This window comes from Ictalurus punctatus, chromosome 10, assembly GCF_001660625.3.
Source record: "Ictalurus punctatus breed USDA103 chromosome 10, Coco_2.0, whole genome shotgun sequence".
Lineage (NCBI taxonomy): Eukaryota > Metazoa > Chordata > Actinopteri > Siluriformes > Ictaluridae > Ictalurus > Ictalurus punctatus.
Genome location: NC_030425.2, coordinates 23,760,637 through 23,900,000, shown reverse-complemented (window position 1 = coordinate 23,900,000; position 139,364 = coordinate 23,760,637). Strand labels below are relative to the sequence as shown.

Sequence of the window (139,364 nt, the reverse complement as noted above, 5' to 3'; positions counted from 1 at the left end):
TTTTACACATCACGCGATTATTCTTTGCTATGACGTCACTTGTCTCCATGACATCACACAAGAGCGTCGGCTTCTTAGAATGCAACAAGAACGCTGAGCTTTCAGATATTCACCGAACTTTGTTCAAGTAAGGTGCTTATTGAAGTTGGTCTTAACAAGAGAGAAAATGAAGACGTTTCTAAGTGCACTTGGCGCTGGTGTAGCGAAGCTTAGACTGCGCCCTCTGATGTACACGACCGGAACTGCAGCCACGGCAGCCGCCATTTACTATTACGTTAAACGAGGCGATGGAAAGAAAACAACATCGGACCCCGAGGTCACACCTGAAGGTACAGCTATTTCTCAGTCGTGCTGCTGTAACTATGCAGTGCTATGTTTACTTCTGCCCTTTCAAAGAACGGGTGACATTTCCCTGTTGTTCCCTGTTGTAAAAATGAAACTTCATTTTTAAAAATATTTTTTCAACACTGAACCTAAAAACACACATATTTCACTGTTCGAAATGTATATTGGTCAATCTCAGGTAACTTTTTATTGAATTATTATTATTATTATTATTATTATTATTATTATTATTATTACTATTACAAGGTTTCAAAGCGGGAGATGGATGCATTTTTCTCAGTCCTGTTAGCAAAACTCGTGTCTTTTAAAAAAGCATGTTGAAAAACAATGTCAACTAATTCCTGTTTTCCTCTCACCAAAGTGTTTATTTTAAAGAAATGGTGTAGTGAATAAATCAAGATTTTTAGCCTAAGTCAAAAACTTCAGGGACAGAGAGTTTAGTAGATGTTAAAAAGTAAATAAACTTTATTGAAAACCGATAAAGTGTGACAGTCTGCCGAAAGTCTGAATTATGCAAACACACACAGCACTTTATATACCTTCCTCCACAGTGTATCCATCTTAGGCGGGGTTTTGCCTTTCTTCATTATAAACAGACCAATGTTCTTTGTCGCTTTTAAATATTCATATCTATATGTTATCTGATATATTTGGAGCATGCGCAGTTAGTTGTTTTTTTCTCAAAACGAGTTCACCAGGTCATGGTTTCTTCTTCTTCTTGTTTTTTTTTTTTTTATTCAAAAAAGGTTTCACACAGGCTTGTGTGTCCTGACCTTGATCCACACTCACTTTTTTTTAAAGTCTTATCCTAGCTCGTTAATTGGTATCGGGCCTCAAAGTTATCTGCTTCTGTGGAGGAAGATACAGGCTGGTACAGCAAGATCGATCATTGTACAGTAAGACACAGAGTTCATCCAGCTCAATCCACACTCAGACTATAACTTCATCAAACATTGTTCTATGGATTTAGATTATGCTTCTAACTATTGGTTATACATATACATTATGCTTTTTAACTAATATTGATTATTCGATTATGCTTAAGTAATAATTCTAAATGTTGGTTATACATATTGAATACACTTCATTAACATATCCAAAAGTTAGTTACACCTATTGATTACACTTCATAGATATTTTCTATAATGTTTGGTTGCATGTTTAAATAATTGATATTTGTTTGTATATGCACAGGTGTATTCTTTAAAAAAAAATAAAAAAAAATGCAAAGCCACTTTTTCATTTTAAAGGAGAGCCAAACCTCAACTTTATCATTTTATATATCATGTAATTAATTAAGATATTGGATAAATGATGGACATACCACAATTGAGAAAAGCAGTGGTTTAACTTTATTTTTTAGAGAAAAACTATTTAATAACAGAAATGAACATTGCGTAATAGGAATGAAATCTGAGCAACAGGAATGTGTGTGTGTGTGTGTGTGTCCGTGTGTGTGTGTGTGTCCGTGAGTGTGCATAGCTTGTGTGTGTGAGAGACCGATTTCTGAAGATATGTGCCATGTGCCCTAGGCTTCTGGGTTCTCTCCATCTTCATCTACAAAACAAAAAATGTTCAGTTGCAGAAACTACATCCAATAGTGTTTTAGCTAGAATTGCACTCAATACATGAAAACAAACTTCCCTGACCCTTTCTAAAAAGCCTTCTCTAGTTTGGCCTAGCCTTCTCTCTCACTTTTCATGTGACGACCTGTGACTGGCCTTGGTAGTGTGATGATACACACAATGTCCTCAAACAAGGACCAAAGAATATCTTTGCGGGCTGGCCAGACAAACCTGTTGACCCCAATCTTTTGCATACAACGGACTTCAACATGTGTTTCACTTGTATCTGTGATGACACCAGGGTACAGATTACCATCGTACTTCAGCACACTCCATTTGCCAACAACTTCACGACATTACCAACAACGTCTGTCACTATGGGAGCCATGGGAGCTGTCTGCTGGTTGCTGAACTTGAAATGCTTTGCATTAAAGCACCCACAGTTCAGAGTTTGTGTTGTTGTGCACAAGCAGCTGACGTCCCTGTATGTCAGTTCTCCATGGGCTAGGGACACTACCTAATGGATCCTCATAATGGACGGAACTGGTGGCTCATCATTGGGCATCTCTGAAACTGCTTTATCAACTGCTTCCTCGCTGACAATAAACAACTTGATTTTTGTGTCTGTCTCTTGCAACACAGCAAACAGGTCTTCAGCATCAGGAATGTCTCTTCCTTGGCTGACTAGACTGTCAGCCCTCCTCTTCAGGGCCCCTCCAACACCATCCCGGGGCACCCTTCCCGTGGCTCGCCTCAAAAAAGTTCCACGTCCCTGCAGTGAATCCTCGCCTGAGCAGCTCAGTACAACTCAAGAAAAAATTAGCACTGGTGACAAGTGTTGCCAGATTGCTGGTGGGCCCTTTTTTCTTGAGAGTGACAGTGCAGAAGCACATCAATTGAGGGGTTGCATACACATAAAGCACACACGTGTGCAGTGTTGCCTGCTGATGTGATGCTCCGGAGTGGACTGACTGTATTTCTGTGCTGTACTTGCAGAGGTAGTTTTCAGAAAAGTCAACATAAATTAAGCATTCATGTGCTTTTAAGCTTTGTCTCAATGCCCTGTAGTGGATAAACTGATTGTTGATGTTAAAAGTGTGTCTCTTAAACCTATGCAGCAGCAGGTTTAGCTGTTCCAGCAATTCTTCTAGAGTGGTGTGGAACTCTTTTTTTTTAATTGTGATTTTAGAGGTTTTGCCAATGGGGTCATGCTGCTTATCCACAACTACCCACTGAATATAAGACACTTTATTCTCTGGATTGTACTCTGTAGAGACTGGGCAAGAACGGTCCTTGCACTCCGAACATTCTCCATACATACACTTCATATTTTCTGTGTCACATGATATCTCTTTCAAAAGGTCATCCAGATTGATGGTACTGATTACTATGAAGTAGTGTAGCTTTTACACAAGAAAACCCAGATTCTCAAGCATCCTGCACATGCACGTGTCCTGATCACTCCGGGTCGGATGAACAATCCAAAAAGGTCTGAGCTTACAGAAGAGTGAGTAAGAGATGGAGCTTTGTTCTTCAGCCAAAAACTTCCTGTGCAAATTTTTCATGGTATCCAAAAGGAACCGTTTTTGCTTTTTGTTATTCTTCTGATTGCCTCTTCCCAGTTCTGATGCGACTCACGTCATCCATTGAGTAAAAACCCCCACTCTGCGTATCAGACCATCTGCAACCCTGTTGTTCTGCTTCCTTTAGTAGGTGTAGTTAACCTTTATATTCTTCTCATTTTTGCATCTTTTAATTGAAAAGCCCAATGAATTTTGAGCAAAGCATTGCATTTGTACTTTTCCTGTTATCACTTTTGAAATGATTTGCTTTTCCCTCTCCCCCTCTGCATTTTTGTATTTGTTTCGGATGCCCTCCACCAGAGCTTCATGAAACAAAAGGGACTTCTGAGCGGCCACACTTGGAAGCTGTCTCAGCTGTTCGTTTACTTTTGTGCCTGGAGATGCATTTTTCTTTTTAATGTGCTGGAGTTTTTTCTTGTACTTTTGTGCTTTTTTGGATACTTTTTTCAACAGAACCTTTAGTTCTTTCTTGTTTTTCAGCTTCTTCTCTGCCCTTGATTATATTGCCTAAAAACACATGCATCACAATAAATTACACACTGCAATAGTCAGGAAAATGTACTGTTATGTTGATAAATTACCCTCTATGACCTGATTGCTAAATTCATAGTGTAATGTAATCATGTCAATTTTCATTAAACCGAACCCCTCTAGCACATTGTCTTTGGCACATGATCCATTTAATAAAGTAGACCTGGAAGTGCTTGGCTGTGGATGCACAGCTTGCTCTGGTGATAACTGGGGGCTGTATGGCGGGGTGACAAGGTGTTGGAGGGCTTCTTTCCTGTCCCGGATCCTATGGTAATTCTCTCCATTTTTTGCGATGTCTGCGCTTTTATCTCTGACTGAGGTCATTGATTAGTTTCTTCCTGCCTGACTCGAGGTCCTTTCTGTATTTTTCACATTCCTTCTCTAAATATTTCTGTCTCCTCTCTGGGTCTGCATCGCATAAGGTGCAATAGAGTCACTGCTTTTCTGCAGCACTTGGTAGTGGATTGGCTCCCTGTAAGCAATGGAATTTATATTATAAAACTGATACATTTACAACTTAAGTAACAGTAACTGTAAAACTTAAAAATCAAGTAAATTATATTACATAAACTAATAGTCACACTAATAAATCAATACACCAGAGGATTCTACTCATTTCTGTTACTGCTACTCAGTCCTGTTATGGTTTATATGAGTTACAGGGCTGAGTTTTTAGCATCGAATTAGCAAATACATGAAATATAGCCACATGGCATACATGCTAATAGCATGAGGATACTGAGCAAACTCTAGTGATTTACCAAAAATTAGTATTTTTTAAATTAGCAAATCATTTAGGTAACAGGACAGTATGTTGAGATTTACTTTCTCAGACATAGTTGCAATATCATCAAATATAGAGAAAAGATAATGAGAGGACTTACTTTTGGTCTTCCCATTGTCTTCAGAAGAGCCAGATGATGCAACTTCCTGTTGAAAATGTGTCTTGTGGAATGTTCCAAATTTTTCAGAGGGGGGAATGTGTTAGGGTTACAGGACTGGGTGAAAACCTGGGAACATGACTAAAATGTGTATTTTATCTAAAATATTATGGATTTCTCATGAAAAAAAAAACATTTCAAAGCATAGATTGGATATAAAGTCACACAACAATGCAAAATTAAAATAAAAGATTTCTGAAAGATTTTAATCATTATATTTCATGGTAAAATATAGAGATTGAGAGTGGGGCCATAATTTGTTTGTGTTCTAGGTAGTTTTTATTAATGTTTTTAATTAGAAATTTTAAACTTGCAGTGAGCTTAATGTGCAGGACACTTTGCTTAAAGATAAAATATATTTTAGAGTTGTCACCCAGGCTCTAGTCCTATTTTGGCTGCTTGAAAGATGCACTGAGGGGTGAAGGCACTCTCTCTTTCTGTCCGGGTTCATGGAGGAGTTTAGCTTCATGAATGTGTAATAAAATCTGTCAGTGTGTTCTTAGCCTTAGCCCACATTAGACATGTACATACTGAACATCAATAAAGTGTATTTATTCTAGAGGCCAGTGAGAAAGGTGGAATACTTGTGCTGTAGAGCTCCACCAGGACCAGAAGTGGAAAATATTGCTGGTCTGGAATTCAAACCATAAATAATAGTTGATACTGATGTCTGCTGGTTTTTTATTTTTTAATTTAGACCCAGTGTGTGACCAGGCCATGGAACCAGCTCTGGTCCAACCAATAGAGGTTCCTCGGGACCAGGTCATGGTAAGTTTGTTCTGCAACTAACTTTGGTTGTGGGGAAATCCAAAAATCTAGTTTTCCATTATATGAACATTTTAAAATTAATATCTGGTTTGAAGTGTTTGCTACTTATGGATGAGGAAATTAAGTTTGTACTTCAGCACTAAGCTAAGGACAGCAATCCAGACCTGGTGTTCATTAATTGCTGTTTTTATCAAGAAAATCATGCATTAAAATTTGATCAGAAGTCTGATGAATATAAGGATTCTGTGTCAGACATTGTACTGTAGGCTGTATGGCCCTTTAGATGGATCAGAGAGCTGCAACTAAACATGATGTTTGGACTAAATGCTAGTGCTCAGGAATGCTACAATCATCTAAAGCCAACAATATTTGTACGGTGTATTTCAGGGTGCTGTGAGACGGGCTGAGGAGAAGATTCAGAAGCTTGTGGTGTCCAGTACTAAGCTGGAGGACAGAGTGAAGGAGCTGGAGGAACTGCTCTGTGAGGCACGCAATGTACGTGAGATAAGCCTCTGATTAAAAAGTACTTTTCAAAATGTAATAATATGAGCACCATATGATGGGAATGATTGAGAATAGGAAATATCTGTACACTGGAGTTTGATGCAGTGATGATGGCAAGCTTAGATTAGATGGTAGGCTAAAATCTCATCTCTATCATGAGTTCAGATATGAACCTATTAGGGTAATAGTTATATAATGAGGTTTATTATTAATTATTATCAGGTTTATTATTATTGTTATCATCATGGTATAATAAGAATGATGTTGGGCCAACTTGCAGATGTGATCATTAAGTTATCCATATTTAACCTCTTTTATACCATGGCTGTGTTTTAGGGATGTGAGTGTATGTGCGTGCATGCGTCACATTTTGGGGAAATTTAATTTTTAAGTTGCTAGATTTTATTCATTAACAGAAGTGGCCCATTGCATATGTTAACATTAAGCACTCGAGTTTGAATATCTTTTTCCTCGTGTCTGTTTTAGGAGTGTGAGCGAGAGCGGGAGGCTCACTTCATCCTCCAGTCCGAGTACGATGAGATGAAGGAGAATCTGATGGACAAGAAGCAGTTACTGAAAGTAAACTTTCCTTCTCATGAAACCCTGACTGTTATTGTATTTTTTTTGCGTGTGTGTATACTTGTTTCCTCACATTTTGGGGACATTTTGTCCTTTTCCCCCAATATATTTTAAACTATTCTCATGAGTGATGAGTCGGTTTCTAAAAGTGTCTGAATGTTTGTGTGTAGAAGTAAATAAAGCCATTAAGCCATAATTGTTGTACTTTTTTAGGTCTCCCAGTCTGAAGATGAGAAGAAACATCAGAAGGCAGTGGAGACCATTGCTCAGCTGGAGGTGGAGAATTCTGACCTGAAAGACCAGGTGGAGAGACTGCAAGGAAGAGTGCAGAACATGGAGAACCTGCTCCATGCGACTGAATGGGAGTGTGATAAGCTAGTGAACGTAAGCGAGAAAAACCTTGCATTAAGCATCTCCTTTATAAATATGAGGACTTTTTCATGTTTCTGCTGCATGATGAGTTTAAATGAACCCCAAATAAAATAGTATTTTCAAGTTGCTAGATTTTTTTAATTAACAGAAGTGGCCCATTGCAGATGTGAATGTTAAGCATTCAAGTTTGAACATTTGCCCCATCTGTGTGTTTTAGGACTTTCATATGGAGGAGGATGAGATAAAGAAGGGTGTGATACACATAATGGAGTTACTGAAGGTAAACTTTTCTTCTCATGGAACTACAACTGCTATCATGAATCTGTGTGTGTGTGCGTGCGCGTGCTTGTTTACCCACATTTTTTAAAAAGTGTCTGAAAGTGTGTGTAGAAGTTTATAAATTTTAATTGTACTTTTAGGTCTCCCTGGCTGAAGATGAGGAGAAACATCAGAAGGCGGTGGAGACCATTGCTCAGCTGGAGGTGGAGAAGTCTGACCTGAAAGACCAGGTGGAGAGACTGCGATTAAGAGTGTGGGAAATGGAGAACCTGCTCCATGAGACTTACAGATGGTCTGCTGATCAAATGAATGTAAGTGAGAAAAACCTTGCATTAAGCAACTCTTTTAGAAATATGAGGACTTTTTCATGTTTCTGGTACATGATGAGTTTAAATTAACCAAAATTTAAATAGTATTTTCAAGTTGCTAGATTTTATTAATTACCAGAAGTGGCCCATTGCATATGTTAACATTAAGCACTCGAGTTTGAACATCTTTTGCATCATGGCTGTGTTTTAGGCATGTGTGTGTGCGTGTGCGCGTGTGTTTACAGTCACACTTTGGGGAAATATAATTTTCAAGTTGCTAGATTTTATTAATTACCAGAAGTGGCCCATTGCATATGTTAACATTAAGCACTCGAGTTTGAATATCTTTTGCCTCATGTGTGTTTTAGGAGTGTGAACGAGAGCGGGAGGCTTACGTCATCCTCCAGTCCGAGTACGATGAGATGAAGGAGAATCTGATGGACAAGGAGCAGTTACTGAAGGTAAACTTTCCTTCTCATGAAACCCTGACTGTTATTGTATTTTTGTTTGTGTGCGCGCGCATGTGTGCATGTGTGTATATACTTGTTTGCACACATTTTGAGGACATTTTGTCCTTTTCCCCCAATACATTTTAAACTATTCTTATGAGTAATGAGTCGGTTTCTAAAAGTGTCTGAATGTTTGTGTGTAGAAGTAAATAAAGCCATTAAGCCATAATTGTTGTACTTTTTTAGGTCTCCCAGTCTGAAGATGAGCCGAAACCCCAGAAGGCAGTAGAGACCATTGCTCAGCTGGTGATGGAGAAGGCTGACCTGATAGACCAGGTGGAGAGACTGCGATTAAGAGTGTGGGAAATGGAGAATCTGCACCATGAGACTTACAGATGGTCTGCTGATCAAATGAATGTAAGTGAGAAAAGTCTTGCATTAAGCATTTCCTTTAGAAATAATATGAGGACTTTTCATGTTTCTGCTGCGTGATGAGATCCATTTAACCAAAATTAAAATAGTATTTTCAAGTTGCTAGATTTTATTAGTAACCAGAAGTTAACCATTGCATATGTTAACATTAAGCACTCGAGTTTGAACTTCTTTTCCCTCATGTGTGCGTTTTAGGAATGTGAGCGAGAGTGGGAGGCTCACGTCATCCTCCAGTCCGAGTATGATGAGCTGAAGGAGAATCTGGTGTCCTCTTTGATCCAAGGAGACAACAAGTACTGAGACAGGCGGTGAGAACAGAAATGGATCCCCAGTAGAATCAACATGATGGGGGTATGAGGGGTGAAAATAAGAATAAAGTAACACAATTTAATGTGAGTTAAAAAGTCAAGCTGATCTTAATTTTTATAATGTTCTCGTGCAGGGTGTTGAAACGCTGACTAAACATCTAGTTAAACCATAGCCAATGAAGACAGTGATGTAGTAAGGTTGAGTCTTTTACTGTTAGTTCTGCTTCAAAGACATTGAGTGGTGAAAACTGAAATAAACCAACACAAATATAATCAGTCTCTGTCATTAGTTACAGCATACTTTCAGTGTAAACTATTATTTAAATTCACATAAATTGCTTTCTAAAAAAGTTAGCATAACAATTATCATCACGATTAGCATAGCTTCACAGTAAAGGTTAGCTTGTAGCCTACATGCTTGAAAATAGTTGGATTTACATGAACGTATTAAACATTATATTTTCTCCTCTTTAGACAGAATCATCATCAATAACTGATATTCAACATGTCCACTTTTAGATACATAAACTTACGACACTGCTTCTATGATCTTTCTTAGCAGATTGGCTTGGATTGTTTTCAGCTCTGCTTGCCTTGTTTACTTCATTCTTTTACATACCAACCAGGAAGTAACAAAACAGGAAGTAACGTCATCACGTGACACAAACGGATGAAACGATTTTAACAAATTATTTTGTAAACTGTAAAGCAATTATTAACTTTTATAATTAACTAGATTATTGTCAAAAACTTAAAATTCAAGAAAATAAATGTGATGGCTTAAGGCAACACACTTTCTGCCTGACCTAGGTAAGGTCACTACTAACTTATAGGAGTCTGTAACATCAGTCTTTAGCTCAGTCCTTGGGTAGAAGTAGAACAACTTCTGCTATTGGCCTTAGGAAGGTTTTTACATTGCCTTGGTTGGCTGTTTTTAATTCTACTTTCCTGACATGTCCATCCTTTCCAGGGAATGTGCCTGTGTGCAGTTGTGGGAGGTTTGCTTGTCCCTGAGAAGAACTAGATCTCCGACTTGAAGTTTTCTGTGAGATTCCGTCCATTTCTGTCGGTGTTGCAATGTAGGTAGGTATTCGTGGCTCCAGCACGACCAGAACTGGTTTGCAGGAGCCTGAACTTGTCTCCATTGCTTTGTGTACAGGTCCTTGTCCATAAAGTTTCCAGGTGGAGGAGGAACTCCCGTTTTCTGTGTAAGGAGCATTGACGGTGAGAGAATGAAAGGGTTTTCTTGGTCTGAAGACACAGACACAAGCGGTCGTGCATTTATAATGGAAGTGACCTTTGCCATCAATGTGCACAACACATTGATGTGGGTTAAGTGAATGTTTTGCTTTAGAAGCATTGCATCAAGGATTCTCCTGGCGATGCTGACCATATGTTCCCACGAGCCTCCCATGTGATTGGCATGTGGTCGGTTGAATTCCTAGATGCATCCTTGCACACTGAGGTATCTTTGGATAGTTTTGTCCATTCCAAGCTCTTTGCATGCTCCAATGAAGTTGGTGCCACAATCAGATCTCAACTGTTTTGCAGGACCCCGGAATGCAAAGAAGCATCTGATGGCGTTTATGCAGCCGGATGTGTCCATGGACTCTATGACCTCAATATGCATAGCTCACAAGCTCATGCAACTGAATTTGATGGCCCAACGTTTGCTCTCTGCTTGCCCCCCTCTGGTGCGTCTGGTAGTGATAAACCAGGGACCAAACACATCAAGTCCAACGTATGAAAACGGAGGGCAGGCGTTGAGGCGCTCAGGTGGCAGGTCTGCCATGCGTTGTTCTTCCAGCTTCCAGCTTCCTGCGTAATTTGCAGCAGGTTACACCTTTGTGAATGAGTGAATTGATCAGTGCTTTGCCTCCTAAGATCCACAATCGTGCTGCTCTGATCGCTCCTTCAGTTAGGTGACAGCCTTGGTGTTTCACTTGCTCATGGTGATGGCGTGTAAGCAGTTGTGAGATGTGGCTATCTTTGGGTAGGATTATTGGATACTTCTCAGCAGCTGGAAGATGAGAGTGCTTCAGTCATGCTCCAACGCAGATAAGGTCATTCTCCAGGATTGGACTGAGTTTCTGCAGCGTACTGTTTTTGTGCACTGCATCATTCATCCGAAGAGTTGTAAGGTCTTTGGCAAAGGCTGCCTTTTGAGTTGCTTTAAGAATAATATTCTTTGCTTGGGTCGTTTCATCTGGAGTATGTGGTTGGTTATATTTGTGCCATCCCTTACATTTGTCGTTTTGGCTCAAGTGTTTGTAGGACTTGGCAATGTGGATGAGGAATCCTACTCCTCTCACTAAGGAGGTGAAGTTAAAGAAACGCTTGAAGCGGATGATTGAAAGTACTGATTCTTCCAAGGATGTAGCACAAGTCTGAACTTGTGGCCATATTTCTTGGTCCTTCTCAGGTTCAATGAGTTTGAAAGCTTTATTGTGTTTTTTCTGCATGTGGCTCATACAGGAAGGAGGGCCCTGTGAACCAGGAGGTCAGTGCCAGACGTGATACAGGTAAAGATCTTGATGCATGGTCTGCTGGGTTTTCTTCTGTATGTACATAGTGCCATTGTTCGGGCTTTGATGACAGACGAATACCTTGAATTCTATCGTGAACTTACACATAGAATCGTCTGGACTCATTACAAATGTAACCAAGCACTACTTTGTTGTCTGTGTAGAAATTGCTGGAATCCAATTTTAGGTCTAGCTCATCATGGATAAGATCTGCCATCTCTACAGCCAAGACAGCTGCACACAGTTCAAGCCTTGGGACTGTAGGCTCTGACTGAGGCATTAACTTTACCTTTGCCATGACAAATCCTACTTCAGCTTTACCATCACTGTTGATTACTTTCAGATACTCCACCACACCGATGGCTTTGGTTGATGCGTCTGAAAAAATGTACAGTTCTGTGTGAATTGCTCCAGTGAGTGAAGTTTCTGTGTACCTACATGGAGCGGAAAGTTGCTTTAAGTCTTGAAGTGAATCTCTCCAAGCCTCCCATCTGTTTAACTTGTCTTCTGGAAGGGGTGTGTCCCAGTCAGATTTTTCGGAGGTGAGCTCCCTGAGAAGGGCTCTTCCTTGAATGGTGACGGGCGCCAATAGGCCCAGGGGATCAAAAACACTGTTCACGGTGGAGAGAACTCAATGCCGTGTGAATGGTTTATTTGTGATTGGTACTGAGTAGGTAAATGTGTCTGCCTTGATCTCCCAGAGGAGACCCAAGCACCGTTGTGTGGGTGTGGTCTCTCTGCTGAGATCTAGGTTCTTGATTACTGAGGCACAATCTTCAGGGGGGAAGGCCTCCATGACTGCCTGACAGTTGCATTATTTACTTACTTGCGTAGGCAGAGATTTGACTCAGCAAGTGAGGCCTGCGTTCTGTGAAGCAGGCTAATTGTCTCAGCTTCAGTTGGAATGGATATCAAGCCATCATCAACATAGAAGTGGCGTTCTACAAATTTGACTGTATCAGCACCATGCTCCTGTGCACCTTCTCTAATGGCTCTTTGCAGTCCATATATTGCCAGAGCAGGAGTTGGGCTATTACCAAAAACATGGACTTTCATCCTGTATTCGATTACATCTTTATTTATGTCATTGTCCTTGTGCCATAAAAAACAGAGGACATTCCGGTGGTCTTCACATACCAAGAAACAATGAAACATCTGCTGGATGTCTGCCATGATTGCAACCTTCTCTTTTCGGAAGCAAAGCAGAACACCAATGAGCGTGGTATTTAGATCAGGGCTTGTAAGGAGCACATCATTGAGAGATATGACAGCGCACTGGACGCTTGAGTCAAAGACCACCCTGATCTGATTTGGCTTTTGCGGGTGGTAGACCCCGAATTTTGGGAGATACCAGCTCTCCTTGTGATCTCTCAGTGGCAGTACTAACTCAGCATGTCCGTTAGAGAAAATCTCAGTGAAATCCACATACTGCTGCTGCATCTTAGGTTTCCTTCTTAGGGTCCTCTGCAAGGACTTGAACCTCTTGATTGCCTGTTCTTTATTGTTTGGCAAAGCCTGATGTGGTTCCTTGAATGGCAGTGGGGCAACCCAACTGTTTGCATTGTCTCTATAGACCTTTGTGTCCATTATTTTTAAGAAGAGCATGTCCTCAACAGATGGGGCGGGTTTGTTATCATGCTCAGTTCGGGTTAACACTGACTGTCCCAATGTCTTCTCATCTGCTTTGCCGTTCCTGTTAAAGCTTTGTTGAGTCTCCTTGACACGTATGAAGCTTGTGCAGAGCTGAAAAATAGAATGCGACCACCTTCCAACACATTGGTCTTGAATGTGCTGACAGTTCGTTTGTGCACGTTACCTAGGCACACTTCTCCAATCCCTACCCAACCTATGTCCAGACGTTGTACAAAGGGGTCATTATGTGGTCCACTGACCTGCTGCCTAACCTTGTGTGCCCTTAGGACATCTCTTCCTAGCAGCAGGAGTATTTCTGCTTCTGGATCCAGTTCTGGGATGTGCTTGGCGATGTGAGGGAGATGAGGCTGGTGTAGCACTGTGCTTGGCGTAGGTATCTCTAACCGGTTGTTGAAGATCTCATGACACTCTAGGAGTGGAGGGAGGCAGATGACAACTTTGCCGTCCAGTGGCTCGATCTGAAAACCTTCAGCTCTTTTTCCTGACGTTTCATGGAGGAGTTTGTTTCTGAACATTCTGCATTTTTTAAGGGGATGGGGTTTGTTGTTAAGTGGACAGTTCTTACTAGGGTCATCATTAGTTGGGAACGTCCATTTTATGCACTGAGATGGGTTTGTTGAGGTTATAATTGTTTGAAATGGATTGACAGGTTTTACAGGAGTTGTGGTGTTGTGTTGATGCATAAAGCTAGGATCGTTCCGCTTCTTTGCCTATGAACATACAAACTTGCAAAAATAGTCAAAGGGAGGGAAGCGACCACCATTTTCTTCTTTGTAACATGAGCCAACAGAAACCCACTTTTCATGAAGACCATATGGAAGTTTGTCCACGATTGGACCAATTCCACGTGAGGTGTCCAGATATGACAGGCCAATGAGATAACAATCTTCTTTAGCACTTTCCAGCTCCGTTAGTAAATCTCCCAGTCCCCTTAATTTGACGTGAACCTTGGCTGAAATCCTGGGAAAACTGTCCAGTCATTGGGACAGTACCTTCTCAATAATTTCAGGGGCTGCGTAACACTCTTGTAGTCTTTCCCAAGCGGTGTGTAAGGCTAGATTGGGATTGTTGACATACACAGAGCGTATGCGTTTCACGTGTTCACTAGATTCTTTCTCCAGCCATTTAGTCATGAGGTCCAATTCTTGGGTTGCTGTGAGCTGAACTCCTTCAGCTGCACCTGTAAATGAGGAGTACCATGCGCGGTAATTCTCGGGCTTGTCATCAAATCTGTACAGTCCTGAAATGACGAGCTCTTGTCTTGTTAAATACTGTGCCAGTGGTTCGGCGACAAGTGGTGTGTTTGCTGGAGGAATATATTGGGGTACATATGGCCGAGCATTTACGTTCATGGTGGGGCCTGTTATACTGCCTTCCTTCTTAGCCTTGACTTTTAAGAGACTAGATAACTTTGGTGTAGATGAGTACTTCATGTTATCCCTTACTGGCGATATAGGAGTGTTGTCGGGTTGCATCTGTAAGACATCCTCCACAGGTGGGTGTGGAGCTACTGGGAATCCATAGCAGGTAAGTATGGAGAGAGAGAACGATTCTGCAAGTCTCTTTGAGATTGAACAAATTCACTGGTACGATCAAACTTGACCTTCTCTGTTACAGACTTTCCTGTTTCATCTAAAACCTGCATTGACTCAACATTTTCTAATGTGTGAGCTTCCACTACAGCTGCATCAGCTTCTTGTTGTAGTTTCAGTATGTCTAACTCCGTTTCTGTTCTCATTCTTTCAATCTTCAGGTTAGCTTGGCATATGACACTTTTAATTTGGCAGTTTCAGCTTTAGCCCTGGCATGAGCAGTTGAACTTGCTGATGATTCTGATATCTTGTGCGATACAGAAGACTTGCCACTTGATTTTGAAGCCATCTTACCACATGTTAAAGGATCAATTGTTTCTGTCTTTTCACTAGATGTTTAGTCAGCGTTTCAACACCCTGCAAGAGAACATTATAATTTTAAAAAGGCGCTACCTGAGGGGAGTTTCCTCCTCCAGTCCAAAGACATGCGTTGTAGGCTGATTGACATTTCAAAATTGTCCATAGTGTGTGAATGTGTGTACAGTTGTGTCCTGTGCTGGGTTGAACCCCATCCAGAGTGTTCCCCACCTTGTGCCCGCATCCCCTGAGATGGGCTTCAGGCTCCCTACGACCCTGTGTATTAAAAGCGGTAGAGAAAATGGATGTATCTTATGTGGCCCTGATCCAAGACTCCCTCTCCTCTGGTTTCCACCTAATGGACTCCAGGATTCTCTTGAGTGGCGAAAAAATTTGCTCCATCCATTTTAAAGGTCTTGTGTTCTGTCACAATGGAGAGACGGAGACAGATGCATGAGCAGATTAGATTTAATGAAACAACAAACAAAACACAAAACTATAACTATAGACCTGGTGGCACACAAAGAAAAACAATGGCAATGAAAGACAAACACAAGACAAAAAGTGCAGTCCAGAGCTCGTTCCAACACATCCATGACACAAATAAACAAAATAAATTAAATACATATAAACGAAAATTGAACTGCAACTATAATGTCCACCTGCAATACGAAATTGAATTTCAGAGGATAAAACTTATGTGCATTGGTCAGGGTCATTGTCATCACCTTGGCCTACAAACAGGTTAGACAACCAGCCCAAGCAGTGACAGGGACTGGTTATACAGGTGATAAACACTGCCCCCTGGGTTTCCTGTCCAGTACCAACCCAGTTTATACTCTCTAAGAACGTTTTTATCAGATCTGTACTGTTTGACTGTTGAATTTATTAGGCTCCCTCACTTTTTGTTCAGCTTGACTTTAACGTCGCATTTTTCACCCTTCATATGTCATTTGCTGCAAGGAAAAATATAAACAAGAAATCAACATAAAGAATTTGACAATCCCACAGAAAGATATCTAACTGTATTTAAGGGAAAAACATGTAATAAATAAATAAATGTATTTCTCTGTGTCTCTCTTGTGTTTAAGTCACTCAGTCTCCTTCTGGAGCCAGGAATAATTTTCTTTCTTTACTACTTGCTCTTCCATGAGTACTTTTTAAACATTCCTTGCTGCATTAAGCAACGACTTGTCCTTTAAAATGACTGAAAGTCGGTACAGGGCGGGTCGATGTTGAGTGAGATCAGGAGCTCATTCCTCATGAGCACCACAGAGCACTGGTTAATTTGCCATCCTGGAGAAGATTCTCTCCACATACCCTGCTGAGGCCAGTACACTCAGGTTGTAGGAGATGATTGACAGCATATTTGGGAAATACAGCCATCCACCCATCCAGTTGGCAGCCACATATGTGCCCTTCCACTGATATGCATGGAGAACACAACTCGACTCACCATATTTTTTTAAATCTTTTTTTTTTTTGTTAGTGATATTATGCACAGCAGTGGAACTCTTTGGTGTCCCACAAACTCCCCTGCCACTCACAGTACACGTGTGTTGTGGAATCTAGTGATTAAAGTCATTATCGGCAAAAACACATGCGCAGGTTACTTACTTCCTGAAGTGCGGACCCGAATACGAGTTGTGTTCACATTCACGGGAATCGTGGCACAGGTCCAGAGCAGTCGAACTCAGACCACCTCCTATAGGTAGTCTCGGGTTCGGTACCGTGGTGCTCTTCCTGGTTCGGATGACAGCTTTCACATTACCCATTTTTTATGCAAACTGTGCTCTGTTTCGGACTAAAATGCCAGTGTGAACGTCCCTAAAGCCGGGTGCACACTGTGCGATTTTTAATAGTCCTTTGCGACTGTTGCTTGTCAGACTGTACGAACATGATCTCCGCTGTAAGCCGTGTCACTCTGTAGGATCTCGGGTGTCATTAATGTCAGACTGTACGATAGTCAAGACGCGAAAAACGGACGAACGCATGAAGACTCATACGGAGTAGGAGAAGCCACACTACAGGACTGTGCCTCAAATCATCTGACACTGCCAGAATTTAATCGAAGGAAACATTTAATAGCAACGGCAATTAATTTGCTGTCGGGGAACATGTCAATCTAGTGATCAAAGACTACAGAATTTTACAGAATCCCTAAGCGGCCATGCATTTATTTATTTTTTTCTGTTCTTTTCTCGTGATCATGACATAACAAAAGTTGTAGCCTTGGGGACTCTCAAAATTGTCTCAGACGACCAAATAGTGGCCAAAATCGTGCAGTGTGAACCCAGCTTTACTGTTGTTGTTCTTTTGCAGGTTGGCAGGGGATGCTATGTGCAGTGTGAGTGTCACAACTGTAGATTAGTTACAACTGACCCCACTCTCCCCTAGAAACTATATAGCAGCTATGAAGCAAATTATATATGTAGACAATTCACTTTTCACCAATCATCAATAATTAGGTGGTGTTTTCGCACCTTCTTTTCTACACCATGTCTAAAAACTTGAACACTCCACTCAGTGACTTGTGTAACTGCACTGTATTTCCACTCCTGCGTATTTCCGCCTCATTAACATGTCCTCTGTTTTTCTAAACGCTTTCACTTTCCACTGTTTGGCTCTCGCGCCTCTATTCATGCTACGAGTCGGTGACGACGGGAGCCACGAGCACATTGGATGCGTTCCTGATCCTCGCGACGCCATTGGCTTCCGCCTACATAACCCGCTCTCTGATTGGTCAGTAAAGTCAAGGCTCGCTCTGTGCTGGCACAGGATTGGTCTGTAAGTAGGTTAGTGGCGCGCTGGTTATTCAAGGCGAGCGAGGAAAAGTAGGTCAGTGTAAATATGTACCGTCCTCCGCCGTCCATGTTACAGTGACCGTACATGTGCCTTTTCTACCTTCTTCATGTGAGTACGAGTTTTTCAAATAATAATAATAATAATAAATATAACTCAACAGTTTTAACTGTAAATGTACGTTGGTGCTTTTTAAAATCTATTTTCCTTTGGTTTGGTAATGATATGAAGTATGTTTGTTAAGTCCAGCGTTTTAGATTCTCCAGGAAGGAAGAACGACAGTTGTTCCTGTCCTTCCTGTCAGTCCGTTTTGTTGTTGTTGTTGTTGTTTACAGTTTCTTTTATATAAAACATAGACGATCAAAGCGACCCACGCGTATATCTGTTCATCATTATATTGATGATGATATATATTCTTCACACGTACTGGTGCAGCATAACAAAGTAGCTCCTGTTTTCTTACATAAAGGTTGCCAGATTCGTGTCATGATCAGCTGTGCACAAATCCATCCAAAGCCCTAATAATGGATCTAGAACACTAAAAAGTGGGTGTGGTGATGCATCCTAGTGGTGGGAGATATGGCAAAAAGATCTCATCACGATCCTTATACACGATATTATTGTATGATATTTAGTTTATCTGAAGCCAGCTTGGGTGGGATTACTGTGGCTTAGTGGTCGCACGCTTGCCTCACACCTCCAGGGTCAGGGGCTCGAACCTCAATTCAGCTGTGCGTGCCTGGAGCTTGCATGTTCTCCCCATGCTTCAGGGATTTCCTCCGGGTACTTCTGTTTCTTTTTTTGTTGTTGCCATATTTGTGTAATGATCAGCTGTGTACAAATTCATCCAAACCCTAAAATGGATCAACACTAGAAAAGTGGGTGTGGCAACGCATCGTAGTGGTGGGCAATATGGTAAAAAATATCTCATCACAATTGTTTATAGTGGGGCACAGTGGTTTTGGGGTTGGCACGTTTGCCTCACACCTCGGGGGTTGGGGGTTCGATTTCCACCTTCACCCTGTATGCACAGAGTTTGCATGTTAATTCCGTGCTTAGGGGGTTTCCTCTGGGTACTCTTGTCCCTCCGCCAGTCCGAAGATATGCGTTGCAGGCTGAATGGCATTTCAAATTGTCCGTAGTGTGTAAATGTGTATGTGATTGTATCCAGCGGTGGGTTTACACCCCATAACCCGCCTTGTGCCCTGAGTCTCCTGGGATAGGCCCCAGGCTCCCCTGTGACCCTGTGTCGGATAAGCGGTATAGAAAATGGATGGATGCATTGATGAAGCTAAATGGGGACATGGTGCTCCAGGGGCTGTGGTATGATCCTGAGCTCGGGATACTGTCTGTGTTGGGGTTGTTCTCTCCGAGTCCTTGATGGTTTCCACCAAGTTCAGTGGGTGGTTTGACAATGCTAAATTGTAAATCAATATGTGAATATGTGTGTGTGTTTGTGGGGTTCCCTACAAAGGACTGGTGTTCCATCCGGGGAGTATTCCCACCTCATGCCTGGTGTTCCACCAGAGGCGGTGCATGATGACATCTGGATAACATCTGCCAACAATGTCTATTGATGAATATGACTATGCTGCGACTGCTCTGAAAAGGGCTCAAAGACAGCCACGGCACTCCCACAACTAAGAGGGGCAATGTTAACCCTAACCCAAAATTAGAAAATGTGAATGTACAGGGTTATATTTGGATGGAATTGTTTCCAACCAACAGAGTTTATGTGTTGGAAATTATTATTAAAATGTGCAGTTGTATCGATTTTTTTTAGATCTGGTTTGAAATTATGTATACACATCTACCAGTAAACTCAGTGCTAGGATTCTGAAGAGTGAGTGAAGTGTCTGCTCAACAATGTGTTCCCGAGGACAGAAGGCTTAGCGTGTGTTAATAGTCCATGTGAGTGGACGTCTTAGCTGTTTACCAACTGCTTTGGGACAAATCCATAGGAACAGACTGCAGATTAACAGGAGATTTCAGTTTGGAAAACTGTTTAGCTGCAATGAGTCCAGTGGAAAATTCAGTCGGTGCGTTTCTAAAGCAAGTGAATTGTGAGAAAGCTTTTCCTTTTATAAATCACGTAATCTATCAATAGTGCTCATGATTAGATGAATATTTTTCATGGCACACCATACTGTCTTTCACACATACTTGTTACGTGCAGGCATGTTGGCATAAACGTATGCGGATTCACAGATATAGAACTGGCTGGCCTCAGTCTTCATCTCAGTGCTCCATCTGTACATCTGTTATTCATCCTGTCTTACTCATCGCCCTGCCTTACTCATCCGTCATGTCATAGTCATCACACTGCTGCTGCGCCTAAACTGCGCCACAGTTGAAATATTACCCACTAGTATTACCATTTTTACATTTTTATTTCAGGTATACTATGCTCTCACCATTTTAGTGATTAATGCAGTATTAAAAATGACTATTAATAAAGAAGTGAACTTTAGCAGGCTCCATTGCCTTGTGTTTTTCCCTCTTATCTGTAGGTTTTGTGCCTGGCTGCATGTGTTAGGAGGTATAAGGCGGCGCTGAGGACTGGAACCTAGGTATTGTAACTTTGGCAAGGAATACACACCTTACACATTTTAATTTAGTTTGATGACAACTTAACATTAGAGACGAATGTAGTCATCAGTTTAATGTAAAAGCCAGTTTAGACTAAATTAAAAGTTCATTCTTTAATTTTTTTTTTTACTTGTCCAGCAAATCTGAATCTTGGTGGAATTCTATAACATACTATGCAATAATGTGTTGTCAATTAAAGAAAATTACTATATGCAAGCCCTCAGTGTAATGGTAGGAATGTTACGTCTAGAGAAAATATTTAAAATGCAAAGAAGAGTTGATTGAATGTCTGTTCATTAACGTGAGCTTGAGGTAATAAGGATTTTTTTTTGTCCAATAGCATGTTGGCTGGCTTTGAAACTCACTGTAGTTTTGTGTTGTCCTGTTCCATCATCTTTTTGATGCCATTTAGACGAGCATTGTAGCTGCGGTCACACTGAGACTTTAATAAAAATAAATTCTGACTCTGCTAGTACTTTGTTGTCTACTGGTTTTTGTTGCAGTGGCACTAATTTGGCCACCAGTGAGCATGTCACTTTTAGTGTTCTAACACCACTGATCTCAACTCACAACCAAAGAAATGTTTTACGACAATGAAATTTTTGTCTGTGATAGCATTTGCCATTTTTGTCTGTTACTGTGAAGCTGCCATTAAAGCTCCAGTGGGTCCGGACTTGCATTCCTCACTCTTATAACTTCCTTTCCTGTTAGTGTCATTGTAGCTCCTCAATAATATGCTTTAAGATAAGTTAATGAATAATAAGGAGGCAATATTAAGGGCTGTGGTTGTACTTTTTGGCGTGTGTCAGATAATTTGCTGTTGTAATACACTGCACTGAAAGTGTGCTTGCATTTATTTATTTTACATCACAAACTAATCTGGTGTTTGACTTATCTGAAGTGAATGAATCATTAAATTTAACATATTGGTAATAATTAAGGGGTTTTCTTTTTTTAAAATTATTTTAAGCTTTATTTTCCAAAAACAATTAAAACGTGGATTGGCACTCCGTCCAGGGTGTACCCTGCCTTGTGCCCAAGGTTCCCTGGGATAGGCTCCAGGTTCCCCGCGACCCTGAAGGATAAGCGGTATAGAAAATGGATGGAATTTAATTAAAACTATGGGTTTGCTGAAAATAAAAAAGGTTATAGACTATACTAGTAACTATGACAATGTTAAGTTGAAAAAAATTGTTTAAAATGACCAGTTATTACTAAAGTACAGTCTCTGGCAGGACTGGATACATAACTCAATGGTAATTAGTGACTCTCTCTCTCTCTCTCTCTCTCTCTCTCTCTCTCTCTCTCTCTCTCTCTCTATATATATATATATATATATATATATATATATATATATATATATGTGTGTGTGTATGTATATATTATATATATATATATATATGTGTGTGTGTGTGTGTATGTATGTATATATAATATACATTTTATGTCATTCGGCAGATACCCTTATACAGAGCGACTTACATTCATCTCATTTATACAACTGAGCAGTTGAGGGTTAAGGGCCTTGCTCAAGGGCCCAGCAATGGCAGCTTGGTGGTGCTGGGATTTTAACTCACGAGTAGTTCAACATCTTAAGCACTGAGCTACCACAGTCCCCTCTGATACTATTGGAACGACAAGGCCAATTCAGTTGTTTTTGTTGGAGACTAAAGACATTTGATTTGAGATCAAAAGATGAATATGCCAAGAGATTTTAGAATTTCAGCTTTTATTTCCTAGTATTTCTATGTATATGTGTTAAATGACATAGAACATACATGTGAAAAATTAAGTTCACCCCATGGAAATTGTTGGCTTTCTTGACGTATTTGGAAAAGCAAACGTCATCTTTGAAACAGTGCCTGTTAATGAAGTTGATATACTTAAACAAAACCACAAGGAAAGTGAGCTTTTGCAATCATTTATTCAACAGAAATGTCAATAGATGTGATATTCTTCTGTGGAAAAAGTAAGTACACCCTTGGCCTCAGAAGCTAGCATTGCCCCCTTTAACAGAAATAACTTCTTGTAGGTGTTTTGCATAATTGTTTACCAGGCTTACTGGATTTTGGACCACTCTTCCATGCAATATACTTTTAATTGCAAGATGTTTGAGGGTTATCTTGCATGTTTCAAATCCCTCCATAACATTTCAATCGGATTCAAATCTGGGCTTTGACTAGGCCATTCCATAACCCTCCATTTCTTCTTTTTGAACCATTCCTTGGTGGATTTGCTAGTGTGTTTAGGATCATTATCTTGTTGAAAGGTCCACCTTCGGTTCAACTTCAACTTTCGGACAGATGGCCTCACATTATCTTCAAGCACTCTTTGATATGATGCAGAATTCATAGTTGAATCAATGAATGCAAGCTGACCAGTCTCTGAGGCAGCGAAGCAACCCCAGACCATAACATTTCTACCACCGTGCTTCACAGTTGGTATGAGGTGCTTCTCCTGAAAGTCTGCTGTTACTGTGGCCAAATCTATCTTTGATTCGCTTGTCCAGAGAACATTATTCCAAAAGGCCTGGTCTTTGCCTATATGCCTATATGCTCATTAGCAAACTGTAGTCTTGCAAAGGCTTTTTCCTGGCACTTCTCCCATGCAGGTCAAATTTGTGCAATCTCGTTCTGATTGTAGAAGCATGCACTTTGACAGTAACGGTTAGGGTTAGACTTACTAGCAGATCCTGTAATGAAATTTTGGGGTTCCTCTTGGGAGACTTCTTTTTGCATCAGACGGTCTGCTCTTGGGCTGAATTTGTTGGGACAACCAGTCCTGGACAAATTGGCAGTCATTTGAAATCTGCACCATTTGTAGATGATTTTCCTTACAGTGGAATGATGTATTTCAAATAATTTGGAGATCTTTTTAAATCCAGTGCTAGACTCATAGGCATCCACAACCTTTTTCTGAAAAAGGCCTTACAGAACTCTTTAGATGTTGGCATGATGACACCACACACCTCAATAACAAAGGGAACACCAGACACTAGATATGAGAGAGGTATTAATAAGACAGATTCCACCTGCACTCCCTAAGCAGGTTCTAATCACTGGCACCCAATCTTGAACACCTGATTCTAATTTTATGGATTTGAAGGTGCAATAAATGTAGTGCTATACTTACTTTTTCTATGTGACTGATCTTTTTTTGTTCATTTAAATTGTGAAAATTACTACAAAATGTCAATTTTATGTGTCATTTCATAGAGTGTATCAACAATATGCACTGTTTCGAAGATGATCAAATGTTTGCCTGTCTAAATATGTCAGAAAAGCCAACAGTTTCCATGGGGTGTACCCCATTTTTTCACGTGACCGTAGCACATTTTGTATTAGACCTCCCAATTTGTAGGTGAGCAAAAATATTGGAACGTGTGATTGACAGGTGTTCCTTGTTACCCAGATGTATCCTGTTAGATTCATTGTTTTAAATAATAAATAGCTCTGAACAACTACTCTTGGTTTTAGATTTCAGTTTCTCCTGTGAAGCCATTTTGAAGCTGAAAAAAGAGGGAAAATCAATCAGAGGCATTGCACAAACATGAAAATACAACTTAGAATGTTCTGAAAAAGAAAGAAACCACTGGTATTCTGAGAAACAGACACTGAATGGGTCAGCCAAGGAACACAACCACAGCTGATGACAAAAACATTGTGAGAGTTGTGAAGAAAACCCCAAAAAGGTATCACAATTCACCGTTCGAAGAAGAAATATAGAGATGAGCCACAAAAGTTCTGGAACCAAGATTAACCTCAGCCAAAGTTTTGGAAAGAAATGATCTGCTCATGATCCAAAACATACAAGCGCAACTGTGAAATATGGTGCAGGTAATGTCATGGCTTAATGGACTGCTTCTGGAACAGGCTCACTAATCTTTATTAATGATGGAACTCATGATGGTAGCAGCAGAATGAATTCAGAAGTTTACAGGAACATTTTGTCTAGCAATTTACAAGGAAATGCATCCAAATTAATCGGGAGGAACTTCATCATGCAGCAAGACAATGATGCAAAGCACACTACCAACTCAACGAAGGACTTCATCAAGGGGGGAAAGTAGGAGGTTTTATACTTGCCAATAAGGATAGGCGATCTCTTATCGTTTGCGATTTACCGGTAGAAATTCTCCCCACAATAAGAATTAGTCTTCCCGCAATAATAACGATAAAGCCTAGTTGATGACGTATTTCTGTGCGACAGCCTGCGGCCCAATCGCAGCTCACGTGCAGAGTGAAAACAAGTCCGGCGGAAGGCGGACGTGAAGCTGAGTAGGAGTTTATCACTAAATGAGGCACTATCTCTACAATCTGGAACTGGTTTGCTTATAGAAAATCAGTTTTACTTTTAGATCAATGTTTGTGTTTCTGAGGCTCTCAAGATCAAAGCTATCACTTGCAGCCAAAAACAGTGGTGCATGGTACTAGATTTATATCATCACTGATATCGTTAGTGCAATAAATACTAGAAAATATCGTGATATAGTTTTAACTCCATATCGACCATCCCTACTGGCCAAATCAATCACCAGACCTTAAGCCAATTGAGCATGCATTTCACCTCCTGAAGAGGAGATTGCAGTAAAAGAACAACCAACAACTGAAAGAGGCTATGGTAAAGCCTGGAAAAGCATCACAAAAGAAGAAACCAACAATTAAGTGATGTCAGTGAGTCGCAGGCTTGATGCAGTAATTGCAAGCAAGGGATATGCAACAAAAAAATGTTATGTACTTTTTAATTTACTTAGATAATTTATATATATATATATATATATATATACACACATAATTGTATAATTATTTATACATATTTTTTTATATATAAACAGCTAGGTTAGACTTTAGATTGGTCTTTAAAAAGGCTGTGTGTTAACAATTACACAGCTGACCTACATTCTCCCAGTTTTTGCTTTTCCTTTCTTTAATTTCTGGCTTTTTTCCAGCTAGCTGGCTTTTATTTCCTCACTGCCACTAATGCAACCAGCCTTTTTTGTCATTGTGTTGTATACTAGCAGGGCTGTAATTTTGTATAATTTGACTCGCACATCATGTTCAACCATATTCTTTTATTCACTAGAAAAGGACTGCTATTATAAATTCATTTTCAAAAGAGTTCCTGTCACCTGACAGGCCACTAGAGCTTGTTCTAATATGATGAGAATCTCTGAGCCTGAAGTCTCTCAGCTGATGTGATTAGTTTCTAATTGAACAGTTAATGGCTAAACAAATACTCAGAGGAAAATGTGTTAGTCCACTTGATTTTGATTGAGAAATATGGAGATTTGTGTGAAGTGAGTGCAGGTTAAAGAGTAGATCTTCATCATGCATTGACCAAAGAGGTCTTGCTACAGCACAATATATAAGATACTAGAAGACCATAAACCATCATTGGTCATTTAGTTGATGAAATCAGGTCAGATTGGTTTGACCAATGCTATATCTGGTTCTACCTATCTGTTTGAACAGAGTGTACTCTCTAGGTGAGAGACTGGACAGACTAAAGGACTAAAGTTAGCACAGTGTAAGCACAGTAAGCACAGTGAAAGTAGATCAACATGTCAACGAAAGAAGTTTAAACTTAAAAATCAACTCTCGGAACATCTAAGAGTCTATTGAAGATCGCATTTTAATCATAAAGATTGATATGTAAGTTGGTCAGGGTGGATTTTTCTTAAAGTGGAAAACACTGAAGGCTCTTACAGGAATGGTCAGCCTTTACCAGGCTTGTTGGGGAAGAAGGACAAACCACTTTCAATTGTTCATGGAGAGTTTTTTCCTTTTTTCTTTTTTTCTTTTCTTTTCTATTTTTACACGTCGCCAGGGAGACATCACTTGATGTGATGCAGTACTCATCCTGTGGAAAATTGTTATTTTGTAGCATTTAAGTATAAATAAATAATAATTAAGGATATACAGATGGGTAACAAAGTAGATGAAAACCAGATGGATCTGTTTTGCTGTAGGTGGGTATTTATTTTTACTGGCATACTGTAGTTTGGCTCCACTTATTCTGTTAGAGGGAAGAAGACACATGCTTTTTAATGTTTTTAATCCGCAAAACAAGTGGGTTTTTGTTATCACTTATGTTACAGCCTATACAGTACAGTCATCTCTTCAACAGCTTCTCTTTTTCTCTCTTTCTTGAAGTTAATAAGACAAAAACATTGCAACTTGTCATGATTTTGGGGAGCCAGAAAGTCCTCTGTTGGGAAGACTTTCCTGTGTAAAACTTGCTAACTGATACAAATCTCTGACATTGGAGACTCCTTCCATACCACTTCCATACCACTTTTTACAAAAGGTTTATTATTAGCCTTAGATTATGTAGAGTATTTGCCATACAAGTCCCTGTGAAGGAGTTGTTAATATCCATCCATCGATCCATCCATCCATCCATCTTCTACCGCTTACTCCTTTTCAGGGTCACGGGGAACCTGGAGCCTATCCCAGGAAGCATCGGGCACAAGGCGGGGTACACCCTGGACAGGGTGCCAGTCCATCGCAGGGCACAGTAGTTGTTACTATAGAAACAAAAATATATTAGAATGAGTACATTTATAGAAAATATTGCCATTATAGAAAATTAATGAACACTGTTTAACCAATCAGATTTGTGAATTCAACAGAGCTGTGGTATACACAATGTGACACAACACTTTTTGAAAAAAGTGTCCTTGACAGTTATCAGTAACCTTAAGGTTGATTTTTTTATACTTGCTGTTAACTAAACACGCACAAGATGGCCACCACGCATATCCTGCGGTCATTTGGCACGTCGCTTATGGCAGTGTAGCACCATGTGCCACTGTGTCCCCCTTGGAATATACAAACTAATGTTGTGTCTCAAATTGTACTACTGTAGATCCTTATTTACTACTAACACTAACAATTTTCCTTTAACAGTTAGTGTTTGAATAATCATCTTAAAAAGTACATTTACAGCATATCACACCCTTATCCAGAGTGAATTATATATATATGTGTGTGTGTGTGTGTGTGTGTATAGTACAGTGAGGGTTTTTGAGTTGAGATGCAGATCATGACAGCAATCACACCAACGGTAGAATGTTTGAACATGGTTCGACAAGGAAACCAAATGGATAGCCATGTTTTGGCTCTGATGTTCTGTTTAGTTTTCACCACCTTTTAATCCTCCAGATATATATAAGATATACTTGGAGTGGTGTGTGAATGCCAAAAACTACATTGTCAGGTTTCCGGGGGAATTTGATAGCGAGGGATCTAATGTAAAAATAGATGATTCATAGGGAGGAAACCTCTCATCTGTGTAGAATTTGTGCATTTCCACTCACTCTGTACCCAGGGTGGGTTAGGAATGTGATGTGTTTAATTCACTGTTGTGAAACCTTGACACCCAGTCTGATCTGGATTAACTGCAACATATTGAGGGAGTAAATGGGAAATAGGACACTGAAAAATCACTTCTGAGATGACTCACTGCAGATGATTCTGACAGCAGTACTTAACCTGAGGTCATCTTCTTTTCTCATGCCTTCTTGAGGCCTTTAATGAATCAGATGAATCGAATGCTCACATGCGATGGAAAAGCAATAGCTAAGAATATGTGATAAACCCCTTTTAAAATGTCGGAGATTTTTATGAGATTGGATGTTTTAAGCAATGTGATTGGTCAGAAGGTGTTGAGTAATTTTCTATAATAGCAGCTTTGACAGCAGTTCTGTCTGGAAAGGGAATTACAGGTTTGTATTACTGTGCTCATACTAATAGGTTATCATTTCTATAGTTACAGCTACTTCATATGGATTTATATATTGAACACTCCACATAAACAGATTTTTAAAAAAGTTAATTGTTGATTTGGTGAAGCTTTCTGTGAGGCGATGTTTATTGAGCATTTATGGAAGGAGTCTCCAGGGTTAGTACCTTGTAGCAGTCAGTAAATTTTCCAGTACAGGAAAGTCTTCAGGAAGAAGGCATTGTGCTTTACAGTGTCTCTGTAATGTTTTTTGTCTTATTAACATCAGGAGACATAAAGAGAGTCTGGGGAGGAAGTGACGTCTTGTACGGACACTCAACACAAAATGTACTTATAAATGGGGGACAAAGTGCAAAATATCGTTATTTAAGAAATAAAAAATCAGCTTCAAAATGTGCTGCTCTAGGAAAATAATAAACTTTGGTCTGACATGAATCACACCACCACATAGCTGATTATTGTCATATCACACATCACCACACTAACAACATTTTATTCCTTATTTACCAAATGCAGTGACAAGTTTTTGTTATTTGTTTCTTTTTATCACTATTGTTTGAATCTTTCACATCTTGATGTTCCTTGATAGATATAATGACTATGCGATTTATTCTTACGTATGTTTGGTTTACAGGCTGATATTGTTATTACATATTCTACTTCCACTCTGTCTTAAGACACCATGCCCATTGTCTCACTCGAGCCTCCATTTCTTGCAGTTTTACAGACAAAGACTTCATGAGATGGTCTGAAAACGACAGTCCTCATGAATCTTTGTGGTGAGTTGTGAAAGCAATTTTTATGATGCCACTTCTATTTTTCTCCAGTTCAGTGCTTCAGTTATCCCACTGGTTTGACAGATTGATGTGGTGCATATATTTCTGCAGCTGATCTCATGGCAGACCAGAGAATGGACATCTCCTCTACGATGAATGACTTCATGTCTCCCAGCTCCACTGAGCTGATCAGCAGTTCCATCAGCACGTCCTCCATGGACTACACCCGCAAGAGGAAAGGCAGCTCCACCGACTACCAGTAAGTCCAACTCTGAATTACATTCCTGCAGGCCATGTTGTCTTTTGCATACAACACTGTTGTCATCAGCACATTCAGGTCAACCATTCTGTTACCACGTCAAGATTATTTACCTATAATCCATGTGCCCTGTTTTATTTGCTAAAGATGAGTTTTTTTATGAATTAAAGAACAACACTTTGTACTTTTTAACAGTTTATAATTACATTTAATGTTTTGGATTGTCTATAAAACAAGTTTCTGTTATAACTTATGTTACAGAGCTATAAACACCATTCTCTCACCAGAGACTCTTTTTTTAATATAGATCATATCTGTCGATAATGTTTTGCTTTACACATCTTTACAATGAGCCATTATAGTAGTGTTTATATTAAACATTTGCATGTTGATTCACTAAGGTAAAATTCCTACATTTAAAAAAGGTAACACGCTTTTAAGTAAAGTTGATCTGCATATATTCACCTTTTATATTTAATGTAAATGTTTACCAAATTAATTGCTTTAACTTAATGCTTTATAATTTGCCAAGGGACAGTATGGATATGGACAAGGACAAGCAAATTGGAAGGTAATTATATCAGTGGCAACACATTGTAGCAATTAAAATGTTAAATGATACATTAGGAAACCTGTGGTCCAATTGGATTTAAATTTCGCTTTCTAATTTTTATTTTTTATTTGTCTTTTATCAGGGATTGTATTGATCAACACGGGCGGATAAAGAATGCCAGGTAGCATTATTGCATCTTCTCTCTAATACTGTATATGGCTTTACATGGTCTTATAAACCATATCGCATAGCAGAATTAATCATTCATGTCAATTATTAACTCTAGAGAGTGATCTAGATTTACAGCAGGATTCAAAATTCTTTGAACAAGAGTTTTTGGAACAAGAGACATGTCTTTCTTCTCCAATATGAGTCAAAAATATTTAATTTGTAAAATATATAATTAGGTGACACCCACTACTAGAAGCATTAGGAGCATGAATACATTCGCTGTCCACGTACACAGTCAGACAATCATAATGCAGCAGTGCAGTGCATAAAATCATGCAGATATGCATAACATCCTGCAGGCAGAAATGCCTTATTGATGAGAGAGGTCAGAGGAGAATGGGTAGACTGGTTCAAGCTGACAGGAAGGCGATAGCTCAGATAGTTTTTACGCAGTCTGGCCATTAACTGATTGAATGATTGCATGGATGAGCAGGTGTACAGGTGTTTATATTAAATTAGGCAGTGAGTTTGTTAGAACTGCAATCAAATATCTGATGTTACAAACACAGACAGCATAATGAGATATAGTATAATTACAATCAGTTTTATACAAGGATTGCGAAATGTATACATATTATTTATATATATATATATATATATATATATATATATATATATATATATATATATATATATATACTGTGCAAATACTGTAAAGAGCAATAAACAGTAATAAATGAAACAAAGTCAGTATTTAGTATGATGACCCTTTGCTTAAAAATATTAGTCTCAGGTACTACTAATTTGTGCAGTTTTATAAGGAAATGAGCTGTAAGTTTTATTGAGCATCTTGCAGAACCAGCCACAGTCCTTCTGGAGACTCATATATATATATATATATATATATATATATATATGTGTGTGTGTGTGTGTGTGTGTGTGTATGTGTATATATATATATATATATATATATATATATATATATATATATATATATATATATATATATATATATATGTGTGTGTGTGTGTGTGTGTGTGTATATATATATATATATATATATATATATATATATATATATATATATATATATATATATATATATATATATATATATATATATTAGTCATTGTAATTATATTCCACAAATTCAGATGAGTAAGATTTGCATTATTTTCCAACACTTGTTTGTAGACATTTGGACCCAACTTTAAGGCTTTGTTGCTTCATGAATCTTATTCCTATGCCCTTTGTAGGGAGGCTCACAGTCAGATTGAGAAGCGACGCAGGGACAAAATGAACAGCTTCATTGACGAGCTGGCTTCGCTAGTGCCTACCTGCAACGCCATGTCCCGCAAACTAGACAAACTGACTGTACTGCGCATGGCCGTCCAGCACATGAAAACATTACGAGGTAAACGATTAAGCAGAGTTAGAGAAATATAGATGTAGATTTAGATCTATAATGAGCAAGCCAGAGGCAACAGTGGCAAGGAAAAACGCCCTGAGATGAAATGAGGATTTACAGCTTGAGAGGAACAAGACACTGGCTCTGTGTGACCTGAGATTAGAAATCATTCGAGTTGACAGAAAAAGGAAATGGTAATAAATATATGGAAAGAATACGTAATGTTTGATATTATATTATTATGAATATAGTCTTGGGATGAACATAGGACAATCTGTATTATTGCAGATTATATCTATTATAGGAGCCGTACTGTACTTAGGAGGTGCAAGTCTATGGTATTCAGGTAAAAGTATCCATTGAAGCAGGAAGTTTTAGGCATAAACTGTTTTTGGGAGGAGCAAGTCTTCAGGGTATTCATGTGTGATTATTAACAATTACTGTAGGTGAGCCACACATGCAGAAAGTTCCCAGTAAGCAGAAAGAACAGAGCTGGAGTAGAACATTAAAATCAATCAGTCAGGTCTGTAGGGTGAGAAGAGCCAGTGCAGGAGAAATGTGTTAGGATCAGGCACTGGTTCATGGAGAAATATGTCAGGATCACACCAGGCAGCAGGAGTACGGTTTAATGCAGGTTAAGGCCGACAGACAGAGAGAACAAATTGTCAGCATGTTTAAGGACATACGGTGGTTTACAAAGGGTGTATATTTTGATTACAATGCAAGTGGAGACTCAAGCAGATTTAAGTTTGACAGCATAGAGCCAGATATTAGAGCCAGTTTACCACAGAGCAGTTTACCATGTTCTCTTAGCTCACTATGTCCATGAGTACCAAGATCTTCATCTTTGCCTAAGAGAAGAACTGTTTTGATCAAGTCAAAGTGTCTGACTAAATAACACGTACGTTTTCAAGTTAAAGATCAAGGCAGTGTGTGCGTCCTAAACACTAGCTTTGACATCTGCATGAGACAACTTTATTTCTTGGCAAGTAGTGATTATTATATGTTAGTAAATATAAAAAGGTTTTAAAGTCCCTGTGAAATACACAGCGTTATTTGATGTGTTGACGTAATTTCCACTTAAACAGGAAGTCAGGGTGAAACATATCGACTGGCTCCTCACCCTTTTTAAATAACCAACAGCGTTTAGCTTACCTCACGGCCCACTCTAAGCCGTACTAGACTGTTAATACCATGGAAAAATGCCTGTCACAGAGCCGTGAGCTGGCACACATACCTCCTTCTTCAAAGTGAATGAATTTAAGCCAGTTCCTTCTTAACCAAATTACAGTTGGAAAACTGAAGAAAACGCACACCTTTGAACAGCCAAAGACACATTTACGACCCATGCTTGCTGATATGATTTCCCTCGCTTAACAATGGCAACTTTGGCAAGGTGGTTTGTTTTATAATGTTGGGGCGGGACACTTCAGATTCTAGAGAGCATTTGATTGCAAATCTGAGGAGAAACTGAAGTGCAGAATGATGTCATCAAAATTGTTGCTCCGTATTGGTGGTAGAGAGAGACTGGTCATTTTTGAATGTCCATCTTCTAAATGCGAATTTTGTCATTGTTTTGGAGCACACTAGCTTATAGATAACCTTAAGGCTAACATACTCATACCTATCATGGGGACTTTAAAAGTGTGTGTGAAATTGAAGGTATGATGAAGTTAACTGTTTTTATTTTGCACTATTGGAAGGTGTCTCCAGTTTCTATCCAAGTTTTCTAACATAGGAAAGTCTTTGGAACCTAGTAGTTTATGCTTTGTGGTTTCTCAGTGACATGACAAGCTGTGTATTTATTAACTACTGTTTACTAACTTTACTAGAAAGAGAAAAAGAGGTGCTGGTGAGGAAACATTTATAGCCTCTGTAACATAAGTGATAACAGGAACTTCTGGGACGCTCCACATAATTAAATGTAATATGCATCGGATATATGCTGTGTTGCTCTTTAATAAATAAAAAATTGTTCGCATTGCTGTGGTACTGAATAAGACGAGTCAAACACTTCACTGCTGTTATTGGAAAATAATAAAAACCCGTAATTGATAATTTTTCAGTAACAGCACACCCCTTCACCTTTTTTTTTTTTTACTTCTTACATATTCATTATGCACTACTGTAATTGTTGTACATTTAATTTATCTGTAAGGTGCTGCAAACCCTTATACTGAAGCTAACTACAAACCAGCCTTTCTGTCAGATGATGAACTGAAACACTTGATACTGAAGGTATGTGCCATTGCTTTGTAAGCTTAATTCTCTTAGTAATGTTGGGGATTGAGTTTTGATTATAATTTCATGTCGGACCCACAGGCTGCTGATGGCTTCCTCTTTGTGGTCGGCTGCGATCGGGGAAAGATTCTTTTCGTTTCCGAGTCTGTATACAAAATCCTGAACTATAGCCAAGTGAGTTCAACTGCTTAGGCATGGTAGGACTTATGTTGTTCTTATTTAAAAGTACAAATTGTGTTGATGTGATATACAGAATATGAGGGCAAGACTGCATTATTTGAGACTGCCAGCTCACCCATGTAACCTTCTGTCTCTTGGCAGAACGACTTGATTGGCCAGAGCTTGTTTGATTATTTGCATCCTAAGGACATTGCCAAAGTCAAGGAGCAGCTGTCCTCATCTGACACGGTGCCAAGGGAGCGACTCATTGATGCCAAAAGTAACTTGGATTACTGATTTCCTTCTGGCCACTAAGGGGTTGGGGAGAGATGTTATAAAGTCATTGTACATACATTTAAAGTAGCCCTAGTTTTACAGTTCATCAACCCTTTCATGCATGCAATTATGAAATCCTGATCAAGGATTTTTTTCTCTGTGTGTTTGTACTCTTCTTTAGGCATTAAAAATATTTTTTTTTTTCAGTTTACTTTTGCATACATTTTTCAAAAAGTTATTGAAGTGTCCACCCCAGTGGACTGCATGCGTTCAAACAAAGAATTAGTGTCCACTCTAGAGGCTGTTATGCAGTTATTCTTTTGAAATCCTTGCAATAGCCAGAAAATGGCTTTTGAATAGCTGTCCATTGTAGTGACCTCTATGCATGAACGGGTTAATAAGTCAGAGTGTGTGTTGTATTTATCTTTCAGCTGGGCTGCCGGTAAAAACTGACATCACGCCAGGGCCATCCAGGCTGTGCTCTGGGGCCCGCCGCTCCTTCTTCTGTAGAATGAAAAGTAACAGACCTCTCATCAAAATGGAGGACAAGGACTTCACCTCCCCCTGCTCCAAAAAGAAAGGTGAGACAAAAAGGTTTAGACCCCCACTTAAAACAGTTAGTCTAAATACTAAATGGTTTCCTAGCAGAGTATTGTTGCACACCTGCATTTAAGATTTTTTTTTTTTTTATAAATCTGTGTTGTGTTTGCAATTGTTTGATATCAATGAGAGCAGGGTATTTTGTGATTTTTCTTTTTAGCAAAAGATCAAAAGGTTAAACAATAAAGACAATTTTTCACAGCTTTCTTTTCTCATATTTGCCAAGGGTGCCAATATTAGTGAAGGGCACTGCATTTCAGATTCATCATAGTATACTACAATCAGAATAATGTCTTTTCAGTTTCTCACTTGACTGTCATTGGCGATTTTAAATCAAATTAATGACCTCATGCTTAAACCATATATCATGTCCTCAGCAGCCGACCGCAAAAGCTTCTGCACCATCCACAGCACGGGCTATCTGAAGAGCTGGCCGCCCATGCAGAAGGGCTTGGACGAGGACAATGAGCCCGACAACGAAGGCTGCAATCTGAGCTGTCTGGTGGCCATCGGCCGTTTGCACCCACACATCGTTCCTCAGCCAATGAATGGGGACATCCGCGTCAAACCGACAGAGTACGTCTCACGCCACGCCATCGATGGAAAATTCGTCTTTGTTGACCAGAGGTGAGTGGAACAGGCTGTTCAGTATGATCAATCTAAAAATATTTGGGATATTTTTGTTTCTAAAATCTAGTTGGCTGATCCATATTCGAAACCATTGTAAAATACTCTGGGCCACTGTCTGATACAAAGGCACAGTGATTTTCTGTGTCAGTAGAGCATTTGGAATCTTCAAATCTTCACACTGGTGAATTTTTATGCGGCCAGGGAAAACCCTAATATCAACTGGGTTAGTAAATTGATGGTTTATAAAAAGGCTTTTTGTTACCAAGGTGTCACACAAGAAACATCTCATGATGGGTAAAAGCAAAGAGCTCTCCCAAGACCTTCGGAACCTTATTGTTGCAAAATATATTGATGGCATCAGATACAGACGTATTCCAAAACTTGAATCCTCCAGTAAGCACCATTGGGGCCATTATCCGCAAGTCGAAGCAACATGACTCTGTCATCAACCGGCTATGCACAGGAGCTCATCGCAAGATTTCTGACCAGGGAGTCAGAAGAATAGTCAGAAGAGTAGCCCAAGAGCCAAGGACCACTCGGAAAGAGCTCCAGAAACACTTGGAGGCAGCAGGTGCCATCGTCACAAAGAAAACAATAGGCAATGCACTCCACTGCTCACACTCACCTCACAAGACTTCATTACTAAATAAAAGGCATGTCGAAACTCGTTTAAAGTTTGCTACAACTCATTTGGACAAGCCTATGAAATACTGGGAGATGAGAGCAAAATGGAACTTTTTGGCTGTCATACTACACACCATGTTTGGAGAAGAAATGGCACTGCACATCACCCTAAAACACTACACCAACAGTGAAGTCTGGAGGTGGAAGAATCATGGTGTGGGGCTGTTTTTCATCACATGCTGCTGGCAGACTTTATATAATTGAAGGAATGATTAATGGAGCCCTTTACCGGGAGATTCTTGAGAAGAATCTGCTGCCATCCACCAGAATGATGAGATGAGACGTGGGTGGACCTTCCAGCAGGACAACAATCCAAAGCATACAGCAAAGGAAACTCAATTGGTTTCAGAGAAAAATAATTAAGGCGTTAGAATGGCCCAGTCAATCACCTGACTTGAATCCAATTGAACAAGATTTAAAGAGAATATGTTTAGAAGAATGGGCCAGAATCACACCTGAATACTGTGGCCGATTAATTTCTACATACAGGAAATGTCTTGAATCTGTCATTACAAACGGGCTTCTCCACTGAGTATTAAATAAATTTCAGTTAGCCTGTTCAGTGCTTTTTTTTCTGTATCATTGCTCTTTATTACACATAACTTCATTTTTGGACTTTAATGTTGTGAATTCTTTATATTTCTAGATTTCTTGAGTTAATACTGATGTCTGGTGAAAATTTCATGTGAATAGCCTCATAGGAAAAATATTTACTGAAAAAAATGTTGACGCATTCAATACTTATTTCCCCCATTGTATACTTCTGAAAACTACATGCTTTCCTGACCTCAAAATGCAGTCATTTATGCAAATATCACTGACAAGTAAAGTACAACTTATTTTAAAGGCTGGCTACACCCATTTTTTAAATTTTAAAGATTTAAAGATACTAACACACTGATTGTCTGTGTACACGTATATGTCAAATGGAGTGAAAGGCTTTGTGAAATTTGAAAGGCTATGTGTACGACTGTGCACATATGCTAGCATACGTGTGAAAAAACAAAGTATACAAAAGCCTTTAAATGTCATGAATCTACACAAAATAACCTGTAATATTGAAGTGGCCCCAGAGTTTGTTAGAGAACATACTTAAACCAAAAAATGTATATACAGCTGTAAAAAAAAAAAAACACAATTAGGCAAGGAAGCAACCAATAGACCAAGGGCAACTCTGAAGGAACTGGAATTCAATGTTTTAGACCTGTTTAGGTAGACTGACTGTTTTATTCTTCACTGCTGCATTTCTTAAACTGGCTCCTTATCCAACATGTGCAGACAGATAGCCAAGGCGAGATTAGAATGTAGCCTAAATAAGAAACATTTCAGCATATTTTTTGTTTGGAAAAAAAAAGTTTCCTTAAAGTAGAGGTCAATATATATTACTGACATGTCATCTAGTTTTATTTTTGTCACATTTTTCAGCCATTTGTTACAACTTGTATCATTCCAGGGCCACTGCCATTCTCGCCTATCTACCCCAGGAGCTGCTGGGGACATCTTTCTATGAGTATTTTCATCAGGATGACATCGGACACCTTGCTGAATGCCACAGACAAGGTAACTGTCAGAAGATTTCTACAAATATTTGTATGTCATATCTTTTATTTGATATTATCAGCTGCTGTTGTTTTCCTTGGCCGACCTATTCCATGTCTGGTCGTTAGTACACCGGTGGTTTCTATCTTCTTCAGGACATTCCACATTGTTGTATTGGCTATAGCCAGTGCTTGTGCAATGGCTCTGATTGAATTTCCCTCTTTTCTCAGCTTCAAAATGGCTTGTTTTTCTCCCTGATCCTCATGTTGATTTACCCTTTTTAACAACAAATGTAGTCTTCACAGGTGAAACCTAGGGCTCAAACCAAGTGTAGACATTCAGAGATATTAATTCTTTTAACAATCAATTTAACTGGGCAACAAGCAATCCAGATCTAAATATGAGGAAATGAAAGCTGAAATTCTGATCTGTTGTCTCATATTCATCTTTTGATGTGTCTTAATGTGACATCTGTGTTGTTGTTTTTTAAACGTAACTTTAATGGACTGACCTTTATGGAAAATGCTTTTGTGCTGTATTTAATATGCAATTGTCCTTATGTATGTATTACTTGGAAGAGTATACTTTATTTACCACCACTGCGAAATGATTAACAATATTAAAATGTTTAACAATGTCTGTTCTTGCTGTTTGTCCTCTTTTCAGTGCTGCAGATGCGAGATAAGATCAGCACTAACTGTTACAAGTTTAAGGTTAAAGATGGCTCCTTCATCACTCTGAGAAGTCGCTGGTTCAGTTTCATGAACCCTTGGACCAAAGAAGTCGAGTACATCGTCGCCACAAACACAGTCGTCTCGTAAGTGATCGACGGCCTACGTTAAAGCGATAACTATTCTATCCTTTAGGACAGTGTGAAAGCAAAACCTGCCATAGTGTGATGTATATTTATCTCATTTAGGTTTCCTAAATGCCACATTAGCTGCTGTTGCTAAATATACCAACACCTCTGCTACATTAACAGTGACAAAAATTGTTTATAAGCCAGTTCAAGTATATGGAGAGATGCAACTCACATTTTGTTCAATTCACTTTTACAATATTTGTAAACCAGTAAATCACGGTGGATATCAGAATATATTTTAAATTCACATAATAGCAATAACAAGTTTACATAAAATTGAATAAAGGTAAAAATATCTTTACTAAAAACATTGTTTAAGTAACATAAGGTTAGTTATAGTTAACATGACAAGCTGCATTTATTTTGTATTATTAACTATTATTATGTTCTCTGAACACAGTTTAAATAAGGAATATGCTGTTATAGTAAAATAAGCAGTGACAGGGTGGTGTGGTGCAGACACAAAGTGACTTGCTCTCTTCAACAGCGCTGTAGTGTGAAAGAAATTAAACATCCATCTGCTGCTGTACCCGTTTGCATCCTGTCATGCCAGCAGTCGTGTATGAAGTTATGAAGAGAAAGTTACTGTGGCATGTTAGAAACAGAATCAGAGAGTAGGGTAGTTGAGCTTGCGGGATCACTGAAGCACAGTTTTGTGATTTTTTTAGGACTGGTACACGTGATGGATCTGATCCCAGCTATCTCCAGCTCACTGCCTCCCCCCGGAGCATGGACAGTGTCCTCACAGCTGATGGTGAGATAAAGTAACATGCTCACAGGCTGTCATTTCTGCTTTAGTGAAGAATGATATTTATAATCAACATGTACCACAGAAATACTTTAAATAATAATCTCATACAATTGTATTATTTACAGTTAATTTCAGAATATTTCCCTTCATTGTGAGGAGCAAACTGGTTTTATACAAACAATGGTTGACATTTTCCAGTTGAACAATTGGAGAAATTATTTACATTTCATTTAACAACAAAAAAGAACCTTGTTATATGGAAATATATTTTTAAAAACGTTGTAAACTTTGTTGTACATTACAGAAGAGACTTATTTTCACCAGGGAAGACTTTACCAAATAATAATGGTATAGTTGGAGATTAAAAAATTATCAGTATAAAGAAATAATATTTATTCAGACAAAAAAGTTAATTTTGAAAAAGTCTACGTTAAATTACAACTGTATACCGTCCACGTACATTTTAGCACAAATTACTATGTGCTAAAATGCAGTTAAGTATCACTCACTGCATATTATATAGATTTTATATATAATGTTTTAATATATAAAAATATACCTTCAGCACATATTTCATTAATTTAATTATTAGTATCTATTAGTGTTTGTTCTTTTCATAATTTAAATGAACAAAAAACAGATCAGTCGTATGGAAAAGAAAACCCTTAAACATCTTGAAACTGAAAGAATATTGCATGGAAGAGTGGTCCAAAATTCCAGCAAGCGTGGTGGACAATTATGCAAAACACATACAAGAAGTTATTTCTGCTAAAGGGGATACAATACTAGCTTCTGAGGCCAAGGGTGTACTTACTTTTTCCATTGATTGTAAATCTCAATTACCCACTGTTTTTGGTCAAGTGTATTAACTTCATTAAAAGATGATCAAATGTGTGCTTGTCCAAATATGTCAAGAACCCAACAATTTCCATGGGGTGTACGTATTTTTCCTCATGGCTGTGCATGTGTATACTGTTGTGTTTGGGACCTTGTTGATCGATTTACAGAGATAACGGTTGTGATTAATTTCAGGTTCTGGGAAACGGACTCTGCAGACGGTGCCTGGCATCCCGGGGGGCACGAGAGCCGGAGCGGGCAAGATCGGCCGCATGATAGCGGAGGAGGTCATGGAGATCCAGAGGTGAGCTGCTCACTTTCCACTGTGAGGTGTAAAAGCCCAGTTTTGAGATGCTAAATAAAACACTGGCACTACTGTCAGAGCTGCTGTTAGAAAATTAATCTACACCTTTTATCGGAGTTCACGAGCACTGTGGTACGACAAATACACATAGAATTTAAGTGTAAATAAGTGTGTACGACCCTTGCTGATGGTACGTCGTGATTAACAGGATAAGAGGCTCATCACCCTCGAGCTGTGGCTCGAGCCCGCTGAACATCACCAACAGCACACCCCCTCCAGACACATCGTCTCCTGGGGGCAAGAAGGTAAGAGCATGACTCGACTGCTAACGTGATTAAAAAAAAATTCACAGGAAATGTGAATAAAATTTTCTGGTTGTATTTTAAAACTTGTCAGATTCAGAATGGTGGAACTCCAGACATTCCTTCAGCGGGGATGGTATCAGGCCAGGACTCCATAGGATACCCTTACTCGAACAACTCACTTTTAAGTAAGTTTAAAGTGACTGTTCCGGTTTTCATGCTTTAACAATGACAAGAAAGCACAGAAAGAAGTATGCTGAAATGTTTTTTTCTTCCCGAGAGCAGGGTCTAGAAAGTCTGGAAATCCCATAAATGCTTTCTATACAGTTTTTAAAATCGCAGTGTAGTCACACCACTTTGCTCGTCTCCTGCAGGCGAGAATTCTCACATCAGCATCGGGGACATCATGGATGAGCCCGGCTCCAGCAGCCCCAGTAACGACGAGGCGGCCATGGCCGTCATCATGAGTCTTCTGGAGGCTGACGCAGGACTGGGAGGGCCCGTGGATTTCAGTGATCTGCCATGGCCTCTGTGAGAGGAAAGTATTACTCTCAGGTGATGGATTAGGACACAATCAATGGAGCACAGTTCTTCGTCTTCAACGTGTCCATCATCAGGCCCAGGGTTTTCCATAAAGCCTCACAGCCGAACGATGAGGAAAGTGTTAATAGCGTACAGTCATAATCGTTATTCTGACTAACTTTTCAGAAACACTTCCAAGCAACAACGAATTTTCTCGGTATAGAGTGGAACACTGGAATCATCCACTTTTATCGACATGGCACAACCTTTGTTGTATTTTTGGCAGATTTGCATGCAGAACTCTCTAACATGCACTCACTCACCACTTTAATAGGAACACCTGTACACCTGCCAATCGGGTCTCAACATCGCAATGTATAAAATCATGCAGGTCAAGAGCTTAAGTGAATGTTCACATCAGACATCAGAATGGGGGAAAAATGTGCTCACAGTGACTTTGACCCTGGCATGGTTCTTGGTGCCAGATGTTCTTTGGGTTTTTTACAGAATGGTATGAAAAACCAAAACATCTAATGAGCGATAATTCTGCACGTGGAATCACCTTGTTGTTGATTGAGGTCAGAAGAGAATGGCCAGGTTGACAGGAAGATTACAGTAACTGAAGTAAACACTCGATAACTGTGGTGAGCAGAAAAGCATCTCAGAACATGCAAACCTTGATGTAGCTGGAGTATAGCAACAGAAGACCACATTGGGTTCCGCTCCAGGCAACGAAGGACAGGAATCTGAGGCATGAAAAAGGAAAAATTTCATCTGGACTTTTTTTTTTTCCCAGTCTTGAGCCGTCCAGTTTCAGTGAGCCTGTGCCCAATGTAGCCTGACACTCCTGCTCTTAGCTTCTGCTACATGATTGGCTGAATGGATAATTGGATGAACAAGCATGGGTACAGGTGTTCCTATCAAAATGACCAGAGGGTGTATGAGGTTTTTCACAAAATTGTATGTATGTGTGTGTAATGTTTGAGCCGTGATATATTTTTCAAATAAAAAATACTCCTAGATGTTCCAGAAATAAGACATCTATATGTTTATTATATAGACAACTCCAGAATTATTTCACTGCCTAATATTTTGGGATGTTGTACCATTTTTAACTAAGATATGTTTTCTTATATACTGTGGAGGTCTTTGAAATTATTGGTACCATTCCATCTAATTTTTGCTGAAACCTCCCCTGGAAAGACATTGATTTGCAGTTTCCCAGTAACATACCAAGCTGACAAGGTGGTAATCTGCTTCATGGCAGGTTATTTGTCCTTAGTAGCACACCCTGTTGTGTACATAACTGATCAAAGTAGTCCCTTCATTAAAATGTTATAATTTCTCAACAAACATTTTACATTTTAGACAAAAACTCACACACTAAAGCTGGGCATTTGGTCTGCAGGGCTTGAGCTAGATTTCACAGCTGGCTAAACATAAATAAATAAATAAATAAATTCAACATACTGCCCCATACATTTGTGTGTTTATGAGCGGATAAACTTCACCGGTTAAGGATGCCAGGCAGTGGTTGCAGTATTGTGAGCGACGGTAAATAAACACAAGCCGATAGCCACCGGATTTTTAACAAGAAGGCCCCACCTTTGCTGTGGAAAGCAGCTGTTTATGTAAATGTTTATTTTGGCTCTCGTTACGCAAGTGCACACAAACTCAGATTTCCGCTTCGGAAGCTTTGAATCTTTGGACGTGCAAAGTCAAGAGGCACATGATATCACACCGACTGCACAACAGCTTAAGGTTTACCACACAAGCCTGCGTGTTATAACTTTATTTATACAATGACTCAAGCTCTGAACAGTGGGATTTTGAACACATAAATTCTGTAACACTGCATCCATTCAACAGGCGAACGCAACTCCTTCGGCTATGGAGGAGCTCCGGAGGGGAATCATCAACCCGGGATTGACAGAGCTTTTTTTGTGTTGGAAAAAAAATATTAAATGATTGTTACACAGTGACACCACCCAGGATACATATCATAAAACTTATCAAAAAAGATAAGAAATCAATGCAATTATAATATAATGGAAATGGAAAAGTAGTAGTAGTAGTAATAATAATAATAATTATTATTATAATAATAATTATAATAAGCCCAATTACAAAATAAGTGAGGTTGCTTATATAATTTCAAACAACAAAAAATAAGAAAAGTTCCTTTGGTCAAGTAAGACAAAAAAAAAAAAAAAAAAAAAATCAGAAAGAAAGAAAACAGGAGAGCACTGCCCATGCCAGTATCCCGAGTCCCCTCTTGTTTTTTTGTTTTGTTTTGTTTTGTTTTTTTAACCTTTACATAGTACAGTAGACTAGCTTGTTGAAGCTCTAAGGCTGTGAAAGGAGGTGCAGAAGGCAATCTGGTTAACGGTGTCACTCTCGCGCCATGCTGCAGCATGCTGTGGGAGAGGAGAGGAAGAACAGGGGAGGAAGGTGTGTGCATTCAGAGTGCAGGCGAGGCAGCGTCGGCGTCAGGCTCGTAGTTGTTGCTGTAGTGGGGTCCTGGAGCAGGGTGATTAGGCAGAATGTCCAGCTCGTCCACCTGAGGGCCGGGGTGCAGCACCACCAGCTGGTCCTGTGGAATGTCGGCTGCTGCTGCTGCCAGGTTTGTGATGGATTTGCTCTTCACGCACTGGAAGTCCACGTGTCGGCTCTTACCCTCCTCCTTCTCCCAGGACATGCGGATGAAGGGCCTCTGCACGTAGTTGTAGATGACCTCGGGTCTGCCACCAGGCCTCTTCTTCACCTTTTCTTTGTAAGTGGGATATCCTACAAAAAATTATTTCTAGATATAAACTTCTCATTTAAATAAATTGGGGCAAATATTGCATCTTTTTTAAAGGCTTTCTTTTTTAATAACCTGTGAACTAATCAATAATCAGTGAACAAAGTGATGTAATTTACCGGTCAACTTTTTACTGTAATAACATTTTTAAAACTATATATTGTATGCATTTTAATCTTGGTAAAACTGTTTTCATAATACAGCACTTAACTATCATTTTAATCATAATGAGAAAAATGTCAAAAACTAACTTCCATTGGACAAATAAAGTTCCCAAAAAGTACCAAGCAGTTTGGGTTTCCAAATTAGGTTGCATAACAAGCCAAAATAAATAAATAAATAAATAAATAAAATAAAATAAACACACAAGTGCATTACATGGTTTATAGTAAACTGGCCATTTTCACAATTTACTTATTTTACTAAATTTATTTTCAGCCAAGTTTTAATAATAATAATAATAATAATAATAATAAACTATATTTTATAAAGCACCTTTAAAAGCAGCTTCTCAAAGTGCTGTACACAAAAGACGCAGTACACAGAAAAATAAAAACATATAAAAGTTAATAAGAACAACCCAAATGCAAGTTTAAAAAAGTGTCTTAAGCTGAGCTTTAAAAATACCAAAGGTCTGAGCCAAAGTTTTATCCAAATGGTAAATTCATTTATTGGAGCTGAAACCCCCCCCCAACCCCCCCCCCCAAAAAAAAAAAAAAAAAAAAAAGTTAGAAAATCAAGCATTTGCTTTTGAGTTATGATGTTCTGCCCAGCGTCTCCTGAAACTCGTTTATTGTTTGACAAAACTTTTCGTTTCAGTGGTGTAAATGAGCAGTTAGCAAAATTTAAGTAAAATACAAACTTTAGACTTTATACAAAGGCCATGAACAATTATGCATACTACAAACAAAATGAAGAAGCTTACCTTCAATGCCTAATCTAATTTTCTTGAGTCCTCGTTCTTTTAAAACTGATTTGGCCACATCTCGGTTTTCAATGTACTTGAAGAAGCGGTAAAGTTTTGTACTGTATATTACTGAAACACAAGACAGAGGATGATGTATTTAGCCAAGGGAAATGTCATTTTGAAGAAATGCAACAAGTTGGGGTGTGTGTGTGTGTGTGTGTGTGTGTGTGTGTGTGTGTGTGTGTGTGTGTGTGTGTGTGTAGCCACTCACTCTGTGAATACTCCTCTCCCATCTGGGGTGGATACTCCTCATCCCAGTCCACCACGTCATCATCTGTGAGCACAACAATGTGACACTCCCTCTCTCCGCTCTGAGCGCTGGCCACCATCAGCGGCAGCACCATCTCTTCAAGGTAGAACTCAAATTGCTGCCGCGCACCGTCATTCGACAACTCGTGCATCAGAGCACCTAAGGGCAAACAAAAAATCAAATACACATGGACAGATGAAAAGCTACATGCACCTTTCATTTAAAAGTACAGTCCAGCAATAGTTCAGAGTTATATATCTTTTATGACCGCTGCTTTCAGTGTTTACTGCAGGCAACAATTTCAACACATTTCCTTATACTTCAGCTTTTAATCGAAGATATTTGTGACCCAAGCTCTAAATTTATATAATTTGTCTTTTCAGAAATTGTAGTAGTTTCTCAGGCGCAGAATTAACGCTCATGTGTCGAGGCTGGGCGATGTGACAAAAATATCATATCACAATTCGCAAAAGCATTTCTACGTTCTATGATATGAATCATGATAAATATATAGGTTTGCAAATGACACATTTAAAAAAATAAAATTAAAAAAAACATTCAATGATACATTATTAAATGTGCACAAAAAAATTGTTTTCTTTTTACTTTTATCTTAAAAAATTCATAATATATAGATAACCCTGAAACTGAGGGAAAAAAGATCATTCTAAATATTAACAGTTCACATCACCTTGGCTGCTTTCAGTGAATCTATAGTTTTTTTTTAACATTAAAAATGACATCCATAATATCTTAGAAAAGCATATTGTGACATAAATTATCCAGATATCAATATAATATCACAGCACTAGCATGTGGGAACTGTGGTCTGTGTCACCAAGTCAGTGTAAAACAAGAGCAATTAACAAAATTAGTAGAAATCACCTTTACATTACTGAAATAAATCCAAATAAATATCTCCATGTGTAATGCACAGAATGATGCAGAGCATGTACTCACTTAGGTCCCTGCATTTGATCGTGCTATAGTCAAAAGAGATGCACAAATAGTCGCATGCTTCCCTCAGCTCAGGAATGGAGATTCCATCCGGACAGCGGATTATCCCAGTTTTGTAGTAATCCTAGCAGTTAGAGTGAAGGCGTTAGACATTAGAGAGGCAGCATTCAAATACATCTGTCCCTAAAACCATAATGACATGAGTATCAGGCCTTGCAGCATGCTGAGACTTTTATACAGTGCTGGAGAGATTAAGATCACTCGGCTATAGTTATGAATAAGCTTTCCGTGGCCACAGGGGGATACGGTTTCACCTCCCACTCGCATTCAAATTACTTTCATCGTACATCTCTGAATTGCAAGCTAGAAAAATGGCTTTGAGGCAGAGGTCAACTACCAAATGTACTTAATAAGACTTGAGAAAGCACGGTCACAATCCTGTAATGCAAAAGTGTTGTATTTGGTGTCCTGGATTGAACCTCTTTACATAACCATCTGTAACAGACACCAGAGTGTCTGTCTGTTTGTTTGTTTGTTTAACACTATGCTAGCGTATATGGCTATTTTCATGGCGAGTAATGTCTAAGGGACTCTATATAAAGGTTTTTAAAATCTATTTTTCCTAAAAGCTCTAACATAGCATTAGGTTTGACTTTGTTACAAATTTCTTCCAGAGTGTTGACTGAATAAAAAAGGTTTCGCACGGGGTTAAGACCCATACAGTCTAATAAAACATGTTTCAAGGATAATGAATTCTGGCAGAAGGTACATGTTCTCCTAATATTAAAAACCTGTGCGTCATCCTGGAGTGAGCTATTCGACAGCGGGTGTAGACAATCTGATTCCAGCGATTTGAAAACAATAGGGCTTTTGCTTTTGTTTCTTTTGTAAACAATAAGGCTGATTTCATGGATTTTGTTCATGGTGCATTGGTCCCACTCAGTTTGCCATTTATTGTTAATAAACGATTTTATTATGGGTTTTAGGTTTTTCAGTGGGAGGTATTGGACACTTTTTGAAATCCGCTGATAATGCTTTTTTGCAGCAATGTCTGCTTTGTTTTTTCCCACGATTCCACAGTGTCCCAGCAGATATAAAAATTTTGGGCCTCCAGATCCGACAATTTACAAACAATCTATACAAGCGTTGGGTGATTTTTTTAGGGATGACAGTGCTTGAAGACATGATTTTGAATCTGTAATTATCAGAAAGTTGTTCTGTTGCATAGTCTTTATGAAGTCCACTGCTAAGACTATAGTGTTTACCTCTGCTGTAAAAAGCTGTGGTTGGGGGTGGATATTCCTTTTTTTTTTTTGATGACTGATCACGAATGCAGATGATACATGGTCTTCAGATTTTGATCCATCTGTATACATAGCGGTATGTGATGGATATATTTCTCTAACATAGAGTTGTTGTTGAAAGTCATTTGGGTGGGTTTCAGATTTTTTGTTAGGTCTGAAATTATTTTTGTTTTTTTTAAAGCTCCAGGGGGGAGATTATACAGAAATATTCCAGTATGCTCAGATCTGCTTTGAGATTTTGTAAACATGGTTTGATCCGTAGTCCAAAAGGTCGGATGTGTCTTGGTTTTTGTTTGTATAGGCTTGAAGAAGGGGTTGGGAAAACGGGATGGTAGACACCAGTGTGTGATTACAGCATGGGTTTGGCTACAGCTTAATGAGACAAAGCTGATGCAAAGGTTTTATCTCCATTATGACAATGCACATGCTGAAACTGTCACACAATGTTACCCAAAACATGTATTTTTTTGTTTTTTTAAAAAGTAAATTAACAGGGATGAAAATGCTCTCATTGAATGGAGCAACTTTTGTTGGTATACCAGGGACAGACAAATCAGTAACCCAAATGGCAAACAGATTTCATGTCTGGGCTATTCATGTCTTATTTATTTATTTATTTATTTATTTATTTATTTGTAGTTGCTTGATGGACAAGCAGGTTCGACAACCAAAGAAATTAAATGCCTGCTGCACCTATGCGCATGGGCTGAGACGTGATCTGGCTGATTGTAGAACAGTTCATACTAGGCAGATTAAATGACCTATGACCATTTCAGAATCAGAAACCGAGCACAAAGTGGTCATATAACTCTCCTGCTAGCACAAAATTGTCCCCTCGGTGTTAAACATAAAGAGAAATTAAAGACACTAGCCAGATTCAAATATTTTACTTTACAGCCCATCTGCAATAAGTTCCCCATTGACTGGATGACTTTTTGTTGAGGTCACACACAATGTGCTTCATCAAAACCTTTATTAGGCGAAGATAATGACTATGGCCACACAGTCATTCTCTCCCCAGGAATTCATTCATTCATCCATACACTCATTTATTTCCCTTAGTCTTAACTTAACTAGTTAATTATCTGGCCATACATTACTGCATTATGCTAGCTACCATTTATTTAGCCAATTCAATTAGGGTTCTGGGCAACTCAAACATGAGACTGGCCAGCACAATGGAGGAGTTTCCACTTGCCTAGTAGTCTAGTTAATGAATTTACTGTTCCACCCCTGCTCATCAAAGTTAGGCAATTATTGTCAGCAAACTTTCATACTGACATAAAGGTAGCATGGAGTAAAAGCAGTATGGTGTAGTCTTTCAGCAGAGTAAACTTACCAGAATGGCCCTGAACACAGTGGAACTGATGCCCTCTGCCACCTCGTACTCCCCCTTCTCATTGGGCCGTGTGAAATTGTGTTCTCGCCCTGAACCAAACATTCTATAAAACAACATACAAACAAGATTTAATCATGAAGATTTAATCCATCTCATCATTTCTAAAGTAACGTTAAATTTTTGCTAATATTTTGCTACATATTACAAGCTGTATTAAAAGGTTGTTAGGACAAACCTGCCCAGCATAGTATTCGGTTGTGCGGTAAAGATGGAGGGGTCTACCACAAAGCGTGTGTTGTCCACAATAAGCGTGACCCTCTCTGAGGTGCGCATGCTACGAGCTCCTTCCTTGACGTTTTCGTAAACAAACACCATCTCACCCGTGCCCATGCTCTTAAAGGTGCCCTCCGTGCTGGACAGGCTGCTGTTGCGACTGCTGGAACCACTGGGAGAGACTCTCTGAGGCCTGGGGCTGTTGGGCCGTGATGAGCCACTCTCCCGTTCTGCACAAACACATGACCAATACAGAAATGAGCAATTATAATAATCAGATTAGTAATCTGATGAAAATAAATCAGATTACACTTATGGTAAACATTATGTTGGGTTGAAATGCACTGTGTTTTTGCCGACTCTTTACTTGGCTAACGCAAAATTATATCCAACGAAGATTGTTGGCAAGGTATAATACAAATCAGTTTAAAAAGTTTTAATCAACAAAAGTTTACCTTTAATGGTTTGTGGCTAAAATGTAGTTAAACGTGTTGCACAAGAGCAGGAAGAAGAACAGAACTGGCACATGCTAATATAAACAGGATAATAATTAATAATGAGTCATTATCTTTTATTTCAAAACAAACAATTTCTATGGATAAATAATGGCTCAACAGACAGACCTTGCTTGAAACAAAAGTTACACTGAGAAAGACGGGTGCCAACAGTTTCCTTGCTAACAGTACCAGGTAATCACAGATGAATGTTTCTTGTGTACATTGCATTATTGATGAAACATCAATATGCCAGTGGTCCTACTTGCACACTGACACCAACAAACACACTGGCATCACACGGTCACTATGGATTATTTTGACAATTGATTAGATGACCCTTTCTTTCGATTAATAATCGAGCAGTTAATATCATATGACACTTTAAAACCTACTTGTACAGATAATTGTAATCATTTGTTTTTTCCTAAATAAATGCTACATACGTGTTCTTTAAATATACTTTGTTATACTAAAATTCTGACTTTTTAATGAGAAATATTTCCCCAACAATTACTGTATTTTCTATAATGTTTAATGTACTGTGTATATATAAAAATGTTTCAATTGCATGGCATTCCTGAACATAAATACTACAGTATCTGTACCATAACTGTTTCTCACTGTAAGGGGGAGAAGGAAGAGAAATTTAAGTAAATACTTATCACAGTAAATACTTATTCTCAGTTTAAAATAATAAAAATAATTTGACCGATTTGTTATAGCCAAGTTTAGTTAAAATCATCCATTACTGAAAACAAGATGTTATAAAAACATGTTGATAATCAGGGTTGGGAAGGTTACTTTAAAAATTTATTCCATTACAGTTACAATTACTTCATAAAAAAAAAAATAAAAAAAAATTCAGTAATGTAATGTGATTATTTATCTAATTACTTCAAGGTCACATATGTAAATAAATCCAAGAGAAAAGCAAACTGACCTAAAATACTTTCATTTAGAGCTTAAAAACATGTTCAAAGTTTGGATTTGTTTCAATAAAATAAATAAAATAAATAAATAGTTTTTATGCGCACACATGATTTTTATGGTTTAAACCATAAACACATCGTAATGAAACTAAAGCCGAATCCCAAATTTAGAAAAACTGGCCAGACGCTTTAAGGTCTGAAAAAGAGGACATGTTCGGGAAAAAGAGGACGTATGGTCACCCTAACAAAAGCATTTCAGAGAACAATGTGTTCATTTCTACCAAATTAACTTTGCTCAAAATTTATTTGCGCATGTACCAGGAGATTGCTCATGTGAGCCATGACTGGCAAGAGAGAACCAGACCTATAATAATGCAGCTGTCTGTACTGTATTACGTCAAAAGATTAATTTCTTTGCTTTTAAATGGAAAAAAAAAATTGTAATCCTGATAGTATTCCCATTTTTTACTAAATGTACCTGTAATCTGATTTTTTTTTTTATGTAACGGCTTACAGTTACGAGTTTTTTGTGTCCTGATTACAGATCATCATTACATGTATTCTGTTACTCCACAAGCCTGTATATAATACAGTCCCTCCAGAGTTTTGCGACTGCAGAAATTCATGCAAAATCAAGGAAAAGCAATATAAGGAATTACCTCCGATTTTCTACAGATTTGGGCCAAGACGCGTCATGTGACGGCATCACAACGCGCATTGTCACAGCGCACTTCGATTCACATTTAAAAGTACAGCTAAAAGGTCTCATTTACCAAAAAGACATCACTATGAAAGACTGCAAAACAATTTTGTGCAATTGCAATCTCGCCAATTCAAGTAGTTTTCCATAAAAAAAAACCCTGATATAGCGAGCTCTTTCTTCCTATAGTGCAAAATGAAATAGACCAAACTAAGAATGTACGCAAGGTAATATTCGACATCTATTCTGTCTATAGTTGAGGGTTGCAATTAACGATCATTTTTGATAATCGATTAATTCTTTTATTAATTGATTAGTTGGATTAAACGATCAATTTTTATTTTCTGTAAAAAAAAAAAAAAATTTTTTTTTTGGGGGGGGGGGGGGGGGGGCATTATTTCACATTCTGCCCAATGTTCATGCCCAATGTTCTTCAAACATTGTGCAAATTGAAGGCTATGAAAAAGGTATTAAATGTATCTATGTGGGTTATACTACACATTGTGCAAAGGATTTTTTAAAATATTAACATAATATTTTGAAAAAATAAATAAAAAATAAAAACAACTGATTGTCCACAAGCTTTAAAGCTGAAGTTAAATCACTATATTAAATATTATTTCTAAATATAGCGTCAAACAACATATTTGATCAAAATGAACATGTTAGTCAGAGATATATAATGAAATTTGTTGTCGATTATTTCCAATTAGTTTTGTTTATTATTTTCGGTTTTTTAGTTGTTGCAGCCCTACTATTGTTAAATGGTGATGAAAATATTAAGGGATAAAACATTACTTGTCTCTCTACAAAGTACAGTATCTATCTGCTTCAGTGACTCAGCCCTCGGTCACAGCTGCTCCAGTGAATTTCCATTTAAAAAAAATAAATAACGAACTACTGCAAGTTTGAAACAGCCACAAAAGTATCAGTATGAGTAATCAGGGAAGTGAAATCTTACCACTAGTGTGTTGTCGTGTGGGTGAGGTGACATTGCGGATACAGGGGGTGAGCTGGCCTTCCCCTCGCTCGTGAGAGGAGTCACGTGAACGATCGCTGGAGCGTCGACGATCCCTGGAGCGCTCACAGCCTCCACTTGCACTGTGTAGGCTCATCTTTACCTGCTCAGCCTCGAGTCCAGACAAGTGGGCCGGGCCACTGAGGAGGAGACGACAAACAAAATATCTGATGACTTTAGGTGATTTGACTTAAGCCTGAGGAGACGGGTATTTTTATTTTCATTGTAGCGGTAACCTTAATATTGTTTCCTCAGTTAACATTTAAACTTTACCATAACATTGTCAAATGAAAGTTCTTCAGATTGACAATGTCCATTAAAGGAGGAGAAATGCTTTAGTTAATTTAGAAAAAAAAAAAAAACAACTCTTATGTAATATTTAAGAAGGATTAAAACATTTAAAAAGGAATTAAAACAAATGACAATAAAATAACATCAGGTGATTTTGAAAAAGTCTAAAACTATTCAGATTAAGCTGCCTAAAATGTATTTTCTTTTTTCTTCTTCCATCAGCTACATATAGACTGAACCTAACAATAACCAAATCACTAAAATAAGACTAAAACGATGTATTTTCAAACATTTAAAACAATCTAAATCAGATGTCAGAATTTACACTGCAATTAAGAGGTCAAGCAGATTTTAAATAAACGTAAAAAGTAATGTTTTGTTAAACGCTCAGCTTCTTCACAATCCTGATGCAGTAAACATACGCCTTCAGTTTTCATTTAAAAACCAGGAAATACCAGAGATGTTTTTCCATCTAGAGGGATTTCTAAATATACACAAACAATGAAAGGAAAAAAATTACTGCAGGCCATATCCGGGTCCAGGCAATACTTCATAAATTGTCTGTAAAGCAAATGCGATTTTTGTTCAAAATATCTAAACACAAAGCGCCCTTGAGGTAGGAAAGGTCTAATTTGAAGTGATGTGTACAATTTCAATCAATATGTAACCAATATAAAAATTCAATACATTTTAAATCTTTGTGACCAATCACTGACCACTATTTTTTCCCCCAATGACTTATTACCACATCACCCCTGTCTGTCCCACCTGTGCACTTCTTTTCTGTTTGTTTTCAACTCTATTCACAAGTAATAAAAGCGAGTTATTCCATCTGTCACCTCTTCCTTTGTGGATCTTTCCACTTCCATACTCAGTACCACTGTTTCTTTTGTCTGCCTTCTTAATAGAAATTACCATGTTTTCAAAATATGTAAATAATCACTAGAATGTTTCCTAAATGAGTAAACAATTTGTGGTTCCATGACCAAAAGATGTCTTCTTCGGATAATAAACAAATTATAATATTATTTTCTATTTAATTAAAATTCTACCCTATGCGTGTAAACAATCGTCCTTTTCACGCAACATGTTTTGTTATGCAAATGATAGAGATGATTCAAATTAGAAAATGGCATCATCTGGCAACTTCTAGAGAACGTGTTAGCTACGTTCCCAGAAAAGGTTTGGCGACAATGATTGCTGTGGGGTGTTTTAAACTGTAAGCAGCTGATGTGACCTCTGAATGATTGATGCAAGTCATTTGAAATTTAACAACTCCGAGCCAAAGCGTGGGCATTTAGTTAATCATTCAAAGCAGGATAGGGAAGCGAGACCTATTTTAAGGATTACGTAAACATGTACTTCTAAGCTTCCCGCTTTGTTTTAAGAAGTTCAGTGTGTATTTGGAAAGAATCAGTTTAACACCAGTTGACAAATTTCATTGTCACCAGTATTGCTCAACTCGTGTTTACAGATAATATGACAGTGAGATTCCGGTCACTATATACACTTAACGGTTGAGGAACCAACACTAAAGAAATATTAGACAGTATTACTATCATAATAGCAACTGTACAAACCTGAAGTAGGATGACACCACCACAAGAAACACCAAGTTATAATAACTGAATTTCTTGCTACACAGGTTGTTAACTATTACTTAAAGGTGCATTAGTTAAGATTAGTCTTATTTTTTGTCCTAGGATTAGGTCTCCAATGGTCACTTTTCCATCGCACAGTACAACTAGACTCTGCTCTGCTTGCTTTTTGGGGGATTTCCACTGTGGATAGTGCCTGGTACCTTGGTCGAGGATCCAAGAGAGCCGAGCCGATACTAAATGTGAGCCAGGTGCTGAGGGAGTAGGAAATTCTCCTTAAGGAGTGGTTCTGTATTCTGTCTGAATGTGTGTCATTTAATACATACTTTGTTTATGGTAATATTCCATTAATCAAAAATTATTCACTGTTTCTCTCATTACAGATGAAATTACACAGGTTTCGGTCTAAGATTTTTCCATCTAAGGCGTTTATCGAAGTCACTCCTGTCACGACTAAATCTTTTGGTTGTGGAACGTGTTATTTTACATCCTTAACAGGGTTAGTGTTCAGTGAACAGGAAAGGCATGTGGAACACAGCCTGATCGTGTATTTGTACATTACTCCTGCATGAAGGCGAGTGGAAGATGGCACCCATGTAGAGGTGGCACGAAACCGCAGTGGAAAAGCAAGTTCAGAAAAGTAAAGTGAGACAAGCCGTACTGTGTGGTGGAAAAGTGGCTGTAGGTCTGTTCCTATTCATGAAGTCCCGCCCCCTGGATCTTCGTTGGCTCATAGTGTCTATAAAATGACTGACAGCAGGAACATCCACCAAAACACACGAGACACTCTGGACCAGAAGTCTGTTTTCCAAACGTTTTTCCCCCCTTCACCGACTTAATCCATTGTTTTTTTAAAATCATGTGTTACATATCTTCCAAGTCGTTTTTACACGTAAAGAATTTTTTAAAAACGAATATTGCACATTTAATAGTTGTACTACGCCTCTTAGGTCGGCTATTAAACGAGATTTAAACCACATCATTCAAGCCCAAAGAAAACAGAATGCTAATAATTTAATCGCCAAAAAATATTTAAGAAGAATGCCAAGCTAGCAAAGAATATGTAGTTCGTTACTTACATAATGTCTAAATAAAACCAAATAACAGTTCTGACTCCATTCAGTGACCTGGCATCATCAATCCCCGGTATAACCAATGGTGGCTTCGTATCTACTTCATTACACAATCCTGGAAGTTGTCACATCCCGAGCAGCTAGCTAACAAATTATTATTTACTATCAATTTTATTTTCCTTCGTGTTTTAGCCATAGAATTTTTTAGCTAGCAAAAGACCTCTTTAAACATTCATAACGGAAGTTGGCTAGTCAGCTAGCTATGTTTCTTCATTCAGGTAACGTCAGGTAACGTTAGCTACCTAGCTTCAAATACACACACTCCACAAAGTTATCCATGAACTCTGTAGATAGATATCGAAATAACCTCTTCGCCTATCGTACTATCAGGCTGCGAACCGACTTATGCGTTCAGCCTAACCGCTCTCTAATCTTTCTGTGGCGAAGAGGAGAGCTAAAAAGCTAACAAGTTAGCCCATTTTTTAAAAAGGAATTCGAGTCACGGCAAAAGTAAAACATCCAAAGCTAACAATGAAAACTCTTATTGTGATTAAAAGTAAGCTGTTTCTTACCTTTATACCGTCACAAGCATTGATATTCGAATCAATGTTACTGGTAAAAGAGCCAAGTCACCGAGGGGCAACAATAAAATTATGAAACATTCCACATATGCGTCCGCATTTTCCAAAAATCAATCCTGTCTGACTGGTTCTGCTGACAGGAAATAACTGTAGACCCAGGCAAATCTCGCGAGAACTGGAAACAGCGCCGCATCAGTCCAATTTTAAAAATGTCCACTATCGCGAGACGTGTAGACCGACGCTCGCGCACCTGGAGAATTGCCGTGTTGGGCTCTACAATGCTGTTTTACATTATTGTTTTCTCTCGTAAACAAACAAAAAAGTATTTTTGTTGTCGTGTAAACCTTTTTAAAAGACTTTAAATATAGTCATCAATAATGCAGAACATATCTGGTTGGTCCAAGACATTTTAAGATACAATTATTGTTTTTATTTTATTATTTGTAAAAATAAAAATGCAAATAAATAAAAAATAAAAATAATTAAAAAAAAAAACGTTTTTATTTGGGCTACGTCAACATTGCATAATAAAACGACATAAAAAATACTTAAATTAAATATTCTAATAGAAGGCATACAGAAGAACCTGTGTCCTTCCTTGTCCTTGTCCTCTTTACATTTAAACTAATTTGTACAACTAGTCAAACGTTTTCAAAGTTGAATTTATGTCACTGAAACAATTAAATAAATTACTACAAAATAATAAATAAAACAAATGGCAAATTAGTGCACTTAATCAATAAAGACTTAACACAGAGACAGGAAAATTTGACTGATCTCTGTGGCATTAAAACATAATACACTTTTTTTTCCTTTTTTTTTTTTTTAAATGAAGGTAAGACAAAACAGAAGCAGTTCCCACTGTTAAATTGATATCTGCACTGGACTGTTCCAGGCTTGGAAAACTGAAGAAAGATTCCTGGTTTTCCCCTTTTGTCCTTTCTGTGAGTCATTGATACTGGGTATGATTACAGTCTTCAGCTTTACTTGAAGCCAGTCCTGTCTTTCCACTGTTTGCTTGTGTTCTCCAACATTGTGCATCAGCTGGACTTCACTGATGGACCTCTTACTGTGAGAAGTGTGAATTGTTGTTCAGTCAGCAACCAGTTACAAGCAAAGTAAAGCTGTCAAAATACACTAAAATTTATCAAAACAACAAATCATCTTACCTGATTGGTAGTCCTTCCAAATGTACTAGACTGCAAAGACTCCAGAACAAAATAATTAAAATAGCTTTATCCATTGTATGTACTGGAAATATTTTATTGGCTTCAGGGAGTTAAGAAGAAATGAAGAATAAAGAATTAGTTACTTGAATAAAAAGAATGACAAAACATTTAACTGTGACTTGGGATATTAAATTGATTTTAACACAATCAACTTACAAAACTGTGATTTGCTGTTGCAATTTCCAACGAAGCCCCATGTGTCGGTCACCATTTCAGTTGTGGTCGGTGCTGGTGTCTTTTCTTTTTATTCCCAAGCCCCTCCCCTTGGTCATTGATGAGCAATCCCGATTATTGATGGTGATGTCACCACGTGCTTTGATGCTTTGGGAAAAGGCATGTATATGACGACACCTCCAGTAACCCTCCACCACTACCACTTTTGTTTTCAACACCTTGACTAAGACCTCTTGTGATCAAACTGTCATCAAACTGATACAATATATGGATGTTTATGTAGCATATGTACTTCCATTAGATGGAAGGTGGAAGATGGTGGAAGGCAGAAGATCTTACAAAATATCTTGATTGTATTTGCTTTAAATCTCAGGTTCAGAAGACAAACTTTGAATAAAAAGAGACAAATGACACAAATTATATTATAATTATTACTGATACTACTTCTGTAAATAACTTTTGTCTAGGTCATTTGTTGTATTCACTGTTTCTTTCTTCTTTTAAAAAAAAACTTGTTCTGGGGTGGGAGACATTCAAAGAAAAAGCAAGCAAAAAGAAAGCACAAAGAAACCAAAGTGGGGGGAAAAGTCACAATAATAATAATAATAATAATAATAATAATAATAATAATAATAATAATAATATAGCCAGGCTATTTACAAAATACACTTCTAGCCTTTATTCAAGATAGAATGCATGATAAAATGCACAGTAGAACTTGCTATTTATTTCTTTTCTTTTTTTTTTATTACCACAGTAAAAGACATGACTCCCATTTTATCCATGGTACCATAATTTGGATGTTGCAAATTGATTACCATATTTGCCATATATGCATAGCAAAACAAGGTCTTCCTGATGCTTGCATGATCTATGATGATCTATGGGAAGTGGACAAGCTTGTCATACTCTTGTGGGACACATTGGATAACCATGAGAGAAGTTTTCTAAATGTGGCAGAGGAATGGCTATGTCATGACACAAGTAGTAAGTCCTAGAAAACATCCAGCGTGATATATGGTACAACGAATCTCTTGTATAGTATTGAAACTCTTTTGTCTGAGGTCAGCTGACCATTGCATGGTTGCTTTCTTTCCCAACAGCGCATACTGTATCTTAACTTTGACTCCTTAATTAGTAAGGGTAAGCTATTTCTTCCAAATCAGGAAGGGAGAGCTTACAGATTGAGGTCGAAAGGACTGCACCCCCGAGGCCACATGGCATAGTGCGTAGCAGGGCATTTTTCGGACAACATTCAGCATCTCTTTCAAAGGGCAAAGATTGATTTGTGCATTGTGTGATATGTAAAAGCATTGGTAGGTCAGTATGGTGCCATTGAGTGCTATGCATCTATTAATAATAGTAGCTTATTTGGTGGGTGGTCCGCATGACATCATACTGCTCTTTTTATTTTCTTTAAGTAATTTCAATTTGGGGAAGGCAGAGGAACTTTAGGTAAAGTCAAGCAGTTTAAGTCAATTAAAACATAGAAATAACCATTATTTAAACTTAATGAGAAACTGTATTTGTATAAAGAAGGGTCAGTTTAGGCAAATAAAACAATCCTGCTATAATAAATAGTAATCTTAATAAATCATCTTAAATTTAAGTTAAATTTTTTTCACCAATTTCATCTTCATGTTTAGGCCTTAACTTGTTAGAAGGAGGAGTAGTAGAGGCCACGTATTTATATCTTAACTTAGCTTTACTATTTATGTTTTGTGGGTTTTTATGAAGGATATATGTAAGAAGAAAAATATTTACATGTTTAATGGAAAAGAGCTGCAAGAAAAAAATCTGCCTTAGATAGCTACATTTGCAATTTTCTAAAATTGAACAGCTTTCACATGGAACACAAAGGATATATCTCAGGATTTTTTTCTGTATGTGAACAGCTCTGCCCTCCCACCTAACGCTGCCCTTGATGAGGCTGAGCACTGATTAAACTGAGCCTGCAGCACAAGTGGAATCCACTGCTAAATTGTTCTCATTACCTCATGCAAGTACAATGTGTGTCATCCCACTAATGGTATGTCGCTGCAGTAGTGTGCACAGGAACCTGGCAGGGATTAAGGTGAAGAATTGCTTACAAACGATTAACTGGGGTCACCCCCATGTTGGAATGACAGCCATGCAGCAATAAAAATCATACAGGTCTCCCTCTAAAGGTGGTACACAAAAAAATAAATCTATATATAACCTTTTGTTACTTGCGCTTGGTATGGCCCTTTGTTAATAGACAATGTTCTATTTATATCTGTAAGAATGTGAAATTTTGCACATGTGAGAAAGAGGCATCCTCCCAAGCATTTCAGTTATTCTCAGCAAGTCATAAATACTGCATGCCTGTATTATTTACTGCACTGAATACCTCTTAGACCAGAAAGTGACAGTGTAAGCATGTGCTGTAATATCACCCATGCCTTATGTGATAACATTATTTTATTAAACATTGTGCCCCTTTGAGGATCAAGATCTTGTTGTGGTGAAGGGGCTTGTGTAATTCAGTGAACCTTGGGGCTATGCCACTTACAGCCACCCTCGGTGAACAGACATGAAGGGAGACGTCAGACAAAGAACATTCTTAAAGGCTATCATGAAAGGTACACAAAAGACAAGTGACCCCATTCTGGTTTAGGGTTACAGGGACACACCACTGGAGCCAGGCCTAGGAGCATCCGATGACAGGGCCACTTATGCAACCAGGTCTGGCTCAACCTGATGTGGGTGTGATATCATCATGTAGGCTCACAACTTGCAAGATGAAGGGTGGGGGTCAGGAGCAAGGGACAGTGGGCATCAGGCATGTGATAGACAATCTTAGAAGGACAAGACTTTTGCAATTGAGTCTGGCTTTGGGAATGTGGAATGGCACTTTGCTGGTGGGGAAAGAGCCTGCAAAGAAACTGACTAGATATAGGTATGCTTATTGCCCCATAATGGTTAAGGAAAATGTACTTTGCATGAGTGCAAGCAGGTACTCTGGCAAGACTAGCTATGACAGCATAACTAAAAAGGAGCGCCAGAAGAGAACACAGATGTGAGGGTTACCTAGGACCTAAGGCGACCGGCTACTCCGCCATCAGCCAACCTGGGTGAACATGTGAAAGTTGGGGGTGGGGGGGTCGACAGCATCCAAACATCCCAGTTCACCATGACACTCTATGCCTGTGAGCCCTCTAGATCTGCTCCTTTACCTAAGAAAAAAACTGTTCACAAAAAGCTTGACTAAACAAATATGTTTTCAGCCTGGACTTAAACACTGAGACTGTGTCTGAGTCCCCAACACTAATTGGAAGGCTGTTCCATAACTGTGGGGCTTTGTAAGAGAAAGTTCTACCTCCTGCTGTAGCCTTCACTATTTGAGGTACCAACAAATAGCTTGCACCTTTTGATCAAAGTAGGTGTGGCAGATCATTAAAGACCAAAAGTTGGCTCAGGTACTGTGGCGCAAGACCGATTAGTGCTCTATAGGTCAGTACTAGTATTTTATAATCAATGTGAAATTTAACTGGGAGCCAATGCAGTGTAGATAATATAAGGGTGATGTGGTCATATCTTCTGGTTTTAGTAAAGACACTTGCAGCTGCATTCTGGACTAACTGGAGTTTGTTTATGCTCCTACTGGAACATCCAGACAGTAAGTCATTACAACAATCCAACCTAGAGGTGACAAAAGCATGAACAAATTTTTCTGCATCATGTAGTGACACAATATAGCAATATTTCTGAAATTAAAGAAGGCTATCCTAGTAATATTTCTATATGAGCATCAAATGAAAGACTGAAGTCAATAATCACACCAAGGTCTTTTACTGTTGTACATGATGAAACAGAAAGACCATCCAGAGTTACCATGTAATCAGAAAGTTTACTTTTAGTTGCATGTGATCCTAGTAGAAGTACCTATGTCTTATCAGATTTAAGTAAGAGGAAGTTAATAAGCATCCAGTGTCTAATGTCCGTTACACATTCCTAAACTTTATTAAACTGCTGTGTGTTGTCTGGCTTTGCTGAAACATACAGCTGTGTATCATCAGCATAACAGTGGAAGCTAATTCCATGTTTTCAAATAATTTGACCCAGAGGTAGCATATACATATATATACATATATTATAAAGCAGTGGGCCTAAAACAGAACCTTGCAGAACACCAAACTTTACCTCAGAATACATAGAGAAGTCTCCATTTATATCTACGAACTGATAGCGATCAGTCAAATAAGACCTGAGCCAGGAGAGGGCTGTTCCCTTACTGCCAATAAAATGTTCTAGTCTATCAAGGAGAATAGTATGATCAGTTGTAAAGCTGCACTAAGGTCAAGCAACACAAGCAAGGAGACACAACCCTGATCAGAGGCCAGTAGTAGGTCATTTAGCACTTTAACCAGCACTTGTCTCTGTGCTATGATGAGGGCTCTATCCTGAATGATACATTTCATGAATGCTATTCCTATGTAGGTACAAGCATAGCTGCTGTGCTACAACCTTTTCTAGGACCTTTGAAATAAACGGGAGATTATGGGATGAATTTATTAATTTTAGAAGGTGTTTGATTACTTCTGGAATAATCTGTTTAAAGAAATTTGCAGGTAGGGGATCTAATATACAAGATATTGATTTTGATGAAGAAATTAATATAGATAATTTGGTCTCTCTAAGGGGAGTAAAACATTCCAATCATTGATCTGATATTGATATATTATTATTTTTAGTTATAAGACTGTCTGGTTTTAAATGAATAATCTGAGTTTTTTGTGTAATATTTAAAATTTTGCCAATGAAAAAATTCATGAAATCATCGCTGCTATATAATGATTGTGTGCAAGTTTCTGTGGTGGTTATATTCCAAGTTAATTTTGCTCCAGCATTGAATAAGAATCTAGGATTATTTTTGTTATCTTCAATTAGGGTGGAGAGAGAGACTGATCTAGCAGCACTAAGAGATTTTCTATAGTTCAGGAGACTCTCCTTCCATGCTGTTTTAAATACTACCAATTTGGTTTGACGCCATTTACGTTCTAATTGTCAAGTGGTCTGTTTTAGGTGCATGAGTGACAAAAAAAAGAAGAAGAGTATCTTAAAGAGGCAGAGTCTCTCAGAAGTAAAGATGGGATGGAATCTGGATGGAAGCATATGTTGCTCTAAAACCTGTAAATGGTTTCCTAAAATGGTGTATTTCCTCAGTTTACGGAAGAAATCGCTTTTCACAGCACTGTGCATTCAAGCTCAGTGCCTCTTTACTTCACATCATAGGAAACAAAAGAAATCAGGCAAGACCTTGGAAAAACAATTGTGGACCTTGACAAGTCTGGTTTGTCCTTGGGAGCAGTTTCCAAACGCCTGAAGGTACCTCATTCATCTTTACAAACAACAGTATGCAAGTTTAAACACCACGGGATCACGCAGCCATCATACCGTTCAGGAAGGAGATGTATTCTGTTTCCTTGAGAGTACAAAAAGTGCAGATCAACCCCGAACAACAGCATAGGACCTTGTGACGATGCTAGAGGAAACAGCTAGACGAGTATCTATATGAACAGTAAAACTAGTCCTATATCAGCATAGCCTGCTCAGCAAGGAAGAAGCCACTGCTCCAAAACCACCATAAAAAGCCAGAGTACAGTTTGCATGTGCATGTGGGAACAAAGATCTTATTTTTTGGAGAAATGTCCTCTGGTGTGACGAAACAAAAATGTAACTGTTGGGCTATAATGACCATCGTTATGTGACGAGTAAAAAGGGTGAGGCTTACAAGCCGAAGAACACCATGTCAACTTTGAAACGTGGGGGTAGCAGCATCAAGTTGTGGGGATGCTTTGCTGCAGGAGGGACTGTAGCACTTCATAAAATAGATGGCATCACAAGGAAGGAAATTTATGTGGATATATTAAAGCAACATCTCAAGACATCAGCCAGGAACTTAAAGCTGTCACAAAAGGGTCTTTCCAAATGGACAATAACCCCATGCATACCTCCAAAGTTGTGACAAAGGTATTGGAGTGGCCTTCACAAACCTCTGACCTCAATCACAAAAATTTGTGAGAAGAATTAAAAAAACGTGTGAGCAAGAAGGCCTACAAACCTGACTCAGTTACACTAGTTCTGTCAGGAGGAATGGACCAAAATTCCAGCAACTTATTGTAATAAGCTTGTTGAAGGCTACTGAAAATATCTGATCCAAGTTAATCAATTTAAATGGAAATGCTACCAAATACTAACCAAGTGTATGTAAACTTCTGACCTACTGGGAATGCAATGAAAGAAATAAAAGCTGCAATAAATCTTTCTCTCTGATACTATTCTGATGTTTCATATTCTTAAAATTAAGTAGTGAGCCTAACTGACCTAAGACAGGGAATGTTTTCTACAATTAAATGTCAGGAATTGTGAACAACTGAGTTTAATATGTATTGTCTAAGTTGTATGTAAACTTCTGACTTCTGACAACTGTAGTTCAGCCAGGACCACTCTGCTTAGAGAAACTGAATTTATTTGAAAGCTTACATAGTTTGTTATTGGTGACAGGCTTAGGCTTTAAGGGGTTCAGCATCTATGTTAGACAAAAGATGTGGTATACCTCACTGAGGCATAACTACCCCAAACTATGGCTACAAATCACATGATAAAAGTTTGGAACACAATTAAAACAATACTACTTAATATAGATATCTTCTGGGCCATACCATGCTACATGTTCAGGTGTAACATGAGGAAGCGTTGTGGAAGAAGGTGGGTTAGCAGATGTCTATTGGACAAACTGGCCAGCATAAGGTTGGATGAGCTTATATACACCATGGTTAATCGATTGTGGGTGGAGTTAACTTATTAGCTGAGCATCAGCTGATTCTGCCTGAACTATGCTTGAGCTCTATTTGATTGCTCAAGCTATATTTATAATGGTGCTGGCAGATATATCAAGTATGTCCCACAGGATGGACACCCTGGGGCAGACCCAGAACCCACTGGACAAATTATACACTATATTCATGTATGTGGACACCTGACCATTCACACTCATATGTCTTTGTTGAACACACCATTACGGATTTAGCCCCCTTTTCTGTTATAATAACCTCCACTCTTCCATTCGTCACTGCATATTTTGTATGATAAGGTAGTCATACAAAATATGCAGTGCTGGGGTTTAAGAACCCGTGGAATACAGCACACTTTATGTACAGAAGAGATATGTGTAGTAAAATGTTTAGAACAGAGGACGGCGACAGTGAGCAACAGCAGCGTCTAACCATCCAATGCAAGAAGAAGACATCCATTATTCGCGGTTCGCTCTTATTTCTGCCCTCTAGTGGTTGCGAATTGTTTTGACAGGGGGTATGATATTTGTTCACGTCACTTTCTCTTACTTTCTACCGAACTAAAAGCCAGATTTCGCTCAGATTCAGTCTGTAGTGGTAGTAAAAAAAATCTCCAAAGTGTCTTCTACGTACAGAACCGAGTTTTGGAGTGTGGTAAGTCAACCGATGGATCGTTATTGTTATTTGAGCTAAAATGAAACTAATGCACTTGCCCTGAGCGACCCGAGCAGTCCCAGGGCAAGTCCAATTCTTTCTGTAAAATAATTTCAGTTCTGAAATACAGGAATCTTTCTTTGTGGGTTGTTAGAAAGCCCTAAAATGTCTGTTTAAAAAAAAATTACTTCCACAAGCTGGTAGACGGTGTTGGATGGAGTGGAAAAAGCAGGCCACACTCGCCCTGTCCTCTCAGTGCTACCTAACGGGAAGCTAGGCTAACCTAGCATAAATAAGTGCACAAAACAGGAAAATATATCAATGTAGGTTTCATTTAAAAACGTTTCCGCGTTAGAATCAGCGTTTTTGTTGGTCAGACTCGCTATTTTCAGCATGATTTCTGTAGGCAGAGTTCTAACAATGTTAAAGTAAACGAATTGGGCTAATAGCTGTAGATTTTGTTTGGGGTTTGCTGTGATTTGTTGTAAAAATCGGTTCATGTAACGAAAAAGTGGACAGAAATTTCTGTCACGATCAGCCTTTTGAGTTTCCACGAAACTCTCAGTGACCAGTTACAGAAATGTGATCGATCAGAGAAGTCAGGTGAGTGAAAGCAATAGCAGTAGGACTCAGTTAGCTATGTCAAAGTGTTTTGATCCTGCCTCTTAGTGATCACTAATAAAATAATTATACACTAATAAATTAGTCAGTCTTAGAAGAAAGAGGGGGAAAAAATACAGCAGTTGTTTTGGAGATATTCTCGTTTTTAAATCTCTTCTGGGAAAACAGTTAATATTTTTTGATGACTAATTTCGTACCAGTCTTGTGTTTATCCAATTAAATGCTCTCTAGAAGGTATATGTCCCGCCTCCGCAGGCAGGTCTTGTTCCCCAGGAGCAGCTCTTTAGCAGTAAACGGGTTCACGTTGTACGATTTTGGCCACGGTTTGGCCGTGTGAGACAAATTTTGAGAATGCCGAATGATTCCTATAATCCGAGGCCAAAATCTGTAGTCCTTGATCGCTAGTTTGATGTGTTCTCCGACAGCCGATTAACGGCTGATCAAATTTTCCATCAGATTATATTCTGGCAGTGTCAGAAGGTTTGAGGCACAGTCCTGTAGTGTGGCTTCTCCTACTCTGTACGAGTCCACTTGCGTTTGTGCGTTTTTCACGTCTTGACTGTCGTACAGTCTGACATTAATGATAACTGAGATCCTACAGTGTGTCACGTCTTACAGCGGGGAACATGTTCGTCCAGTCTGACAAGCAACAGTCCCAAAGGACTAATAAAAATGCACAGTGTGCATCCGGCCTTACTTTGGTGCATTTTTCAATCTATACAGGATTGAAAAATGTGATCATTGCGGCCAGAGCCGGATTTTGCTGAGGCTTTTATCTAAATGTGTGATGTAGCTTGCAGAGCTTTATTTTATTATTATTATCCTGGAGTGTCTTCCTGCATGTTTTTCTCTTTCCCAGCCATCCCTTGGTTGAGAAAAAAAATGGTTGACTCGAGATATGAACTAATCATTTCTGTTTCCGGGGAACAGACGTGACAAAAGAACGACTCTGATCGGGAGGCGAGGTGAACTAACAGACTGCATAGCCTGAAGACCAGCTACGCTATTAATTAATCATTTCTGTTTCTCATAATTCAGCCTTCACTGCATTAGCCTATAGTTTACTTTTTATTCCAAATGTGATCACCATTTGTGTAAGTACTAGAGGTGTTGGGGGAATTTAACATGTAACATTTTAATTATATTCTGCTGAAATGAATGAAATGACTCGAAAAAAGATTCGTTCATTTTGCTGAACGAGATTCGTTCAAAGATCCGAGTCGGTAAAATGATCCAAACTTCCCATCACTACTGTACACCAGGTTACTCTGTTAGTGAGAGTAAATAATATCATTTTATCAAGTAGCATAATTGAATATTTTAAATGAGGATGGATATCTTAAATATTTTGTTTATTGACATTTTGTTCATTATGTTTTAACTCTTAAGCAGAAATGTCGGATTTCAGTACGAACACCTGGCACTAGGAACAAAGTTTGATCTAATAGCATGTACCAGCCTAGGCAAATGTGTATACTAATAATAATTCTTTATCTATTGAATGATCACTCGGACATCACTCGACGACTCCTGGTGATGAACCTGTGGCTCTCCGTCACAGCCACCATCACTAGCTATGTTTCCAACCAAGTTGCGAATTTAACTTGTGCAAAAAATTGGAATATCGCTTAAAACATTTGCGAATAAAGCACCGTTTCCATCCCATGTTCAAGTGAAGGAAATTGTCGCTATCTGGGGAAACCGGCACATCTCGCGCTCTGCAGTTTTTACTCATCTGGGCCGATTATCTAATTACGTGATTTGTTGAGGCAAAGTCACACGACTCTTGATGCGTGTTGAGGAATTTATTCGTTAAATGTGTTTCCATCGTAGTTTATGTGCATGTCTTCTAATCAAATTTTAAAAATTATCCACCTCAATTGAGCACAAGATTTTATTCGCGTCTGGTGTTTCTATCCAGTGTTGTTTTTTATAAGATATCCCAAAATCCGCAAAACATACGCGGATGGAAACACAGTTATTGACTGTTAATTTTACACAAGTATGTACAGTCCAACTCCAGAACCGTATGGCATCTTTTTGTCTAGGATATTGTCCTCGATAAATTCAGCAGGCGTGCTTAAACAAGGCCCAAAAGATTTCTTGTTTCAGCAGTGTGTATGAAAGAAAAGGGAAATATACCAGGAAATTAACCAGCATACATATTCGTTTCATTTTTAATAAAGTCATTATAAAAATGAACAAATGATAACTGTAATTATTAGATCTCCCTTCTTTTATTCATTTATTTATTAATTTTTTTAAAGCAGTATCCAGCTATTCGTTATGAGGTTCTATTAGGTTCACTTTCAGCTTGGTCAAGTGTGCTGTTTGTGACAGGAATGAATAGGGTTGGGTATCGTTTGAGTTTTTTATGATACCGGTGCCAAATCGATACTTCTAAAATGGTACCCGTGCCTGAACCGATACTTAAAAAAAAAAAAAAAAAAAAAAAAAGAGTCATAAAACAACAGCGGATAATGTTTCATCAGGTTTGACGTGTTTCCCCCTTTACACACATTTGTTGCACGTCGCGGTGTCTGAATCCTTTCTTGTGAAATTCAGCCACACTTTGGAACGTTTCGCTTTAGGCATTTTAATTTAAGCTTGTTTAATGTAGCTAGCTAACGTTATTCTACCTGCTGCAGTCGGAGCAAGTGTACCTGCTGCATTCACGCGCTCCTCGGATGGTCTCGTTTCCCGAGTTGTTCTTTTAATTCGGAATGTGAAAACAACATGGATGCTAACGTTACTAGAAAGAAAGCAGAGCTTTATGATACAACGTGATTTTGTCCCAGAGTTGTTACTGCACCAGTAAATTACCTGAAAGCACTAAATATTGCTTTACCTGATTTATCAGGGTTAATGCTAATAAATAACTGTTTTAATTAATCTACGTCAATCTACATGGACAGTAACTAACCGTTATAACCTAATACCATATTACAAATTATGTTAGCAAAAAAATTATATGCGGTACGTGATTTTGCCCCATTAATCAAAGGTTTCTTACCATTAACCAGTCACTGTTGTCTGCCATGTTCTTCGATTTTCCATGTTGTTCCGACTTGCGTTCACGTGAATTTTCTCATTCGGGAAATGATTTTTCCGATTATTCTGACACCACACGAATGCAGTATAATTTAACTAGCGACCACGTACGGTGATGATGCTTCTTACATCCATTTCGGCGCACCAGAGGGCAAATATTTCAATCGACAGCTCAGGCATTTAAATAGCACCGAAATCTATGTTCTGATTTGGTCCGGTACACATCGGTCGTATAGGGTTTCGGTACCTAACCCTAGGAATGAAGGGTTTCATTTATAGAGACATAAGTTCATCAGAATTGTATTGGTAAAGTGGTTTATTGGATGAGAAGTATTTGTGAAAAAGAAGTGTCGCTTCGGAGATCCGTCTTCCTGTAGAGACGTTTTCTGATTGGTTAATACAGTTGGCTCATGCTGGAATTTTTAGTTACTGAGGCCAGGAAACAGTCCAGAACTTTCACAGTTTTTATTCTTTTGTGCTTGCTATCAGGCCAAGACAGTGTTTTGGTTTATTCCTAGGTATTCTTAAACAAATTGCTAACAGTAGCTTTGAACCCTGTCAACTTATTTCCATAGTTAAAGCTTCTTTCTATTATAGCTTCTGGGTATTTTTATATATAAATCAGTAATAATCTAATCATATACTTTAAATGAATGAGGCAACAGTTTCTCAGGCCTTTCACAGTCTGTGATTGGTCCAGATATCACGTATGTTTAGTGCCACTGCACAGAACGCCAGTTCCCAGATCCTACGTATCTGTCCAGAGTTGTGGAACATGTTGGTACGACCAGTTGATGTTAAAGCCCTGCAATGGAAGCGGGACATTTGTTGGAGTTGTTGTTGTTGTTGTTGACCCACTCCAATATTATCCAAACTGACTCCAAACATGGTACATGCTGCTCAGTCGGTCCTTCAGCTGTATATCACTTATACAGCGTGCTCTTCTATGATGACTCAAAATTAGGAAGTACAGGAAACCAGGATACAAATGCATGAAGGTTTTAATAAGAAACAAATAGAAACAAAAGAAAGTGATACTCTAAATGACGCACACAAAATAACTAGATGGTGAGAAGCAAGAACGAGTGATGACTTGGAACATGATTACGTAGAAACAAGAGGGAGATGATTGAGAACTCATGAAAACCATTGAACTAGTAGAGGAGGAGAAAACAAAGTCAAAACGTTAACAAAGGCACATGGAAAAGTACGAACAAAACACGATGTGCACTGAGAAGGGAAAAACTTGACAAATATTTAGTTTTATAATCCACCGTAGGCAAACCTTCTTGTGACAGAAGTACTCTAATACAAAAATAACTTTCTTGATGATCCTTGATGATGATTGGCTTTGTGTGTGTGTATATACACACACACACACACACACATATATATATGTATATGTGTATATATATATATATATGTATTTATATATATGTATATATATGTATATATGTGTGTGTGTGTGTGTGTGTGTGTGTGTGTATATATGTATATATATATATATATATATATATATATATATATATATATATATATATATATATGTGTGTGTGTGTATATATGTATATGTGTATATATGTATATATGTGTGTATATGTGTGTGTGTGTGTATATATAAATAAAGAGTTGGGTATTGTGTATTGTGACCAGTTTGGCGGTTTGATTCATATTTATATGGTTTTGATTAAATTTCGATTAAATATAAAGTTTAAATATAAATATTCCATTTAAAATGTTAGTTTTGCGGACATGGAATCCAAGTTTTAATGTAAATGCTGGTAACTGAAACCCTCTTACTTGGCTATATTACTGAAAAACACATCTACATTAACAAAAGGGCCCAAACAATTATGTTTAATTACTTTTTACTTTTACTTTGAGTAACAAGAAATCATAAATATGTGCATACTATGCACACAAGGTTAGCACAAACTGCACATTACTGTAAAAAAAAAACAACAAAAAAAAAACACTGTAAATGTGCAACAGTGAAATTCATTAACAACTAAAACATGTTTAAGAGATGAAACCGTTTTCAAAATTCAAAACATGACAGATGGCGATGTGTTCAGGACGAGAGGCAAACTACAGACAATATTCACATCTTCTCAAGTAAAGCACGCACATTAAGAATCGGGGATTTCCCGAATCGATATCGTTTCCTTAAATTGAAGATCGATTAAAATCGGAGAACCGATATTTTTTACCCAGCCCTAATATATACAGTTATAAATAAAGTATATGTATGAGAATGAATGGATGAAACCAATTAATTGATGCACAGCATATACACTATAATCACAACCATATGAGCTATTTGAACTGCCTATTCCAGATTTAGTTCCCTTTTGCTGTTATAATAACCAATAGAAACCACTTTTCTGGGAAGGCTTTCCACTAGATTTTCAAACATGGCTGTGGAGATTTGTCCATTCAGCCAGAAGAGCATTAGTGAGGTCAGGCACTGATGTTGGCCCAGGGTGTAGTTAGCATTCCAATTCATGCTAAAGGTACTCAGTGGGGTGCAGGACAGGGCTTTGTGCAGGGCACTTGAGTGCTTCCAAACCAGCCTTATCTTTATGGACCTTTTGTGACCTTATGGGGCATTGTCATGCTGGAACAGGTTTGGGGCCTATAGTTCCAATAAAGAGAAATCTTAATGGTACGGAGAACAAAGACAATGTAGACAATGGTTTTGTTCTAACTTGGCAAATAGCCAAGTGGAAACAACTTTGTGGTGAAGGCCCACATATGGGTGTGAAGATCAGGCCATATAACTTGTGATGGTAGTTCAAATTGTCTGCTGCAAAGCATGCCAAGTGCAGTGCTATAGCACTGGCTCAGCTCACAGCCTCATCAAAAACACTTAGTGCAGTGTGACCAAGAAAGTAGTAAACTGTCAGCTTAAATCTCCTGTCAGCTCATTTTCATAATTAGCTTTTTGATGTTCTACAGTGCCCTCCACTAATATTGGCACCCTTGGTAAATATGAGCAAAGAAGACTGAAAAATTGTCTATTTTTTAACCTTTTGATCTTTTCTTTAAAAAATTCACAAAAATACTCTGCTCTCATGGATATCAAACAATTGCAAACACAACACAGGTTTATCAAAAAAAATCTTTGTTAAATAAATGGGTGCAACAATTATTGGCACCCTTTTAGTCAATACTTTGTGCTGCCTCCCTTTGCCACGATAACAGCTCTGAGTCTTCTCCTCTAATGCATGATGAGGTTGGAGGATACATGGCAAGGGATCTGAGACCATTCCTCCATACAGAATCTCTCCAGATCCTTCAGATTTCAAGGTCCACGCTGGTGGACTCTCCTCTTCAGTTCACCCCACAGGTTTTCTATGGTTTTCAAGTCAGGGGACTGGGATGGGCATGGCAGAACCTTGATTTTGTGGTCAGTAAACCATTTTTGTGTTTATTTTTATGTATGTTTTGGATCATTGTCCTGCTGGAGGATCCAACCACAGCCCTTTTTAATCTTTATGGCAGAGGCATTCAGGCTTTCATTTAATTTTTGTTGATATTTGATAGAGTCCATGATGCCATGTATCATAACAAAATGTCCAGGTCCTCTGGCAGAAAAACAGCCCCAAAACTTTAAAGAGCCACCACCATATTTAACCGTGGGCATGAGGTACTTTTCCATATAGCGACCTCTCTGTGTGCGCCAGAACCACCTCTGGTGTTTATTGCCAAAAAGCTCCATTTTGGTTTCATCTGACCATAGAACCCGATCCTATTTGAAGTTCCTGTAGTGTCTGACAAACTGAAGACGCATGAGTTTGTTTGTGGATGAGAGTAGAGGTTTTTTTCTTGAAACACTTCCAAACAACTTGTGGTGATGTAGGTGACTTTGGATTGCAGTTTTGGAAATGCTTTCCATGTAATTTCTAGAATTAAATGGACAGCACCATCCTTCTTGGATGCAAAGATGTTGTAGAACCTTTTGTTTTGAACCATGGGGTACCTTTTTGATCATGCCTCTGTCGAAGAGAACTTCTTGGGTCAGAGAGACAATGTTATTGGTGTCTGATACAGATGTTCCCAAAAGTTTGCATACCCCTTGCAGAATCTACTAAATCTTAATACTGTTAACAATATGAGGGATCATAAAAATCCCATGTTTTTTTTTTTTATTTAGTACTGTCCTTAAGCTATTTCACATAACAGATGTTTACATATAGTCCACAAGACAAGATAATAGCTCAATTTCTAAAAATTACCCCGTTCAGAAGTTTATATACCCTTTGTTATTAGTACTTTGTTTCGTTACCTGGATGATTAGCGACTGTTTTTATGTTTTGTGATAGTTGTTCATTAGTCCCTGGTTTGTCCTGAGCAGTTAAACTGCCCACTGTTCTTCAGGAAAAATCCTCCAGGTCCTGCACATTCTTTGCTTTTCCAGTATCTTCTGCATTTGACCCCTTTCCAACGGTGGTTATATGATGTTCAGATCCATCTTTTCACACTGAGGGCAACTGAGGGACTCGTAAACAACTGTTACATAAGGTGCAAACATTCACTGATGCTCAAGAAGGTAACACGATACATGAAGAGCCAGGGGGGTGTAAACTTTTAAACAGGATGATCGGTGTAAATTATTTTTTCATTTAGTACTGCCCTTCAGATGCTAGATAAGATAGGTACATGTCTCCCAGAAGACAAAATGCTAACAATTTACACCAATCATCGTGTTCAAAAGTTTACACCCCCTTGCTCTTAATGAATCGTGTTGCCTTCTTGCGCATCAGTGAATGTTTGCACCTTGTGTAATAGTGGCAGTGTACGAGTCCCTCAGTTGCCCAGGTGAACTCTTGGAAACAGGTGGCTTCTCCCTAGCTTCGTCCCATTTTTTTGTGCAGGGACCTGCTCAACTGGGCAGAAATTTATCGTTCACATCCAGCGCAATAGATCCCTTGATGGATACCAGTGGTAAGTGTTTGAACAGTGGTGCTCAGATAAGCACAAGCAGCCTTTTCGGTGCTCCAATTGTGTTGATCTTATCTTTACTCCTGATGAATAAGGCAAAATCAGTTCCCGAACAATTTCCCCTATCCTCAGTGTCTAAATGCAAATACAGTTTGCCTTGTGAAAGGACCCTAAATGTGCATTTGCTTCTGGTAGCAGATAGTTTCACTCTGCATCATTATGTATGTGATGTTTGACGTGTGAATTTGCAAACATGGGTCTTGTGAGCAAACAGAAAACAAGAAGGTAGTATGGTGGTGTCTGTGCTCTGGCACTTGTCAGGGAGGAAAAAGTTACTCCTACGTTTTCTGCAAAATCACACCCGCCTGAACCAACATACTGTTAATCCATGCAAATCAACAGTATCAAGGGATCAGTTTATGTGCTAGCAAAAAAAAAGTTGTTTCAGCAAGGCACCTTTACCTGCCACCATCACAGCCCTACCACTGAGCTACCGCTTCCCATTGCTGCCCATTTCCACTTCCCTCTGTAATGGAAAGGGCTGGAATAAGACTTCTGAAGTATAATTAGGAGATGTCTATCCCATAATGAGGCACCACACTTCACCTATCAGAGGACTGGGGCTGATTTTACCACAGTGGTGAATCTAAATTGCCCCTTGGTGTGAATGCGTGTGTGTACGATGTCTTCCAGTGGCAGGTTCTATTCCTGCCTTGCGCCCAGTGTTTCTGGGATAGGCTCTAGATCCACCACTACCCTGACTAGGATAAAGTGGTTAGGGAGAACGAATGAAGGGATGGTTGATTGGTTGGTTGTACCAACCAAAACTGAAGTACAACTGAAGTTTGGATGTATAACTCAAGGATACTGGTAATTATTCAGAATTGCCTTCCTCAAGCTGTTATGAGTTTGATCCAGAGAGAGTTTTTCTCTTTCTGGCTGTTAATATACATATTGTAAATGGTCAGTTTTATAATCTGATTGCAAATGTTTAGTCAACTGTCTAAATCGGGTAATGTTGGGATCATCAGTGTGCATGTAAAGGCACTGTGTGTGACTGTGTGACTCTACACACTGTCCTCTACTGTGTGTGAATAATAAGCCATGAGAGGGTTCAGTCATTTTCTAGTATGTTCAGTATGTGAACCTGACTTGGATCAGACACTTGAAACCATGTAGATGAACCCTGTGAAAAACTGGACTGTGGCGTTTAAAACTTAATCAAAGTACTTGCAATCAGAATCTGTCTCTCATGTCTCCATTTTCTCTTTCCTGTCTCACTCCCTGCCCTCCCTTTCTTTCTCTCACTCTCTCTCTATCTCCTTCACTCTGTCACTCCTCTCTCTCTCTCGCGCTCTCTCTCTTCCCCCTCCCTCATTCGTCCTCGCACTCCCTCTCTTTCCGTCTCCCTTTCTGTCTGTCTGTCTTTCTCTCTCACTCGCTCTCTCCCCTCCCTCGGTCATTCTGTTTATCTCCTCCCCTCTCTTTCTTGCTCTCTCTCTATTTGTTCTTTCCTTCTCCCTCCCTCCCTCTCTCTCTCTCTCTCTCTCTCTCTCTCTCTTTCCCTCTCTCCCTCTCTCTCTCTCGCTCTCTCCCTCCCTCTCCCTCACTGAAAAAGACTTCTCCTCCCTCATCCCTCCATTTTCTTGTCTTCCTGAATACCTCTCTCTCAGCCATTTTCTCCTGAGGTGTAACCACTACAATTCTAAAATGCCCCCAAAATGAAAATGGGTTCATATACATACTGTACTGCAACATTATATCGTATATTAACCATGATCAAATAAACAAACTGTGCATTGGGACATTTCTAGTATCCATACAGTTTATTGTTCCAGTTAAAGATTAGAATATTAAACAGTTTTTTTTTCCCCCTACAGACCAAAAAGAACAAAGTTAACTCAATGAAAAGCATGTACATGTTTAGTTAATAATGTTTGAACTTGAGCAAGTTTTGCTTTTTATATGTATTATATTTGGCTGTGTGTGAAACACTGATGTATACTGAATGACCATTACTGGACTTGGGTTTACACTGAAGATTTGCGTATTCCAATTATGACCCTCTGACTTTGTGGCCAGTGCAGATTTCTTACTGCCTTTATCTGTCTGTCTCTCCTCTTCTCCTTTCCCATTTCATTCATTATTCTTTTCCACATTATGTGTATGTTTTTGTCTTTTATTTTACTATGTTTGCTTAGTCACTCTCTCTCTTTCCCCTTCATCTCTCTCTCTCTGTCTCTCTCTTTTTCTCTCTCTCTCTCTCTCTCTCTCTCTCTCTCTCTCTCTCTCTCTCTCTCTCTCTCTCTCTTTTATTCTTTGTTTCAACTCCTCTCAATCTAGTACTGATTTGGGGTGTTTATATCTAATATGTTTTTCTTTGGGGCATAAAAGCAAATACCGTGCGCGTGTGTGTGTGTGTGTGTGTGTGTGTGTGTGTGTGTGTGTGTGTGTGTGTGCTTGCACCAGTATGAAAGAGAGAGAAAAAGAAAGAGAGACAGACAGAGAGAGAGAGAGATGGGGGAGGGGAAAGAGGAAAATTAGAGCGAGCACATACGAGAGAGAGTGAGAGAGAAAGAAAGAGAGAGAGAGAGAGAGAGAGAGAGAGAGAGAGAGAGAGAGAGAGAGAGAGAGAGTCAGTCTGACAGAAAGGGAGGGGAGAGAGAGAGAGGAAAACGAACAAGCTCACATACAGAGAGAACAGAGACTGTGTATCTGTGTGTGTTTGTGTGTAGCTATAGACTGTAGAGAGTGTGGAGCAGAAGGGGCAAGCAGGTAAACGTGAACTTTTGACTAAAGATGAGATCGCTCAAACATCTAAAACCTCAAACCAAGAGAAATTTGGTAAGTTTATATTAGAGGGTGTGTGTGTGTGTGTGTGTGTGTGTGTGTGTGTGTGTGTCTGTGTGTTTCACTTATTCCTTACTGTGTACAATACAGATTTTAATGATTGAAAAGCTGTGTTGTTTTAACCAAATGCCTTTTTCACATTTAAGATATTATGCTGTTATTTCTTTCTGTACATCTAAATTTAATTTATTTTTATATGCTTTTCATTTTATTCCCCCCTCTCTTTCTCTCTCTCTCTCTCTCTGTGCCTCTTTTCTCTTGCTCTCTTTCACTCACCCACTCTCTTGTTCACTCACACATTCAACCCCTCCTCTTTTTTTCCTCTCCCTCCATCACTCGCCTAATCTGTCTTTTCTGTCAGTCGAGCTTCCTTTCATGCACTCTTTCCCTCACTGTGCATATTCATGATTTTTTTTTTGTTAGTATCTCTCTCTCTCTCTCTCTCTCTCTCTCTCTCTCCTCTCTCTTTTTTACTTATTTGTTAGGAGTATGGTTGTTCACAAATGAAAAAACAAGAGCTCAGAGATCTGAATTCACAGTTATCAGTGTATCATTTTTATGTGAAATTAAATTAGGTGATTGAATTATATTGTAATTGCCTGACAATATCTTCAGTTCTATCACAAATAAAGCATTTTAATTCCTCAGGAGATGAATTCAGTGTCTTTGTGGTTTAAATGGTGAACAATGGAATCCAAGATATCTTTTTAGTTGGATTTTACTTGACGTCTAGGTTGCTCATTTATGCCCTCTGAGGTATTTATGATGTGTGTATGTTGCAGGAGGAGAAGACCCAGCAGCTGGTTCGATGTTACGCTGAAGCCATGCACCAGCAGATGGATGTGGGGACACAGACAGACCCAGTGGTGGTCTTGTCTCTGGCCCAAGCTGCTGTGTTGGGACTTATATCCCAGAATGAGGTCTTTGGTGCCACCATTGCACCTAATGGCTTTTATACCGGAGAGCCCAAAGAATCGCCTGCTCCGTCCATCGAGCGGATGGAGTATGAGTATGCTGACCAGCTCATTGGTGCTAATGGTGATTACCTGGGTGTGAACCTCGGCGAGGACGGTCAGGTTCACCCAAGCTGTGCGGAAAGGAGGTGGCAGGGGACACCTGAAAACACAAAGCCTCTTATAGGGCACCATAACTCGGGTTCACATGTCAAAGGTGAGTGTGTGACCCCGGGACTACCTTCTTGCAACCACATGATGAGCATGATGCCTAGAGAGAGCATGCAGATGGTAGACAACTCTGGTTACCGCCTAGCCTCCAAACCTCACCCCAGCAACTGCTGCTCTACCTGTGTGCGGGAACCCAAGAGCACACATCCGCCACCTAACCACCATGTTCATCCCCACTCCAACAATCACACACCTAATGAGGTTCATACCCATGGCAGAAACCATACACTGGAGAAAAGAGGAAATGAGGAAGAGGAAGGGAATGATGCAAGGATGGGGAAGGCTGGCAGTGGAGGGGAGGAGATCAGCAGCTACTTCCGGGCTAATGAGGTTGGCTATGAGGGTGGGGATATGGATGGGGTAGGGGAGTTTGATGAGAACAACCAAGGCATGTTCTGGGGGGAGCCTGTGGAAGGGGAGGCACCGCGGGGCCGCCGCATTGACCGATTGGACATCAACATACAGATCAATGAGTCGTATTGTGTAGACGTCGGCGAAGGCTTGAAGCGTTGGAAGTGCCGCATGTGCGAAAAGTCATACACTTCCAAATATAACCTTGTAACGCACATCTTGGGTCACAATGGCATTAAACCCCATGCTTGCCCACATTGCGGTAAGCTCTTCAAGCAGCCAAGCCACCTGCAGACACACCTCCTGACCCACCAAGGCACACGGCCGCACAAGTGCACTGTCTGCAAAAAGGGCTTTACTCAGACCAGCCACCTAAAACGCCACATGTTGCAACACTCAGATGTCAAGCCCTTCAGCTGCCGTTTCTGCCGCCGAGGCTTTGCCTACCCCAGTGAGCTGCGAGCCCATGAGGTGAAGCATGAGCGTGGCCGTTGCCACATTTGCCCGCAGTGCTCCATGGAGTTCCCCACCTATGCCCACCTCAAGCGCCATCAGGTCAGCCACCAAGGGCCGGCCACCTTCCAGTGTAGCCACTGCAGTAAGACATTTGCCTACCGTAGTCAGTTGCAGAACCATATGCTGAAGCATCAGGCCCAACGCTCTTTTTCCTGCAGCCAGTGCGGCCTGCAGTTCCTGCAGCTCCACCAGCTACGTCAGCACTCTCTCATACATAAAGTGCTCAAGCCTCAGCCACGTGCCGCTAAGGTAAAAATGACTTTGTTTTAGTATGTTTGTGTGTGTATGGAGCTTTTACTGTGTTACACATTGCAAGTACAGCTGCAAAAGTAGGTATACATAATGCTTTTCATGTTTTACAAGACTAAACCCAAGACAGTTGGATAAAAATCCTAGCACTAGGATAAACAATAGTGCCAGAAAAACAAATTTTTCAAATTTAAAATTTTGTTTAATTGAGAGATTTTTGTGTAAAAAATCTTTACACGCTATTCAATAAAAAAAAGCCCAGTTTATTAGGTACCTTATTAAAATATTTTTGTGTGTGTTTAATAAACTACAAACCCACCATAACCTTCATTTTAATTTGAAATACATAAGTAGTGCTCTCTTATTGGCAAATTCAGCTAGGGTGCATAGAATATTGGAGAGTGGGATTGTGGGATTTATCTGCCATCTGGCAAGAACTATCTATTTACATCGAATGTTTACAATGAGCTGGTCATGCCACAGATGTCTTTTTGTTTGACTGAAACCACTGCATGTCATGGTTAGGGGGAGCTTACATATGACTTATGCAGAAGTGATACATCTTCTTTATGTTGTATTGTATTCTGTGTGGTTATTGTGATTGTCATGGTTTTACGTTTACAGCAGTTGGCAGACGCCCTTATTTGGAGCGACTTGCATTTATCTTATTTATACATCTGAGCAGTTGAGGTAGCTTGGCAGTGTTGGGATTTGATCTCATGACCTGCCTTCAGTGGTAGTCATGCCCTGTGGTTATTAGTGATGATTTCTTTGAGAAATTGCTGGACTGCAATTAGAAATAAGGTAGGAAATTTATGCTTGGAGAGTTTTTTTTTTTTTTTTTTTTTTCTTTTTTTTTTTCTTTCTTTCTTTCTTTTTTTTAAAAATATTTATTTATTTATTTATCTCTTAAATTATTTATTTATTTATTTATTTATTTATTTATTTTAAGTTTTTTGATTGGGCAGCTGTCAAGTATACAGCTAGCAGGAGAATCAATATTAGAATCTCAATATTATCTGTTCTGCTCCCAACTCCAGGCTTATATGAACTGTTACTGGAGTTAATGGCATAACTCTTGCTTCATTAGGGAAGAGCACACAAGTAATTCCTAGCTGTCTTGGCCTCAGTTCCTGTAAATTTGATAAACTACGCAATTATGTTTTACAGATGCTTGCTTTTTAATTGACGTCTCTCAATGTTCTGTTTGTTTCTTTTTACATCTCACTCTATTACCTATACATTCTTCATGTTTTTGTCTCTCTTGCTCATTTATTGTTGAAGACCACCCTGCAGTTTCTTTTTGTTTTCGGGTTGTCCGTCCGTCAGTCCGAGATTATTGTTAATGTGATATCTCAAGAACGAGTGATTGAAAGTTTGTAGGATTTATATGGAATTATCGTTGTTACCTGCAGATTAACTGGTTTTGGAATTGATCCAAACAGGGTTAAGGTCATAACAAGGTCACATGTCTAATATTTTCTTTAATAGCTTCCTTCCTGGTTGCCCTGCAGAGATGTTACTTACGCCTTCATGTTCAGGCATTCCAGGCCCATTTTTGGCTAGCTATGATTTTTGCCATCGGTTGTCTGTGTATCCGTCTGTCCAAGCAAATATCCAAGATTCTCATCGTAACCAGCAGATGAACTGATCAGATTTTGGAATTGATTCAAACAGGATCAGCAAGGTCAAATGTCTGAAATGGTTTTTCTTCAATAGTTTTCTTCCTGACTGAAGTATATTTTAAGTGTAATTCTGGTATACAAATTAGTATAAAGACAGGCTTGACTTGGTGGTGGTGGAGACATCCCCATTGGCACTGTTGGTTGTTCTCTCTGCCTCCCTTTCTTTCCTCTAACATACCAGATGCAACTCATTGTTTTGTGTTCCCAAGGCCTTCATGGGATGAATTTGGTATGTTGGAAGAGAGTAAACTCAAATCTCTGTAGGGTCATGGTTCTCCAGAACCTGAGTTCGACACACCTGTTGTAGAGTTTCCAGAATATTAGGTACATTTATCTAGTAGTGTTGTGCCTGGTTAGATGTAATTTATTTGCCCAGGGTAAGATGCTGGGCTGTTTTGCACAAGAATGTTGTACCGTAACACTAAAGCAGTTGCCCTATTGCTGGGAGACCACAAGGTTGAATCCTGATGATGCCTGATGATGTCCATGACTGGGTGTCCAACAAAACAAAATTGGCCATGATTTCTGGGCGGGAGGATGCCATTACTCTTGTCTCTTGTCAGTCAGCGCGATATTCACAAATCACGGTGATCTGCGAGCTTCCGTATGCGGAAAAGGGCAGCGTTTTCCTCCAAGTGTGTTCAGCCGCCCTGTGACATAGCATGTGCAGCAGTTCAAACAGGTTCATGTGTTTCAGAGGAAGCACATGCTAGGCTTCACTACCTCCAATTGGTAGCTGTTGTACAATAGGGGATACGTCTCTAGAAGTTCTCTGGAACCATTCAGCAATGATATGTGCCTCATGTCATGGTGCATTATCATGCTGGAAGTGTCCTATAAAATGTGGACAAACTATAGCCATGGGGGGCTAAACTTGATCATTTCCATGGTCATATTCATATGCTCTTTATTGTATTGTTAACCCCTAAAAGAACAACAAAAATTGGATCCATGCTGCTTGAGCCAAATTAAAATTTTTCCAGCAGCAAGATTAGTACAAATCTTGATTTGTCCAACCAGGCACATTTGCTTGCCAGCAGTCTGCTGGGGGGATGTGTTCTCTAAGACCATGCCTGTTGTCCGCAAAGGGCCACTACGGTTGCAGTATTTCGTTTTAACCAAGTAGGTACCAAACCTGATTGAAGACCAAGATCAGCTGATTAAACAAGTGGAAGCAGTGGCTCCTGTTTGGTTGGAACAAAAAACTGCAGCTGATTATTAAAAAAAAAAAAAGAAGCTAATTTCTAAGTTGCTTTGGATAAAAGTGTCTGCCAAAAGTGTAAATGTAGAACTAGCTATCATTCCATAAACTCACGTTCTTCATGTTGCCCATTCCAACAGTCAGTATAACCCTCATACTTGAAACAATGGTCTACTTAATTTATACCACACAAAGCAGTTACGTCACGCTCGTTGGAATGTACAGATGGTGAGAAGGGGGTTATGTACCTAATAAACTTCCAACTCTGTGTATGTAAACAGTCATTTTTCAAAACCTCATCCAAGCCAAAAAGAAATTGTTATTTGAATAAGATGAATGATAAGTGCTCTCAGACTGACATCACTTGTAAATCAATCCTTGAGATGTCACCAGTCTTTGTTGCTTCCTCTTGATCCTCAGGGAACGAAGGGCTTCAAGTGTGATGTATGTGCTCGTGAGTTCACATTGTCTGCAAACCTGAGGAGGCACATGCTGATCCATGCTAGTGTCAGGCCCTTTCAGTGTCACGTCTGCTTCAAGTCCTTCGTCCAGAAGCAGACTCTGAAAACTCACATGATCGTCCACCTTCCTGTGAAACCCTTTAAGTGCAAGGTAAGGCTCCAGAATATCAGAGCACCAAAGACGTGAATAGCAAATTGTACTCATTTAAACAAACCATTCCAGATTTTGCTGATTGCTAAACACTGCAGTGGTATTGATTAGCATTGATACTACGAAGAATTTAGACCCATCTGGTTGACTGTACAGAACTCGTTGTTGGTGATTTAGTTATTTTGCTGCTATACTTGGTGACTTTTTAATCCACTTTAGTGATTTTATTATTTTTTTTAAAAAAGGCTTGGCCTGTGCACAGTAAGGTTGTCCAGCTACCATATGATACAACAACAAAGCAGTGAATATGCAAATTAGTCTCCGACATCATCTGTTGACTTTTTGAGCATACAATAGCTGCTTTCCCCTGAAAAACATTGGCACCACTGTCACAAGTTCTATCTGTCCAGCAGTAAATGTTCTGTCCATTGTATGCAAATCAGAAATAAATACAGAAAATCTCATGCAATTATACGTCACCATTTTTGCTATTTTATTTATTTGTTGTTGTTTTTTTTTTTTTAAACAGGTGTGTGGGAAATCATTTAACCGGATGTATAATCTTCTGGGTCACATGCATCTCCATGCTGGCAGCAAGCCATTTAAGTGTTCGTACTGCTCCAGCCGATTCAACCTGAAGGGTAACCTCAGTCGACACATGAAGGTTAAACATGGCATGGATGTATCCCCAGAGGGACAAGGTGAGGAAGTTCTAACAAAACCTCTCTTAAAGCTGAAATTCAGTGATCAAGAAATAAGGTTGCTTAATTTCTGACCTCTTATTTGTCTCTCAGATGCTCCTCCAGATCTGGAACCTCATGAGGATTATGAAGAGGATAACTTTAACTTCGCCGCCCCTGAAAATATGGATGCTAATGATGCGCCTAATCTCACCAAGCTCTCTGAGGTTGCTATACAGGAGCTGGACTATTATAACTTCGGAAAGGATGTGGGCAGCTACAACACAGCATGAGCTCTATGAATAAGACTAAAGCTGAAATACTGTTAAGTATCCATTGAACTAATTGGGCACTTATCAGCTATACGCTGGTTGTTATGTATTTCCATGAGAACCACGACTTCTCTATTATTACTGATGGACAGGTGGCCATTTTGGTTTCACTCATGTTGTAACTATTCTGATCCTGTTTCATAAAAACCACTGAATTTGCTAAGTCTTTTGAACAGTTGTAAGTTTACTCTGTGCTGCAGTATGACATTTGTGCAGTACGTTATTAATTAAAGGTCCACTCAGCAAGGTTCATGACCAAAAAATAACAATATACATATATAAAAGTGATTATTTACTGTCTTTATGTTGCTTACATAATGTACACTCGCATGAGATGAAGGGTTAAATTTCTTTGTTGACTATAAGATGGTGCAGTGGGTAGCATTGCTACCTCACAGATCCAGGGTCCCTGATTGTTTCCTGACCTCTGGTTACTGTATGTTCTCCCTCCCAAACACATGACTGTAGGTGGATTGGCTGTGCTAAATGGCCCTTGGTGTGAAAGCGTGTGAATGTGTGTGTGCAAGTTGTCTATGATTGATTGGCATTACCATCAAGGGTGTATCCCTACCTCATGCCCAGTGGTGAATGAGGCAGCTTATTCTACATAGCACAAGTTTCCTTGCTGTGTTTGAAATCATGTGCCCACAAAACCTAAGTATGGGTGAAGATGTCATCAAAGAAGTTTTGTGCCCTCATTGAGTGCAGTTGTGTCTTTAGATGTCCCAAACCCTGTGATCATTGACCAGATCTGTACTTTCGGGACATCAAACTGCTGCCTATGAGGGAGTTAATTCAAACAGTACAAAGCATTATTCAGCTCATGCAAGTTGTACATAATGTATGGGGAGGGGGGGTGACAAAAAGATCATAAATAAACACTGCTATATACAGACCGGTGACGAGTTTAAGGAAAAGAACACTATAAAGTGTGTTAGTAAGGTTTTAGGCCACCAAGAGCCACCAGACCAGTTGGTGTCAGGGTGCCTTGGCATAAAAGTCTCTGAAACTGTACTAGAGATAAGTACCATTCTTCCAATAGATATGCTCTCGGTTAGTAGTGGAGAGCGCTGTCCACCAGTACGCTTCAAAATCTCCCATTGTCTGGTGACTACAATAGCTGTAGCATGACTTTACATTATTTTCATCCTCATCAAATCATTTAATGAGCCCTCGTGCCATGGGGATGGGGTCATCCTGGAGGAGACCATGCCCATCAGGATATAACGGTTTCATCATAAAGATAAACATGATCAGTCAGAATAACTTTGTATTGATTTGCAGTGACTGTTCTCTCTAAGGGGACAATGGACTCAAAGCATGTCAGCAAAAATAAATGCCCCCAACAGCCACTGTTTTAATTTGTGACCCATCTGTGTATTGTCTCTTTTTGATCTCTGACTGGACTCTTAAAAACAGCCTAACTAATATGACTTAAATTTCTTTGCCTCTACTTACTGTTGTTTACATACAGTTGCAATCAAAATTATTATTCAACCCCCCTGGCAAATCAGGTTTATTGTGAAAATTTACAGACTTCCAGCTGTTTGCAATGAACAAATCAAACAAAAGCAATTGAAATAGTCCAACACAACGAATGCTTCAAGTGGTTTCGCCAAATGCAACTGAAAATGCAACTTATAATGATTTCTCCAGTTTCAAAATTATTCAACCCCTTCATGGCAAACATCTTTAGTACTTAGTAGAGCACCCTTTTACTGTTATGACCTGCTGCAAATGAGATGCATAGCTTCTGGCAGTGTTCCTGAGGAATCTTATCCCATTCCTCATGAGCAATGGCCTCCAGTTCAGTAATATTCTTGGGTTTGTGTGCTGTAACCGCCTTCTTCAAATCACACCAGAGATTTTCTATGGGAAACCACTTGAAGCATTCGTTGTGTTGAACTATTTCAGTTGCTTTTATTTGAGTCTGTAAATTTTGACAGTAAACTTGATTTGCAATGGGGGTTAAATAATTTTGATTGCAGCTGTGTGAGGGAACGTAAAAGAGTGCCCGTTATATATTTGTGCTCAGTGGAGCAGTGTACTAATGAGTGTACATACTTGAGTGTGTGTGTTTGGGCCCCATTACCAAAGTCACTGCATGACCATCGACCCATGTAGTACCAGTACAATTTCCAGAAATCAATACCTTCACCAACAACCAGTTATTTGTAGAGAATAATTGTTCCCATATATTAGTTTGATATTTATTTTGCACCTTTTGATTAAAAATGCATTTAATATCTTTTGAGGAGAAACCTGGTTTATCACTGACAGTTAAAGCTCTTGTCTAATCTTCATCTCATAGGAGATAGATAGGGCAACATTGCCAGTTGTGTTAGTTTCTTTAAATAAAGCATTTTCAAAGTGAAATAATTGCTATAGTCTTTCCTTTACCAGGCAATTTTCTTCAGGTCTTTGATTTGATGCTGAAACACTTATTTATTTATTTATTTATTTATTTATTTATTTTTAAAATTACATCATAACTGCTTATTTTCAACATAAAGAAACAAACAAAAAATCTTCAGTGTAAACTCAACACAGACCGTGGGACACCTTAGTTCTGTAGCTCAGCTTCCAGCTCCAAAAAGTGTTAGGTAGGGTTCTCTCTCTTTCACTGCAACACACGGGACATATAAATCAGCCATCATTATCAGCAGCAGTGAAAAATACTTCAGCAGTTGAACTTTTGTAAATGAATTTGAATGGAAAATAAATACTTGCTCTCAAGCAAATTTTAAAGAGAGATAAACATGTAGCAAACCTATGAAGAAGGATGTTACCTTAAAAATTTGTAATTTAGTTACTTAAATTGCCTACAATGTTCGGTTTTGTGAATGCACTTGTTAAATTAGCTAGCTAGTTTGGATTTCATATTTGGTACTAATGTGCCTTAGCTTTTATTCCAAAAAGCTTTTTTTTTTTTTTTTTTTTAAATAGGATTATTAAACATTAGCTAACCAGCAAGCCAAATTCTAGGTTTGTTTGAGTTGGCATATTTTCCGTATGACTGCTTGCTTAGAAAACTGGTTAGTCTTGCAGGGTTGGGTATGATGTCAGCTCTTTCACATTAGAAATATTTACTTACTCTTGCTTTGAGTATGTTTAAATGTATGTATTTTTTTTTACTTTGCTCAAGTAGATTTTTTTTTTTTTTTGCCTCCATACTACTGTTACATACTCATAAGTAGTATATACTTCATACTACTTTTAATGGAGTAAGTCTTGACAGAGTGTACTTCACTTACGGTGTCATCTTTTTCCACCCTGACTCACAGCATCGTCCATGCAGCCACTGCTGCACTATTTTACGTAAGCTCTTTATATTGCTAATGAGGCTTTTAAAGCAGGAATGCATTTTAAAGAATTCATTGTTTTACGCCTTCCACAATGGGGGGATGTTATCCTGCAGGTTCTCATTATAGCTGTAGGAGGGGATAAGAATTGAAAACTTGTGGCAATGTTGAAAACATGTCTCCATGATCCGATTCATAATCGGAGAGAACGCCATGCTCAGACGCTCCATTATGTTTTGTAGATAAGCCCACCCTAATGTGATCTTGTATACAGGGAGGGTAGTTCATAATGTCGAACATGAAGCAGTCCTGCTTTGGGTTACACACTATACATGGCTTTGGCTATTAAGCAGCAGCTGGTTTTCTTTCATCTTTTATTACATTGTTTGTATCTGACCAGGGATCAGGATGATGACCAATCCCATTTAAGGAAGTCAGCTGTATGTATCAGCCAAAGCAGAGACAGACACTAGCTTAATAAAGTTAAGGAATGTGTAAAGGACATCCTTTGAACACACACAGACACACATGTTCACACTTCCTCAAGGACTTTAGAAACACCATGAAGTTGTTCATTATGTTTTTTCATTAAGCATAGCTCAGCAACTTTCTCTCTACAGTATTTTTTTTCCTATGGTCAAACAATTAATGGAGCAATGGTGGTGCAATGGTGCCTTTAACAATTAATGAAATGACCTGCAAATATGCAGCAATATATTCATATAAAACAAAAATACTCAGGTACTAACCTACTTTACCATAGTTCATAAACCAAAGGCACAAAGTAGTTTTTGAATAATTAATTGATTTTATTTTACAGTATGGTTGTTCTTTTCATGGTTTTTTTAATTAATATTTGTTGATATATATATATATATATATTATTTATTGTGTTATTAATAATCTAAGGATCATGACAGTCAAACAGCCAGCAGATGGAAGCATAACACCATGTTGCTGATATCCCTTGTTTTGATTCTTGTGGGCTCCTGTTACATTCTTTGACGCGTAACAAAAAGAAATGGTATTAGGAAAAATGTTTAATATATGGTCCTGTGGAAAAGTCATTTATAAGTGTTTGAATTATGGGTTCGGGTGTGGCTTAAGTAGTAGATCAGCTGTAGTAGCTCAGTTTCCACAAAATTGGGTTGATTTTCCCTGAAAGCAATAACAGCTGAATTTAATAGGGCAACATATAATTACTAACCACCCATTAACCATCCATTACATTTTCCCAAAGTATATATATGCTTCATATATAAAATTCAAAGTGAATTAAATTAACAGCCCTTAATCAACTCTAACAGCCCATCTGTCTGTTGTCATAATGGTGAATATAAATTTCTTCTTCCTAAAAGTTTGTCATCCCTTCCAAGCACTGGGGATGCATGAAACACTGGGATTCTGAGACCATCTAATAAAAACAGGTACTGACGTATGAATGAATTTGCGATAAATACCCAGGGCTGCTAGGGTCAAGTATTTTTTTCTAATACACCAAATTAGGTTACCTAATGGAATAAGGTTGCAAGTGGAAAACGTAATTCCACAGGTTGTGTTTTTTTGGGCGTAGTTTAAAAATATTCGTTGGCCACCATGTTTTAAAGCAAGTAATAGGATTAAAATCAAATCAATTCAGTCATGGCAACTGAAGGGAAAGTGTTAAGTGCAGACAGAGTGTCTATGATGTACAAAACAATTTTGGTTGTAAGTTATATTGCAAAGATTGGCTGTACCAGGCAGTGATTAAAAAAGTGTGTGTTTCCCACACAAACTAGAAGAAGAGAAAAAGCATCTCGATTTTGACCATGTTTTTGGACTAATTTCAGATCTTTTGTATGGTGTTTGGGAATTAGTTGGGATGGAAATATATCTAGGACCTGACATCCCTGGCTACACAGCATTTTCTCCTTTAAATATTCCACATTCTCTAACAAATAGCCAACTAGTGGGCTGGTTGCTAATGCATTGTTAGCATGACTGAGTGTTCTTCGCTTAACATACTATCCACTCTTTATTGCTGGAGTCAATTTTCTCTCCACACAAGTCAAAAATAGGCACCTGAAATGTACTCATTGCCTCATGAATTGAACATCTCAAGGACACTATGTCTGACTTCCCTTGCGCTGACTGCGCAGTAATACCTATGTTGACACAGTGCACTTGGCTGGCAGATTCAAACCTTGGCTCAAGGCCAAATAGCCAAAATTGCTCAGCCTAAGCAGATGGTCGCAAAAGTCCTGGAACAACCGATAAGCATAAGAAGATTCAGAAGAGTTAAAGCAGAACAAGAAAAACATAGTTATTCTTTAGACGAATAAATGACTTGTGGAAGACATGGCTCACATGAAGCCCTTCTTATTGTTTAATGGCCAGTAATTCTTCTTGACCCTTATCAGAGGAGCACAAGGATGCTATGTCTACAGCCACATCTGGGTGGTTCTTCTAGGCTGATAATGACTGTAACTCAGCATAGTCTGAGGAAGGGTCTAGCATGACCCATGCCTGCTCCAGGTGCCTGTGACAAGCGCTAAACTAGCCACAGCATCCACTCTAAAAATGGCAGCCAGTCCAGTGGAGTTGGAGGGTGCAGTGCAACCTACCACAGTTTATTATGCCACTGTGCAATGACAGGTTTCAGTGGAGATTTAGACAGGCATCCCGGGTCCCCCGGATACACTCTCCATGTGATGTGTTCTGGTAAATCACTAGCAGGTCAAGTGTGAGTATATGCCTGCCATTGATGCTTGTGTTGCATTGCTGGTTGTCTCACCAGAAAAGCTCTACAGCCAGATGTACGCTGCCCAAATACTGTGTGCAGAAGCATTGTTGACTCTCTGATGAGAATTTATATTGCATTGTATGTGTGCCACATGTTTCGCTATTGATAGTTTGTTCCATCTTGCTTAGACAAGTGATAGAAAGGTAGACCCTGCAGTTCAAAGCAACAATTTTTATTTTTCTTCTTCAGAGAAAGGATTCAATCTAAGATCTAAGAGGGTTGAATTTTTTCGAATATTAAGGGAAGGTCTCATGCAATTCAAATTTCCAAGTTTTAATCAGGAATGCCACCTAATACTATGACCATTTAAATGTTACTACAACCTTTTCACTGTTGAAATGATGCCAACAACTAATTTAAGTACAATTGTGCATGCAAAAAAAAAAATAAAAAAAATTTCTAACTAGTATCCTACAAGCTAAGTGGGTCACCAAGCATTACTGATTTGCCTGGCAAATCTTCACCTGCACTTGCTCCTTCATATTCTGTTTCCTGGAGTACATTATTCAGTTCTGGTAGCATTCCAGCCTTTTGTGTTGTGCTAGCCATGCCCTTAGTCATCTTCAGGTGTGGTACTGGTATATACTGGGGATGCTAAGACTTATTATAGCAACCATATCAGTGATTCCCTTTAGGACTGCTAAATACTGGAATCTGAGATACTTCAGTCATGCTAAGTTCAGTTTATTTTTCTTCTATTGGAATTTACTGTCTATTTGATTATGATTTCCTTTAGCTGTTTAACACAGAAATTTAACAATTTAGAATGATTTTCTTGCTTTCTATATTATGTATAGAAAAGTAGCTTGTTACTAAGTCCTTGTACCTTGTGCATTCTTTGTTTCCTGAATAACAGAAAGCTGTTTATCTTTCAATTTTACAAGTGGATTTTAAACATCTAAATTTAAGTACAGTTTAGTACCAAAGTCTGTTTTCCTGTTGATTTCTGTGTAAAATTGTGCACTAGCAGTTAGATGTTTGGACACATCTGTTCATTTGTATTGTTTATTACTATTTTATAATAATAATAATAATAATAATAATAATAATAATAATAATAATAAAGACATTAGCACAATGAAATAACTCCTATGGAATAACACAGTGACCCAGACAAGTGTTAAACACAAATCACAAATAGATTACAAACGTTATAGAGCAAAAGAATGCAATAAATGACAAGAAATGGAGATGTTTTAACGTTTTCTTTTTCATGATCCATATCTTAACACTTTAAATGTTTCTATTTGTTATTTTATCCTAATTGAATTAATAAATGAACTCTGAAAGACTATTCTAGGGATAAGTCCGCTAAGTTCGGCTTGAATCTCCCCCTGGTGGTGCTACTGACACTCCATTGCCTCAATTTGCCAAATGTAGAATATTCCTTGGTCGACTTGAAATAGACACAATTAAACAGTAGACAGAATTCCTTTGGTTGAAGAACTTTACATAAATGTGTTTTTTTCCCTCTAAATTATGCACATCCGGTATTTTAATCTGCAAAAACTCATGATACTTTTGATCATGGCCAAGCATAATACGGTTGCTTAATACATCTTGTTTAAAAAAAAAAAGCAGAACATTTGTGAATAGACAGTGCTATAGTAGTAATCACATTTGGACTCTCATCACTACCATTTGTGAACATATTTTATTATACTTTGGAGAATGTATCCCACAAATAGAATAGATTCACCATTTTTTGTCTTTTCATTTTTCAGCATTTTCTATTTGATGCACAGTAAAATAAAAACCTTGGGAAATGGCGATGGGAATGCAGGCTGAGTAATCCCAATACACAGCTAAAGATATTTTAGCAGATCTCCCGTTTTCTGCCTGAATGAGTCTGCTGTCTGATTCAGGCGGAACTTTGGGAGCAGATAAAGGATGGACAAGCCCTGTTTATTTTACCAGGGACTTTCACATCATCCAGAGGAACTCAACTAGATAATCAGTGACAAAGCTTCTAAAGACCATGGTTCCTGCACCCTGACATTGGCATGCTAAGACATCAGTAAACATCATCCACAAAATGGCAAATCAAGTGGAAAACTAGTCAGCTAAATAAAATAATTTCACTTTCACCAACTATGTTTCTCTGCTTTACTATTATCTAAATTGATTTACATTTCTCAAGAGCAGCACTTTAAGGACTTAAAGTGTTGTTCTTGAGAAATGTAAATTAATTTAGATAATAGTAAAGCAGGTCTTTTAAGACCTGCTTTACTAAGAAAATAAGGCCTTTTCTGTTTTTGTTAGTCAAAGTGAAAATAAATTTTGGTCAAAACCCTACATTAGTCTATTGAGTTTAAACATAAAATATCCAACTTTATTCTGAGGACTATGCACTTCAAGGTTAAATGTGTAGATTCAGTGTTTGATTTACTGTATATTTGTGTTGTGTGCATTGAATTGGAGAAATGAGCGTGATGTACTGTAGCTCCTTGTCAGAGAGCTTTCTGAACTTTTCTGACCTCCCTAGTTTTGCATGTAATTTGATGGTGCAAGTGTTTTCCTAGTGTCATCCATTCTCCTAAGCTCGTAGTCCCATGTAGTGGAAAAAAATTACACAGCCTCACTTTATCCTGGCACTATTGCTCTGTAGAGTGAATGTTGGTTCCTGAAAAGGAGGGTCTTGATGTGGTCAGTGGATATTGGCCTGGATTATTATTATTATTATTATTATTATTATTATTATTATTATTATTACTACTACTACTACTACTAATAATAATAATCTCCATCCAAATATCCATGCATCCATTTTCTGTACTGCTTATCCTACACAGGGGGTCCCGGATAATATCCCATGGGACTCTGGGTACAAGGCGGGGGACACCCTGGGCAAGGTGCCAACCAATCACAGGGCCCAATCGCACACACATTCACTATGGACAATTTAGAGATGCAGTCGGCCTACCATGCATGTCTTTGGACTGGGGGATAAAACTGGACTATCCGGAGGAAACCCCCGCAGCACGGGGAAAGCATGCAAACTCAGGGTGGCGGCAGGAATCGAACCCCCAACCCTGGGGGTATGAGGCAAATTTACTAACCACCATCCACCATGTCCCATAGTGTTATTATTATTATTATTATTATGAACAACAACAACAACAACAACAATGGAAGTGTCACTCTAAATGTGTAGTCATCATCATGTTTTTAATTAGGGAATTAGGGAATAAAACACAACAGGCCGTGCAATTACAGATAAATAATAAAAGCTGGGGTGGTGTGTATCCACTGTCAGATAACTTAAAGGAACAGCTTCTCACAGGAGATTCCTTAAATAAATGTTACTTAAACATCTTCTCACAGAAAACTTATAGATTCACAGAAAACACCATATCAACCAACAAACACACCTAAACAATCCCCATGTAAGCTGTTGCTGTACGAACAATACATACACAACATGGCCAAAAGTATGTGGACACCTGACCATCACACCCATATGTGCTTGTTGAACATCTCATTCCAGATCTGATCCCTCTCTTTGCTGCTATAATAGCCTTGACTATTCTGGGAAGGCTTTCCACTAGATTTTGCAGTGTGGATGTAGGGATTTGTGATCATTCAGCCACAAGAGTATCATTAAGTTTGGGCACTAAATGTTGGGTGAAAAGGCCTAGTGCACAGTCAACATTCTAATTCGTCAGGAAGATATTCAGTGAGGTTAACGTCAGGGTTCTGTGCCGGCCACTAGAGTTCTTCTACATCAGCCTTGGCAAACCATGTCTTCATGAACCTTGTTTTATGCACGAGGGCATTGTCATGCTGGAATAGGTTTGAGTCTCTTAGTTCCAAGAAATTTTTTTTAGTGCTACAAAATACGAACACATTCTATACAACTTTGTTTCAACAGTTTGGGGAAGAACCACATATAGGTGTGATAGTCAGGTGTCCACAAACTTATTGTTTAAACTGATGCCTTATACTGTATTAGAGTGAGTGCATTAACATAAACTTTGCCAGCACGACTGTCTAAGTTGATAGAAAATTAATCAACAAATCCTGACTAATCAGAATCAAGCATTCAACAGCAGTGTGGTATAATAATGGTATAAAAATTCATCTCTTTACTTGTTATGACCATACTTCAGTGGAGCTGCAATGCCACATATCTTCATTCATCAATTTAAAATGTGTTGGCATGTCATTAAGTTGAAAAGATTTCACCACATATTTGATCTGATTCCAAAACTTTTCAGAGCGTTTAGCGAAGTGAGAGATTAAACTGTCTTGACAGGTGAAAGACACATAAGTAGATATTAAGTGCACCAGGAAGTACTTCCCCCTTCATGGGCATGACAAAAAAAGTGCTTTCACTGCCTCCTTTTCCCTCCAGGGAAGTAGAAGCAGAGTGAAGCTGACATGTGAAGATCAGAATGACGCCAGAGGAGCAGACGCCCATCTGTCCCACCTCTGTTCCAGTCACTGGTCAATTTTATTTTCTTTCAGGACATAAAGCAAATAGGCTTTAACCTCTGGCCCTGAGGCGAAACCTAAGCACGGATCTCCAAATCTGATTGGGAGTTGAAATATATGAAGGTGGGGTGAAGGGGGAATAAAACTCCTCAGAACGATGTCTCTAAACTTTGCAGTGTGGTGGACCGTATGCGGGACCGAACTCTCTGAAGACTTTTAGGATGAAAACTGTGAATATGAATAAAAAAGGACTCTACTAATATCAGTTCAATACTGTGGTGTTTGTGAACATACAGAGGCGAAAGCACAGACACGTCTCACTTCTGCTTGAAGAGGACACTGGATCGAGCAGTAGGAACTTTGAATTGGGGATTATACTCTGTACATTCCTCTAATGATCATTCACATGTCCTTATCACTTTTCCAGCCCAGCTAATGGTCAATCTGTTGGACGGAGAACTGATAAGGGTATGTGTCTGATACTTACAGCTGTACCCATTCAGGAGGATGCGAGCCATGTGGTAGGAGATGAGTGTGTCATTGATTTTATGTAATATTGTTTATGCAATATTAGGATAATACACATTTAGTGGTATAAAGAGTGGTTACATCAGTAATGTAACCACTACTAATTGCTTGTTCAGCAAAGCTTGGTAACTGTGATTTATTTATTAATTTTTTTAATGATTGAGCTCTTATAGTCACAGGTACTTTAACTGATTAGTTAAACTGAATGGCTTTAATCCAAATCTCATGTTTTATTTTGTGGAAATTTCAGGAACAAAAAGCTCTATGGCGCGAGAAATTGTCAGAATTTTATTGTACAAATTTAAACCTCGAGCCTAATCTGTGAAAAGTTTGAGAACGTCCTCTTTTAGAGTAATATTTCTTCTTTATTTTGGACACATCCAGAGTGGTTTCTTAGAGTAGGCTCCAGATCACTGTGTCCCTGACCAGAATAAAGTGCCTGCTGAAGATGAATGAATAAATGAATGAATGAATGAATGTAAAGTTATTTTGTTATTGTAATCCTACATTTGAATGATCTGATATGTTTAAATAATAAAAACATATTAGAAAATTACTGTACAATCAAAAAAACAAAAATGATGACGTGAATGTTTTATTTTTTATATTATATTTAATGTAATATATAGTTTATATTATGTTAACATTTATTTGACTATTTTGAGTGTTTTATGTTCACAATTAATGCAAAATTCATGTACTGACTGTAAATAAATGAAAATCACAATTTTTATTATTATTTAAAGATTTATTGTATGTAGAAATGCCTGTCAATATTTCTATAACAGGGGGATGGTGGCTTAGTGGTTAGCACATTTGCCTCACACCTCCAAGGTTCAAATCCAGCCTCTGCCCTGTGTGCACAGAGCCTGCATGTTCTCCCTGTGTTTCTTCTGGGTACTCCAGTTTCCTCCCTCAGTCCAAAGACATGCATTGTACACTGATTTCCAAACTGTCAGTAGTATGTGAATGGGTGTTTTAATGTATGCAATTGTGCCCTGTGATGAGCTGGTCCCCTGTCCAAGGTGTCCTCCACCTCATGCCCTGAGTTCCCTGGGATAGGCTCCAGGCTCTCCACAACCCCGTGTAGGATAAGCAATCTAGAAAATAGATGGATGTATTTAGTTATTAAATTTATTTCCTGCCTAGCTACTCTACTGTAGTCTTGTGGTTTCCCTACCCACACTCTTAACTGGCTTTGTGGGTGAATGGGTCAATAAAAATGGCAAAATAAATGAATGAGTGGAGTAAAGCTAGACATCTGTACTCCCTGCAGTCACTGATCAACCAAGTGGGAGAGCCAAAAACAGATTAATCAGATTAAGATTGGAATATATGCAATATGCTAATTGTTAATTTCTCTCATGTTACAGCAGCAACAAACAGCCATTCCATTACCAGCCTCTTTTTTTCCTTTCTTGAAGTTATTAAGGCAAACAACACAGCTTGTCATGTTACTGAGAAACGTCCTCTGTTCTGAAGACTCTCCATTGATGAAGGAACAGCTTTACATCTAACTGTTACAAACTGGAGACACCTTCCAGAAAATGTTAAGTACCACAATACGTTTTATAAGCACTCTTTACAACTGCGCTGAGCAGAAAAACATCTTAGAATGAGCAATACATCAAACCTGGAGGTGGAATGGTTATCTGAGGCTAATCTGAGGCTACAGTGGGCACAGGCTCACCGAAAGTGGTTTGTAAAGAGTGGTTATTTGAGTTACTATAGCCTTCCTGTCAGCTCAAACCAGTCTGGTCATTCTCCTTTGACCTCTCTCATCAACAATGCTTTTCCGACCACAAAGCTGCCTCTCACAGGATATTTTTTTGCCCATTCTGTGTAATCTCTAGAGACTGTTGTGTGTGAAAATCCCAGGAGATCAGCAGTTTCTCAAATACTCAAAGCAGCCCGTCTGGCACCAACAACCATGTCACGGTTCAAGTCACTGAGACCACATTTACCTCATTCTGATGTTTGATGGTAACATTAAGTTTAATATATAGAGCATCTTTATTTTATATAGCCCAAGGTACCTTTCCTCATTGTGGAAGGGTGGTATCCTCAAGGATACACTTTTTGTACCTTTAGTATGTATAGATTTTTATTTTATGACTTCTACATTATCTAGTGAGTACAAAAACATTTGACATATGATTAGATATTAAATACGAATATTCAATAAAATAAAATCAATAAAAATCAATAAAACTTACCAGTTAATTTCCTATAAAGATGCACAAATTGTACCTGAGACTGCTCTTTTTTGTAAACCAAAGTGTTGTAACACCAAATACTGACTTTGTTTCCTTTTATTACTTTTTACTGCTCTTTATATATATATATTTATAAAATGTAGAAACATTTAATTTCATTATTTTTGAAGGCATCTTTACTCTTTTTTCTTTGCAGCTCAGTGGTTAATACTGTGGACTCCAGATCGGAAGATGGCGAGTTCAAATCCCAGCACTACCAACCTGCCACTGCTGGGCCCTTAACCCTCAACTATAAAAATGAGATAAAATGTAAGTCGTTCTGGATAAAGGCAAATGCCATAATATATATATATATATATATATATATATATATATATATATATATATATATATATATATATATATATATACGACCTCAATTCCGAAAAAGTTGGGACAGTATGGAAAATGCTAATAAAAACAAAGAGGAGTGATTTGTAAATCTGACTTGTATTTAAACAAAAAACGTATAAAGGCCAGGTGTTTTACCAAATCAACTGCATAGTTTTTTAAAGGTAAATGTTGAGATGAAATAAGAAGGTGATGTGAAACAGGTGAGGCAATCGTCTGATCATAGTATATAAGGAGCCTCCAAAAAAGGCCTAGTCCTTCAAGAGCATGGATGGGTCGAGGTTCGCCCAACAGATGCGTCAGCGAATAATCCAACACTTTGAGAACAACATTCCCCAAAGACAAATGAGTAGGATGTTGGCCATTTCACCTTCTACAGTGCACAATATAATTAAAAGATTCAAGGAATATGGTCAAATCTTGGTGCGTAAATTGCAAGGCCGTCATGAGTCTGTAACGGATATCCTGACATGGACTCGGGAATACTTTGGTAAACCTTTGACAATCAACACCATTCGCCGCTGCATCCACAGATGCAAGTTAAGGCTTTACTATGCAAAGCAGAAGCCACAAATCAACACTTCAAATAGTTTTTGGACAAAACAGCCGTCGTGTTCTCCGGCCAAAGAGGAAAAGGACCATCCAAGCTGTTATCAGTGCCAGGTTCAAAGGCCAGCGTCTGTCATGGTATGGGGGTGTGTCAGTGCCCATGGCATGGGTAACTTGCACATCTGTGAGAGCACCATTAATGCAGAAAGATATGTACACATTTTGGAGCAACATATGCTGCCATCCAGAGCAGGACAACGCCAAACCACATTCTGCCCGGATTACAAGCACATGGTTGTGTAAACAGAGCGTGGGGGTGCTAGCATGGCCTGCCTTAATAAGTGTTATTAAAAGAAAAGGTGATGTTACACAGTGGTAAACAGTCAACTGTCCCAACGTTTTTGGAGTATGTTGCAGTCAACAGATTTGAAATGAGTGTTTATTTAAAAAAAATAAATTAAATTCATAAAATAAAACTTCAGTTAATGCTTTCAGTATAGTACAGGGTGACTTGATTTTTCAAATGACCTTTATTTATTTATTTATTTATTTATTTATTTTCCATACTGTCCCTACTTGATCGAATTGAATTGGGGTTGTGTGTGTATATATATATATATATATATATATATATATATATATATATATATATATATATATATATATATATATAGAGAGAGAGAGAGAGAGAGAGAGAGAGAGAGAGAGAGACTTAGTATCAGGTATCAGTGCAATAACCAAACACCTGTAATCTGCTTTTTAACCCAGAAAGTAACGATATGCCTGGAACGCCACAAGCCTGTCCTGTATTGTTTTTCCGGTTTCAGGATTTAGCGCTGACAATCTGCCAAAATAAAAGCCCAGTTGCTGTTACAGGCTAACAAAAATAACTGAAATTAGCACAAAGAATACTGGTTTGCGAACAAGCTGGAAAGAACTGACGCTATACCTTTACATAGTCACTATTATTATAACAGGCTATTATTATATATTAATTCATTTAGGAGAAATGAATTAATTTAATTAAATCTCAGCGTACACTTGGATTCAATCATTTAAAAAATATATGTTTTTTCGTTTGTTTTGCAATTATAGCGAGTATGCTTTTAATTTGAAAACATGTCTACAACAACCCGGAAATGTCTGTATGCCACGTCAGAGTTGATTCCCATTGACAAATTTGTACATTTAACCTCACTGTACGTTTATATCTGCGTCTGCTGGAAAAATAATATTTGCACATTTAAGAAATATGCTTGGTGTAGTGTTGATCATTTTGACACTGTACTCAGCTGTGATTAGTGGCACTGAACTGACTTTTGAACTACCTGATAACGAAAAACAATGTTTTTACGAGGAATTAGAAGAGGGGGTGACGATTCATGTCGACTATCAAGTAAGTTAGTTGAATCTTTAATTTAAAAAAAAAAAAATGTTGCTGAAGTTATATTTGCAATATAATACGTCCAGTATGTAAATGTAATAATTTCTTTCTAAGTTAACCTCTGATCATTTAAAAGAAAAATTAAAATCACAAATAAACACAGATGAACTTTCTATAATGGACATGTTATGTTGCATATAAAGCTAACATGTCCAATATATAAATGTAATTATTTATTTCTTGGTTCACCTGTGTTGATCTATTTATTTTCAATCAGAGATTTTATTTTATATGTCATTTATTACTAGCTTTGCAGAATACACAATCACATCTGTAATACAGAATAGTTACTGATCCCCATTTCTTTTTCATGACTGAAATCCTGTTTTTTGATGGAGTAATATTTCCTGTCTAGTGTAATTTTTATGTAAAAGTTTATCTAATTGGGTCATCTGGAGCGTACCTGAAATGTTAGGCCTACTTCAGAATTTCGAGAATTTCCTATAAGAGAACATTATGGGAACGTATCTGGAATGTTAGTGTGTGTTTACAAATTATAGTACTTTTCTGGCAAGCTTCCTGTTATCACTCAGGGAAAGAACGTTTGGAAAATGTTCCCAGAAAGTTAGTTTGAAGGTACAAATAACAGTAGCTTACCTTTTTGGTGACCTTATTTAATGAGACCATGAAAAAATGTTTTGAGAATGTTTCCAAAAATGTCAGTTTATAATTACAAATTATAGTACCTATTTTAGCATTTTTTCCCCCCTGTTATAAAACAATGAAAGAATGTTTTGTGAATCTTCCAGGAATTTTATTTCGTAGTTACAAAACCAGTACCTATTTAGCAAACCTCCTTGTTTCAGGAATGTTCCTGGAGCTTTAGTTTTTGGTTACAAAAAATTATTTGTTGAACTTACTGTTGAGACCATGAAAGAATGCCACAGGAACGTTCCTGGAAAGTTACTTTTTGGTTACAAAAAAGATTATTTCTGTTATAAGACCATGAAAGAACGTTTTGGGAAAGTTCCTTAAATATAGGTGTAGTTAAAAAAAAATAACACTTAAAAGCAATTAAATGTTCCTTGTTACAAAATGTTTCAGAAACAGTGCCAACTTTGTTAGCTAAAATAGAAAATAGAACCCAAACTTTATGAAATGATTCCCAACAAAATAACCAAATGGGAATTATATGCTAATGTTAGCGAAACTTTCTGTGTTTGCTGGGTTTATGTTACTTTGGCAGTGGAAAAACCTTGTGCCAATATTGACAATATTTTAAATCTATTTTGTATTGCAGGTTATTGCTGGAGGCAACTATGATGTTGACTGTTTTGTGACAGATCCAATGAATAATGCATTGTATGAAGAACGCAAGAAGCAATATGACAGCCTCACCCATACTACAGCTTTGAAGGGTGTTTACAAGATCTGCTTCAGCAACGAGTTTTCAACCTTCTCTCATAAAACTGTGTATTTAGAATTCAGATCAGGCGACGACGAACGACTACTACCTGGTATGAACAAGCAGACAGCGCTTACACAGGTAAAATGAGCACACACACACGTACACACACATACACACGTACATGCATACATGCTGGGTAACATCCAAAGCTCAGATGCTTTATTGTTGTTGTTATTTTTACACACTTGTTTGCACACTTGACATTTATAATCCTGATGTGAGAAAGTATTTGAAGTAAAACTCATTATTGTAATTCATTAAATCTCTGAATAAAATAATCATGAATTTACAGATGGAGTCAACCTGCTTATCCATCCATGAGATTTTGAAAGTGGTGGAAGACACTCAGACGAAGTACCGTCTTCGAGAAGCTCAGGACCGCTTAAGAGCAGAGGACCTAAATGAGCGCGTTTATTATTGGTCCATCGGACAGTCTGTCATTATATGCGTGGTCAGCATCGGACAAGTTTTTATGCTTAAGAGCTTTTTCAAGGAGAAGAAAGTTATGGGCATCTAGTCTTCTTATGACCACTTTCCAACAATCCAGCCACAATTACATCCCGTTGTGATGATCCGTTATAGATCTATAGATTACAATATCAGCAATGACACTAACAAGGATGTACTGTATTTCCCATAGAAAAAAAATAGGTACTGGTGTCATCTTTTAATTTATGAAAAATATACAACAAATCAGTATAAGCTTTACTGGGTATAGTAATACAAATTTTGTGGGGGTTTTTTTTATACAGCCATATTGTAGGGATTTTTAGAGAGTGTTTAATTTTGTACCTTTATTGGAAATGCACACAAGGTCAAGTTGCATCTCAAAATAATTACATCTTAGTCTGTGCATATACATTGAATGTAGTCATATTTAACTAGTATTTCCTATTATAAGATTCAACCAAATATATGACCATTAAGCCTATTTCTAGCTAATATGCCTTATGTTGGAAGATAATTTTGCTGATTTTTGGCATTTATTTGTAGAAAGAAGAAACATCTGCCAATAGAATTAGAAAATTTAAAGCTTGAAATGATTTTTTAAAATGTAGAAATTGGATTATTATTCTAATTATATGATTGCATATTAATCTTATATTTGGTGTATTGTATTTGGTGTATCAATGACTATATTTTCACTTGCTAAAATGAGATAAATTATTTGCAGTGTGGGATTTATGAGGTACAGGTCAGCGTTGTGTCCTTCTCTGTTTGTTTTTTTTACTACAATTTTGTTGCACTCATTTTGGGTCCATTATTAGAAAGTTATAACTCTATTACTGTCATTCCTTTAACAGCTAGATACTTTGAATTTACTTTTTACCAAATGATCGAATGTAATCCAAAGCATACAATTCTATAATTTCCAAAGATTTAACATTTCCTGTATTCATCTTCTCACCTTTGACAAGATGATAGACCCTTAGACAAGTGCAATTAAGTGTCAGATCTCAGGATGTGTCTTGAAACTGTTTGTATAAAATATCTATTGCATATAGCTGCTTCTGTATTTCTTTGTGATGATGAAGTGAACGACGGACTACACAATTTTTAAAAAAAAATTTGATTACAGAATTTTTTAGATTTCGGTCTACATATTGTGCAGTTACTACACATAAACTGTACTTGCAGTTATGATGCAACTATTTTAGATGCCTATACTGATAGGAATACAGAAACAATACACGTCGGGATTGTGTGAAACTGTTACACCCCAACGCCTGATGTACTATTGTTATCAACCAGTGCAAACAGTGGTCTGTATAATTTACACAGGTATTAGAGATACTTAATATAAATTTAGGGGGATTTTTTTTTTTAACAGAGGGTTGTTGATATCACTGTGTTATTATGTCATATTTGATCGTTGAATATAAAATATGGTGGTGAATCTTGTGTTTGTCAGTATTTTATTTAGAAATTATTAGAAATTATTCATTCATTTTCAGTAACCACCTTATCCGAGTCAGGCTGGATCCTGAACCTATCCTGGGAATACTGGGTGTGAGGCATGAATACACCCTGCATGGACATTATCTATGAAATCTATCTCAGGGCAGCACACACACACACATGTAAAACACATCTAACGGAAATTTAGTATACCTATAGCTAATCCACTTACTGCCTTGTTTTTGGGAAGTGGGAGGAAACCAGAGACCCCGGAGGAAACCCACACAGACATGTGAAGAACAGGATGAAACAGCAGTGTTCTCTATCTGTGTAAACAGCTGCTTGTAGCATATAATTTATGTGTAATGTGTAAATACACATGTATTAGAGAGGCTTAATACAGAATGTTTTTTTTTTCTTAATGGATGGTTGTTGTTGTGTTATTATTGCATTACTGTGCCATGTTGGATTATTACAGATAAAATACTGCCAGGATTATTTATTTTTATTTTTTATTTTTTTATTTTTTTTATTGTGTGTGTGTGTGTGTGTGTGTGTGTGTGTGTGTGTGTGTGTTTGTGTGTGTGTGTGTTTTATATATATTTTTCGAAAGATACCAGCCGTGCTTTGAAGGAATGAGTCACTAAAGAGCTAGCCTATGAGATCGTTTGTAATGGATGACGCACACTGAACAGCTCTGGGAAGCAGACGGAGGAACACTTACCCTGCACCATCATTGAACGTGTTTTTTTTTTTTTTTTTTTTTTTTGGTGGGGGGTACATTAATCTGAATAAATTAGCCGTATTTTCACGCGCTGTTTTTCGTGTGCTTATAAAAACCTATAGTCTCAAGGAATTGCCCTGTCGAATAAATATGACCAGGCTGCGTTTGAGTGTCCTGTATGTGCAACCATCAGCGCGTCCGTCGGCGTCACATCGCGGCTACTCCAAACGCTTTGTGTCACGCAGCAGGTTGACCAAAGACAAGCAATACTGATCCATGAACCGCTGACATGTTGCGTCCAGCTTGATGTTTGCGCCAGCATCCAGTGACCGGGCAGGATGTTGAGTCGGGTTTTGAGCGGCAGTGTTCGGAGTCTGGACAGAGAATTCAACTGCACTGTCCGGCTGCTGGACGACACGGAATACACCTGCACGGTACAGGTCAGTTTCGACATGTTTTCATGACACCACACGTGTTTTCCATGCTGCTTGGTTGGTCCTGATGTTGCGCATCAAGCCATGCAAATTCCCTGCGCTTGTGCGCGTGCATGTCGGAGATCTGTCAAGCGGTTCGAACGCACGCGTTACTTTCTGTCTGTCTGTCTGTCAGTCTGTCTTGTGTGCGTACTGTATGGTGCTGGTGATAACGCTTTGGGTACTTGCTTGAGGTGTGGTCAGATAAGCGCACAGCTCGTATTTAAAGTTCTTAAAGCTCATATATTTCGACGCATGCAGCATTAGACTGAGATTTCTGTCCCCCCCCCCCCCCCCCCCCACACACACACACACAAGCTGTCCCTAGGATATCTGGGATGTCGTTTTCTTCTTCTTAAAAAAACAAACAAACAAAAAAAACAATTTCGTGCAGAAGATTCATATCAAACTGGATTTTATTTCCATGCTGCCACCAATCTGAGTCTCAGAGCTGAGTCTGAGTTTTAGTTCATCTTTGCAGTGCTACAGTACGTGCAACTCATCTTGATCTGAGGTGTTACTATGGGATCGAGCAGGAGGTTTAAATCAAGCCATTTTAGTTCAGTTTACCCTTTTTATGAAGGTGGAACTATGGTTATGACACTGTGGATATGAAGAGTTACAAAATGTTATTAATTCATTTATTTTTTGGATAAATTTGTACATTCTATGATCCCAATGTATCACTTACATTTACATACTCTTAACTCTAGTCTGTAATCCGAGTTGTGTGAACGAGATGAAACTGAAACATCTAGAGAATTTCTGAGATAGATCAATGGCGGTCCTTGTTACATATGAGTAGTACTCTCTGCAGGGCCAAAAATGGTTCCAAGGCCCTTTAAAGGTGCCATAATTCATTTACAGCCTTTAAACATAATGGCTATATATGTTTCATGCCTTATTTTTAATAAATTATTGTAGTGTGCCTGCCTCTCCATTTTCTTCGAGACTGTCCATGGTCTCTGAATATTCATAAGCAAAGACTCAACGTTGATTAATATTTATTACTTGACTTGGGGAACTTCCAAAATACTGATGCAGTCTGATGCATAATCTGAGGAACAGCAAGAAGTTTTAGAGTGGTGAGTTTTTGTAATGGCCGAATTAACTGAAGGATTTGGAAGTCACCGGGGTAAGATTAGTGTACTCTGGTAAATTAGTTAGCTACATAGCATGCTTAAGGAAGAGAGAAGCACATTAACACAAGCAGACATTTTCTTTAAAATCCAAACATCAGCAATTTGTTGATTCATGAACCCCTGAGCTGAATAAAATTGTTTGCAGCCATGTAAACCTATGAGGATGAAATGAATGCAGTATTCATGGAGGGCTTTGTCTTTGGGGATCAGGTGAATGGATTTATTTACATCACATTTCTCACATTGTTGAAGTATGCTAGGTAGCATGAGCGCATTACAAAATTGTGAGTATCTAAATTTCAGGCTAGAGCACTAAATAGTATTTCAGAATAGTCAGAATAAATTTTTTGGCGTAGCCTGATTCTTTCTTTGTTGCACATGCACCGACCACTTTATTAGGAACACTTCTGCTCCTGCTAACTCATGCAATTATTCAAAAAATGTAATCTCAGTGACTTTGACCGTAACATGGTTTATGGTGTCAGATGTGCTAATTCGAGTATTTCAGAGACTGCTGATTTTCTGGGATTTTCACTCACAACAGTCTCTAGAGTATACACAGTTCTGTGGGCAGAAACACCTTGTCAGGGGAGAATAGCCAGAAGAGTTCGAGCTGCTTGGAAAGCTGCCGTTGCTAAAATAACCACTCTTTACAACTATGGTGAGCAGAAAAGCATCTCAGAATGCACAACAACCCTGAGGCATATTGGCTACAACAGTAGATGACCATATCAGGTTCCACTCCTGTCGGCCAAGAACAGGAATATGAAGCTAGAGAGTACTTTGGGCAAAGACTCACCAAACCAGTACAAATGACCTGTATCTGCATGATTTTATGCAGTGCTCTGCAGCCACATGGATTGGATAATTTTACAAATGAGCAGATGTACAGGTGTTCCTATTAAATTGGTTGGTGAGTATATGTTAACTGCAACCATGGAATTACATATATTTTTTCAGTTATGTGAAATATTTGACAGAGACTGTACCTGATGATGATTTTAGAGAAACTTACATGTGTAGTATAAGGTAAATCTAACTTTTTTGGAAAGATTTGGAGTTCACTGAGGAAATATATTATAGGGTAAAGGATTTGCTAAAGCCTTGTAGTGGCCTACACCTTACTAAGTGACTATTGTCTTTTGTGTTGGACTGTTCCTTTCTATTTCACTTAAAGTATCCAATCTATTAAGAAACAACAGCTTAATGTGTGTTGCTCCCACTGCATTATCAGTGTGCCTCTTTGTGTATTTTCTTGTGTGCCTTTTATGTGTGCCTTTATGTTCAGGTTTATATCTATCTATCTATCTATCTATCTATCCCTCTATATATATATATGTCATTGTAATGTTATATGAAAAATCCAACAACTGCTGCTCATGCTGCGTCACAGGTCAGCATAACACACTCAGAGGAAGGCACTATCCACCTTTATCCTCGTTCATGAGCTCACAGATGCTTATGATTGGCTAGTATGTACTTTCAAACCAATGATTTACCTGCATCTAGTTTAATTGTTTCAACAATTAAATACAAAAACTAAATGCTGTCTTACTTACATCTTTTTAGGATCAGACAAACACACTGCATACCCAAGTGGAATTTTTTTCCATTGATAGTTCTAGACTCTAGAGCTTTTACGGCACTGTTGAGCACATACGTGTGATATAAATCAGTGTGAGTGCTAGTGCTTGTTAGTGACATCATACATTTGATGCAGTTGGGAATGCCATTCTCCAACCACGACATTCCACTGTCCTTGGAATTCAAGGTGAGCTTGTGGTTTCCATAGCAACAGACAGATTCCATCATCGGTCTCCAGCTGCTCCTGCTTTTTTTCTGACACAATAAAAAGTCATCTAGACATGGAGACTGTTGCTGAAGCCTCACAAAGCCGAGAAAAGAGGGATTTGATGGAGAAATTATGAGTGTGGAGAACTGGGATAAAAAAAGTGAGGTCTGTCCTCTGTTCTCCTCTCCTTTTCCTGTCCTCTCTGCTCTTCATTCCCTCAAGCACTGTCCTGTCCTCATTAAGCCATTGAGGAGGTCAGAGAGGTGCAGCTAGACATAAAACGCTTATTAGTGTAATGTGACACGTTTTCTTTTGAAAGATTGCTGACTGCGTGTGGCTCCTTCCCTGCCACATTGATAGAAGGGTATATCAATCCCTGTGTCTCTTTAATACATGCACTCACACCCACACACCCACATCCACACACACAGTCAAGTTGTCATTTAAATGAAAAACAAAAACAGAGAAACACTTATGCAACATATTATTTGGATACAACACAACACACACACACACACAACAAGACGCACACAGATTTGACCTTTTATTACTCATTACACCCATGCTATGAAGACTGCAAAAGTCACAGTGATTAGTATTTGAAAAAAAATGTCCCTTGGTTTTTTTCTAAGAAATCAGAAGGAGTTATATCTTCATAGAGAGTGCCCCCTCTTCCCCTCCGCATAATGCTAGTAATGCATAAGAATTTGGAGATTGTGGTGACATTTGGCTGATTTAGCATAAAATTAAGCATAGCACACAAAGTCTCCAGAGAAACAGGACGTTTCGGACAAAAGTCCTTCATCAACCGTGCAGGCAAGGTGCACACACACACACACACACACACACACACACACATATATATATATATATATATATATATATATATATATATATATATATATATATATATATATATATATATATATATATATCTCAGCTGCACCAAAGTGCCACAATGCAATAAAATACAAATAAAACAATATAGCTGATTCTCAATTGGTACTGTTGTGTTTATAGTCAGTTTTAAATCCATAACAGAACACTAAAATATGATGATGTATTATGCTGCAATACCCATTCCATATTTTTGCTGTTAAAATGTCTTACACAACAGTCATATGCAAATGTGTAATCGAATAGTTTAGCGAAAATGTACGTCTGTGTTCTCATTGTCTCAGGGGGACAATTGTGGGTTATATATGTAGGGAAAAAATGCATTACAAAACAAACTAGAATTGGGTAAGGATGAGATTAAATGAATAGAGGGCATGCTGGTTCATTTTCTGAAATCATGCTGCTGGGTGTGTTGCACGGTAATGGACAGGTTGTGTTCTTCTCTTATGCCCATAGTTCCTGGGATAAGTCCTGGATCCACCACGATACTGATCAGGATAAAGTGATTATGTAAAGGAAAATGCGACATTGAAACACATTAAATGTATTTATATTGAAATGTTTGTCATGTGTTTAGTGATTCTGGTGCTAATTTGTTGTTTGGTGTTGTACTTTCATAATTCCTTTGAGCAGTTAGTGATTGTCTGCCTTACTGATATCACAGGGACACACAGGAGAAAAGGTTTCAATTCAATTCTATTTGATTTGTATAGCGCTTTTAACAATGGACATTGTCACAAAGCAGCTTTACAGGGAACCCATCCTCATCTGGGTGACACTGGATAGTGCAATTATAAATAGTTCCCTACTATAACTGTGTACTGCATGGTAAAACATGCAATTGTACAACCAGGAAATTCAATACAGTTTTCAAAAGAAGTCTTTTTTGTTGAATTATCCAATGTTCACTGATGGAGACTTGAGTTTCAAGAGATGACAGTTTTGCTGTTAGCTCTTAAAATAAAAGAGTGACTTTACTGAATCAGAATTATCCACCAATGTGCAACATCATATTAATAAGAAATTCAGCCTAGCAATACTAATTTTGGACTGAAAGATTTAGAATGTAATGTAGCTATAACGCACTGAGACTTGGCTCAGCTAGTTAGTGATCTACAAGTTGATGAGCATGATGCTGTTGACGGTTGTAATAGCATGAAAGTTAAAGCTTTGGAAGCTGATATGAGTGTACAGATGAGGAGGTGAGAGAGCTGGACAGACTAAAGGGCTAAAGCGCCACTGCATCACTCGTGTTAGGTAGAGATGAAGCGAGGGCTGAATCCCACGGTAATATAGCAGCCCGTTGGGTAATGTAGCAACCCATTAACCAGATTGAAAATAGACCAACACGTCAAAGGAAGACGTTTTTTTTTAAAAAAAAAAAACCTCAGAATCAACTCAGAATTTCGTTATAAACTAATTCTTGGACACCATCAATCTTCATGTTAATTCATGTTCTTCATGTTAATGAAGATTAATGTGCAAGTCATTCAAGGTAGATTTTACTTCTTTATACTCAAAACACCTCTTTTTTTTGTCCATGTTACAGAGAGATGCAAAGGGTCGATGGATTTTTGAGCAGATTTGCCATCATTTGAGCCTGTTAGAGAAAGACTACTTTGGCATCAGATATGTAGACCCAGAGAAACAGAGGGTAAGTTACAGTAAAAGAGATGTACAATACTACATTTATTCATTCCGTTCATGTTTATAGATGGTTCAACATGTTTAATAGAAATAAATAGATTATTTTCATATAATTATTATTCATGATTTTAGTGTTCAGGTAGCTTTATTAAATACTTCATTTGGACAGAGCGTTTTGAGTTTCTTTTATTTCTTATATTAGTTAAAACAATTACTGGCATAATTATAGCAATATGTCCATTGTTTATGCTGATTTTCTGTGGTACACACCAAATTTTTGGAGTATAGCTCATGGAGAAACATGCATCAACTGCATGCTTCCTGATGAATAAGTGCAGGGAATAAAGCAATATATATGCAAGCATTATTAAATGACATAACAACGGTAGCTCTATACATTTCTACATTCATCAGTATGACTCATTTCATTTAACTTTGTCATTTCAGCATTGGCTAGAGTTAAACAAGCCAATCACCAAACAGATGAGATGTAAGTTTTACTTTTCACTGTACTGTAATTTAGAAAGTTACTTCCTGATATGCACTGTGGCTTTGCAGGACTGTGAAAGACAATATGTCACTTCTGTGATATCAATTGTTCTGCAAAATCTGATCATGTGGAAACTCTAGATATAACTCTGCCATTCAGTTTCGCTCTTTTTTGTACTCTAGCTCAACCGCCGTTCATCATGTGTTTACGGGTGAAGTTCTATCCCCCTGATCCTGCTGCTCTCAAAGAGGAGATCACCAGGTGCTTCAGTCCACTGTGACCTAAACAATAATAATAATGATAATGATGATGATGATGATAATGATTATTATTATTATTATTATTATTATTATTATTATTATTGTTGTTGTTGTTGTTGTTGTTGTTGTTATTATTATTAAATTATACTAATCATCATCATCATCATCAATAGCATTAAAACCTCTATCCATATTTTCCATATTTTATGTACTTTTTATTCCATTATATTACCATAACTGTACCACTTTACATTATGGTTGCCCTTACATAGTACGGAATAAACCACTTTGGGGTATGCTGCCAAAGTAATAATCAGTGACAAGGTGGTGCAATGCATCCCGACTCAAATAATTTTCTTATAACAGCACATCATAGAGTGTTTTCCTCTTATACCACAGCAATATGCCAACAATGGCAATTTACTGTACTTATGAATTTATTAATGAATGAATCTTCATTGACCTTTTAACCATTTATAGTTGCATTTAATAATGTAGAACACTTTACAACTCAGGGTCTGTTATCACTTGGGTTATAGCAACTTTCAGTCTTTCCCTCGACAACCTCATTTTATTTCTGTCTTGTGAAGTTAATAATACAAAGAAACACAGCTTAACAGGTTACAGAGAAAATGGAAAGTGTAAAGGTGCAAGACCTTCTCATGGAGGAAGACTTACTGTATCAAAGCACTGACACTGGAGATGTATGTCTTTGTTAATAACTTTAAAAAAAAAAAAAATTATTATTAATCTTAGAATATGAGCAGCGTCTGCTGTACAATTTGCTCTGAATGGGCTGTTACTATAGAAACATTAACATGATTTGAATTATAGTTGGAACAACTACATAGAAATTAATATAGAAAATCAGTCAATACCTTTTCACCAGTCACTTTTAGAGAATTCGACAGCACTGTGGTATAATTAACATTAGCAAACCATGAACATTAGTGTTAATACAACCCCAAGTCCAAAAAAGTTGGGACACTGTGTAAAAGGTAAATAAAAACTGAATGCAATGATTTGCAAATCTCATAAACCCATATGTTATTCACAATAGAACATAAAAATCATATAAAATGTTTAAACTGAGGAAATGTACCATTTTACGGAAAAAATAAGGTCATTTTGAATTTCATGGCAGCAACACGTCTCAAAAAAGTTGGGAAAGGGGCAACAAAAGGCTTTAAAAGTAAGTGTTTCTAAAAAGAAACAGCTGGAGGCTAATTGGGAACAGGTCAGTAACATGACTAGATATATAAAGAGTATCTTAAAGAGGCAGAGTCTTTCAGAAGTAAAGATGGGCAGAGGTTCACCAACCTTTTGGAATTGGGGTTGTAAAATATGTAATGTTTTATCACATGTACAAATTGAAGTTTGTTTAAATGTTGACCAAATATATTTGCAGTTTATTCAATCCGACTAAAAATCACATAAATGGGCAAAAATTCAATGACAGTGTGATGATAATTTACAGAACTCTAGTCTCCAGGTATAAACATTGGAATTTTTTTAAGGTTTCTGATTAATGTTATAAATATTTGTTATCGCAGATGTTGATTATTTTACTTATTTGGTGTATTATATAAGAAAAACACCACTTAATACAAGTGTTAGTGTTACTTACACTGTACTAATGCTGAACTTCATGGTTTGTTAAATAATGTCAGTTAAAGAAACACTAATGTAACCCTAATGTAAAGTTGTGTCCAGTTGCTAGAATAAATCATAACAAAATCTCAGCTGAATGTAACATTTCTATTATAATTGGGACCAAACGTACAGTATGTGCACTAAACTGATCTAACAATGTTTTTATTGATGTTGTTTTCAGATATTTGGTCTTTTTGCAGATTAAGAGAGATTTGTACCATGGCCGACTGCTATGCAAGAGCTCTGATGCTGCCCTGCTGGCTGCTCATATTCTACAAGGTAATGATATCTAGTGACAGGTTTTGAAGTTTGCTGTAATACCTGTGACATGTTGCTGGTACTGAAATACATTTTATAACAAACTTTGGTATGAAAGAATAATTCCATTGAGTGTGTGTGTTTATATGTATTCATTTGGTATTTTGGCTTCTTGTGATGAAAAGGAAGTAATACTTTGACTTTGAATTTGACTTTGGGTTCCACGCTCACATGGTTTAACAAAACTGAATTACATGAATTAATTCATTAAAAAACAAAATGGTTTAAAATTATTATTAGGGATCTCTCTGTCCTGATTTTGGGGATCTGTAATCGATTACACTTTCTCGTCTGCCCGAATCATGTCATGGTCTTAAGCGGAGGAAGCCAATAATGCGACATACTTTGTATTTATAGTAGATTTTTCTCAATATTTTCTTTCTCATCTAGCTGAAACTGGAGACTACACTCCAGAGAAGCATCCAGAAGGCTACAGCTCCAAATTCCAATTCTTCCCCAAGCACTCTGAACGCCTTGAACGCCGCATTGCTGAAATTCACAAAACCGAGCTAATGTAAGAGCATAATTATGGTTATAATTAAGCTCTATATTTGTCTCTCGATAAGCCCCGTTCATTAATAGAATGGTGTTCATAAAATAAAAGACTGCAGATGGATCTCAGGAGACTAGTATCTGGCTGAAGCAGTGCTATGAGGATCTTCTCAGTGTTTTTTTTTTTTAGCCAGATGAAATGTGTACGTCTTTTATATTATATGCTAAGTTTGATATGTGTGTGAACATTTATACATCATTCTTTTCTTTTAACAGAGGCCAGACTCCTGAGACATCTGAGTTGAATTTCTTAAGAAAGGCTAAGACTTTGGAGATGTACGGAGTTGATCCACACCCTTGTAAGGTCAATATCATACACATTTTATCAGAGATTTTTCCATAGCAAACTCTGAGGTCCAACCTGGGAATAAACAAAAATAAACAAATGTAGTATGAAATACGTATGAACATAGTTACACTCACTGAGTCCTTAGTTTATTTTTCCTTTGTTTGATGCAGGATGTGTCAGGAAATGCTGCATTTTTGGGTTTTACTCCGTCTGGCTTTGTGGTGCTTCAAGGAAACCGGCGAGTTCATTTCCTCAAATGGTCAGTTGGAGAAATCTGTCATATTGCATTTACATGATCGGTGTGTGTGTGTCAGTGTAGATAACTGTCCGTTGTTCATCAACAGGAATGAGGTCACCAAAATGAAGTTTGAAGGGAAGACCTTCCACATTTATGCAAACCAACAGGAAGTAAGTATATATAAGAATCATATCATCATGTAGAAATCAAAAGAAAAATTTTCCATAAATGTGATTTTCAATTATATGTTTTATATGGCAAGTATCACCTACTGCAATCCTGCAGGGAGAGAATCTAGCACAAATTAATGATCTTCCTGCTCAAAAACACCTAACCCAGCTTAATTACCTGGTTTAGTAGTTATTTGAACGTGAAAATTACCAATTTATGCCTGCCCTCCAGGACTGAAGTACTAATGGAACTCCTTTTTTCTGGATTCATAATATTTCCAATATAACAGGCATGTCTAATCTTATCCACAAAGGGCCAGTGTGGCTGCAGGTGTTAATTCCAGCCAAACAGGAGACAAATAATAGTTGACTAAAGACCAATATTACTGGTTCAGTCTAGTGTGTCTCCTGTTTGATTGGAATGAAAACCTTCAGACACACTACCCAGTTACAATTGGATGCCCCTGCCTTATAATTTTAACTGCCAGACACATATAGACATGCGCCAAGCCCACTTATTCTATTTTCAATATGGTAATGGCAGCCAGTACTCAAATACTGACGTCCTCCTAATAACTGAGCCGACTGTCACTGTTTTCTGATGCAATACATCAGAGATGTGATGGCTGAAAGCTTTAAAAAAATATATTTCCTATGTTTAATGCACGTTTAGTGCTTCAGTTAACACCACATGCATTCATTTTATAGAATGCATCAGAAAATCGAGTCAGAAACATGCCACTATTTGCCACAATATCCATCCAGCGTTTCAGTCCAAAATTGGAACAGTGTATCCCTATTCACGTCTTGATCTGTTTCCTTTTTCCATCACTCAGGATCAGAATATCATCCTGACCTACTTTGCACCAACGCCTGAAGCCTGTAAGCACCTGTGGAAGTGTGGAGTGGAGAACCAGGCTTTCTACCAGTGAGTCACCTCTGAGCATGATCATCTTACCAAAGACCCAAATTAAAGCTATTACACTTAAATACTAAATAATAAAAATAAGGCTAAAATAGAGTACTATGCAAAAATCTTAGGCACCCTATTTGTATTACAAATTTTGCTTTAGATGTTTATTTATTCTGCATTATTGAGTCAGTACAAAAACATTTTAAATTTCCAAACATTACTTTTCCAACAAAAAATTAAATATCATAGAAAAATGTGTGTATGTCAGTAAAAAAATGAAGCCTGATTGGTTTAGCATGCAAAAAAAGAAACATATGTAAGCAAATGATTGCCACACAAAATAATGACTGTTTATTACTGTTTACTGCTGTTTATAGTATTTTTTTTATGTAGAAACATTTAATTTCGTTATTTTTGATGGCATCTTTGCTTTATAGCATTTCTTTGCATGAGCCTAAGACTTTGCACAGTAATGGACATACTGTATATCCACAATCCATGTATCTAAGTATGAATAAAGTTATAGAATGTAATTTAGTTAAATGTTTATAATGCCAACACAAAGGCAACAGACAATCAGTACCTTAACCCTCAATGAGCAGGCCAAGATTGACAGCACTGAGGAAAATCTCACTAAGAAATATCTTAGGAGGAAAAACTTTAGGAATAGCACAGATTGTCTTTGCAAATGATCATAGTTCAACAGTTGTCAACAGTTAGTCAAAGAAAAGGTAGCAGGTGCTTCTGGTCCCCACAATGGAAGGCACCTACAGAAAGCTAGTATAGTTCTATGAACCCCAGATAACCAACCTAGGGGCCATGAGAATCACCGGGAGACCTTCTTATGCACATGCATGAGAAGACCCATTAACAAAGTTACAATGGTGTTCATTGGGGTTGAGGTCAGGGTTCTGTGCAGGCATGTCTTGTTCTTCCACATCAACCATGGCAAACCATGTCTTTATTTTCCTTGCTTTGTGTACAGGGGCATTATCATCATGAAATAGGTTTGAGCCCCTTTAGAAGAAGCCTTTAATTGTCACATATACATTACAGTACAGAGATTTTTTTTCATCACATATCTTTGAGGTCAGAGCATAGGGTTAGCCATGTAACATTGACAGCTTAGCGATGAGAGGGCTTGAAACCCTGACCTTCTGAACAGCAACTCAACTGACCCACCACTGTCTTACAGTTCCAGTGAAGGCAAATCGTAATGCTACAGCATACAAAGACATTCTAGGCAATTGTTTGTGATAAGTGTCCACATACTTGTGGCCATATAGTGCTGTATATCTAGGGTTCATGGAAATACAGTTACATATGTCACTAGAATTCTATTTCACTGCTCTTACCTACCAAGGGTGGTGAGACTCACCTGGGTGGCATATGCCAACTATGTCTTGAGGAACAGGACTCACCTTAGGACTAACCACAAATGATAATAAGCTGTACCCAACTTTGTCTTCTTATAGGTTTGAGAAATCCAGTCAAGTAAGGACAGTGTCCAGCAGTAATCTTTTCTTTAAAGGGAGTCGTTTCAGATACAGGTAATGGTCTTCAGGTGGTTTTAGTTTCTTATGAACTGATATTATAGTTAATTATGATATTAACTGTGATAGACTTTTTGTCCTCCTCATGTGACATACTAAGATATGCTCAGATTTTCTGATTAAATCAACTGATGTTAATTCAGTAAATTTTCTTTGTGTTTTATTCTCTCACAGTGGAAAAGTGGCCAAGGAAGTGATGGAGCAAAGTGCCAAAATCAGACGAGCGCCACCAGAAATCCACCGGTAGGTTCATATTTAAAGCTTGATTAGTTTGTTTTGTGTTTGCTGAAGTTCCTTATAAATGTCTATTCCTGTTCTACAATTAACCCTTAGGAATTGATTTTCATTTGCACTTAAGTGACAGTTAAACAAATTGCTTGTGTTCCTAAGGGCTGGGATGGTCCCTAGTAGGAGTTGTCCTTCCATCGCTCACGGCCCACGACAGAGTAGTGTTCCACGAACATGCAGAAGAGCAGTCCATATGTCTATAATGGAGGGTAAACATAAACATACTTTCTTTTGTCTTTGAGAATAGAAAGATGCTTTATATTTTACAAATTGAAATGTTATGTGGATATATTTTACACACAGTGTTCTCACATTGTAAAATCAATACATCCAGCTTATTATCTGTTTTTAGCTACAGCATTAACTGTGACCTAGTCTCTATTTTTAAAAACACCAACACTTCATTCATAATTTAGTGAATTATTATGCAAGTGTTATGCTGCAGTGACACTAATCTGGATTGTTTTCAGGCTTAAATATATTGGGTTCATCTACGGTAATACAACAACTGGAGGCTAAATATGTGAGACCCTTGTGACTATTTTAACTAGCGAAGGACACTTCTAAGCATGTAGCAGACAGGGCTTTTAATGATCACAAAGCTCACTCTGAGTTCTGAGTACTACAGTAGATTAAAAGGATTAGAAATATCATGTGGGGGATGGGGAATATCCTGGACACTGTTTGACTTTTGCTGCATTCAACTAAAGGTCAGAATCTCCAACTGCTGACTAAACTCAGAATCCCTCCTCACAAAGTCAGGGAGGTCTTCTCAACCTTCATGTCAACATGGCCTCTCACACCGCCAACAGTAAATAAAATCCCACTTCATTACTTTAGTAGTGTAATAGTATTTACTTTAGTTTAATCAACATAGACACATTAGTTGGTGAAAACTATAACACTGACCATACAGTTCACATTTTTTAGAAAGTAAATACATAACTCCTGATCACTACTGTTAGCTGGCTAACACAGCACCCTTTCATATGAATTCCCACTGTATTGCCCAAACACACCGAGCTCGAAAATGACTTAATCTGTGTTCAGATGTCCCACTTGTGAGTTAAGTTGAATGCAGCATTATACCTAGACCAGACCAGTGGTTTTGAAAGTGTGGTTCAGGGAATCCCAGGGGTCCACGAACCATGAGGCATAACCAGGGGATCTATAATTTTTTTTAACCAGTCACATCCCACTATTTTAAAGATTTTCATATATTGAGTTCATATAGTTATTTGGCCATTTCACTGGTCCTTGAATTTAATTGGGTTTCATCCAAACCTCTATATCTCAGAAACAAGTAGGCATACAAATAATGTGTTATGTCTGTGCAAGGTTCAGAAATAAAAAAAAATCTCTATGGCAGTAATAAGTAGCCAAAAATCTTACTATATATCAACTACTTCTGTTGACAGGGCAGAAAATAAACAAAAGTTTTCACCATATTATGTCTGAAATGTACATTACTTGATATTAATTGCACTCATACTGCCATACTGAATATTGGCATGGTTGTGGACCTGTGGAATATTCAGTATAACAGCACCCTTTCTCATGTGATAGTGCTTACTTGTGTTTAACAACACCAATTAAACAGTCAGTAAGATATATAGGCTAAATGACATATAAACCATCACATCAGTTAAGAGGACAATCCAGGCTGTATACTATACAAATAAAGAAGCAAACTGCAACTGCACAGAAAGTACATTTCAAAAAAACAACAAATCACCTATTACTACCGGCAAATTAGTACATGACCTTTAACTGCCAGTTGTCTGCCTTATCAAACTGTAGCTGAACTGACTCACCTGACTCATCAAACATTTAACATGCTTGCTCCATTTTCTAATGAATTTGTCAAATAAAGGTGCAATTCACATCAATTAGCAATGTTTGTGTAATTTGCATAATAAGCAAAAAATTAATTTTAAACATTTTTCAGGCTGAGGACAGTGTCATCTACAGACCTTGATGGCAAAACGTGTAAGAATGTCATTAATATGATGATACTGTATGTTGTATACAGTATACAGTACTGTGAAAAAGTATTTGCCCCATCCTGATTTCTTCTGTTTTTGTGTATATCTCATACTAAATTGTTTCAGAAATTAAAACAAAAACTAAGATAAAACAAAGGCAACCCGAGTAAACACAAAATACAGTTTTTAAATGATGATGTTATTTATTGAAGCAAAAAAGTTATCCAATACTAACTGGGCCTGTGTGAAAATGTATTTGACCCTGTGGTTACTAATTCCCCAAATCTACAATTCATAATCGAATTCAGCTGGACTAGACTCAACCAGGCCTGATTACTGCAAACCCTGTTCAATCAAATGAACTCTTAAATAGAACTTTTTCAACAGCATGAAGTTGGTTAAAAGGCCTTACCCAGTAACATACTATGCCAAAATTGAAAGAAATTCCAGAAATGAAGAGGAAGAAGGTGATTGAAATACATGAGTCTGGGAAGGGTTACAAAGCTATTTCAAAGGCTCTGGGACTCCAAAGAACTACAGTGAGAGCCATTATCTCCAAATGGAAAAACTCAGCACAGTAGTGAATCTTCCCAGAAGTGGCCAACCGTCCAAAATTCCTCCAAGAGCACAGCGACGACTCATCTAGCAAGTCACAAAAGAGCCAAGGACAACATCAAAGGACCTACAGGTCTCTCTTGCATCAATAAAGGTCACTGTTCATGACTCCATTATCAGAGAGACTCTGGGCGAAAATGGCATCCATGAAAGAGTGGCAAGATGAAAACCACTGCTAACCCAGAAGACCATCCATCCATCTTCAACCACTTACTCCTTTTCAGGGTCATGGGGAACCTGGAGCCTATCCCAGGAAACATTGGGCACAAAGTGGGGTACACCCTGGACAGGGTGCCAGTCCATCACAGGGCACAATCACATATACACTCACATACCCATTCATACACTACGGACACTTTAGACACACCAATCAGCCTACCATGCATGTCTTTGGACTGGGGGAGGAAACCGGAGCACCCGGAGGAAACCCCCCACAGCAAGGGGAGAACATGCAAACTCCACACACACAGCCCTGGCAGGAATCGAACCCCAGCCCCTGGAGGTGTGAGGCGAACATGCCACCCAGAAGACCATTAAAGCTTATTTGAATCTTGCCAAAACACACCTTGATGATCCTCAAACCTTTTGGGAGAATGTTCTGTGGATTGATGAGTCGAAAGTGGAACTGTTTGGAAGACAGGCGTCCCGTTACATCTGACACAATCCAAGTACAGAATTCCACAAAAAGAACAACATACCTATGGTCAGGCATGGTGGTGGAAGTGTGATGGTGTGGGGATGCTTTGCGGCTGGGAAACTAATGGAGTGAAAGATGAATTCTGTTCTCTACCCTAAAATACTAACAGAGAATGTCTGTTCTTCAGTCCATAAGTTGAAACTTAAGCACAACTGGATTATGCAGCAAGATGGTGATCATAGCAATAAGTCCTAGTTCTAGAAGTAAGTGAAAGACTGATCTCCAGGTATCGGAAGTGTTTGGGCCTGTTCACACCGGTCCGTTTTTTACTGCGTTTTTTTGTGTTCACACCCAGCTATTAAACAGGGCGATGCGCTGAATGAATGCGCAAATTCACTCCCTGACAGCAGATGGCGCTTATTGAGAAGCAGTTGGCACAAGTTGGTGCTGCACAATTTTCTGTTTCTGACTCCTGCTTATCACTGAGAAGAAGAAGAGAGCCAGTATTTACATCTTTAAGCCGTTCACACACTTTTTACGAACTGACTAATGCACGTATGCACTTTTGCGAAATGTAAGGTATTTGGTGATTTGGGCACTGCAACAAATACTTCTTTAAAGCTAAATCCTAGTGGGGGGCAGACTGAGGCTTTGTGGAACACTGAAGCCGTTGAAGCAATTGTGCCCTATTGTGTCGAGGCTTCGAAACAATCCGACACCTGTCTCCACGGTGACACCTAGTGGTCACTTACAGGTGTTGATCTGAAACAACCTTGACAACAAGTCAGACAATCGTAGACGAATTAGATATAAAATTATGTTTGTGGTAAGCAAGGAAGTGTGTGGAGGAGCCGCTAGAGTTCTCAATTGGTACGCTGCTGTCTTGGGTTTGAATCCTGTGTGAAGTGTGACTAGCCATTTCATTTTATATATATATATATATATATATTATTGTTGCGCCTTTTTTTAATGTGTTGAGTTTTTAACATCTGTCTTAGTTGAGCTGAGCTTAGTTTTGTAACCTGTGGGCTCCTCATTGTGAATAACTATAGATTATTTTACTCATGAAAAATTAAGATCAATAAATGCAAAACTGTCCAAATTCTCTCCTGCCTACGTAATAACCCACAACATCTGGCCATGTCCTCTTTATTTGTATCAGGAAATTTGGTGGGATTTCACGTCAGATGATTAAAAAGGCATCCTGAGGCAAGCACTGACCATGGATCAGTACAAACACCATTGAATCATTTCAGGTTTATAAACCTACATAACTCAAAACTGAACGGAGAACAGTTTAAATGATATATTAAACACTGATTCATTGGTTCACCTGGAGATCAACACCCCCTAGCGGCGAACCTTGGAAATTTCGAAACAATTCGAAACGGTAATGACGTAACGAAACCTCGTTTGCTGAAGTCACGTGACTTGCCCAATTTGATAACGCGCCGAACCACTGATTCAAAACAAAAGATTCATAAAGGTTTCGAAGCTTCAAGAAGCAGTGTTTTGAAAGCCCCATCACTGTTGTTGTGCCCAAAAATGTTAATGTTCTTGCAGATTGATGAAATGTTGAGTATGAATAGTCTTTTTTTATGGTCAATATGATAATACATGACTCAGTAATGGGGCACTTAGCTATTTGAATAAGAGGTCGAGTATACTTATATGCATATATATGCCAGGTGCAAAATAAATACAATGGGCTGTCAATCAGCGGATTGTCATTTGCAGGGAAGAGACAAAGAAACAAACAATGCTATTTAGTGTAGAAAACAACACTGAAAGATTTAAATGAATCACTTATAATATAAGAATATATGCTTGCATTTCAGTGTCGTCAAAAAAATTGCCAGAACATAATAAATACACTTGTATCGTGTTCAGTGTGTAATTTTGAATCTGGTTCTTTCAAAGGACACCTTGTTTATGTGTGTAGGCAGAAGGATTTATTAGCAGAGAGCGTTTTATTTTGGCTAAGTCACTTACGCACTCTCACTAAAATGTACGGCTTCGTCGTCGGTAAGACAGTTTTGTACTTGAGCGCCATCAAGTCGTACTTTTATGTAACTTCAGCAGCTCCGGGCACTTGAACAAACGCGCAAATCTCATTGGTTGGACAGTTTTTAACGCAGCACATCAAAAACACCCCAAAAAACAAACCCCCCAACGTAAAAAAATTTAACGCTTTGGCGCCACGCGTTTTATGCCTGTGTGTGAACACTCCCATTGACAGCCATTGCGTTGTTAAACTGACTTTTAACTTTTTTCATGCTGCGAAAATCGCCCTCGGTGTGAACAGGGCTTTTGGTTGCTAAAGGTGGCACAACAGATTTTAAATTTAAGGGGACAGCTAGTTTTTCACATTGGTGATAGGTGTTGAATAACTTTTTTTTTTTTTGCTTCAATAAAATAAATAAAACCTGTATTATGTGTTTACTCATAAAACTTTGTTGTATGTTGTATTTTGTTTGATCTAAAACTATAGATATACATAAAAACAGAAGAAATCAGGATTTGGGGAAAATACTTTTTCACAGCACTGTATGTGTTCAGAACTATTCTATCAGAACTGTGCTATCTTGTTCCACAAGCTTCCTATCTGACCACTCATTTGGGTGTAGATGAAAGTAAATACCTCCTGCTTGCACCACTTTTTGTTTGGTCCTGATGCGCACCTTAAATCTCAACCAGATTCTGGAAAGCTTTAAAAAAAAAAAAAAAAAAAAACAACCCAAAAAATCGTGTGCCTCTTATTTGTATCTATATTTGTTTTTATTTAGAACACATTGTCTGTTCATTCTGAACAATGTATTTTGTATATCTCTATGTATAGTACATGAACATAATTCAGTAATATTTCAAAAGTAAACCTTGTTACTGTTTGTTCATTTCCAGGTTTGGAGTCTTTACGTGACAGTGGCCACTCCACTCCAGTGCGGTCCATTTCTCATGGCCACTCCTTACTGAGGTCCCATAGCAATTGTGCTGAGGGTAGAAATGGGGCGTCAGAATTTTCTGAGGAATTGTATAAGCCCACTGACAGTGTGTTACCCACACCTTTCTCCAGCAACTGTTCACTGGACCAGGCCTTGTGTCAGCACATGAACAGCCCTCCGAGTGTCCAAGAGGAGAAAAAAACAGAAGCAGTTATTCCAAAAAGTGGGAGGCTGGTTGTTGCTAAGTTTACAGAAAGAGTCTATCACCTGGGAAAAATCCAGACACCCACTGGTAGCATGGAGGTAAAGCAAGTAAGTAAGGTGATTGGAAGTTTGGCACGGCTCTTCTTGGTCACACTCACGCTGCTCCTGGCCCTCCTCCTGCTTCTCATTGCTCTGACAGAGTCTGAACTTGATGTGGCCTTTCTGAGGGACATCCGACAAACAGCTGAGTTTCAGCAATTCCACAATGAATATTTTTGCCCGCTGAGACGCTGGCTAGCCTACAAGCTGCGCTGGATGGGAGGCTAGCTCATGAATAAATGAGAGACTGGGAATGTGTGACAGGCTTCTCCATTTTCTATCAGTATTCTATTATGGCATCATGTACTCAGAACTTTCCAATCAAACCCAGGCCAAAGCCACAGACATCCCCAGTGCCATGCCACGAAGACTGTGTACATGTTTTGTTTCTCGTTATTGTAAAATTTTACTCATTAGTGTTACCTTGGTCTATGTAGAAAATGTTAGCAATTAGACCACAGTGCTGTTGACTTCTCAATTCTGATTGGTCAGGAGGTGTAGATTAATTTTCTATAAAAGCAGCTCTGACATTAGTGCTGGCTATAATTCAAATGATAGGTTTATATCAATGCACTCGTTCTAATATGTTATTATTTCTATAAAACAACTTATTCACAGGGACTTGTATGGCAGACGATCTACATAATCTAAGAAAAATGTATAATTGCTAATATGGTGACGCTTTCTTTTTAGGAGATGTTTCTTTGACTTTATAGATGGGGTCTTGCGAGGCTGTTGAGGGAATGATTTTTATAGCTGCTATACATGAACTAACTTGTCTTGCAGATGTTCCACAACATTTAATGTAACTAGAAATGGATAAAACGCATGTGTCATTCCTTAATGAATTTTAAAAAATGGTCATTGTTGGCAAATCACTGTGGTATACTGTAAGAGGAATACAACACTTCTGGACATGCTGTTATAGAACAATAAACAACAATAACACCACTTCATGCTGGGCTGTTTGACACCTCCCTGTTTTTGATTATTCTCCTATAACAGTACATCCAGACATGTTTTAGTCCTTAATCAATTTGGTCATCACCTCTTCTGTGTTTTCCACAGCAGTTAGATATCAAGTGGACTGATGGAACACTTTTTCCATCCCTTTTTCAATTTCACTAGGTCTTATCTGCTTCTTTTTTCCTTTTCTCTGTGCAGGACCCTATACCCATGTCATGTACCCATGTATTTTTTTTTTTTTTTTTACCACTATTATACAATTACAAGTGACCGGACACTGCAGACAAATATTCTTTTTTTTTCTTTTTTTTTTTAAATTAATGCAGGATAATATATAGAATAATAAGATGCACAGGGATATTCTGACATGAGGTAAACTGGGAAATGGATTTGAGAGCCCAACAGACATCGTCCTATGTGATTATTAGTTCGCTCTTCAGTGATGTGCCGTTAATATCAATATTCTCTGTTGAGGGTAATAACAAAGGGTTAATATGTGTGATGTAGAGTCTTTAAATCATTTTTTTTTTAAAGGAGTGGTTTGTACAAAAATCTATCTGGCATGGTTTCCCTCTTGCCTTAATTATGCACCATTTGACATTTTATTTAAATGTTTTATAGGTTTTTTTGTAGAGTGATGCATATTGCAAGTCAATGTCATCCTTGTCAAAGGAAAATAGTACTTCCATGTTTAGAACGTTGCTGAGCCTATTGGAGCAATATTTATTGGTTTATTGGAATATCTATGTATTTACAGATATATACCAGACAATGGAACTGTATCAATGAATGAAGTAAAGTGTCACACCAAGTGTTTTCGTAATTTGTCTAAGGATGGTGCTGAAATTAAGTAGGACATTTTTCCAGAAATGACAATAATTTTTTATATGAAATATGTACCACATTTTTACCCACATGCCCTTCTTACAAACTTATCTTGGTTATTACACCAAGCAATTATCACATGCATTAAAACATTTCAGCCTCGGTTAGGCATATACTGAATACACTCACCAGCCACTTTAATAGGAACACCTGTTTAAGTGTATTAAACACCTATAGCACCTAAAGGAACACCTATTCATTTGTGCAATTACCTGCAATCAGTGCAATGCATCAAGTCATACAGATCAAGAGCTTCATACAGATCAAGAGTTCAAGAGCTTCAGTTAATGTTCAAATCAAATATCAGAATGGAGGGATAACACTGATCTCCTGGGGTTTTTGCACACAACAGTCTCTAAACTTTTCACACAGTGGTGCAAAAAACAAACAAACATCCAACCCAAGCTGACAGCAAGGCTACAGTAACTCAAATAACCATTCTTTCAAAAAAAATGTTGAACAGAAAGCATCTTAGAACACACAACATGCCGAACTTTGAGGAGGATAGGCTACAACAGGGGAAGGCCACATCAAGTTCCACTGCTTTAAGTCAGGAACAGTAATCTGAGGCTTCACCTCTTAGCTGCATGATTTTATACACTGTGTTGCTGCCACATGATTGGCTGATTGAATAACTGCATGAATGTGCAGGTGTACCAGTTTTCCTGTACTGAGTGTACATTTCTAATGATTTTATAATAAAAACAAATCTGTCTCTTTAATGAATATACTGTACAAAATGTACACACTATTCTCTTGAAGTAGCCCAAAGCAGCATGTTGGCCCATTTATAAAACAAAATGATATTGTGAGGTATAGCAAAAGGTAATGAAATATTAAAATAATGTAATAAACAGATATTTTATCTATATTTATTTATCATACAGAATTTTCTATTTTATATTCACCATATTCCTAAATAACATGTTCCTTATATATTGGTTTAATATAGATTATGTTTCCATATACAGTCATTTGAAAAAAAAAAATAAGCACACCCCATGGAAATTGTTGGCTTTGACATATTTGGACAAGCAAACATTTGATCGTCTTTGAAACAGAGTCTATTAATGAAGCTGATAAGCTTGAATAAAACCACAAGAAAATTTGCATTTTTAATCTTTACTCAACAGAAATATTAATAGCTGTGACATTCTTTTATGGAAAAAGTAAGTACACCCTTGGCCTCAGAAGTTAGTATTATAACCCTTTTAGCAGAAGGCGTTTTACATAATTGGCCACCAGGCTTTCTGGAATTTTTGACCACTCGTCCATGCAATATTTTTTCAGTTGCAAGATATTTGAATGTTTTCTTGAAGAAGACTTTATTTGTCACATACACATTACAGCAAAAAAAAAAAAGTCTTCACATATCCCAGCTTGTTAGGGGGATTGAGTCAGAGCACAGGGTCACTGCTTGAGCAAAGAGGGTTAAATGCCTTGCTCAAGCTAGGCAGTGCTGGACCCCCTGACCTTCTGATCAGTAACCTAGACCCTTAACCATTGAGCCACCATGTACACCCTGTTTCAAATCCCCCACTACATTTCAATGGGATTCAAATCCAGGCTTTGACTAGGCCATTCTGTAACCCTCCATTTCTTCTTTTTGAGCCATTCCTTGGTGGATTTGCTAGTGTGTTTAGGATCATGATCCTGTTGAAAGGTCCATGTTCGGGTCAACTTCAACTTTTGGACAGATGGCTTCACATTATCTTCAAGCACTCTTTGAGAAGATGCAGAATTCATGGTTGAATCAATGATTGCAAGATGTCCAGTCCCTGAAGCAGCAAAGCAACCCCAAACCATAACATTTCCACCACCGTGCTTCACAGTTGGGATGAGGTGCTTCTCACAAAAAGCTGTCTTTGGTCTACACCAAACATGTCTGCTGTTACACTGATTCATCTGTCCAGAGCACTTTTTTAAACTGTGAAATTTACTACAAAATGTCAATTTTATGTGCCATTTGATAGCGTGTATCACCTTTATTAATAGGCACTTTTTCAAAGAGGATCAAATGTTTGCTTGTGCAAATATGTAAAAAAGCCAACAATTTCCATGGGGTGTACTTATTCTTTCACATGACTGTATGATACTTTCATACATTTACACTGTATACAATATGATAAAGTGGGGAAATCTGAGAAAAGAAGTTCTAACAGGTTTGTTTAAAAGAAACTTACATTAGTTTTCTTAATTTGGGGCACTTCTTAATTGAACAATATTTCAGTTATATTAGTAAACTGCTACTCAGATTGAACTGCTTTTGTATTTTTTTTTTGTATAAAGGAATTGATATTTAGTAAGATTCTTTAAAATGTCATAGTATGATGAATTATAAGAGGTGTTCGCATACTTTTGCATATGTAGTGTAGTTCAGTTGTCACTCTATCAGGTAGAACTACATCTGTCCAAAAACATAATAAAACACTTTGTGATGTACAGTTATAGCAAAAATAATCTTGTTATGAGTTTGTAACATCACTAGTGACAGGCACTGTGGATGGATGGATGGATGGATGGATTAATTCATTAATGGTTTCCTTTGTACAGAACTCATTTCAACAAATACATTTATCTATGTATAGGAAATTTGCATCAATAATCTCACTGGCAAAAATCAACCAGCACAATCAAACCCTCAAGTTTTACAGTTAAACCCACATGAACCTTGCAGAGGAAGTAACGGACAATGAATTAGGTCGGGCTTAAAATGTGAACTAATGTTTATGTGTCAATAGGTTCACTATAAGTACATGCAAACTATTCTATTAGTATCATATATGGATATGGGTATTTATGCAGAATTATTTACTGGTTGAAGTTGCCTTTTATTGTTTAAAATTTTAGGGTTAGGATTAGCACGCAGTTGGATTACTATCTGCACTTCGTCCTTTCACCACCAGATGGCACGAGCGAGTAACTCTTTTTCGAAATACTTGGGGGCGAGTCATCAGTTACTATTACAATCTGCGATGATGAATACTTTTAGGTCCTGTTGAAATAAATTTAACCAAATTTCTAAGCTCCTGTTAAATAAATCCAGCCAGGAGGGTCATTACATGATTGAAGAAACCAAGTGCTCTGCACGTCATGATTCACGTGATGATTGCTGCCACAAACAAACAGCGTAATATCATTGTGGACGAGCAACAATATTCATGTCCAGCACCCCTTTATAGATTGTATCTCTGTCATTCTTATTTCCTGTTTTTGCTACTCGGAACTTGGTCATCTGTTTGTAAATCGATTCATGCTGCATAATAATAATAATAATAATAATAATAATAATAATAATAATAATAATAATAATACGTTTACGTTTATTGACCTAAAATGTGTGTAGATTTACTAAGAAAGTTAACGCAAACAAATGATACAAAGAATGGAGAATATCTTTCTGAACTTCCGGTGTTTGTTTATGTTATAAATAGAAAGGGAAGCCATGTTATTTCATCTTACTCTTTGGAGCGCATGCGCAGTTCCTGTAAGATGATTGGCTAACACACACCACAACATGGAGGCGGGGCAAACAGCCACATCTCGGTCAACCAGGAAACGCCATTAGCGCTCTGTTGCTTCAGGGGGAAAAAAAAAGAAGGGGTTAGGCTTCGCTTTGCCCGGACTTAAAAAGCATCGAAAGACATGACCAGTAGGTATTTTGTTGAATAATATTTGATCAAAAAATATTTGCATATTTTCAGTATTTATATTAGATACACGGCACGTACCTAATATAAATACGGAAACGTTATGAAGTCACGCTAGCTAATGATAATGTAGCTGAAGCTAACTAGCTAGCCGACGTGATCACTGTTGTGCTAATAAATACACTACAAATATACAAAATAAACATGTTGATTGTTTATTAAGCGCCACGAGTAACGACTAATCCCGATCAAATGTTTTTGATAACGTTATCTTGGCAAAATAACTTCATCTTAGCGTTTCCTTGTAACGTCACTGAGTACTAGCTAGTAATAAAGCGCAACAAGAACTCATCATTTATTCTCTTGCTGGACATAAGAACTGATTATCGCACAACTATTGATGTGTTGTATTTTCTTGGTAGTCTTGACCTGGTTTTTGTGTGTATTTGAATATTAAACACGTGCTTTTGTTTTTGGAGTTCATGTTGCCACGTTGGCATGTGATATTTATATAATTAATAAACCTGCAGACATGATAAAGCGTATTTGATGAAAAGAATGAGCTCGTAGTTTGAATCAAGCACAATTCAAAGGACCTCAGCATTTTGACAATGCTCAGTTATTAACCTATGTAAATAAATGTATCTATTTATGTTTACATAACGGTATCCCTGCTGAAAAATCCAGTTTGGTCTGACCAGCTATCAGCTTCCAAAACACAAGCCGAGCTGGTCAAACTGGTAGACCATCTTTAACAGCTGGTAAGTTATTTTCCAGCTTCATTATTACTTAACTAAATTGATCAATAAATATTTTAGGTAATTTTTTTCTACCAGTTCTACTGTTGTGTTTTGTATTAAAATTGTTTTTCTTAAAATCTGCCAGCACTTACCTGGTAGAGACGGTTTACTGGTTTGACCAGCTCGGCCTGAGTTTTGGATGCTGTTAGCTGGTCAGATCAAGCTGTATTTTTCAGCACTGGAGTTTGGTGTAAAACTTAGGAGATTGATGTAAAACCTAAATCCTAATTAATTGGTGGTGTTGGATGTGAACCTTTCTTGTGCAGGAGGAAACCAGCGTGAACTTGCCCGCCAGAAGAACGCCAAGAAGCAAAATGAGCATGGCAAGGGCAGGAAGGATGATGGTCTTTCCGCTGCTGCTCGCAAGCAGAGGTAATGTCCTGTTCAGCTTTTTCCCAGTGATGGTGATAATTATGTGATAGTGCCATCTATTAGCAATATTAAATAACAAAATCTAACACAAATGCTTTTCATTTTAGGGATGCAGAGATAATGCAGCAGAAACAGAAAAAAGCCAACGAGAAGACTGACACGAAGTCAAAATAGCCAGTGGACACATTGGGACTAGCATGCGTTTTTGCAGTGGTTCCCAACATTCAACAGCTTGCGGCTCACGAAAAGTTGTAACCATATAGACAGCTAAAAATACTATTACTGACTGGTAATCAGTTGGAGAAAATAGTCTACAATGTGGCTTCAGAAAGATCTGACTTATGAGGGAAAATCTTTGAGTTAAGTAATGATCTACCCATTGTTCCAGATATGATCAGTACACGCAATAATTAAATTATGATACGTAAATTGGTTGAATCGTATTTTTAACTGGTTAAAAATATCGATGTGTAATTCCACCACGCGTTAAACACAACTGTGTTACTGATAATTCTTGGTTCAAATGTCATGAGATTGCATCTTAATCTTCTGTCTTTTGTCTCCTTTTGATTTCAAATCATTTTCAAGTGTGTACTAGACATGGAGCAGATCATTTTAAAGAGGGAGACTGCCAGTCAACATATGAATTGACTTTCGAGTTTCTGTATTTTTGTATTAAACACCCTTAATAAACTGTACATTTTTAAACAGATTCCCCACCCCCATCCCCAAACCCAGTGTTTAAAATGTATGAAAGTGGTACATTTAGAAGCTCATGTAGTTTTTTTTTGTGGTTTATAAGTTCTCTATGCAATGAGGATTTGCTGAATTTAGTTTTTAACCTACCTCCCAAAGCAGAAAGAACAGATCTACAGGAGGCACGAGGTTGCACGGTCCAACTCTGTCTTTGTTGGTTTGAAGCCTTGAAGATACGGGTGTAACGCAATACCACTATTTGTATCTGTTTATGCTCCAAATATTCAGAGCTCTCTCTGTATTTTGATTTATTTAAACCAGAAGTGGGTGTGATCTAGACCAGAGATTTTTGTGAACCCTACCACTGTGCCCCTGGAAACAATGGACTTTTATTTTTTTAAACAGACAGACACACACTCACTCACACACACACACACAAAAAAACAGGGCTACGGCAACAGTCTTTTCATTCACAAATTATAACATGTTTGCAGAATTTATTCAAATACTCATATTTTACAGTACCTCAGCAAATTAATTATAGGTCTTGTATAAGGAGGTTGTAATACACTATATGGGCCAAAAATTTGTGGACACCTGACCATCACACCCATATGTGGTTCTTCTCCAAACTGTTGCCATAAAGTTGAAATCACACAATTGTATATAATGTTTATGTAGGCTGTAGCGTTGTAATTTCCCTTCACGAACAAAGTGGCCAAATCCTGTTCCAGCATGACAGTGTCCCTGTGCATAAAGTGAGCACCATAAAGACATGGTTTATCAATGTTGATGTGGAAGAACTCAAGTGTCCTGCAGAGAGCCCTGACCTCAGCCCTACTGGAACACAGGCTGGATCCCAGTCTAGATCCCAGACCTCCTCACCCAACATCACTGCCTGACCTCACTAATGCTCTTGTGGCTGAATGATGACAACTCCCCACAACAACACACCAAAATCTAGTGGAAAGCCTTTCCAGAAAATCGGAGGTATTTATAACAGTAAAGGGGTTAAAATGTTAAAAAACAAAGCAAAACAAAACAAAAAAACACGTGTAATGTTCACAAACTTTTAGACATGGCGTTTTCCAAGGTTTGCTGGACACCATGGGACAGTACTGCTGCACATCTAAATGGGGTCCTTTGCTTTATAATTGAACATTTTCATTAATAAGTATGTAAATATGTAATTAAAAGTAAAAATACTAATCAATAAATGCTTAAAAAACAGCTGCATATAGCCAAAGGAAGAAAAACATTTTAAAGATTATTTGGATTGTCTGGGGCAATAATATTTGGAAAGATTCCCAGGTCTGATAAATGTTGTGAGTTTCCAGGAGTTTGTATTTTATATTTTATTGTGCATCTTTTTTAGTTTTAATATTGCACCACCTGATCTGAAAGGTAGCATTCTGCAATTAGCTAGACTAACTATAGTTACGCAGTACTGTCTAATAATTGCCGATATTAATGCATTCCTGCTTTGTAATGTGTAAAGTTAGCCTAATTTCTTTGTGGATACGGACATACTGACGTTTTTAAAAGTGTCGAATAGGCCTATTCCCATAAATTTACTTCTCTTTTTGGGGGAACCCCCCCCAAAGAAGTGATTATTGTTTATTTCCCCAACCTGACATGACTCTCCTTGACAATTTCACAGCAGACAATTCAACGAGGAGGTCTCTGCAAATCTACAATCATGTGAATTTTGATTTGCACAGCGTTTTATTATTCTCCCTTAAATCCACCATGGCTCACCTAAAGTTCTGGTGTACTACATTAACATTAATAGTAACTCTCAGCACAATGTTTGATCGTCTGGCCTTTTAGTTGCATGATACTTGCAAATCCTGCTAAATTTTGATTGACGTAAATGTATTATATGCTAATGTCAGATGGCCAAGTTGTTAAATATTAGTATAGCTAACGCTAAGCATTAATGCAAATTCACAGACATTTAGCTAATGCTGATCTGGGGTCACATTTAATATTATGAACAGTTATACATAATTGATAATTTAGTGTAATTTTTTAACAGATGTCATTTATCATGAAAAACAGGTATTAAAGATTTACTTCAAAATCAAGTTGTCTAGATTGTTAATGTAAAAGATTTAGCAAGGAAAACACAACTTGGATGACTGACATTGACACTACAAACTAGACAATAAGAAATGCAATGGGTTTATCAAAATGAACAATTTTCTGTTCTCTGAAGTCAATGGATATTAAAATACCCATGTTTTTCATAATAAATTTTGTGTGTATTGGAAATTAGAATTAACCAGGCCTAATCCTTTAAGGTAAGTCCACATCTAAAATTAACCTGATTAGAAGTGGGCGTTATACAGTTGCACTCACAATTATTCATGCTTCAAAATTATTGTTCCAGCTCAAGCACACTTGGTGCAACTACTGAAGTCCTTGATTAGTTGCATCAGGTGTGCTTGAGACAACACCTGTTTTGTGACGGATTCTATTCCAGGATTGAATTATTTTGAGACTGGAGAAGTCATTATAAATTGCATTTTCAGTTGAATTTGGAGAAACCACTTGAAGCATTTGTTGTGTTTAACTTTTTCAATTGCTTTTGTTTGATTTGTTCATTTTAAACAACTGAAAGTCTGAAAATTGACAGTAAACCTGATTTGCAATAGGGGTTGAATAATTTTGATTGCAACTATACATCACAAGTTGTTTGGAAGGGTTTCAAGAAAAAAAAAAGCCTCTTCTCTCATCCAAAAACAAACTCAAGTGTCTTCAATTTGCCAGACACTACATGAACTTTAAACGGGATCAGGTTCTATGGTCAGATGAAACCAAAATAGAGCTTTTTTGCAATAAACACCAGAGGTGGTTTTGGCGCACACAGAGGTAGCCTTATGGAAAAGTACCTCATGCCCACGGTTAAACTTGACTGCCTCTGTCAGAAAGCATAAAATGGGCCATGGTTGGATCTTCCAGCAGGACAATAATCCAAAACATGCATCCGAATCGACACAATAAATGGTTTACTGACTACAAATTCAAGGTCCTACCATGGCCATCCCAGTCGCCTGACTTGAAACCCATAGAAAACCTGTGGGGTGAACTAAAGAGGAGAGTCTATATTTCAAGTGTGGACCTCGAAAATTGAAGGATGTGGAGAGATTCTGTATGGAGGAATGGTCTCAGATCAATTGCCATGTATTCCCCAACCTCATCAGGCATTATAGGAGAAGATTCAGAGCTGTTATCCTGGTAAACTGAGGTAGCACAAAGTATTGACTAAAAGGGTTCCAATAATTGTTGCACACCTATATTTAACATTTTTTTTAAATGTATGTTTTGTTTGATATCCATGAGAACAAAGTATTTTTGTAAAAAAAATTTAAACAAAAGATCAACTGTTTAAATTATAAACAAGTTTTCACAGCCTTCTTTGCTCATATTTACCAAGGGTGCCAATATTATTGGAGGGAAATGTGGATTTTTAGATAGAAAATGATGCACCAGAACAACGAGTTAAATCCTTCTATTACAGCCCAGTCTAGGTTAGGCTGCACAGAGTAACCAACTCGCAGATTCAATGGAATTTGACCTTTAAATAAGGGAAGCCAGGAATAACAACACAACCAGGTTTGTGTTAAAAAGTTCTGGTATATTGTAACACAATTATATACATACAACGATACAAAGAACCAAAACACCAGACGTACCTTCAGGGTGAGCCAAGGCCAAAATAATAAACAAAAGGATTCTTTTGTTAGGTAGCTAGCTTACCTAAAAGGAAAATAACAAAGAAAATAGAAGGATATTCCCCTAACTACCTAAGCCAAAAACAGAGACAAAAGGACCCTCTCCCAAAAGAAATGGCAGCCACACCCCTACTGCCAGTGAACCAAGTGAATCATATATACAATGGTGAAGAATATACACAAACAGATACAGGGACAACCAAACTCAAAGTCAAAAACCAGGCAAGAGTCAAAACCAGAACAGCATTCAGAATACAGAATTTTTATAGCCACAAGGGCACGCAACACGAACCAAACACTCTCCTAGCAACAGATCACACCATTCTCACTCCTCTTCCTCTTTAAATATGGCCTCAATCAGTGATGTCAACCTGGGAGGCCTGAGCAAGGCAGGCTAGGGCAGGCTGGAAACTCTGGGAGGGAGTGCGGACCTGCACACAAAATATGGCACAGCACACAAAAAAAACTTTCCATCCCAAGGATAGCGAGTTGTAACACCTTCATTTACAGAGATTAAACTTTATGTACTGCTATTAAACATGCTGTGCATGCTGTGCATGATTTGTATCCAGAAGTCCCCGCCTACTCTACGGACTCCAACTGTGGCGAAGGGCTGGGCTTCCACATACAGCTCTGATGCCAATTCTGTCACAGTTAGCTCCCCCACTTATTCTTTCCTTTGTAATCTTATCATTTTGTATTTTGTGGTATTTGAGTTACATTACACAAGGTGATGTTTTTCCTCCTGTTAGGGATATAATGATTCTTACTGAGATTTTTTTTGTTTGCAGGAACCTGATTGTGATGTTTTCTTCTCCCAAATCTCCCAAATCCCCCAGTCCAAAGACATGCATAGTAGGCATGAATGTGTGTGTGACTGTGTGCCCTGCGATGGACTGGCACCCTGTCCAGGGTGTACCCTGCCTTTTGGTAATATTTTTCATAAATGTTGTGAAACCTTATTAGCTGTCCTTACAAGATTACACACTTTAATTTGGTGCATTAGACATACAATACTCGTGCTTTTAACTTCAAAGAGTTTGAAACAAACTACATGTATTTGTTTGTTTTACTTCTACTTTCTAGCAAGTGCTGACAACTACAATCAATTCATTTATCAGAAAGTGTCATTCTGTGTTAGAACAACCTATGTTAGTTCAGTTTATTTTAAATGTCCAAGTTTTCTCTACTTAAAGTTCAAAGTACATATAACTTGAATATAACATACATTAGCCAAACTTCGCCTAAATAGTCCAGTCCATGTAAATAATAAATTTCTTTAAAAAAGTAGCTTCCCTGTATAAAAGATTTGGTCACACCGGATCAGCCAGGCTGCATTACAGGTCCTGTTTTAAACTATTTTAAACTCCCATCACTGTGCCACCTAGTGGCTATTAATGCTGTTAAATTGTGATGGTTTCACCTGGAATATTCTGTGTTCATTAATTCCATATAAAAGGCAAATATGACAAGTAAATTAAGCTGCCGTTCACTTAGGCTAAGTTTTTAAGTAATATGATTTATATGGTCGAGAGAATAAAGAAAAAAATCAAACATTTAGCAAAGTGTTAAATAAAAAGTTTAAGACTGTGAATTACACATATAAAATGACTTTTTTTTTTTTTTTTAAACATACAAAACAACAACAAAGTGCTACCACAATGCCACCATGCCACAAACTGCATGTTTATAGAGCTGTCAATTTACTGTCCAGTGCACTGTAGTAACAGAAACACGACTGGACTACACTACGGAATCCCTATGCGGCCATGCATTATTCATTTTTTTTCTTTGTTCTTTTCTCGTGATCTCGACTTTATTTTCTCGTGATCTTTACAAAACCAAAAGCTGTTGTCCCAGGATGTAATTTTATTGCTCACGCTTTGTGAATGGGACTGGTGTTACATGCACGTTGGCATCTTCGCCATGTAATAAATGAACAGAACACACACACACACACACACACAGAGAGAGAGAGAGAGAGAGAGAGAGAGAGATGTAACAATATTGCTCGTTACTAAAGCTAAAATTAAATAATAAGGTATTGATAATGATAATGATAATGAGTCTTTATTGGTCACATATACAGTAGAGCACAGTGAAATAGATTTCTTCGCATACCCCAGCCTGTCCGGAAGCTGGGGTCAGAGCACAGAGTCAGTCATGATAATAAAGTATATACCTAATTTAGAAATAGATGTATTTTCTTCCAGCTTGCGGAAATGTGGGTTGGACATTTAAAATGTCCATAGCCTATTACTGGTCAAAACTCTACAGTGTGAAAAAAAGTCTATATCTAGCTAGTTAGTTAAGAAGAAAATTAAAAATGAAGACTCCAGTAAACTATGAAATGTAATTGTGGATTCTGCTCTGGGATTTCACTATTGTTCACCAGGTTTTCCTCGGGCTACCGTCACTTTATTTGGAAAAACAGTTTTAAAAATTGTTGCAAAAATATGTTTGAATTCAGTTAAATTCAATATGCAACTTTCTGGTTGAGAGTTTGAGCTCACACTTATTGTTTTTTTTTTATTTTTTATTTTTATTTTTTTGTATTTGCATTTATTTATTTGTTTACATTAAATGTTGTTCATCAAGGTCAGGTCTCATTTGGATTGACGATTTGATTTGTAAATGTGTGCAACCTTCAGCTTGAGATTAGTTTCTGTAAAAAGGTCTGCACATCATGAATAAACATCTTTATACATGAATACTGCACGGGTTATGCACAGTACACTGGGAGATTTACTGGAAAAAATTTGAGAAAAACTGAACTTCATATATGAACAGCGTCCATGTTAGTTTATTCGATGCAGAAAGGTGTGTAACTGTGTGTTTAGAAACTATGACAACAATAGAACTATGAAACTGTTCGTAATTATTACGTCATCGCGCCGAGTCTTTTAGGCTCTCTCTGTTTCTTCTCCACACTTCGGAGTTAAATGGCCGAGATTTACACAGAGAAATCGACCAAGTGATCTCTAATAAGCAGAAAACCTGAAGCTATACGTCCTCAATGGTATGTAGACTATATGCGAGTTGAGCATAGAGGAGATATTATAGTATCTGGAAATATGATGCATGACTGCTGACTACTGTATATTGATCTATTTCCTAAAGCCTAAAACCGTCAGGAAAATGACTAACAAATAAAGTTACATTAGTCCTACATTACTGATTATCCCTTTGACTATTTATTAGTGAGTAAAATGTGCAAAGCGAAAAAAAAAAAAAAAAAAAAAAAACCCTCCAGTTTTCCGTTTTTCATTCCCCCTAATATTTATTTATCATGGAGACAGGTGAACATCCTGTGCACAGGTGAGTGGGGATTAAATCTGAGAAATTCTCCCATTTATGCAGATAACAAGCGAATATCATACACCAATCATACGAATTTGTCAAGAGACGGGCAAAATAATTGAAACATAACTTTAACCATATAAAAACAAATACATTAATAACCATAGGCCTATATAAATTTCTCTTGTTCCATAGTTTTCACCAAAACAAGAGGAGGATAGTGAGCAGGAAAATGCTGAACAGCCCTGCTGATCATATGCCCCATCCTGAAGGAGAACCTCCCGTTCATCCTTGCAGGCCAGGCAGGACACCACACACACACACACACACACACACACCTATAGCTTATATGAGTCATGTTCTTACTCTGTAGTCTAATTGAGCTTTTGTCTCCAGCGGAGGATAGCGGCATCTTCCAAAGTTATGACAACTACGTGCCTGATAAGGAGAACATCTCTTTTCCTGGCCCTCTGCTGAGGTGAGTCCTTCTTTCTCCTCTTATGTACCACACACAAACTGGACATTAAATATGAAGGCTGTTTCAGCAGAAAGTGTTGAAACTTATCATCAGGTGGTCAAAGTGTATGTGCAGTAATCCATATCCATCTCTTGCAGCAGTAAGATGCAGATGGAGGACCTAATTCATTTTATCCAGCGGAAGTCCCAGGAGTGTCTCCAACATGTGGATAAACCTGAACAAAAGGAGGCATATTTCTTCTGGAGTATTATGGAGCTGCTCTGCAGTAAAAATGGAGTATGTGTTGTAGTTCTTTATGTGGTGATTGTTTAAGCAAAATTATTAACGATTAAAGTATCAAGAGATTTTATCTGCACGAAAGCAAAAATATTTCTGAATTGTATGTCATGAATGAAGAAAAATACCTAGAGTAGATGTTTAAGTTAAATATGTTTCTTTTATAGAACGTACTGCTGGCTGAAGTCGCTGTAATCCTCTTTAAAGGCTACGGACTTCTGAGGGAAAAGGTATCAAAACTTCATCACCATCTGTCTGTAAAGTGTATTGTAATTGTATTGTGTATTTTTTTGTGTTGTTTGTGCATTGTTGCTTTTTCATAAATTTTATTATTATTTTTTTTTACTAATGTGACAATTCCTGCTACAGTTAAGGGGTGGTAAGCACCAGGATGGCTGGTGTCTCGCTCTGGCGCAACTTTTGTGCTCTGCTGACTCAGAAGAGGAGCACTTGAGTGCTGTGGTTGACATGGGGAAAAAGCTTGGTATGGATCAGTAACAGTAACAGTATATTTTGGAATTCACATGTTGTAACTATATCATTAACTCTGGACTGTTTCACTGACCCAGATCCTTACATGCATGTTGGTCTTTCATCTGCAGACTCAGAAGGACTGACCTATGCAGCACATATATGCTATGTGGTGGCACTGGAGGAGCTGGAAATATGTCAGGGATACAGCTTTGATCTCATTGGCTGTAAATGGTATTTTGTGTGTGTGTGTGTGTGTGCGTGTGTGTGTGTGTGTGTGTGTGTGTGTGTGTGTGTGTGTGTATGATTTTTTTTTTCTGAATTGGTACTGTGACATGTTTCTCTTTGTACTGTATCAGTTTGCCAGTCAGCCAATCAGCCTTGAGAGAAGCTATTGAGCAAACTGAGGTCTACGAATATGTATGCTCCCTGACCTCAGGGTTCGCCCAGCCAAACTTCCAGGTTGGACTTTTTTTTCTTTTTAATATTGAACGGTCAAACTGAAGTATGAACCATGGTACTAAGAATGAATGACTCTGTTTGTCTTAGATCTACAAGTTCTATCACGCCAACAGGCTAGCTGAGTCTGGCCACTTTGATCAAGCCATTGAGTACTGCAAGACCATCGCTACAGCAATTGCCAAGTTCCCTTATGAAATCACGAAGACCACAATGGAACTGACCATTGCGGTAAATACAATTATCAATATTTTTGGAATAGTTTCAAGATTTTAAATGCAAAGTATTGTCTTTATCACTATTTACTGTCCTTGTCTGTCTTGTAGCTGTCTGAGAGACTACATGTAGGGAAGGGAGAAGCACCTGAGTGGCTGCTAAATCTTCGTCAGCTGCACACAGACAGAGTCTTTAAGCCGAAGGACTCAGAATGGGGCCTTTTGAATAGTGAGATGTTCGCTGTCCAGTTTCCATGTCTGGAACACCACATTACACCATGGGGTATGTTAGAATCGACCATTTGCCCAAAAACTATATTGAACATTTCTTATTCACACAGCAAGGAATGTACAGTAATGTGTACCTAGCAAATTCATAACTCAGTAAAAAGTAACTATGGAGGTTCTTATTTCAATGTAACTTAATTGAATGATTGTCTGTTTGTTTAACAGAGGTGGTTGAGTCACTGTACACTACGAGAGAGCTGCTGGGAGAAGGAGGCTTTGGGACTGTCTGTGCAGGAGTCCGTAAGGCAGATGGTAAACAGGTAATATGACTGCACATATACAGTTAATTTGCACTAATCAACACAATGTATTACATCTTACGGACTGTATATGTTCTATTGAGGTTTTATATAAGAATGTAATGATGTGTTGTATATGCAAACAGGTTGCCATTAAATATGTGGACAAGAGTCGGCATGGAACAGTCATCACCATTGTAAGTAAACTTAATTTACTTCTGAGATACTGCAGAGAAGCCATATCCCAAAAATATATATTTTTTTAAATTTAGTCATATCTGCTAACATAATCATAAACTACTCACCTCCCAAACATGTTTTAGATTCAGATTTTTTTAACCTAACATCAAATAGTCAGTATCAAGCCAAACCTTTTCATCTCTGCTTACCATAGTTTACACATATTCACTCCAGACCCAGGCAAACCATATCTGTTTTTATTTCAGCCCGGAGAGACACGCAGCCTCCCTCTGGAAGTAGCATTAATGGAAATGGTATCCAAGCCATTTCATTGTGAAAATGTGCTGGAGCTGATTGAATGGTTCGAGATGTCAGAATGCTACATCTTGATCCTGGAGCGACCCAGCCCCTGCATGAACCTCTGTCAATTCACAAAGTCACAAAGTCACAAAGGTCGACTGTCAGAACCACTGGCTCAAAAAATCATGCATCAGGTGGTTCAGGCTGCTCGTCACTGCTGTGACTGTGGAGTTCTTCATCGTGACATCAAGGGAGAGAACATTCTCATCAACACTGACACACTGCAAGTGAAGCTGATAGACTTTGGTTGTGGAGATTTGCTGAAGAACACCCCCTACAAAATTTATACAGGTATAATAATTTATACAGGTAATTTATACAGGTATGTGCTTTATAGGTATGTTACGGAATTTTAAAATGCAGTGGAAAACCATTTTTGCGACATTCCT

General features: G+C 38.1%; 9 protein-coding genes and 1 long non-coding RNA gene across 16 annotated transcripts in view; 7 read left to right on the top strand and 3 right to left on the bottom strand.

The window, feature by feature from the left end:
* Window positions 1-79: 79 nt before the first annotated feature.
* Window positions 80-10,255, top strand: LOC108270979 (leucine-rich repeat flightless-interacting protein 1). 2 transcript variants are annotated; one of them, XM_017478079.3, is made up of 11 exons: window positions 80-329; window positions 5,663-5,733; window positions 6,121-6,228; window positions 6,724-6,816; window positions 7,030-7,200; window positions 7,406-7,468; window positions 7,608-7,778; window positions 8,144-8,236; window positions 8,471-8,641; window positions 8,852-8,964; window positions 9,935-10,255. In XM_017478079.3, exons 1-10 carry the CDS (start codon window positions 167-169, stop codon window positions 8,954-8,956), a joined length of 1,209 nt encoding a protein of 402 aa, XP_017333568.1. In that variant the 5' UTR covers window positions 80-166; the 3' UTR covers window positions 8,957-8,964; window positions 9,935-10,255. The 2 variants fall into 2 exon arrangements, with proteins under 2 accessions (XP_017333568.1, XP_017333571.1); XM_017478082.3 differs by lacking the exons at window positions 80-329; window positions 9,935-10,255 and adding an exon at window positions 1,149-1,241.
* On the bottom strand, window positions 782-4,955 carry LOC108270980 (uncharacterized). Of its 2 annotated transcripts, XR_008397070.1 has the most exons (3): window positions 4,909-4,955; window positions 4,188-4,496; window positions 782-4,000 (listed from the first exon to the last, which is right to left on the bottom strand). It is a non-coding gene; the product is annotated as an uncharacterized LOC108270980 (long non-coding RNA). The 2 variants fall into 2 exon arrangements; XR_001813778.3 differs by having other exon boundaries at window positions 782-4,496.
* A 7,565-nt stretch (window positions 10,256-17,820) lies between the features above and the next one.
* Window positions 17,821-42,500, top strand: bmal1b (basic helix-loop-helix ARNT like 1b). 4 transcript variants are annotated; one of them, XM_017478076.3, is made up of 19 exons: window positions 17,821-17,944; window positions 20,344-20,403; window positions 28,885-28,944; window positions 29,053-29,200; window positions 29,739-29,771; window positions 29,896-29,934; window positions 31,181-31,338; window positions 33,491-33,570; window positions 33,655-33,747; window positions 33,895-34,012; window positions 34,440-34,589; window positions 34,986-35,235; window positions 37,376-37,482; window positions 38,128-38,278; window positions 38,992-39,077; window positions 40,107-40,215; window positions 40,424-40,520; window positions 40,612-40,705; window positions 40,892-42,500. In XM_017478076.3, exons 3-19 carry the CDS (start codon window positions 28,932-28,934, stop codon window positions 41,050-41,052), a joined length of 1,887 nt encoding a protein of 628 aa, XP_017333565.1. In that variant the 5' UTR covers window positions 17,821-17,944; window positions 20,344-20,403; window positions 28,885-28,931; the 3' UTR covers window positions 41,053-42,500. The 4 variants fall into 4 exon arrangements, with proteins under 4 accessions (XP_017333565.1, XP_017333564.1, XP_017333562.1 ...); XM_017478075.3 differs by having other exon boundaries at window positions 29,733-29,771; window positions 34,989-35,235; XM_017478073.3 differs by having other exon boundaries at window positions 29,733-29,771.
* Window positions 42,501-42,795: 295 nt separating this feature from the next.
* btbd10b (BTB (POZ) domain containing 10b) lies at window positions 42,796-55,771 on the bottom strand. Its single transcript, XM_017478077.3, has 8 exons — window positions 55,611-55,771; window positions 52,020-52,216; window positions 48,895-49,162; window positions 48,660-48,762; window positions 46,020-46,140; window positions 45,021-45,218; window positions 44,768-44,878; window positions 42,796-43,826 (listed from the first exon to the last, which is right to left on the bottom strand). The coding sequence occupies exons 2-8, from the start codon at window positions 52,171-52,173 to the stop codon at window positions 43,501-43,503; spliced, it is 1,281 nt and encodes a 426-aa protein (XP_017333566.1). The 5' UTR covers window positions 52,174-52,216; window positions 55,611-55,771; the 3' UTR covers window positions 42,796-43,500.
* A 334-nt stretch (window positions 55,772-56,105) lies between these two features.
* pth1b (parathyroid hormone 1b) lies at window positions 56,106-57,135 on the bottom strand. The gene is made up of 3 exons (XM_047157967.2): window positions 57,005-57,135; window positions 56,789-56,888; window positions 56,106-56,688 (listed from the first exon to the last, which is right to left on the bottom strand). Exons 1-3 carry the CDS (start codon window positions 57,057-57,059, stop codon window positions 56,484-56,486), a joined length of 360 nt encoding a protein of 119 aa, XP_047013923.1. The 5' UTR covers window positions 57,060-57,135; the 3' UTR covers window positions 56,106-56,483.
* A 7,178-nt stretch (window positions 57,136-64,313) lies between these two features.
* Window positions 64,314-84,138, top strand: znf710b (zinc finger protein 710b). Of its 2 annotated transcripts, XM_053683045.1 has the most exons (6): window positions 64,314-64,494; window positions 75,846-75,954; window positions 76,743-78,260; window positions 81,567-81,758; window positions 82,288-82,459; window positions 82,553-84,138. In XM_053683045.1, exons 2-6 carry the CDS (start codon window positions 75,910-75,912, stop codon window positions 82,729-82,731), a joined length of 2,106 nt encoding a protein of 701 aa, XP_053539020.1. In that variant the 5' UTR covers window positions 64,314-64,494; window positions 75,846-75,909; the 3' UTR covers window positions 82,732-84,138. The 2 variants fall into 2 exon arrangements, with proteins under 2 accessions (XP_053539020.1, XP_017333572.3); XM_017478083.3 differs by lacking the exon at window positions 75,846-75,954 and having other exon boundaries at window positions 64,315-64,494.
* Window positions 84,139-98,128: 13,990 nt separating this feature from the next.
* On the top strand, window positions 98,129-101,720 carry tmed3 (transmembrane p24 trafficking protein 3). The gene is made up of 3 exons (XM_017478624.3): window positions 98,129-98,367; window positions 99,656-99,901; window positions 100,116-101,720. Exons 1-3 carry the CDS (start codon window positions 98,224-98,226, stop codon window positions 100,338-100,340), a joined length of 615 nt encoding a protein of 204 aa, XP_017334113.1. The 5' UTR covers window positions 98,129-98,223; the 3' UTR covers window positions 100,341-101,720.
* A 142-nt stretch (window positions 101,721-101,862) lies between these two features.
* Window positions 101,863-124,259, top strand: frmd5b (FERM domain containing 5b). The gene is made up of 14 exons (XM_017478623.3): window positions 101,863-102,886; window positions 108,300-108,404; window positions 108,845-108,887; window positions 109,070-109,148; window positions 110,982-111,079; window positions 111,509-111,632; window positions 111,887-111,974; window positions 112,130-112,218; window positions 112,304-112,367; window positions 113,204-113,295; window positions 114,756-114,830; window positions 115,008-115,076; window positions 115,224-115,330; window positions 121,260-124,259. The coding sequence occupies exons 1-14, from the start codon at window positions 102,785-102,787 to the stop codon at window positions 121,829-121,831; spliced, it is 1,707 nt and encodes a 568-aa protein (XP_017334112.1). The 5' UTR covers window positions 101,863-102,784; the 3' UTR covers window positions 121,832-124,259.
* Window positions 124,260-126,953: 2,694 nt separating this feature from the next.
* Window positions 126,954-128,988, top strand: serf2b (small EDRK-rich factor 2b). Its single transcript, XM_017478625.2, has 3 exons — window positions 126,954-127,106; window positions 128,171-128,276; window positions 128,384-128,988. Exons 1-3 carry the CDS (start codon window positions 127,100-127,102, stop codon window positions 128,448-128,450), a joined length of 180 nt encoding a protein of 59 aa, XP_017334114.1. The 5' UTR covers window positions 126,954-127,099; the 3' UTR covers window positions 128,451-128,988.
* A 6,620-nt stretch (window positions 128,989-135,608) lies between these two features.
* LOC108271258 (RAC-alpha serine/threonine-protein kinase) overlaps window positions 135,609-139,364 on the top strand; it is a 4,602-nt gene continuing 846 nt past the window's right edge. The window contains exons 1-13 of the mRNA XM_017478704.3: window positions 135,609-135,728; window positions 136,205-136,311; window positions 136,406-136,487; window positions 136,625-136,763; window positions 136,931-136,993; window positions 137,133-137,247; window positions 137,366-137,468; window positions 137,594-137,696; window positions 137,784-137,924; window positions 138,020-138,191; window positions 138,362-138,456; window positions 138,582-138,632; window positions 138,882-139,266. Coding sequence (XP_017334193.1) covers window positions 136,242-136,311; window positions 136,406-136,487; window positions 136,625-136,763; window positions 136,931-136,993; window positions 137,133-137,247; window positions 137,366-137,468; window positions 137,594-137,696; window positions 137,784-137,924; window positions 138,020-138,191; window positions 138,362-138,456; window positions 138,582-138,632; window positions 138,882-139,266 — 1,519 coding nt within the window. The 5' untranslated portion in view covers window positions 135,609-135,728; window positions 136,205-136,241. The remainder of the gene's footprint in view (window positions 135,729-136,204; window positions 136,312-136,405; window positions 136,488-136,624; window positions 136,764-136,930; window positions 136,994-137,132; window positions 137,248-137,365; window positions 137,469-137,593; window positions 137,697-137,783; window positions 137,925-138,019; window positions 138,192-138,361; window positions 138,457-138,581; window positions 138,633-138,881; window positions 139,267-139,364) is intronic.

Coding starts and splice junctions, on each gene's coding strand:
- pth1b (XM_047157967.2), bottom strand. CDS start 57,059: ATGGTGACCGACACATGGGGCTTCGTTGGAAATTGCAACAGCAAATCA. Junction 56,889..57,004: donor CAACAGCAAATCACAGTTTT/GTAAGTTGATTG, acceptor AACTCCCTGAAG/CCAATAAAATATTTCCAGTA. Junction 56,689..56,788: donor TTGGAAGGACTACCAATCAG/GTAAGATGATTT, acceptor CACTTCTCACAG/TAAGAGGTCCATCAGTGAAG.
- serf2b (XM_017478625.2), top strand. Junction 128,277..128,383: donor GCTGCTGCTCGCAAGCAGAG/GTAATGTCCTGT, acceptor TTTTCATTTTAG/GGATGCAGAGATAATGCAGC.
- znf710b (XM_053683045.1), top strand. CDS start 75,910: ATGAGATCGCTCAAACATCTAAAACCTCAAACCAAGAGAAATTTG. Junction 78,261..81,566: donor CTCAGCCACGTGCCGCTAAG/GTAAAAATGACT, acceptor CTTGATCCTCAG/GGAACGAAGGGCTTCAAGTG. Junction 81,759..82,287: donor TGAAACCCTTTAAGTGCAAG/GTAAGGCTCCAG, acceptor TTTTTTAAACAG/GTGTGTGGGAAATCATTTAA.
- LOC108270979 (XM_017478079.3), top strand. CDS start 167: ATGAAGACGTTTCTAAGTGCACTTGGCGCTGGTGTAGCGAAGCTTAGA. Junction 6,817..7,029: donor ACAAGAAGCAGTTACTGAAA/GTAAACTTTCCT, acceptor GTACTTTTTTAG/GTCTCCCAGTCTGAAGATGA. Junction 8,237..8,470: donor ACAAGGAGCAGTTACTGAAG/GTAAACTTTCCT, acceptor GTACTTTTTTAG/GTCTCCCAGTCTGAAGATGA.
- btbd10b (XM_017478077.3), bottom strand. CDS start 52,173: ATGAGCCTACACAGTGCAAGTGGAGGCTGTGAGCGCTCCAGGGATCGT. Junction 49,163..52,019: donor CACACGACAACACACTAGTG/GTAAGATTTCAC, acceptor GTGTTTGTGCAG/AACGGGAGAGTGGCTCATCA. Junction 46,141..48,659: donor CTGTGTTCAGGGCCATTCTG/GTAAGTTTACTC, acceptor TCTAACTGCTAG/GATTACTACAAAACTGGGAT.
- frmd5b (XM_017478623.3), top strand. CDS start 102,785: ATGTTGAGTCGGGTTTTGAGCGGCAGTGTTCGGAGTCTGGACAGAGAA. Junction 109,149..110,981: donor CTCAAAGAGGAGATCACCAG/GTGCTTCAGTCC, acceptor TGTTGTTTTCAG/ATATTTGGTCTTTTTGCAGA. Junction 115,077..115,223: donor GCGCCACCAGAAATCCACCG/GTAGGTTCATAT, acceptor TGTGTTCCTAAG/GGCTGGGATGGTCCCTAGTA.
- tmed3 (XM_017478624.3), top strand. CDS start 98,224: ATGCTTGGTGTAGTGTTGATCATTTTGACACTGTACTCAGCTGTGATT. Junction 98,368..99,655: donor CGATTCATGTCGACTATCAA/GTAAGTTAGTTG, acceptor TTTGTATTGCAG/GTTATTGCTGGAGGCAACTA. Junction 99,902..100,115: donor AGCAGACAGCGCTTACACAG/GTAAAATGAGCA, acceptor ATGAATTTACAG/ATGGAGTCAACCTGCTTATC.
- bmal1b (XM_017478073.3), top strand. Junction 29,772..29,895: donor AAGGACAAGCAAATTGGAAG/GTAATTATATCA, acceptor GTCTTTTATCAG/GGATTGTATTGATCAACACG. Junction 34,013..34,439: donor GCGACTCATTGATGCCAAAA/GTAACTTGGATT, acceptor TTTATCTTTCAG/CTGGGCTGCCGGTAAAAACT.